The sequence below is a fragment of the Chrysemys picta genome, chromosome 2 (assembly GCF_011386835.1).
Source record: "Chrysemys picta bellii isolate R12L10 chromosome 2, ASM1138683v2, whole genome shotgun sequence".
Lineage (NCBI taxonomy): Eukaryota > Metazoa > Chordata > Testudines > Emydidae > Chrysemys > Chrysemys picta.
In genome coordinates this window covers 128,144,304-128,288,482 of record NC_088792.1, presented here as the reverse complement: position 1 = coordinate 128,288,482, position 144,179 = coordinate 128,144,304, and the positions used below count along the sequence as shown (strand labels likewise).

The following is a 144,179-nucleotide window of genomic DNA, read 5'->3' as shown; positions in this document are numbered from 1 at the left end:
GATGATGCATTTGACCATGCACTGCGTGGCAAGGAAAAGACGGCATGGAAAGCCTTCCAGTTAGTGGCAATAAATTTTCTCGGAAACAACAAGGCAGACAACTACAGGTTGTTGGTGGAAAACCTCCTCAAGGCATACAAAAGCCTTGGTTGCAACATGTCACTAAAGATACATTTTTTGCACTCTCATCTAGATTTTTTTCCACCGAACTGCGGAGCAGTGAGCGACGAGCACGGCGAGCGATTTCACCAGGACATTGCAACAATGGAGAAATGCTTGCAGAGTATTGCTGGAGAGTGACAAGAGATGCTCCATTTAATGAATACAAGAGACAAGCCAAGAAGCGCCGAGTAGACACTGAATAGGACTAAACTATGTACATAATAGTTTTTTGCCTTTTGATTCATAATAACTTTTATTTATATAACCCTTTTGCTGATTTTTAAAGTGTTACATAAACAGGACAGGTGAAATATTATCATGTAAAGCAACCATAAACACCTGAAAAGACCTAGGTTTACAATTTATGATTAAAACTCTACTATCTACACAATATACATAGACATAAAATGTAAAAACTGAAATATCTTAGAAACAGTAGCCAATCAGTTGTTTTAATTGTCATATTTGAATTCAGCACATCAAAATACATAATAAATAGCACATTTTATCTCTGAAGCAGACGACTTCTCAAAAATTGTAAACCAGTGTTATATCACCATGTTAGATCTCACAAAGGGGACCTGGCAGATCCCCTTGGACCCCTGATCCAAGTAGAAGACAGCATTTGCCATCCCTTCAGGGCTATACCATTTTACCCGGATGCCTTTCGGCCTCCATGGGGCCCCGGCAACCTTCCAGCACTTGATGGATCAGATTTTGCAACCACACACCAAGTACGCTGCGGCCTACCTGGATCATGTGGTCATCTATGGCAGCAACTGGGAGGAATATCTCAACCAAGTAGCAGCTGTCCTCCGGGACCTCCGCGCTGCTGGGCTCACGGCCAATGCAGAAAAATGCTGAATCGGGCGGGAGGAAACCACTTACCTGGGGTACACCTTTGGCCGGGGACAGGTATGCCCCCTCATCGGGAAGGTCCAAGCACTCCAGGAATGTCAGGCACCGACTACGAAGAGGCAGGTGCATCAAATCTTGGGCTTAGCTCGTTATTACCGGCAGTTCCGTACCCCACTTCGCAACCATTACTGCCCCTCTGATGGAGCTCCTGACCGAAGATAGCCCCCCGCCGAGTATGTTGGTCCGACGACTGCGAGAAGGCCTTTCAAACTGTCAAAGAGCGACTGTGTAGCAAGCCAGTACTCTTCAGCCCAGACTTTCGTCGTGACTTCATCGTTCAGACCAATGCCTTTGGCGTAGGGCTTGGGGCAGTCCTCTCACAGGAGGTGGACAGGGAGGAACACCCTATTGTTTACCTCAGTCAGAAGCTGTTCCCCAGGGAAAGGAGCTACTCCATCATTGAGAAAGAGGCCCTAGCTGTTAAGTGGGTGGTCGACGCCCTCCGCTACTACCTCTTCGGGGCCCCCTTTATACTAGTTACAGACCATGCACCCCTGAAGTGGCTCAATAAGATGAAGGACATGAATACCCGGCTTATGCGGTGGTATCTCGCTCTACAGCCCTATGCCTTCACGATTCGCCATCAGGCGGGACGGGACAACACCAATGCGGACTTTCTATCCCATCTTGGGGAGGGTGAGGATGCCAGCTCCGGGGGGTAGGGAGCTGGATTTGAGGGGTGGGGTATGTAGGGAGCCAAGGTGGCTTCCCTCCGAACCTGAGGGTAAAGAGCCACTCTCTCAGCCTGAATGGGCGGGGCCAGGCCAAGCTTACTCCACCCCCCAGAAGGGGAGGGGTGGAACAGGAAGTACAAAGGGCGGGGCCCTTAGCCCGCTCAGGGCAGCACCAGGGAGGGAGGCAGATGCAGACTGCTGGCTATTCCCTTCAGACCCTGCTGCCAGTCCAGAGGAGGCCCTGGACCAGGAGAAACCTGACCTGGAGAAAGGACTGGGGCTACCAGGACCGTCCGCCACTGAGTACCCAGAGGAACTGGAGGAGCCTGACGTTGAGGGGGAGCTGGAGCTGCCAGCAGCTGAGTACCCGGACGAGCTGGAAGGACCGGAGGGACTCGCTCGAGCGACTGGGTAGGAAGTAGCCCAGGGACAGAACTCCACAGTGCAGTGAGTGTATTTGATCAGCGTGTTGTGGAAGGAGCCCCGCTGACCCAGTGGCAGGACCCTCGCCCCACCACTGTCAGGGCCTGGGGCTGGAACACAGTGGAGTTGGGTGGGTCTGCGTTCCCCTACCCTGGCCAACCCACCACGGGTAGCAGAATCCCGACAATGCTATAGACCCTTGCCGGCGCACCCCCTGCCTGAGGGGTGTGCTAGAGACCCTTGCTGGCGTCCCTCCCTCCACTAATTCCCTAGTGACAGACGGCGTGACTCAGGCCAGCCAGTTAAGCAGTAGCTCCCCACCGTCCCCTAGCGGCTTGGTGGGCCAACCGACACAGGTCACACTTATTATTACATATTATTGTAAGCACTCTATAATACAATAGATGAGTAGGATAGATGTGCTAGAAAGTGCAAAAGGGATAAAATACACTGAACATGCATCTTTTTGGGTAGCATTTTATCTCTAATTATCTATATTCTTATAGTACACCAATCATTGAGCCAGATCATGGTTTGAATTTCACATCCCCCAAAGGGGATGTTTGAATCTGGGGTTTTGTTTCAGGAACATCTCTAATTTCTAAAGAAACAAGTCACAAAATCAGTGAATGGACCAGATCAATATATCAGGTGCCATAGCAGCACTATTTTAAAATGTATCTGATATTTTTAAAATCACTATAGACCAGTTTTCCCTTCTAGCCTTACTTTGCCTTTGCCAGGATATTCTGATTAGAAAAGTAACTTCAAAGCCTATTGTCAGGATTTCCCATCACTAATAACATGAGGAAATCCCAGTTGTTGCCATAAAGGGATTAATAGATGGAACTAAATGGTCTGGGGTTATTGTGTAATCCGATAATAACCTCTAAAAACTGGGCATCTGCCTAAGGAGAAGCTAAGGGCTGGCAACACACCAATGCTAGCTATTATCAGATAATGAAAGTGACTGTGTTGGAGAATAGTATTAGGATTATAAATAGAAACACCAGACAGTGCCTGAAGTAGAGGTTATAGTTGGCACTGTTGGTGTTGAGTAGAAAATCATAAGCATGGAGGGTTTTTTAAAAAATAAAAGCTAGCATTTTTAATAGATCCTGTTAGCTCATAAGCAGAATCAAAATGATAGTGGACTTCCATCCCAGCAGGAAATGCTGGTCTTCTTCAAATTTGAAACAAAGACAGAAATAAATGTGAACAAGTCTATTATGTGCTTCATGAAATGCTCTGAATCTAAGGACAAATTCAAAATTCTGGTCTCTACTCCTTTCTCTAAATCATAGGTACTGAAACTAGAAAAGGAGAGGGAAAACGCCAGGTCTAATCAATCACAGTACAAAAACTGCCCAAGATCATTTTTCTGAAACAATATTCTCTTTTAAATTCCTGCATTGGATGCTGACTCATTTTTAAAATGAGCCTATTACACATTCACAAAGTGTTAGATTATACAGCACCAGTCAATCTTGAACATGGCCACAGTTTGGCAGTTTTGTGCATCCATAAACTCAGACTTGCTATGTCAAAATAGCAAACTTGTTTGCACAACTCTGAGGTTTCAGGTACTCGACACAGCATGGCCCCAAAACCTATTTTGGCATATTTGGAAAACCCATTCAGATTTTACTATGGAATCCACATCAGTGCTCAATGTACTTGTGACGTTGTGCAGTCTATATGGTTTTATAAAAATATAATAAGTGAATATAATTAGGGTTACCATACGTCCTCTTTTTCCCGGACATGTCCGGCTTTTCGGCAGTCAAACCCCCGTCCGGGGGGAATTGCCAAAAAGCCGAACATGTCCGGGAAAATGGCGGCTCTGCTCCTCCCCGACTCTTCGGCTCTGTTTAAGAGCCGGGCTGCCCGAGCGCTACTGGCTTCGGGCAGCCCCCGTGCCTCCAGACCCTGCGCCCCCAGCCGGGCACTTCCCCTCCCGGGCTCCAGCGGCGCAGGGTCCGGAGGCACGGGGGCTGCCCAAAGCCGGTAGCGCTCGGGCGGCCCGGCTCTTAAACAGAGCCGAAGAGTCGAGGAGGAGCAGAGCCACCGCGGCTGGAGGCTCTGCTCCTCTTCGGCTCTGTGTAAGAGCCGGGCTGCCTGAGCTGGGGGCGCAGGGTCCGGAGGCATAGGGGCTGCCCAAAGCCTGAGCGCTACCGGCTTCACGGTTTGCTGGGCAGCCTCCAGACCCTGTGCCCCTGGCTGGGCGCTTCCCCTCCCGGGCTCCAGCTGCGCTGGGGAAGCGCCGGCTGGGGGCGCAGGGTCCTGGGGCTGCCCGGCAAACCCTGAAGCCAGTAGCACTGGGGCAGCCCTTTCCCCCTGGCTGGGAGTGGGAGGGAGGAGGGGCGGAGTCAGGGCGGAGTCAGGGCGGGGAAGGGGTGGAGTTGGGGCGGGGCTGGGGTGGGGAAATGGGCGGGGCCAGTGCTCGTGGAGGGTCCTCTTTTTTTATTTATGTATTATGGTAACCCTAATATAATGTAACTGGAATATGCTTCATGCAAAAGGTCTCTTGTTAGGTATCATTACAAAGTTTATAATCTACTGAGTGTGATCATGCTATTTGTATAAATGTACCACTCTTGTATCTAAAACTAGAAATATGAAATATAACTCTGAGGGCCTATTGTCATTATGTAAAGGGTGGGCCATTAATGATGGTTTGGAATTTTGATGACTCCCATTAACCAGGACCATTGTCTGCAGATAGCTGTATTTACCTGTGAGTCTTCCTGTATATGTGTGTGCTGGCAAGTGAGTAATGAAGTCTTGCAGTGACATGTGATCATGTCACCTGAACTGGAATCCATCTTTAACCTGGTGCTTTTCCAGTGGCGGGGGGGGGGGGGCGGAGGTGGAAACCCAGAGGGACAAAGGATTTCCGCCTTATGCAAAAGATATATAAAGGGGTGGAAGAGAACACAAAGGGAGAGGAGCCATCATGAAGAATCCCCTAGCTATCACCTGAGCTGCAACAAGAGCTGTACCAGGGGAAAGAATTGTGCCCAGGCCTGGAAGGTATCCAGTCTGAGAAAAAGCTTACTGAAGTATCTCTGAGGGTGAGATTATCTGTATTCAGTTTGATTAGGCATAGATTTGTGCATTTTATTTTATTTTGCTTGGTGACTTACTTTGTTCTGTCTGTTACTACTTTTAAGCACTTAAATCCTACTGTCTGTATTTAATAAAATCACTTTTTATTTAGTAATTTACTCAGAGTATGTATTAATACCTGAGGGAGCAAACAACTGTGCATATCGCTCTATCAGTGTTATAGAGGGCGAACAATTTATGAGTTTGCCCTGCATAAGCTTTATGCAGGGTAAAACGGATTTATCTGGGTTTAGACCCATTGGGAGTTGGGTACCTGAGTGCTAAAGACAAGCACACTACTGTGAGCTGTTTTCAGGTAAACTTGCAGCTTTGGGACAAGTGATTCAGACCCTGGATCTGTGTCTGGAACCAGACGGGAGTGTCTGGCTCAGCAAGACAGGGTGCTGGAGTCCTGAGCTGGCAGGGAAAACAGAAGCAGGGGTAGTCTTTGCACATCGGGTGGCAGCTCCCAGGGGGGTTTCTGTGATCCAACCCATCACAGTACTCATTTCTCAAAGCATGTTATATATGTTACCCATATATCTGTATAGCCCAAGCAGAATCTGAGTTAACAGCTACCTCAGAGATTTAGGACCAAATTTTCAAAGGTGTCCCAACTTCCTCACAATTTTTGCACTTATTTTTGTACACAAAAACTAAGATTTTAATATATAATTACAGCAGTTAAAGACAACTTTCAGAGGGTCTGAGCACCGAAAACTTCAATGAAGTACATAAGGGTGTGGGTATGCCACACCTCAGAAAAATAAGCAATAAATGCTTAACATATGCATGTGCAAATGAAGCTTGTGCATGCCAATCTGAATTTTTTTATGCACAAAAACTTGGACCAAAAAAATTGTGGTTTCAGTATTAGAAGCCTCTTTTCAATAGTTTGTTTTTTGTAAGCTTTAATATATGGATATGCAAAAACATTTGAAATCTGCCACGGATCTGCCTACTTCTTGGTCTTGAGTTCACAATCCAAGGATTAGCATTAAAGAAAAACGTCCCTGTTTGCCATTTATAATAATTAATGCTGTGTGTGGTACGTGGATGACTAAGCAAATATTTTGGGGGGAAGATGTATATCCTGAGACCCTCATTGAATTTCTACTCCTTACCTCTGATGTAAATTGATCCCATACAGCCTTGGCTGAAATGTGAAAATTTCACAATTTCTTAACTTTATTAGACTGTGGGCCAGGCATAGATGGTATAAAAATGCTCCTAAGAAATCCCTAGCCTTTGCCATATCTCCAAATTGTGCTTTTTTAATATACTTAATTATCTTGCTTGTCATGTTCACTAAATTTATTAAGCTTATCCATTCTGACCTTGCTTATCTTGAAATTGTTGTTGTTTTAAATATTGATCTGAATTTGTTTCTTACACCTAAGTTGAGCAAAGCAAAGTCCTATTTCATTAATGCTGTAGGAAAATAGGAATTGCTCTACCAGATCAGAGACCTAGACCAGATTTCTGTATCAGACAGTGGATCTGTGCCAGCTGAGTCAGAAGATGGTACAGGAAATCCTGTAGTTGACAATTATGGAATAACTTGCCCATAGAAGAAGTTTCTTCCTAAACCCACCAGTCAGTGGTTGGCTATGATTTGCAGCACAAGGGTTTATATCTCTTACGTTTTTATCCCACCTAATATTGCTGTGGATGTCTTCATTATCCATGTAAATGTCTAATCCTCTTTTGAATCCTACTAAAGTCGTGGACTTTTGTGTCAGTGTGGTATCTTAACACTCACAGGTGTTAATTTTGAGTTTATGGTTTTGCTAGGAATGATATAACCCTTTGATTTGTTTTAGTTTAGTGTGTTCCATGTAAGTAGTGGCTTCAAGAATAATGTGTTAGGTATAGATCAAAATCAATATTCAGATTAGGATATTTTATACCATAGCTGCAAATTAGGCCAGTAAAAGCTTTCACATCTTTTCAAGTTGTTCTGTATTTGGGCGAACTTCAATAAGCTTAGACATTTCTTTGTAATTCCTCAAGTCAGTACAGGATGGAGTTCATACACCAGATAACAGTCAAGTTAATTAACCTTTTGGAAAAATGCTTGGAGCCCTGTCACATTCACTTTCTTCTAATTCATTAACTTTGGCCAGATAAGCAGCAAGAAGCTGCAAAAAGTGCATTAATTAAGGAAATGATTAAATGTGGTTGTCTTATTACCTTGCTACGTACTCCTCATATATGTAACTGCACAAGAACTCTACTGAAAAAGTTATCCTGTCTCTGGGATGTCTCTGTACACAGAGAAGAATTGGGAAGTGAGTTCCTCCAACATCAGCTTCCCCTCACTAGTCTCCACAATGAGTAAATAAATAAATAAAATCCACTCCTGTACAAATATGAACAATCTAATCTAAACTAGGGTGAATGACGACCTCCAAAATACCAAAGCAAAAAGTCAAACTTCATGGCTCAGCCTGTCTCTATTAAGAATTGCCATATAGGAGTCAACCAGTGGTCCACATGTATCATGGTTAGGTACTTGTCTCCAATAGTATAGATAAATTATAAGTCAAAGCTCTGTCATGGCCTCAAATTGTGCAATACTATGCCATAGAGGGAAACTTCTTCCTTATCCTTAGGCTACTTACATTATGTAGTAAAGTACATGCATTAACAACTATGGCCATTTTTGTTCAAGCCAGTGTAACTGCTGATGCAATTCTCAGGCCTGGTCTACACTAGGCGTTTATGTCGAAGTTAGCGCCGTTACATCGAATTAACCCTGCACCCGTCCACACTGCGATGCTATTTAGTTCGACATAGAGGTCTCTTTAATTCGACTTCTGTACTCCTCCCCGACGAGGGGAGTAGCGCCAAATTCGACATGGCCATGTCGAATTAGGCTAGGTGTGGATGGAAATTGACGCTAATAGCTCCGGGAGCTATCCCACAGTGCACCACTCTGTTGACGCTCTGGACAGCAGTGCGAGCTCGGATGCTCTGACCAGCCACACAGGAAAAGCCCCGGGAAAATTTGAATTGGAATTCCTTTTCCTGTCTGGCCAGTTTGAATCTCATTTCCTGTCTGGACATTGTGGCGAGCACAGCAGCACTGGCAACGATGCAGAGCTCTCCAGCAGTGATGGCCGTGCAGTCTGTGAATAGAAAGAGGGCCCCAGCATGGACTGATCGGGAAGTCTTGGATCTCATCGCTGTGTGGGGCAATGAGTCCGTGCTTTCCGAGCTGCGATCCAAAAGAAGGAATGCAAAGATCTACGAGAAGATCTCTAAAGACATGGCAGAGAGAGGATACAGCCGGGATGCAACGCAGTGCCGCGTGAAAATCAAGGAGCTGAGACAAGGCTACCAGAAGACCAAAGAGGCAAACGGACGCTCCGGATCCCATCCCCAGACATCCCGTTTCTACGAGGCACTGCATTCCATCCTCGGTGCTGCCGCCACCACTACCCCACCAGTGACCGTGGACTCTGAGGTTGGGATAGTCTCCACGGCCGGTTCCTCGGACATGTTAGGGGACGGGGAAGATAAGGAAGGAGATGAGGAGGGCGAGGCAGTCGGCAGCGCTCACAACGCTGATTTCCCCGACAGCCAGGATCTCTTCATCACCCTTACAGAGATCCCCTACGAAGCGTCCCCAGCCGTTACCCCGGACACAGAATCTGGGGAAGGATCAGCCAGTAAGTGTTGTAAACATCTAAACATTTATTTTTAACAAAACAGGAATATTAACAATTAAAAGAATGGGTTGTTCATGATTAGTGTGCCCTAGGCGCTTAACGGTTTAGTCATGGGCAGTGCAAGTTTTGAAAAAAAATCTAGCAATGTCCGGTTTTCAGTGATTGTCCTGCACAAGCCGCTCTACTGTTTATTCCCTGCTACTGCAGCTACAGTAAAATGCGGTCTATATGTCCGGGGATAGAGCAGTAATCCTCCTGGGACATCTCGATGAAGCTCTCCTGGAGGTAATGTGAAAGCCGTTGCATGAGGTTCCTGGGGAGAGCGGCCTTATTGGGTCCTCCGAAGTATGACACGTTGCCGCGCCACGAGACTATCAAGTACTCGGGAATCATTGCTCTGCACAGCAGGGCGGCATACGGCCCTGCTCTTTGGAGGCTTTCCCGGAGCATTCTCTCTCTGTCGCTCTCAGAGATCCTCATCAGGGTGATGTCGCCCATGGTGACCTGCTTTAAATTAGGTAGGGGAATGTTAGTGTTGGGACTGCTTTCCCGTTCCTTTACAGAACTGTAACCGCTGGTTTGTAGCCACGCGGTGGAGGCGGGAGAGGAGCAGCCGAAAGGGATCGTTCCCAGGGACAGCCGCGAGGGGGTGGGACAGGGGCAGAGTTCCCGCTTGCCGGATTGCTGGCTGCAGGAACTGACATAGCTTTAAATGTGAAATGAGGCCAGTGGTAATATAAAAGTTTTAAACTGCCACAAGTGTACGGCTTACCATGTCTGCCTGCAACAGAAATTCCATTGTGCTGCCCCGCTTCTCAAATGTGCTGTGCAAGACCCCAGGCACTGAATGCGAAGGCCGAGAATTCGACCTTGTGCTGAGTGCGCATGTGATAGGTGCTGTGCATGGTCTTGTTCACAGAGAAAGACTATGTTCTTTGTTCACAACTACATTTATCTTTCTGAGGAATTCACTCCCTTTTTCCCATTTCCACAGCCCCATCTGCGACTGTCTCACAACCTAGCCTGGAATCACACTCCCAGAGGCTAGCGCGGATTAGGCGTAGGAAGAAGAGGACATGGGAGGACATGTTCTCTGAGCTTATGGCCTGTTCCCAAGCCCAGGCAGCACAGCAGACCCAGTGGCGGGAGAACTTGACCCGAATGCACCAAGCCAACATGGATCGGGAGGAGAGGTGGCGGCAGGAAGACCAGCAGGCGACTCAAACGCTGCTTGGACTACTGAGGGAGCAAACGGACACGCTCCGGCGCCTTGTGGATGTTCTGCAGGAACGGAGGCAGGAGGACAGAGCCCCGCTGCAGTCCATCTCTAACCGCCCTCCCCTGCCACCAAGTCCCATACCCACCTCACCGAAAGTGCAAAGAAGGAGAGGCGGCAGAGTCCCTGCTAAGTCTCACTCCACCCCTGCAGAGAGCTCTAGTAGCAGAAGGCTCTCATTTCCCAAAATTTGAAAAGTTCTTTCCTTCCCGCCTGACACAAGCCCCCGTCCAAGTTTCACCTCCCAATGCCATGTGTAGTTGATAATAAAAAATACGTTTCTGTTAACTACTGTTTCAATCATGTTCTTTTGGAGGAGGAGGGGAAAGGGGGTTGGTAATTGGACAGGACAGTCACCTTTGGCAGGGTACATAGTCCGGGGCAGGCACAGCAGCAGGGCACATACACAGTGCAGTGATGCAGTGACTAGTTACCCTGGTTAGTCTGGGAGGTTGTTTTCATGTTATGTTGGGGGGGGTGGGTTGCTCTGTGACTTTGTGGCGGGGGAGGGCAGTTACAGATCTTAAGCGGCGGTCCTTAGGCAGGATCACAGAGCCACACAGCAGGGGATCTGTAACCGTCCTCCCCCCTGCCACAAAGTCACATAGACCCCCCATACACACAGTCCCGATCAGGAGGGGTGACAGGCTCCGTTGAAACAACCATCCCACTGCAGCGGAGCCTGTCAATCCTTGAGTTTAGAAGCTGCATTCGCGTCACTACACTACACCCGCTCCGCACCACAGTCTGCGTCCCAGTTTTAAAAAATTCCCGCGAAAACAGTATTAAAGAAAACGGTGTGCTTTAACAAAGTAGAACTATTTTTATTTCGAAATGTGTGTTGGAAGGGGGGTGAAGGGGATATGTAACTGGATAGGATAGTCAACATTAACTGGGTAAAGAAACGGGGGCAGGTTTAGCTTCTCAGTACACAAACTTTAAAGTCACAGGTTACCCTGCTCACTCAGGAACTTTGCTTTCAAAGCCTCCCGGATGCACAGCGCTTCCCGCTGGTCTCTTCTAATCGCCCGGCTGTCTGGCTGTGAGTAATCAGCAGCCAGGCTATTTTCCTCAACCTCCCACCCCGCCATAAAGGTCTCCCCCTTGCTCTCACAGAGATTGTGGAGCACACAGCAAGCTGCTATAACAATGGGGATATTGGTTTCACTGAGATCACAGCGAGTCAGTAAGCTTCTCCATCTCCCCTTGAGACGGCCAAAAGCACACTCCACCACCATTCTGCACTTGCTCAGCCGGTAGTTGAAGAGTTCTTTTTCAGTGTCCAGGGCGCCAGTATAGGGCTTCATGAGCCAGGGCATTAGCGGGTAGGCTGGGTCCCCGAGGATGAATATAGGCATCTCCACATCCCCAACAGTTATTTTGTGGTCCGGGAAGTAAATACCTTGTTGCAGCCGTCTAAACAGACCAGAGTTCCTGAAAACACGAGCGTCATGAACCTTGCCCGGCCATCCCACGTAGATGTTGGTAAAACGTCCCCTGTGGTCCACCAGTGCTTGCAGCACCATGGAAAAGTATCCCTTTCGGTTAATGTACTGGGTGGCCTGGTGGTCCGGTGCCAGGATAGGGATGTGAGTTCCATCTATGGCCCCACCGCAGTTTGGGAATCCCATCGCTGCGAAGCCATCTATGATCGCCTCCACGTTTCCCAGGGTCACTACCTTTGGCAGCAGTACATCAACGATTGCCTTCGCTACTTGCATCACAACAACCCCCACGGTAGATTTGCCCACCCCAAACTGGTTCGCGACTGACCGGTAGCTGTCTGGCGTTGCAAGCTTCCAGAGGGCTATGGCCACTCGCTTCTGTACACTCAGTGCAGCTCGCAAGCGGGTGTCACTGCGCTTCAGGGCAGGGGACAGCAACTCACAAAGTTCCAGGAAAGTTCCCTTCCGCATGCGAAAGTTTCGCAGCCACTGGGATTCATCCCAGACCTGCAGCTCTATGCGGTCCCACCACTCAGTGCTTGTTTCCTGTGCCCAGAATCGCCGTTCCACGGCATCAACATGACCCATTGCCACCGTGATGTCCTCGGCGCTGGGTCCCCTGCTTTCTGAGAGGTCTGTGCTACTCTCAGACTTCAGGACATCACCGCGGTGCCGTAGCCTCCTCGCCTGACTTTTCTGCATCTGCCTCAGGGAAACCTTTATGATAAGCTGCGAGGCGTTGAGAGCGGCCACAACTGCAGCGATGGTCGCAGCGTGCTCCATGCTCGCAGTGCTGTGGCGTCCGCGCTGTCAATGACTGGAAAAGTGCGCGAACTGATTTCCCGCCGGCGCTTTCAGGGAGGGAGGGCGGGAGTGATGGACGGATGACGACAGTTACCCAAAAGCACCCTCGACTCATTTTGTTACCCAGAAGGCATTGCCGGCTACACCCAGAATTCCAATGGGCAGAGGGGACTGCGGGAACTGTGGGATAGCTGACCACAGCGCACCGCTTCGAATGTCGACGCTTTCACCGTTAGTGTGGACGCACAAAGTCGAATTACTGTCCTTAGTGTGGACACACACGTTCGACTTTGCAATATCGATTCCAAAAATTCGATGCAAGTAAAATCGAACTACTCTCGTAGTGTAGACAAGGCCTCAGTCATATAAATGAGGATTACCTGACTAGTATTCTGTATAAATACAAGTTAACTTTTTTTCATGTTTCTGAATGACCTGTTCTCCATTAAAGTGCTCAGAAGTACTTTTAATTACTGCACACTGGATTGTCTCACAAAATGTAAATATTATGTTATGTATTTTAAACATTTTAAGTATTATTAAATATGCAAACTATTTCTAGGAAACATAGTACTCATTTTGCTATCTCTTGCATAAACCTTCTAATTATAGGAGCTTCCCAGTTAAAAAGAACACAAGTGAGCTGTAAATTTAATTTGATCTCACATCTGCTGCCATTTACAGCATGCCCTCCTGGGCCCAAGGTCTGACAAGGAATCGTATATTCTAACACTTTCTTTTTGAAGATTTTAATTTTAAAAAATAAATAAATCATCCTACAAAATTTCACATGGAAAGGCAATTTTTGTAGCCAACTAAACCCCATGATGGGAATTTGTGCAAATGATCAAAATATTTGGAGATAATTCAGTTGAAATATTATTGTTTCTCGTTTCTCCTTCCCGCTCTTCTCTTTGTCTCAAGTCATATCATGTCAGCTGATGTGGGCACCAGGCTCTGAGTGCTTTTCCAGCATCATAAGCAGTCAGATGTGCATCTTCCCCCTTACTAATTCACTAGTCCACTGAGGCATCCTATGACCAAGAAGCTCAGAGCATAAGGGATTCTGACTTAATCCTCTCAAGATATTAGTTGATCACCTTTCAATTGTTACTGTAATATTATTTATTTTAAATTACACTGAGTGCTTAGAAGTCTCACCTGAGATCGTGAGACTAGGGTGCCACTCTGATGGGTGCTGTATATACATATAATCCCTGTCCCAAAAGATTTACAGTCTAAAAAAGTAAGACAAATGGTGGCAGAAAGTACCTTCATTTTACAAAAAGAACAGGAGTACTTGTGGCACCTTAGAGTTATTAAGTGACTTGCCCAAAACCACACAGGAAATCTGTGGTAGAGTGAGGCCCAGAATCTCTAGCTAGTGCCTTAAACACAAGTCTATCTTTCAATGCTAAATTTTATCCTAATGAAATGCATGATCTAGTGCATTCAAAATGTGCTGTTACTAAAGTAGAGTTCTGCAATCATTTTCTATTTGCAGTTGTTGCTGTCATGGGAGTGAGAAAGAACCTTGAAAATGTAAAGGATTATAGTGAATGGATGAAAGGTGTTGGACAGACACAAATGTCTAAGCACATATGACCTTTTCCTGAATCAGCATGATTCTAATCAGTAATGAATGATTCACTCCATATAAGGAGCGCGGAAATCACAAACCTTACAGAGCCTTTTGTACTTGGATTGTCTTTCAGCATTTGATGGCACAGTTAACTGCGTTTAGATGCATGTGTGTCTCTCAATGATGTTCTCTAAGTCCCTTATACCTTCACTCCTTATGCTTCTTCCAGTTTGCTCTCCCATTAGTTTCACTCTTTTTCATACTTTCCTTTCCGAGTTTAAACATTCAAAAAATTACCTATATATTTATATACCTAGACCATTTTTTTTTCAAACTTAGATGCATTGACTTGAATGTGCTCAGCAACAGAAAATTAATAGATTTTTAAGGTCAGAAGGATCACCTAGTCTGACCACCTATATATAACATGCCATAGAACTACATCCAGTTACCCTGTACTGAGCCAGATAACTTATCTTTGACTAAAGCATATCTTCTAGGGAGGCATCCAGTCTGGATCTGAAGCCATCAAGCGCTGGAGAATCCATCACTTTCCATGGTAGTTTGTTCCAATTTTTAATCACCATCATTGATAAAACATTATGCTTTTATTTCTAATTTGAATTTGTTTAGCTTTAATTTATGGTCATTGATTCATGTTATGCCTTTCTCTGCTAAGTTAAAGGGCCTGCTAGTACCTGGTATTTTCTCCTCGTGAAGGTAGACAGACACTATAATCAAGCCACCTCACTCCTCTTTTTGATAAGCTAAACAGAATGAGCTCTTTACGTTTTTTTACTGTAAAACACTTTTTCATAACCTTAAATCATTTTTGTTGTTGTTCTGTACATTTTAGCCATTTTTTTCGGTAAAAATCAGACCATTTATTTCAGTGTCTATTGAGTTATGTAGATAACTTTAGGCATCCAAGTTTTAAAATACTGGTCTAAATGCTTATGCATAAAATGAGGTCATATAAACTGCTCCACTATTTTTGGGAGGTTCCGATCCTTAGAATTCCAAAGCTATCTGTACTTGTGATCATTTATATTCAGCTTCTAAGATCTAACAATAGTCTCTCCACACATTGTGACTCACAGCTGGCATTAGGAGTGGCATTAATGTAGTCAAGTAAACTGTGCACAGAATTTGGCACCAGGAACCTCTGAGTTCTGACCCCGGCACTGCTATTAATTCACTGTAGGCCCATTCCTGCACTATTGAAGACAATGGGAGTTTTGCCATTGACTGTGAAAGGAGCAGGATTGGCTCTGTGTATCTTGGGATAAATCTTGTAACATTCTATCCTGATCAATAGGATCAATAAAATACCTACTTTACAGGAATATCATGATGACTAATAAGCTGCTATGTGTAAGGCACTATCATTAAGTTAGAAAAGGAAAACATGACTGTTTCAATAGCTTTGGTTTGTAAGTCATGTGAGTCCTTGAACTGATACTAACTCACAGGATCCATCCTCATATATCAGTTAGAACGGCCCAGTTTCATGATCCTCTCTAATAGGGTTTTAGAAAAGGGTAATACTAATTGCTATTAATATAAACATTCAACTGCATGTTCTATTATCTACAGCTATTCTGGAAATGGTATTAAATTCTACCATTTCTAATGAACTTCTAAGAAATGTTTCATTCACCTTGTGTTTGGCAGGAACCAGAAGAGACTTAGAAATAGGACTGTCAATATACTGATATAAATTCAACTCCGTGAGCTTAATTCACATCTGGCAAAAAAAAAAAGGTATCATCTGAGAACATGCTACTCTCATGAAAGGGCCAGTACTTTGTGATTCTCTTCAGGTCAGGAACAGTACAAAATAGCCAGTTTCATGATATCCCAATACAACAAATTGTGACTGAAATTAAGAAACCGAAAGAGTTAGTTGAAGATTTGAGATGCTCAGGAATATTGAGCCCCAGATAGGTCAGGAATAATAATATTATAATGGCCTCAAAATAAACAATATTATTCCTCCAGAAAAGGCCTGTTAGGGTACGTCTATACCCAGCCGCTAGTTCGGCGGCTGGCAATCGAACTTCTGGGTTCGACTTATCGCGTCTTGTCTGGACGCGATAAGTCGAACCTGGAAGTGCTCGCCGTCGACTGCGGTACTCCAGCTCGGCGAGAGGAGTACCGCGAAGTCGACGGGGGAGCCTGCCTGCCGCGTGTGGACCGAGGTAAGTTCGAACTAAGGTACTTCGAACTTCAGCTACGTTATTCACGTAGCTGAAGTTGCGTACCTTAGCTCGATTTGGGGGTTTAGTGTAGACCAAGCCTTAGACAGTAAGAGGCCAGGGCACAGGCTTCTACCAAATTTGGTTTCCTTTTTTCAACTACTTGAAAGAAAACCATCTGTGGTAAGAACCAAACCACTTGAATTTACCAAGCAGTTAAACAATGAATTTCAATAATATATTCTCTTGTAATGCAAACTATATAGCTTGTTGCATATTCTATAACAAACTCACATTTACTTATTGCATACTTCAGTTTTATTCTTTTATTGCTATGGAAGTTAGATTTGTTTTAGCTATAAAAACTTTAATAAATTAAAAACAATCAGAAGTTCCTCAGATAAGTCTGGTTCAATTCAAGGTGTGGGCTGGTTGTAATTTTGTCTAAATAGAATTACTCTTCCCTTACAATAAGTGTTGGTTGCATGCTTCATCAGATTAATAAAATTCAGAGACTTTCACACCTATATATCCTGTTCCATAAATGAACTGATGATTTCGTTACAATCCCTAATGGCCACCATGGATGTAGAAGCACTTTACACCAATATTCCACATGAGGATGGACTACAAGCTGTCAGGAACAGTATCCCTGATGAGGCCACAGCACACCAGGTGGCTGAATCCTCACCCACAACCACTTCAGATTTGGGGACAACTTATACCTTCAAGTCAGTGGCACTGCTATGGGTACCCGCATGGCCCCACAGTATGCCAACATTTTTATGGCTGACTTAGAACAACGCTTCCTCAGCTCTCGTCCCCTAGTGCCCCTCCTCTACTTGCTCTACATTGATGACATCTTCATCAAATGGACCCACGGAAAGGAGGCCCTTGAAGAATTCCATCTGGACTTCAACAATTTCCACCCCACCATCAACCTCAGCCTGGACCAGTCCACACAAGAGATCCACTTCCTGGACACTACAGTGCAAATAAGTGATGGTCACATAAACACTACCCTATACCAGAAACCTACGGACCGCTATACGTACCTACATGCCTCCAGCTTCCATCCAAGACACATCACACGATCCATTGTCTACAGCCAAGCCCTAAGATACAATCGAATTTGCTCCAACCCCTCAGACAGAGACAAACACCTACAAGATCTTTATCAAGCATTCTTAAAACTACAATACCCACCTGGAGAAGTGAGGAAACAGACTGACAGAGCAAGACGGGTACCCAGAAATCACCTACTACAGGACAGGCCCAACAAAGACAATAACAGAACACCACTGGCCATCACATACAGCCCCCAGCTAAAACCTCTCCAGCGCATTATCCACGATCTACAACCTATCCTGGAAAATGATCCCTCACTCTCACAGACCTTGGGAGGCAAGCCAGTGCTCGCTTACAGACAACCCCCCAACCTGAAGCAAATACTCACCAGCAACTACACACCACACCACAGAAACACCAACCCAGGAACCAATCCCTGTAGCAAACCTCGTTGCCTACTCTGCCCCATACCTACTCTGGCAACACCATCAGAAGACCCAACCACATCAGCCACACCATCAAGGGCTCATTCAACTGCACATCCACTAATGTTATATATGCCATCATGTGCCAGCAACGCCCCTCTGTCATGTACATTGGCCAAACCGGACAGTCCCTCCGCAAAAAAATAAATGGACACAAATCGGACATCAGGAATGGTAACATACAAAAGCCAGTAAGTGAACACTTCAATCTCCCTGGTCATTCTATTACAGATTTAAAAGTCACTATCATTGAACAAAAAAACTTCAGAAACAGACTTCAAAGAGAAACAGCAGAACTAAAATTCATTTGCAAATTTAACACCATTAATCTGGGCTTGAATAGGGACTGGGAGTGGCTGGTTCATTACAGAAGCAGCTTTTCCTCTCCTGGAATTGACACCTCCTCATCTATTATTGGGAGTGGACTACATCCACCCTGATTGAATTGGCCCTGGTTCTCCACTTGCGAAGTAACACCCTTCTCTCCATGTGTCAGTATATAATGCCTGCATCTGTAACTTTCACCCTATGCATCTGAAGAAGTGAGGTTTTTACCCACGAAAGCTTATGCCCAAATAAATCATAGAATCATAGAATATCAGAGTTGGAAGGGACCTCAAGAGGTCATCTAGTCCAACCCCCTGCTCAAAGCAGGACCAATTCCCAGCTAAATCATCCCAGCCAGGGCTTTGTCAAGCCGGGCCTTAAAAACCTCCAAGGAAGGAGACTCCACCACCTCCCTAGGTAACGCATTCCAGTGTTTCACCACCCTCCTAGTGAAATAGTTTTTCCTAATATCCAACCTGGACCTCCCCCACTGCAACTTGAGACCATTGCTCCTTGTTCTGTCGTCTGCCACCACTGAGAACAGCCGAGCTCCATCCTCTTTGGAACCCCCCTTCAGGTAGTTGAAGGCTGCTATCAAATCCCCCCTCATTCTTCTCTTCTGGAGACTAAACAATCCCAGTTCCCTCGTCCTCTCCTCATAAGTCATGTGCTCCAGACCCCTAATCATTTTTGTTGCCCTCCACTGGACTCTTTCCAATTTTTCCACATCCTTCTTGTAGTGTGGGGCCCAAAACTGGACACAGTATTCCAGATGAGGCCTCACCAATGTCGAATAAAGGGGAACGATCACGTCCCTCGATCTGCTGGCAATGCCCCTACTTATACAGCCCAAAATGCTGTTAGCCTTCTTGGCAACAAGAGCACACTGTTGACTCATATCCAGCTTCTCGTCCACTGTGACCCCTAGGTCCTTTTCTGCAGAACTGCTACCTAGCCATTCGGTCCCTAGTCTGTAGCAGTGCATGGGATTCTTCCGTCCTAAGTGCAGGACTCTGCACTTGTCCTTGTTGAACCTCATCAGGTTTTTTTCGGCCCAATCTTCTAATTTGTCTAGGTCCCTCTGTATCCGATCCCTACCCTCTAGTGTATCTACCACGCCTCCTAGTTTAGTGTCATCTGCAAACTTGCTGAGAGTGCAGTCCACACCATCCTCCAGATCATTAATAAAGATATCAAACAAAACCGGCCCCAGGACCGATCCTTGGGGCACTCCGCTTGAAACCGGCTGCCAACTAGACATGGAGCCATTGATCACTACCCGTTGAGCCCGACGATCTAGCCAGCTTTCTATCCACCTTACAGTCCATTCATCCAGCCCATACTTCTTTAACTTGGCGGCAAGAATACTGTGGGAGACCGTATCAAAAGCTTTGCTAAAGTCAAGGAATAACACATCCACTGCTTTCCCCTCATCCACAGAGCCAGTTATCTCATCATAGAAGGCAATTAGGTTAGTCAGGCACGACTTCCCCTTCATGAATCCATGCTGACTGTTCCTGATCACTTTCCTCTCCTCTAAATGTTTCATAATTGATTCCTTGAGGACCTGCTCCATGATTTTTCCAGGGACTGAGGTGAGGCTGACTGGCCTGTAGTTCCCCGGATCCTCCTTCTTCCCTTTTTTAAAGATGGGCACTACATTAGCCTTTTTCCAGTCATCTGGGACCTCCCCCGATCACCATGAGTTTTCAAAAATAATGGCTAATGGCTCTGCAATCTCACCCGCCAACTCCTTTAGCACCCTCGGATGCAGCGCATCCGGCCCCATGGACTTGTGCACGTCCAGTTTTTCTAAATAGTCCCGAACCACTTCTTTCTCCACAGAGGGTTGGTCACCTTCTCCCCATGCTGTACTGCCCAGTGCAGCAGTCTGGGAGCTGACCTTGTTCGTGAAGACAGAGGCAAAAAAATCATTGAGTACATTAGCTTTTTCCACATCCTCGGTCACTAGGTTGCCTCCCTCATTCAGTAAGGGGCCCACACTTTCCTTGATTTTCTTCTTGTTGCTAACATACCTGAAGAAACCCTTCTTGTTACTCTTAACATCTCTTGCTAACTGCAACTCCAAGTGTGATTTGGCCTTCCTGATTTCACTCCTGCATGCCTGAGCAATATTTTTATACTCCTCCCTGGTCATTTGTCCTATCTTCCACTTCTTGTAAGCTTCTTTTTTGCGTTTAAGATCAGCAAGGATTTCACTGTTTAGCCAAGCTGGTCGCCTGCCATATTTACTATTCTTTCTACACATCGGGATGGTTTGTTCCTGCAACCGCAATAAGGATTCTTTAAAATACAGCCAGCTCTCCTGGACCCCTTTGCCCTTCATGTTATTCTCCCAGGGGATCCTGCCCATCTGTTCCCTGAGGGAGTCAAAGTCTGCTTTTCTGAAGTCCAGGGTCCGTATTCTGCTGCTCTCCTTTCTTCCTTGTGTCAGGATCCTGAACTCGACCATCTCATGGTCACTGCCTCCCAGGTTCCCATCCACTTTTGCTTCCCCTACTAGTTCTTCTCTGTTTGTGAATAGCAGGTCAAGAAAAGCTTTGCCCCTAGTTGGTTCCTCCAGCACTTGCACCAGGAAATTGTCCCCTACACTATCCAAAAATTTCCTGGATTGCCTGTGCACCGCTGTATTGCTCTCCCAGCAGATATCAGGGTGATTAAAGTCTCCCATGAGAACCACGGCCTGAGATCTAGCAACTTCTGCTAGTTGCCAGAAGAAAGCCTCGTCCACCTCATCCCCCTGGTCTGGTGGTCTATAGCAGACTCCAACCACGACATCACCCTTGTTGCTCACACTTCTCAACTTTATCCAGAGACTCTCAGGTTTTTCTGCAGTTTCATACCAGAGCTCTGAGCAGTCATACTCCTCTCTTACATACAACGCAACTCCCCCACCTTTTCTGCCCTGCCTGTCCTTCCTGAACAGTTTATATCCATCCATGACAGTACTCCAGTCATGTGAGTTATCCCACCAAGTCTCTGTTATTCCAATCACATCATAGTTCCCTGACTGTGCCAGGACTTCCAGTTCTCCCTGCTTGTTTCCCAGGCTTCTTGCATTTGTGTATAGGCACTTAAGATAACTCATCGATCGTCCCTCTTTCTCAGCATGAGACAGGAGTCCTCCCCTCTTGTGCTCTCCTGCTTGTGCTTCCTCCCAGGATCCCATTTCCCCACTTACCTCAGGGCTTTGGTCTCCTTCCCCCGGTGAACCTAGTTTAAAGCCCTCCTCACTAGGTTAGCCAGCCTGCTGGCGAAGATGCTCTTCCCTCTCTTCGTTAGGTGGAGCCCGTCTCTGCCTAGCACTCCTTCTTCTTGGAACACCATCCCATGGTCGAAGAATCCAAAGCCTTCTCTCCGACACCACCTGCGTAGCCATTCGTTGACTTCCACGATTCGACGGTCTCTACCCCGGCCTTTTCCTTGCACAGGGAGGATGGACGAGAACACCACTTGCGCCTCAAACTCCTTTATCTTTCTTCCCAGAGCCACGTAGTCTGCAGTGATCCGTTCAAGGTCATTCTTGGCAGTATCATTGGTGCCCACGTGGAGAAGCAGGAAGGGGTAGCGATCTGAGGGCTTAATGAGTCTCGGCAGTCTCTCCGTCACATCGTGTATCCTAGCTCCTGGCAAGCAGCAGACCTCTCGGTTTTCCCGGTCGGGGCGGCAGATAGATGACTCAGTCCCCCTGAGGAGGGAGTCCCCGACCACCACCACCCTCCTCCTCCTCTTGGGAGTGGTGGTCGTGGAACCCCCATCCCTAGGACAGTGCATCTTTTGCCTTCCAATCGGTGGAGTCTCCTTCTGCTCCCTTCCCTCAGATGGGTCATCTAGTCCACTCTCCGCATTAGTACCTGTAGAGAGAACATGGAAACGATTGCTCACCTGTATTTCCATTGCTGGTGCATGGACGCTCCTCTTTCTCCTTCTGGAGGTCACATGCTGCCAAACCTCCTCACAATCCTTCTGTCCCTGCTGCGCCTGCTCTGAATCTTCAGAACATTGCGGCCGTAGAAGCATCTCCTGACGTCTGTCCAGGAAATCTTCATTTTCCCTTATGCAAGCCAATCCCTAACTAAATCTGTTAGTCTTTAAGGTGCCACCAGACTCCTTGTTGTTTTTTAATGGAGAGGTGTCCTCATTACAAAACAATCCAAGGCTCAGCGAGGAAGAGAAGGCTGAATGGTTGTGGAATCTGAATTATTGTCTTGCAGAGTTTCCCTCTCACAAGAAGTCCCTCTGGATCAGGATTCAGGCAGTTTGATGATGTAGTGTAGGGAAATTCTGTGCTAACATCCTACACCTGGTCTCTTGATAGACAATGGACTTTAAACTCCAATGTGCTGGCAGTCACAAACACCAAATACACTGAAAAAAGTACAAAAAATTAACTATTAAAACAAACATATGCACTTTCTCTCAAGATAAAAATTAAGTTATTATATAGCTCCAGTGCAGGTAGGAAAAAAAACCAAGACTAAATCAACAGTAGTACAATTGAGTTGACCGTTTATCTATGGGAGAACATAGTGGTGCCTAGGTCTACCATTCATAAAGAATAGTCTCAAATATTTAAAATATGAAGATATTCATGTGCTTAGGAAATAAATGGCTAGAAATGAAATATGCATCCTCACTTTGGAACAAGTGGCTCTTCTTGGGGAGAACATGTACTCTCTCAGAAACTGAATAAATGACATTCAACTACCCCCAACCTAATGTTTGCCGTGATAGCAAAAATTTATTATTGGCCAAATTCACTAAACATAGAACACTAACTTCTAATTTGTATCTGGAGACTATGAACTGTTTTTGTACAGTCAAAAAAAAAATCTGCAAATCCACCAGAGTTTTCACAACTGCAAGTCAGTGGGGCTGAGTGAATTCACTGAGCTGTGAGTGAGTTTACTGAGATGAAAATTCCTAAATTCCTTTCATTGTAAATTGAAACTGAGGAATTTAAATGGCACCGTCACAAAAGAGAGACTGAAAAGTGACCGAGTTTAAACATTCACAATGCAGAAGTCACTGAACACTAGGAATAAAAAATGGAGGCCATATTTAAACAATGGGGACTCTAGCTTAGGAAGTGACTCCAAAAAAGATTTGGGGGTCCTGGTGAATAATCAACTGAACATAAGCTCCCAGTGGGACCAAAAGGACTATTGTGATCCTGGGATGCATCAACAGGGGAATCTCTAGAAAGGTTATTTTACCTCAATATTTGTCTGGCTATGCCAAAAGAATGACAGGAGACACTAGATATGGGTTTAATCAGGCCACAACTTTATTATTAGATGTCTGGGACTAACCCGGTGGATAAAATGTGCAGTGCAGGTGAAAACCCCCACAATTCACCGGGGGGGGGGTGAGTGCTTTTTTCCAGCCCTCCCCCCACACCTTTCAGTTCATGTCCCTCCAGCAGATCCACTGCCAGGAACCTCCAATTCCAGACAATTCTGGCGGGGGAGGGGGGGGCTTCCATCAGCTCCCCCCCTTTTTCATCCAGGTCCCTCCAGCAATTCCCTTGCCAGGACCTTGCCAACCACCCCGCTCGTAGGAGGGGTTATGGTGGACTATAATGATGGGGGATTGGCTCCCTGCTGTACCAATCAGAGGAGTCCCCAACTGCCCCCAGCTTGCTCAGTTACCAAGCACCTCTCCTTAATTCCTTTTCCAAGCCATTTATCCATTCTTTTGTGCCTTAATTTATGGAGTACCTACACTGAACCTCTGCCACAAGGAGGCGCCAGTTATTAGCTTGGCTGCCTCCTCCCCAGACCCAGCTGGGTTCCCAGACATCTTGCAAGGCCTTTTTTTATATCAGTCAATGACTGAATGGGGCAGACCCCAGGCTCGCCACCCTCCCATGAGGTAACGAATGAACCCTGGCCAACTTGATCAGTCTTTGACCTTCGCAAGTGTAATATCACTGCATGCTTATGCCAGTTTATGTCACGAAATTCCAAAGCCCTTCCTGTAGAATCCCTGATGGACCCAGGCACTAGCTCACTGATCCTGAAAGCACCAAAAAATGCTGTTAAGAATGCTGCCCTGGATAGGGACACCTCCGGTGTGCTATGACATATGACACCGAGGATATGAAGGAGGTGCCTGAGTGTGGAAACCCTGATGGGATTACGGGAATGCTCCCTGGGTCCACCACTACGTGACCATCCTGCCAAAAACCTTCGAACTAAGAAACCCCCACAAGGATCTGGGTAGCCATTCAGCCTACTGACAAATGTAAGAGCTGAAAGGCGATTCAAGATTGTGGAGGACACCAGTTGACGGGTTGCCAATGACAGCACATACCACAGCACCTGTTCCTCTGTAATGGGCCACATTGTCAAGTGGCCTTCCCGCTCCTGAAATTGTATGAATTCATTAAAACTTTTCTCATAGCTTTGCCACTGATCTCTGGACCACACTGACATGCTGGTCACGGTAGGGAACCTTGGCATAGGACAGTTTTGTCTGGGTTCGTGGACAGCGAACCCTGCCCTGTGCGTCTACCGTTGCTCCTGAAATCACCTGAGTGGGATGTCCTGGATCTGTGTGACCTGTTCCGCTTTGTACAGCCTGTAGTGCTGTGGAAACAACCTCATATGCAATACATTTAATTAATCATATCAGCTCCATGCCGCTAGCTCAGTTGGGCAAGCGAGAGCTGCACCTGGAGCCCCCATTTCCCCAAGCCCAATAGGCCGTCTGTGACAATCCAATGCACTCGGGGGCTCCAGGTGCAGCATTTGCGCACCCATTTCCCCAACCCTGATAGGCTGACTTTGATACTCCGGTGCACTACCCCAGGCTCCCCCAGCCACTTGCCCCTGCTGTATGGACTCTGCCCCTGGCTTGCCCTGGGGCCAACCAACTGCACTGGGTCTGCCCTGTGTGTGATGTGATAGTTTCGTTACCCCAGGAACCCAGAAAGCAAACTGGGGGGGGGGGGTTGATGCAAATTCCCCCCATTCCATTGTGTTCTGGCTACAGCAGGGAAAAAGTGCAACATGATTCCCTAAACATCCATGAACACTGCAACTGCTATGGGAGAGGCCCACTCCCCCCCTCCTTCGCATACCTATACCCCCTGTAATCAACTCTATCTCCCTGGTGAATCTGTTCTCCTGTTGCTACCCCGTTCCACTGGTGCCAGAGGAAAAAGAGAATTAAGCCTTCCCTTTTGCTCCTTCTCTCTCCGTGACTGAAACAGGGAATGGCTTGTAGTCCCCTATGCACTTCCTATCCCCCAGTCCAGCTCAACCACTGCTTTCCCAGACTGGAAAGTGTGTGGGGTTTTTTGTTGTTGTTGTTGTTGCTGGGTTTTTTTTTTTTTTTTTTTTTTTGCCTCTCTGTTTCCCCCTCTTTCTTTCTCTTGTGGCCCTGTGTGGGGATCCCCCTTTAACTGTCTGGACTGCCTTTTGGGGCTGAAATGAGCTGCCCAGAGCCCTCTCGTACCTGCCGGAGGAGAGTGGGAGGTTTCTCCCCTCCTCCCCATATGGGCTATATGCGAAATTGTATTGGTTCCAGTGCCTCTTTGTCCTTCCTGTCGTGATCTTGGGGGGGGGGGGGGGTTCCCTGCCTTCCCCTACCTGATGCTGTCTAGCTCTATGTGGGAGTGGATTGAGCACTATTTTTTTTAAACAGGTCTCTGAGCTGAACACATGGGGTTTCTGCTCCCCCTTGCCACCATGTCCGAACTCCACCCTGTTTACATGGTCTGAAATGGGGAAGGGGCTGCTCCCACCTTGCTGTTCCCACTCACTGTCCGGACTGATTCCATGTGGGGGGTTCTATGGAGCAGGGAACCTGTGCCCATTCCCCCCCCCTGCTACTGTGTCCAATTCCTGCCTGTTTTTATGTCCTGAAATAGGGAAGGAATGCTATCCCCGCTCACTGTTTGACTGCAGTTGCACGTGGTCCTGCAGCAAACCATGCAAGTGATAAGGGGAGGGTCCGGGCCCAGGCTGACCTCTTTAAACCCCTCATTGCTAGGTGGTGAGTCATCTACCACACTGACTGCTTTTCCAGCAGTTTTACATCTCCCCTCCTCCCCCAAGCCAGAAAGCATTGCCCTCTTCTCCCGGCCAGCCAGACACCCCACTCCCCCCCGCCCCCAGCACTTAACACGGTGATTGGCACTGATGTGACCACTGCTGGAATACTGTGCTGAGCTCTGGTGCCCACAATTCAAGAAGGATGTTGATAAATTGGAGAGGATTCAGAGAAGAGCTACAAAATGATTAAAGGATTAGAAAACATGCCTTATAGTGACAGACTCAAGGAGCTCAATCTACTTAGCTTAACAAAGAGAGAAGGTGAAGGATGACTTGTTTACAGTGTATATGTATCTACTTGGGAAATAAGAATTTAACAATAGGCTCTTCAATCTAGCCGAGAAAGGCATAATATGATCAAATGGCTGAAAGGTTAACCTAGACAAATTCAAAGTGGAAATAAGGCATAAATTTTAACAGTGAGGGTAATTAATCATTGGAATAATTTACTAACAGCCAGGGAAGATTCTCCATTGCTGGCAATTTTTAAATCAAAACTGGATGTTTTTCTAAGAGATCTGCTCTAGAAATTTGGGGGTGGGAAGGGAGAGTTCTATGACCTGTGTTACACAGGAGGTCAGACTAGATCAGGGGTAGGCAACCTATGGCACGTGTGCCAAAGGCAGCATGTGAGCTGATTTTCAGTGGCATTCACACTGCCCGGGTCCTGGCCACCGGTCCGGGGGCTCTGCATTTTAATTTAATGTTAAATGAAGCTTCTTAAACATATTAAAACCCTTATTTACTTTCCATACAACAATAGTTTAGTTATATATTATAGACTTATAGAAAGAGACCTTCTAAAAATGTTAAAATGTTTTACTGGCACGCAAAACCTTAAATCAGAGTGAATGAATGAAGACTCGGCACACTACTTCTGAAAGGTTGCTGACCCCTGGACTAGATGATCACAATAGTCCCTTCTGGCCTTGAAATATATGAAAACCATGAGGTCCAGATCTCCATGAAATGTTTCCACAGTAAAAAGCCAAATAGATTCATCTTTGTGAGGATTTATCATTTATTAATGATGGTGCCCAAAGAACAAATATTCAGTTACACATTGGGGGGGAAATACAGAAGAAAAACAGGGTCTTTCTCTGTATTAGTGTGGTTCCCAACCACTTCTTATTGGAACACTCCTTGAATATCCTATATCTCCTCACACCATATCCTGACACAGGAGCTGTTCTCACTCCTTTTTTCTGTTCATTTTCTCTATCACTTCTCCTTTTCTATATCTTTTCCCTTCTAGTCATCATTTTTTTATTCTGATATTTTTTCCTCTCACTTTTTTGCTTTTACATGTTCTTTGCTGACTCTTCTCCTCCTGTTGCTCTTTTTCTTTTCTGGTAGCTATTCCTTCACTCATCCCAGGTCTAGATCAGTGATCTCCCTACACCCCCCTCCCCCGAATTTTCCCAACCCCCCACCCCAGTTTTGTGAACTAGTTACATGCTAATTTAGTGACTGTTTGGAAATTTGAATTGAAATTGAAACATTAATACACACTTTAAAAGCATATACAGTGTATGATAAATTACATGTATCTGAAAAAGTATCATAGATTTGAAAAGTATGAGCATAGACTAACTTCCTTATACAGCTCTTGTTTTTATGACAATGTCAGTGCATTCATTTTGGTGATGTTGGCCAACCTAATAATTTCACATGGTGATTTGCAAGCGAAGTCTAAATGAGCTCTCCCTGACAGCTAGTGATGAGCTGGGAGTGAAAGGCTTCAGGACCAGATTGTATTCACACCTAATCTACCTAGGTATCCAGCAAACAGAGCTGTGTTGCCCAAGTGATAGATTTTGGTTGGGGTTGGGTTACAAATCACTTGAATGAGGGGGCGGGGAGGGATGAAATGTTGTTCTTCTTATTGTATGAATAAAGGGCAGTAGAACTGTACTTAGCCTGTGATGATTGAGAGCATCAGGAGAGAGGGTGGGGACCTGTCCCTCTCCACTGTTTAAAGACAGAGCTGATTAAGCTCCATAGATAGTCTTTTGTTCTGTTAAGTGACCACTGCAGCTGAAATCACTGATAATCAGGTCTAAGTGCTTAGTCCTGCTGTGGGGACAATGTTTCTGAGGAAGAGACAGCCCAGACTGCACTAGCAGCAAGGTTCCCCCCCTGAGAGCTCAGCTGAAATCACTGAGAGCTGGTGGAACCTCAAGAGACCAACTCGCAGAGATCACAGTGGCAGGTGGCAGCAGAAGGTGACTGAGCAGGGCCATTGGCAACAGAGTGGTGGAGTGAACGGTGGCACAACAAACAGCAGTGGCCAGAGCGAACAGTGAGCAGCTGGAGGAATGAGCAAGGTGCCTTCTTGTCGCCCACCTGGGAGGTGTACTCACGTGAAAGCACCTCTGAACTCTGAGTCTCCACTGACCAAGGACAACACTGGTGAGTGGGGTGCGGTGGAGGGAAAAGTGAAGGGCGCGTTAAATAAACATTTGTTTGTTGGACTATATTTTAGTGACTTTGCTCCAGAATGCTAGATTTGTGACTGGGAATGGAAACTTGTATAAATATATTTCCTAGTAGGCCAAGATTTTTAAAATGCATTATTTGCCAAGGTTGTTATCTCACATTGTTGCTATCTTGAGAGGTCATTATGTTGGGGAGTTTCTGTACTAAACATTTTTATTATTATAATTAATTTTTACATAAGAATGGTCATATTGGGTCAGACCAATGGTCCATATAGCCCAGTATGTCTTTCAACAGTGGTCAAGGCCAGGTGCTTCAGAGGGAATGAACAGAACAGGGAATCAAGTGATCCATCCCCGATTGCCCATTCCCAGCTTCTGGCAAACAGGCTAGGGACATTCAGAGCATGGTGTTGCATCCCTCCCCATCCTGGCTAATAGTCACTGATGGACCTGTTCTTCAGGAATTTATCTAGTTCTTTTTTTAATCCTGTTATAGTTTCGGTCTTTACAGCATCCCCTGGCAAAGAGTTCCACGGGTTGACTTATGTTGTGTGAAGAAGTACTTCCTTTTGTTTTTTTTAAACCTGCTGCCTATTAATGTCCTTGGGTGACTGCTAGTTCTTGTTTTATGTGAAGGATTAAATAACATTTCTTTATTCACTTTCTTCACACCAGTCAAGATTTTATAGACTTCTATCATATTCCCCCTTAGTCGTCTCTTTTCTAAGCTGAAAATTCCCAGTCATTTTAATCTCTCCTCCTGTTTCATACCCCTAATCATTTTAGTTGCCCATCTCTGTACCTTTTCCAATTCCAATATATCTTTTTTGGGATGGGGTGACCAGATCTGCACACAGTATTCAAGGTGTGCCCGTACCATGGATTTACATAGAGGCAATATGATATTTTCTGTCTTATTATCTATCCCTTTCTTAATGATTCCCAACATTCTGTTTGCTCTTTTTGACTGCCGCTGCACATTGAGTGGATGTTTTCAGAGAACTATCCACAATGACTCCAAGATCTCTTTCTTGAGTGTTAACAGCTAATTCAGACTCCATCATTTTGTATGTATTGTTTTCCAATGTGCATTACTTTGCATTTATCAACATTGAATTTTATCTGACATTTTGTTGCCCAGTCATCCAGTTTTGTGAGATCCCTTTGTAACTCTTCGCAGTCTGCCTGGGACTTAACTATCTTGAATAGTTTTGTATCATCTGCAAATTTTGCCACCTCACTGTTTACCCATTTTTCCAGATCATTTATGAATATGTTGAACAGTAATGGTCCCAGTACTGACCCCTCAGGGATACCACTATTTATCTCTCTCCATTCTGAAAACTGATAATTTATTCCTACCCTTTGTTTCCCATCTTTTAACCAGTTTACTGATCCATGAGAGGACTTTTCTCTTATCCCATGAGGGTTTACTTTTCAAAAGTCAATTTAAATTAAATACATTTTTAAAAAAAAATATATTTTTTTAGAAATCTAGACCTGTTATGTGTTTTGGTGTAACTTGCATTATCCTTATGTTAAATTTGCATTATCCTAACAAAACATTTATTTTATTCATATCTCTTTTATATGTTGCAGGACAAAGTGAAAATGAAAAGACAAAAAACAATACAATAATTTTTCCACTCAAAGGCCTCAAAAACTAACCAAGGTGAAGAACACATCAAGAACCAAGAATATATCAACATGTCATCTGAAGGTTCAAGTGGTATATCTACATCCGACCAGCCCGAAGCACAAATACAGCTACCTTCTAAAGAAACAATGTCTCCAAAACCTAAAGGCAGTTCCCGATGTTTGTCGGTCAAAGTGTTCCCATTTATTGAAGTTACAAAAGATGGCTACTGGTGCACCTCTTGCAAAAAAGCTTACGAAGAAGGAAAGCTTCCCAATGCTATAACTGGTAAAAGTGGAGGAGCTTGGTTTGTCAAACCGATCAGCAAAGCCAATGCTGACAAACTACATGACAAGGCTGCAAAACACCAGGCCTCTGGAGTGTATCAACATGCAGAAAGCCTTATAAGCCCACTTTCAAAGCCAATTTTAGAAGTACTTAATGAGGCTGTTAAGAATGCTGGAGACACAACATAGTTCATGCGAACAAACATGGCTGTGGCATCCTACTTTCTATTTAAGCAAGAGATACCACACACTACAAACTGGAGGCCAATGCTAAGTGCATTGTCACTTGTTCATCCTGAAGTTGAACACTGGTTCTGAACAAGACCAGCAAATGCTCACTATCTTTCTGCAAGAAACTCAACTGAGTGACTAGATGCATGCGGTGCAACAGTGAAAGACTCAACAATTGAAAAAGTGAAGAACTCTCTCACCACATTCAAAAAATTTGCATACATGGCTGATGAACGCACCGATGCAAATGGGCATCAAGTATTAAGTAATTGTGTACGTTATCTTGATGTCAGGGGTAGGCCAGTAGATGCATTTCTAGATGTTCAAGTTATAGAAGACACATCGGCTGCATCTGTGACAACCCACATCTTAGAGGAGTTAAATGCTTGTCAGTTCGACCCCAAACAGATGACTGCTTGTGCATTTGATGGAGCTGCAAACTTCTCTGGAAGACATGGTGGAGTACAAGCTTTTCTCAGAGAAAAGTGTAACCCTAATCTCTCCTATACACACTGCAGAGGCCATCTACTCCAACTAGCACAAGTACGAGCTGCAGAATCTTTAAAAGACATTAAAAAAGCTATAAATTTAATGTCTTCATTATATTATTTTTTCAGCAAGAGTCCAAAAAGACTGAATATCTTGGAAAAATATAGAAGATACACTGGGACTGAAGTTCAAATTAGTCCAACCGCTGGCTTTCTCATGAGCAATCCTTGGCTGTTATCTTAAAATTATTCCAGCCATTATTACTGGCTTTGGAAAGTATCTACCAAGATGGGATGGATCTAAGTAGTGAGGCTGGTGGATTACTTTTGCTACTACGTTCAGAGAAGACTATTGCCATTCTCTCTCTCGTAAGTCTACTGTTGAAACCACTTGGGTCATTAAACAATGCAATCCAGGCATTTGCTACAACAGTAGTAGATCTTTGTCCAGCAATAGAAGATAGATTTGGATCAATCAGAGATCTATCCATTGAAAAAGTACTGGAAGAAGCAAAGACTTCAGTCCAGAAGTTGACTAATGAAGGCATTTATATTGAATCCTTAAGTGAAGAAGACAAGAAGTGTTTGTTAAGACAACTGAAAAAGTACACAGACTTGATTCTTTAAAATCGACAACAGCGACTTCTAGATTCTACTCAACCTCTACGTAAGTTTTACAGATGCCTGTCATGTAAAACACCAACAGTTGAGTGGAGTGAGGCACTACCAGCAATGGGGCTGCCATGTGATTAGGACAGAATAGAGAATTTGAACACAGAGTGGAATATCACACGACGAATGAATGAAAATTTGACTTCAACTTCTTTTTTATCATCACTAGCGGCTTGACCCGATCTTTGTGTTCTGTTTCCTGGGATGAAAGAAGTAGGAATTCATCTCTTGCTACTCCCAGTCACAACAGCTACAGTTGAGCGTTCTTCTTCATCATTGAATAGAATTTTGTGTTCTGAAAGATGTCTCCTTCTGCCTGATCATGTGAATGAACTAATCAGCATATCAACTGAAAGAATGGAAGTACCGGACACACGAGAAGCCACCAAAGATGAACTCATTGCATTCAAGAAGTTCATTAACAGATTTGTGCAAAAGTATAACAAGAAACCAAGAAGGATGTAGACGTAGTGCTTCATAGAAGGCTTGAGTAGCCAACTTTAATTTGTGTGATGATTTTAAAACGTGAATTAAATCTAATAAAATGGTCATGAAACATTTTTCAGTTTTTACTATGGTGCCATACAGCCCACCTTCACCCTCACGGTCTCACCCCTCATCGGCTCTGACACACACACCCCATAAATTCGAACACCCCCACAATTTCAATTCCTGGGGAAGCCACTGGTCTAGGTGCTTCTGGGGTGAGACCAGAGAAGAAAACTTTGGACTGGCACTGAGCTCTGAACGTGAGCTGCTCCTACAAACAATTACATTACTGGGCACTGTGGAAGCAGGGAGGAAAGTGGGTGGCTTTAAAAGAGCTGCCTGCAACTTCACTTGCAGATGCAGCAGCAGGTTTGAAGTACATATGGGAAGTGAAATTCTGGGGCAGAGGACAGGAGCAACATGTATGGGGAAAGCTGTGGGACCTTACATTGTTTGGTGCTCCTCAGACTGGAATCCACTGAAGTACTTATTTTTCAGGTGCCAAACAGTTGTGTATCTACAGCCTATTGGTTGTAGATCAAGCAGAGAATGCAAGAGATTTTCAGGATGTTTCAATGAATGAACTACTTCCTCACATTACTGAGCCAAAGGTTCTCATAAAAAGCAACAAAGAGTCCTGGGGCATCTTATAGACTAACAGACGTATTGGAGCATAAGCTTTCATGGGTGAATACCCATTTCGTCAGACACATAGATTTTCTTTGGAAGGGGAAATCATATTAATACATTTAAAATTTTCAGATTCTGAATACCCAAAGATATCTGAATGCCTTAAACAAGATTTTTTTTTTAATTTGACAACATACCCTAAATAAACCTGAACTACCACAGACAGGAGTGACAGGGGAAAAACAAATCCCTTCTCCACATACACTAGAGGGTCACATACTTTGCAGAGATTTACAAAGAGTAGTTTGGTGCCCAGCAACTATTGAAAGTCATTAGTAAGGCTACGATTTAGTCACTGGTATTTTTAGTAAAAGTCATGGACAGTTCACCGGCAATAAACAAAAATTCCACTATTTAGACTATAAATACCCTGACTAAATCTTGGGGGAGGGGAACGCTGCTGCGGGGAACACCCAGGGAGGCTCTGCTAGGGAAGGGTCCTGTGGGGCCGCTGCTGGGTGGGGGATGGGGCCAGCCATGGCACCAGCTGCTGGAGCCGCCAAGCAGCAGCTGCTCCAGGCGCCCCATGGACCACTGCTCCGGCAGTCCCCGGGGCCAACCACACCAGCCACTGCTCCAGTGGCCATGGGGGTCAGCAGCCAGTGTGGCTGTCCCCAGGGCTGTCTGAGCAGCTGGCTGTGGAGCCAGCTGCTTGGACAACCCCGGAGTCAGCCACCCACGCCACTGCAGAAGTCATGGAGGTCGTGGAAAGTCATGGAATCTGTGACTTCTGCGACCTCTGTGACAGACACGAGCCCTAGTCATTAGATTTACAATGGGGTGTTACAATTGCCATTTGTACCTTTGGAAACCTCCACCTCTATTTTTTCACTAAAAAGGACAGTTACCTGTTCCATAACTGGCGTTCTTCGAGATGTGTTGCTCCTGTCTATTCCACAGTAGGTGTGCGTGCTCGCCATGTGCACCGGTGCCAGAAGTTTTTCCCTTAGCAGTACCCGTAGGAGGGGAGCATCGCTGCAATCCCTGGAGTGGCGCCTCTATATTGTGCTATAATAGGAGCTGTGCACTCCCCCCACCCTCGGTTCCTTCTTGCCAGACAACTCTGACAGAGGGGAAGGAGGGCGGGGTGTGGCATAGACAGGAGCAACACATCTCAAAGAACACCAGTTACGGAACAGGTAACTGTCCTTTCTTCTTCTAGTGATTGCTCCTATGTATTCCACAGTCGGTGACTCCAAGCTATATCTGATGGAGGCAGGTAGGAGTTTAAAGGTTAGCGGGACGGAGTCCCGCCCCACCTAACCCGGCATCATCCCGTGCTTGGGAGACGATTGCATAGTGCGAGGAAAAAGTGTGGACAGAGGCCCACGTGGCAGCCCTACATATGTCCTGGATAGGGACATGGGCTACATAGGCGGCTGATGAGGCTTGAGCTCTCGTAGAATGTGCCTTCACAATAGGCGGCGGGGGAACCCCTGCCAAGTCTTAACACGTGCGTATGCAGGAGGTGATCCAGCGGGAAAGGCGCTGGGTGGAAACTGGGTGCCCCTTCAGACACTCGGCCGATGCAACGAACAGCTGCGAGGATTTCCTAAATGGTTCAGTCCAGATAGAAGGCCAGTGCTCTACGTACGTCTAGCGTGTGTAGGCAGCATTTCTCGTCGGAGGAATGGGGCTTAGGACAGAGTACCGGTAGGAAAATGTCCTGTTCCATATGGAAGGCGGAGACCACCTTCAGGAGAAAAGCGGGGTGTGGGCGAAGCTGGACCTCATCCTTGTGAAAAACCGTATACGGGGGTTCCGAGGTCAAGGCCCTAAGCTCCAAGACCTGACGGGCTGAGGTGATAGCCACCAAAAATTCCACTTTCCAGGACGGGTGGGACCAGGAACACGTGGCCATGGGTTCAAAGGGAGGACCCATGAGGCAGGATAAAACTAGGTTTGCACGATCTAGGCCCTTTAAAAAGCGGGAGGTCATTTGATGGGAAAACACTGAGTGACCTTGCACTGGAGGGTGGAAGGCCGAAATGGCCGCTAAACTGGGGGCAGCGTCTGTTCTGGGCGGTAGCGAAGAGGTTGATCTGGGGAGCTCCCCACTCTTGGAAGAGCTGTTGGGCGACTTCCCAGTGAAGTGACCACTCGTATTGGTGGGAAAACACCCTGCTGGGTGATCGGCTCACACATTGCGTGCGCCGGGTAGGTGGAAGGCCTGTAGGGAGATATTGTGGGCTATACAAAACTCCCATAGGTCCAGGGCTTCCTGGCACAGGGCCGATGAGCGTGTGCCCGCCGCCTGTTGATGTAATACATCACGGCCATGTTGGCCGTGAGGACTCTGACTGCCTTCCCGCGAAGGTGGAAACTGAATGCTATGCACACCAGGCATTCTGCCCTGAGCTCCTTGCCATTTATGTGCAGAGACAAATCAAAGTAGACCACCTGCCTTGGGTTTGAATGTCCCCTATATGGGCTCCCCAGCCCAGGTCTGAGGCATCCGACACCAGGTCTACTGAGGGAGGGGTTTCTCGGAAGGGGATCCCGTTTACCATATTGCTCGGGAGGGACCACCATTGGAGCACGGCCACCACGTTGGGTGGTATCGTGACCACCTTGTCCCGGCTGTTCCTGGACTGGGAATACTGGGAGGCCAACCAGAGTTGGAGGGGCCTCATTCTGAGCCTGGCAAGTCACACCACGGACGTGCATGCTGCCATGTGACCCAGGATTTGAAGGCACATCCTTGCCATTGCCATGGGGAAGGTTGTGACCGAGGCTACGAGACTTTTGAGTGTCTCAAATCTGTCCCGGGGAAGAGGCTGTGGCCTCTACTGAGTCTAGCAGAGCCCCTATGAAGTGTATGCGCTGGACCGATACCAACGTGTATTTGGCCTCATTCACCACTAGGCCCAGACCCACACATGTGGACAGCAGGAATTGCATCTGGGCCTGCACCTGGGACCGAGAGCTGCCCTTGAGGAGCCAATCATCCAGATAAGGAAAAAATTGCAGCCTGTTCCTCCGGGGGTGGGCTGCCACCACTGCCATGCATTTGGTAAAAACCCTGGGTGCCGTGGAAAGGCCAAAAGGGAGGACTGCAAACTGGTAATGGTCCTGCCCTAACAGGAAGCGGAGGAAGCACCTGTGACCTTCAAAAATATGGATGTGGATATACGCATCCTGGAGGTCCAGGGACGCGAACCAATCCCCCAGGCCTAGGGAGGGGATGATGGAGGTCAGGGATACCATGCGGAACTTGTAGCGGACCATAAAGCTGTTGAGATTCCAAAGGTCCAGGATGGGCCGGAGCCCACCTTTTGCCTTCGGGATCAAGAAATACCGGGAGTAAAACCCCTTGCCCTGGAATTCTACCGGTACCCTTTCCACCGTGCCCAGGTTGAGGAGGCAAGCCACCTCTTGGCTTAGAAGGAGTGCCTGTTCTCGGTCCCCAAGGTCCTCCCGGGGTGGATGGTGGTGGAGGGGGATGAGCCAAACTGCAACATGTAGCCCCTGGAAATCGTGCTGAGGACCCGCTGGTCCGACGTTATATGGACCACTCCACTAGGAATGCAGATAAACAGTTGCAGAACACAAACTTTATTAACTGGGAGGCATCCGTGGCAACAGGCCCAGTGGTCCCACCCACAAAGAGTCAAAATCGCCTCTTCCCCTGCCTCTTGCTCTTCGAGGGGCCTGGTCATGGGGCCGAGCGGGACTGACACAGGGACCTGCGTCTCTGCTCCCTTGGTCTCTTAGGCAGGGGTTCATATCTGCCCCTTGCGGGAGGAGTGGAGGTCTGTGGCCTAGGTTTGGCCTTTGCTGGTGGGACATATGGGCCCAGAGTTTGCAGGGTGGTACGGGAGTCTTTCATCCCATGCAGGCGGACATCAGTTTGGTCCACAAACAACGCTTTCCCGTCAAAGGGAAGGTCCTGCATCAGAGACTGGGACTCTGCAGACAGACCAGACAGGAGAAGCCACGACACCCTGCACATGGATATGTCCGAGGCCATCAAACGGGCTGCCGTGTTGACCGCATCTGAGGCAGCCGCATCCGAGGCAGCCTGGAGGGCTGCCTTCACCGCTTCTGCTCCTTCCTCAACCAGAGCCATGAACTCCTTCTTGTCCCACTCTGGGAGAAGAAGCTCGAACTTTGGCAGAGACCCCCCACAAGTTAAAGTCATAGCGGCTCAACAGGGCTGGGTGGTTGGCCACCCTGAGTTGAAAGCTCGGGGAAGAATAAACCTTCCTGCCAAAAGAGTCCAGTCTCCTGGCATCTTTGTCCTTGGGGGTGGGTGCAGTCTGACCGTGGCATTCCCGGTGGTTCACTGACTCCACCACCAAAGAGTTGGGTGCTGGGTGGGAGTACAAGTACTCGTGTCCCTTAGCCGGCACAAAGTACTTTCTCTCTGCTTTCTTGGAGATGGGCACCAAGGAATCTGGGGTTTGCCATAGGGCGGTTGATATGTTGGCCACCCCTTGGTGGAGAGGTAGGGCCACACGGCCCAGTGCTGAGGAAGACAGCACATTGAAAAAGATGTCTGACGGCTCCTCCATCACCTCAGCCTGGAGCTGGAGATTTGAGGCCACCTGCTTGAGGAGCTCTTGAGGAGCTTTAAAGTCCTCCTGTAGACTGGATGGAGGGGCCACTATGATCTCCTTCGGTGCTGGCGAGGGGGACGGTCTGGCTCCCAGGGCGTCCGGGAGGTGCTGGAGGTTCAACCCCCGAGACTGAATCCAGGCCCGGTGCCGCCAGTTTGGTGCCCATCGACTTTTGACTCTGTCGAGGGGGGAGACTGAATGGGCCAGGGACGCTCCGGCTACCGAGCGGGTTCTTGCCTGGGCAGGCAATTGCAGCCACGGTGCCCATTGACACCATTGCCCCCGCCAAGGTGCCCCTTGCCACTGACTGGCTTGGGTGCCGAGCGATGCAGGCTGCTCTTGAAGAGCAGTGCAGCTCAGGGAAGGGCGGCTGGGTGCCGAGGCCGAGGTTGCCGTTGATCGCACGATGCCATAAGAGCGGCGGGAGCATCTTACGGTCATGTTGGTGCCAACCTCGAGATCCAGACCTCAATGACGATGAGGAGCAGTACTCAACCGAGGTGCTGCTCTCGTAGTCATCCCGGCAGTTGTAGCTATGACGCTTCCGTGCCGGTAACGCTTGAGGGGAGGACCTAAGGGGAGGATCCACGGGACCTGGAAGCCAAGTGATTCCTGGGGACAACTAATGAAATAACAGGAACAGGAGTGCGGTCAAAGGGTCAAACGAGGCCCACCTCAAACCCCGGCTCAATAGGGTCAAAGAACCGGTCAAAGGGTCAAATGAAGGGAACCTGACTGGGACACCAAGCAGAGAACCCCGAGCAGAGAACCCTGGACAGCGCCCACTGCTCCTCGAAGGTGTCAAGGGAACCAGTGGATGCCACCCAGAGGAACTCTGCCTGGATGCGTGAATGGACAGAGGATCAGAAATAGGCCCCACAGTCACAGCTACAGGAGAGTGTTCCTATTGGGATCCAGGAAGTGGGCGGGCAGAGCCCACCCACTGCTAAAGGACCTCCCCACAGCCTAAGGGGAAGATCCACAGGACCTGGAAGTCAAGTGATTCCAGGGGACAACTAATGAAATAACAGGGACAGGAGTGAGGTCGAAGGGTCAAACGAAGGGAACCTGACTGGGACACCAAGCAGAGAACCCTGGACAGCACCCACTGCTCCTCGAAGGTGTCAGTGGAGCCAGTGGACGCCGCCCAGAGGAACTCTGCCGAGATGCGTGAATGGACAGAGGATTGGAAATAGGCCGCACAGTCACAGGAGACCCTGTTGGCCAACCTCCTTTTCCTGGTCTTCTAGATGGCCATTTTAGCCAGCGCAGGGAGGAGGTTGACCAGGAGGTCCCGCAACTTCGTGGGGCTATGGATAGGGAGTGCATAAATAAGGAGGTAAGGGGAAAAGTGAAATCAAAAACGTAATAAAATATTAGTAAGGAGTCAGAACAGGGGCTGCAACCTGGCACACTCCAGGTAAACATGCACCAGGGTCTCCCTCCCGCAGAAGGGGCTGGTGTCCGGGACAGGGGTAAACCATGCCAAATACATGCCCGTGCTCACAGCCCTGTGAAGAAGCCACCAACTGACATCCCCTGCGGGCCTCGGGACCAGGGTAGAGTATAAGCTGGCCCACTGGGGTGCCTCACCCTCTAAAGGTGGCAGGAGGTCCCGCCACTTTGTGTCGGGGCGGGACACGAGGGTGAGGAAATGAAGGGTGTGGAGCACAAGCATCTATAGCTGTTTCCTTGGTACAGTCTGGAACTGAACCGGCTGCAAGTCGTGCATCCGGCACATGCTAAAGGGGCAGGGGGGGCGGTGGGGTCCACGGGTCAGGGGCCCAATGAAAAAGTCCGGAGGGCCTGGGATGGAGGGTGGGTGGGGCGTGCCCTCTCGCAGGACCCGGTCGAGGTAGGCCCAAGCAGCGGGCGACAAAGCAGCCTTCACCTCCTGAAGTACGCACTGAGGAGTACGAGGCCTGGAGAGCCCCATGCGTTGAGTGAGCATCAGGGGATCCAGCCAGTCTCCCCGGTCGTAGTCCAGGAGGTCTCCGACTCTGGTGACTTCTGCCAGGACCAACCTCTGGTGCACCGAGGGGGACTCCGCCACCTGCGCACGGAGCTGGGGGTTGTGTAGCAGGGGCTCTGTGAGGAGAGCTGCCCCCTCAGTGGCCACCATGGACCTGGTCGCTGAGAACAGTTTCCAGGTCTGGAGGAAGTCATAGTAGAAGACCGACTGTCCGGAGAGGTCTCACGGAATACCCCTCAGAGAGAGATAAAGGAGCTGCCAGTCATATTGGAGCCCTCAGAAGCGGCACAGGAAGGCATGCGCCCGTACTCTCCACGCCGGACTACCTGCACCATAAAGAAGCCTCTGCAGGGCCTGGAGGTGGAAGACATGGACCTGAGTGTGTAAGCACTTCAGACCCTGCCTTCCCTCCTCCAGGGGAAGGTGGAGGACCCCTGCAGAGACCTAGTGCAGTCCTGGCCAAAAGAACTCCAGAATCACTGTCCGGAGGTGGGCCAGGAAGCCCAGGGCTGGGACCAGGGTGTTGAGGCGGTACCAGAGCATGGATAGGACCAGTGGATTGAGCACCAGTGGCCTCCCTCAGAGGAAGAGACACCGGAGTAGTCCTATCCATTTCTGGAGTCGCTCCGTCACCCTGCCCACTAAACTGTACCAGTTCTCTATCGAAGACGGATGTGTGGCAGAAAGGTAAACATCTAGATAGAGCAGTGGACCTGCGCTCCACCGGATGGCCTGAAGCACGGGTGGGAGGGAGCTCGCCTGCCACCCGTCCCCAACCACCAGGCCAGAGCTCTCGACCCAGTTGACCCAGGTGGAGAAGGCTGCTGAGTAGATGGCCTGGCAAGCCTCCACCCACACCAAGTTGCCCCGGTCCTGGACCACGAGGAGCACGTCGTCGGCGTACGCCGACATGACCAGCCACAGCTCCGGCTCTCACAGTAGCAACCCCGTCAACATGCTGTGGAGGAGACAGAGAAAGGGCTCAATGGCCAGAGCATACAGTTGGCCCAAGAGGGGGCACCCCTGAGGTACTCCTCGCCCGAAGCTGACCCATTCGGTCAGGGTCCAGTTGAGCCTGACCAGACACTCTGCAGAAGTGTACAGCACCTGGAGAAAACCCATAAACTGGGGTCCGAAGCCAAATGCTCGCAGAGTGCTCAGGAGATACCCATAGTCCACCCTCTCAAACGCCTTCTCCTGATCCAGGGACAGGAGGGCGAACGACAGACCATCCCTACACCCAAGCTCCAAGAGGTCCTGGACCAGATACAGGTTATCAAATACGGTGCAGCCCAGGATGGTGTAGGTCTGGTCTGGATGGACCATGGCTGTCAGCATGGACCCTAGCCGCAGGAAGGTGGCCTTGGCTACGATTTTGTAGTCCGTGCTGAGGAGCGAGACGGGACGCCAATTCCGTAAGTCGCGGAGGTCCCCCTTCTTCGACAATAAGGCGAGCATGGCTCACCTGCATGAAAGAGGGAGGACCCCGCTCTGCAAGGACTCGGCCCAGACGGTGATTAGGTCTGGGCCGAGGATGTCCCAGAACATGCGGTAGAACTCCACGGTCAGCCTGTCCTTGCCCGGAGATTTATTGGTGGGCATGCGGTGAAGGGCTTCTGAGAACTCGGCCAGAGTGAGAGGCAGCTCTAGCCAGTCTCGGTTGCCCGCGCTGACCATTGGGAGTCCATCCCAGAGCACTCTGTAAGCGTTAGGATCGGTCGGATCCGGGGAGAAAAGATTTGCTTAGAAGGCCCAGGCCCTCCCGCACTTCTCCGCCGGATCTGTGAGGGGGGTGCCGTCCTCCGCCAGGAGGCAGGTGACGTGCTTCTTGGCCCCCCTCTTTTTCTCCAGGGCGTAGAAGAAGCGGGAGCCGTGATCCATCTCCCGAAGAAGGCAGATGCGGGATTGAACAAAGGCACCCCGGGCCCAATGGTCCTCAAGGGCCCGGAGCTCCTCCCACTTCTCCAGCTCTAAGACCTTCCATTCCAACTGCTCTATCACTGCATCCCTCCATCGGCTGGCGTCCCGGGTGTAGTCACGGCAGAAGAGCCGGGCGCACACCTTTCCCAGGTCCCACCATTGCCGCGCTGAGGGAAAGGCATGCCTCTGCCTTCACCAGGCCAGCCAGAACTCCCGGAAGGACGCCACGAAGCCCACATCCTCCAACAAGCTGTTGTTGAAATCCAGTAGGCTGGCCCCGGCCTCTCCACACAGAGAGAAGCTGTCACGGTGGCTAGATGGTGATCCAAAAATGGGGCCGGCTAGATGCTGAAGGAGTGGGCCCATGAAATGTAGAAGCATGACAGATATATGCGGTCCAACCAGGAGTGGCGCGACCAATGGGCCTCCACCCGGACAAAGGTGAACGTTGAGATGTCGTCCGGGTGATGGTCATGCCAGACGTCCACCAGGGAGTGACAGTCGATGATCTCCCAGAGGACGTCCATGGCGGCTGGGCACTGCTCGGTCCCTGAGCGGTCCCGCTCCTCGAGGATGGTGTTAAAGTCCCCGCCCAGGACCAGGCACTCGTGAGGATCCAAGGAGCCAAGGAAGGCAGACGCCTGCTGATAGAAAGGCAGCCGCTCTGGGCCCGATGTCGGGGCGTAAATGTTGACGACTAGCCCCTCCAGACGGACCCAGAAGTGCAGCAGGCAGCCCAGCACAGCCTCGGCAAGCTCCAGCACCTCGGGCCGTAGGTCGGGGGAGAACAGGGTGGCAACCCCAGCCGAATTGGTGGTGAGGTGGCTAAAATAGAACCTGTCCCCACACTCCAGCCACCAGCTAGCTTTGGCGACCGGATCCGTATGGGTCTCCTGCAGGAAAACCACTGAGTACCCCCCGCAAAGGAAAGAGAGCACCTGGCTCCTGTGGTGACCCATCCTACAGCCCCAGGTGTTCAATGTTGCGAAGGTGCCATGAGGAGGGCTGGGGGGATCCTCGCCGGCAGGGTTGCTCACGGCCCCCGTTGGGCCATGCAGCAAACCGTGACCTACCCCGTAGGTGAGTAAGGAGTCACGGAAGAGGTGGACCCACTGGTATGCTGCGGCCTGCTTCCCAGTCCTTTTACCCTCCCCCCATGAGGGCCCTCGCGGCCCAGAGGATTTGATGGAAATCCCCCAATTGCTGGAGAGCAAGCTGCACCTTGTTACGGGAGCTACAGACGTCTTCAAGGAACTCCTGCAGCTCTTCTCGCAGCATATGGGGGGCCGGGGTCACTGGCCCCTGGCTATCCTCCGGAGGGGCCTCTGACACAGCCCTGTGGCCCACCGAGACAGGCAGGCAAGGGATGGACCCCCGATGTGGCACCTGATGGGCCGGCACCACGCAGCCCGCCTCAAGCCCCGGCTCAATAGGGGGAGGCAGAGGGAAGATAGCAGCTCCTGGTGGGTCGGGACAGGGAAATACAAAGGGGAGAGGGACTGAGGCAGGATCCCGATCCCCAGTAGCTGGGCCGCTGGGAGGTGGAACCGCTCAGTTTGGCTCAGGGATCTGTGGGGTGGGAAGGGGACCCTCAATGATGCTGGGCTCAGACTCTATGGCTGGTGTGGCGGCCATGGCATTGGGAGATGGACAGTCTTCAGTGGGGTCCCCACCCGGGAAGGAGGTCGGTTGCCCCACACCCAAGAGGGATACCCATGGGAATCGGGTCCCAGCCACGTTGCACCGGCTGTCGCCTCAGTAGGCCCGGAGCATGGGGAAAGGGTGGCCGGGGTGAGGTCGCTTAGATCGAGGCCCGTTGGCAGAGGGTCATCATCCCCCTGGGTGACCGGGTCAGACCCAGGGCCACGATTGCGTCATAAATGGAGGGGAGATCACCTTCCACTATCACGGGGTTCTCCCTGCTGGCACCCGAAGTGACGCCTGCCTTGGGGCTCACAAGGGCTTCAGATGGTAAGGGGGCAGGAGGTGCTCCATTGGGAGCCTCCGTAGGAAGGGACTCCAGAGGAGGGGCAGTGGTACCCTCTGATGCTGCCACGTCTTCCCCAGCCAGTACCATTGAATGGGAGTTGCCAGGGAGCAAAGCGGAAGGCTTGGAATCGGTGCCCCCCTTCCTGGTCTTCCAGGGGGCATCCACATTGGACGGAAGGAGCGGAGCTCGAGCCTTCCACTTGGCTTGCTTCCCCTGCACTAGGGCCCAGCCCTCCATGGCATCATCAGGGAGCTGGTTAACAGGGGTCGAGTCGGGGGGCAGGGGCGATGGCTCGGGGAGGTAGCAGTAGGGTGGCACGAGGGATGGAAGATTACCCCTAGGGTGAGCCCTCTCTGCATCCCCGCTGCACCCTCCTCCACAGGCCCTGCCAGACTGCAAGCAGCAGAGGCGGGGCTCTCCCGCTCGTCCGGGCAGACTGGGAGAGGTACCCCTTGGGCCCGAGTGGGAGTAGTGGTGGGCTGAGAAGGAGGAGAGACAGCTCCGGGTGCTGGGCAGTCAGGGGTGCCGGTGACGACGGGGCCGGTGCCCTGCCGGGGCTCAGGGGTCCCTGATGCTTCTCCATACCAGGCGAAGGGGCAGTCCCTCCGGACATGTCCCATCGCCCGGCAGAGATAGCACCAGGCCTCCCCCATAGAATAATGCTCCCGGTAACGGGCCCCCTGGTAGGGGACCAGGAAGGATCCCTCGAATGCCTCTCCGCCGTGCACTTCTGGCGGCAGTTGAAGCTGCACCTGCTGACAAAACGAGAGGACATGAGAAAGGGCGGGATCTTTGCAGCCCAACGGAAGAGGGCTGATGACAGAGATTGGTTTCCCCAGGGTAGAAAGGGCGGGCAGCAGGGCGGCATTGGGTAAGAAGGGAGGGACAGAGGTCAGGACTATCCAGACTCCCAGGTCCTCTAGTGGCTCCAGGGGAATGAATACGCCCCCCACCGCCAGACCCTTCTCCACCGCCTCCTGGGTGGCAGCCTCCAACGCTAGGAAGAAGACAACCTTTCCATACATTTTGGAGGCTGCCATGATGGCCGTGGACCCCACCACCCTCACCAACACCTGCACGTAGGTCTCCACGTGGGGCGAGGCAGGCAGCAGGAGGCAACGGACGCCGTGCTTCCTGGTCAAGATGGGGAAGGGGCCCCGGCCGCTATGGTTGGTAGTAGAGTCGGTGGTCGGGAGAGATGACGTAGCGGCAGGCAGGGGGGGTCGCCGCCACCTGGGTGTACACCCTGGGGGCCAGGGGAGGGGCACTCTCAGAGCTGGTGGAGGGAACAGCGGGGAGGGATGCAATGGCCGATGGTGGGGCCACGGCAGTGGGGGCAGCCCCTGCCATGGAGGGCCCAGTCGTTTTAGCAGAGCCTTTACCCTTGTTCTTTCCCTTTCCTACTGGCTGGGGGGGGCTCCCCCAGAATCAGAAGGGGCAAGGGACATAGCAGCAGCAGAGGTCTCCCCAGTACTCGCCGCTGCCCCAGCAGGGGCGGTAGCAGTTGGTTCGGCAGGGGTGTTAAGGTAGAGGCTAGGGACGTGGGGGCAGCTGGAGGCGGGGCGGCGGGGGCAGCTTGAGGGGTCTCACCCGCTGTGTCCCCCGTCATAATGAGAACAAGGAGGGGGACAAACAGCGAAGGCGGGTAGGGAAGGGAGGCAACCACTCCTCCCCGCTAGGCTGCAGGCACGGGAGGAGGGCACCCAAAGGGGAGGGCTAAATGGGGGGGGCTATCGAGGATTTGGGGGGGTGTCAGTCACCAACTTGAGATGGGAATCCAGCTCCTCTAGCTGTACTAGGGAACTGGGGGATATAACAACATGGGGGGTGCAGTGATAAAGGGGGTCAAACTCAAACAGGGGAGAGGCACAAGCACATGGGAAGGGGCATGGGTGCATGAGGGGAGGGGCTAATCAGGGCTGGGGGAACCATGGGGGAAGGGGAACAAACAGGTTGGAGACAGGACAGGGAGACCCAGGGGCTGGTTTCGGGGCAAGGGCAGGACAAACAAAGCTGTAGAGGGAAATGGGCAGGGCAGACAAACAAACTGAAGCTGGGGAGGGGCAAAGGCTGCAGGGGCAAATGGGGTAAGCAGCAAGGAGTAAAGCTGGGGGGCCTGTTGCAAAGGGGATGGGGTCAGTCCAAGGGGTGGGTATGTATGCCCACGAGCGCTTGCACTTAAAGTCAATGTTTAGGCTGGCTGCTGCTGCAGGCCCAAATGGTGGAAAAGGGCATGACAAGCCAGGTGAGCAGCTCAGTCCCAGAGGCAGGAGCTCGAGGCAGATGGTAAGCAGCCAGCAGTGCGGGGGGAGGGGGTAAAGGGGGACACAGATGGACCAGGGGGCAGGCTCCATGCCATACCCCCGGTGTCCCCACAAACACAGTCCAGACCCCCACCACAAGAGCACAGTTTGAAAATTCCTCAGTCCTTAAATGCCCCCTCCACCAGAGGGCAGCAGGAGAGTGTTGGAGGGGAGAGATCTATTAGTCCCAAGTGAAGGAGATCCCTTTTCCCTGGGTGAGGGAACAGGGGCAGTTCCAGAAAAAGCAGGAACCAATTAAGGCAGGCTAATTAGGACACCTGGAGCCAATTAAGAAGAAACTGTTAGAATCAATTAGGACAGGCTGGCTAATCAGGGCACCTGAGTTTAAAAGGACCTCACTTCAGTTTGTGGTGTGCATGTGAGGAGCTGGGAGTAAGAGGCACTAGGAGCTGAAAGTGAGAAGGCATATTGCTGGAGGACTGACAAGCATTATCTAACACCAGGAGAAAGGTCCTGTGGTGAGGATAAAGAAGGTGTTGGGAGGAGACCATCAGGAAGTAGCCCAGGGAGTTGTAGCTGTTGTGCAGCTGTTCCAGGAGGCACTTTAGACAGCTACAGTCCACAAGACTGGAACCCGGAGTAGAGGGCAGGCCCGGGTTCTCCCCTAAACCTTCCAACTCCTGATCAGATACAGGAGAAGTTGACCTGGACTGTGGGTTCCACCAGAGGTGAAGGTCTCTGGGCTATTCCCCGACCCACATGGTGGATCAGCAGAGACTGCGGGGATTGTTTGCCTTCCTTTTAACCTCATCACCGGCTAGTGTGGGGATCTGAGTAAAACAGCAGATTTGAGCTACAAAGTGGCTAAACTGAGGGCTGCTGTGAATCTCTGAGGCAAGCAAATCCACCAATAAGCACAGGATCCACCAAGGTAGAGGAGGAACTTTGTCACACCATTAACTAGAGGCAGAGGCAGACCACTAGACTAGACCGACAAGTAGTACGATTCAGTATGGCAATTTCTAAATAGATTGCTGAAAGACAAACAAATGGTAAATTAGGCTTTCTATTTAGGGAAGTACTGCTAAGTGAACCTAAAATTCAACCAATGCAGACCAGTTCCTACAGTCCACATACAGGCAAAAGTTTGCAGTCAGTGGAAGTTTTGCTATATTATGACTGTGATGTTGCAGTCTATATGGTTTTATAAAAATATCCTGAGTGAATATAATGTAACTGGAATATGCTTCATGCAAAAGGTCTCTTGTACAGTATCATTACAAAGCTTATAATCTACTGAGTGTGATCATCCTATTTGTATAAATGTACCTCTCTTGTATCTGAAACTAGAAATATGAAATATAACTCTGAGGGCCTATTGTAATTATGCAAAGTGTGGGCCATTAATGGTGGTTTGGAATCTTGATGACTCTCATTAATCAGGACAATTGACTGTAGATGGCTGTTTTACCTGTAAGTCTTCCTGTATACGTGTGTGCTGGCAAGTGGGCAATGAAGTCTTGCAGTGACATGTGATCATGTCACCTGAACTGGAATCCATCTTTAACCTGGTGTCTTTCCATTGAGAAGGAGGGGGTGGGAACCCAAAGAGGGACAAAGGATTCCTGCCTTATGCGAGATTATATATATATATATATATAAGGGGTGGAACAGAACAAAGAAGGGAGGATCCATCATGAAGAATCCCCTAGCTACCACCTGAGCTGGAACAAGAGCTGTACTAGGGGAAAGAATTGTGCCTAGGCCTGGAAGGTGTCCAGTCTGAGGAAAACACTTACTGAAGCATCTCCGAGGGTGAGATTATCTGTAGTTAGTTTGATTAGACATAGATTTGTGCATTTTATTTTATTTTGCTTGGTGACTTACTTTGTTCTGTCTGTTACTACTTGGAACCACTTAAATCCTACTTTCTGTATTTAATAAAATCACTTTTTACTTATTAATTAACTCAGAGTATGTATTAATACCTGGGAGAGCAAACAGCTGTGCATATCTCTCTATCAGTGTTATAGAGGGCGAACAATTTATGAGTTTACCCTGCATAAGCTTTATACAGGGTAAAATGAATTTATTTGGGTTTAGACCCCATTGGGAGTTGGGCATCTGAGTGTTAAAGACAGGAACACTTCTGTTAGCTGCTTTCAGGTAAACCTGCAGCTTTGGGGCAAGTAATTCAGACCCTGGGTATTTGTTGGAGCAAAAGGGCGTGTCTGGCTCAGCAAGACAGGCTGCTGGGGCCCCAAGCTGGCAGGGAAAGCAGGGGTAGAAGTAGTCTTGACACATCGGGTGGCAGCTCCCAAGGAGGGCTCTGTGATCCAACCCATCACGATGACTGCTGGATCAGGCCCATAATTTGAACAGATATTCATCACTAATGTGTGTTTTGTGTAGATGGAGAAAGTGCTAGAAATACATGCAGTGAAGGTGATTCTATTGCTTAGCAACATGACCACTAGGCCCAAACCTAAGGTGTGATGTGATTACATTCCTAGGAGCTAAACAGTTGACAGCTGGTGGGCAGAAAGTTCAGTTAATGGGGATTTAGTGAGAGACAAAGAAGCTGAAGGTCAATAATAGAATAGACAACAGAGAAGGTGAGGTGAAAGACCGTAAAATTAAAAAAATGACCTCAAGAGAGGCTGCTCTCCAGAAGCAATCTTAGTGACAGAAGACATGTCAAGCAAAGAATGAGTTATAGAAGTGTCAAACAGGAAACAGAAGAGAATAAGAAACTCAAAGGAAATTTCTCAGGCACATGTACTATTGGTAATTTCAGCAAAGGAATAATAGGAAAGTCATTTTTGATTGTCTAATTTTCATAGACAAATGATATTTCTGTATCTACTTTTGTATATTAAAGGTCTTGTTGATATCTGAAACCTTCTTAAAATCAAAGTTTCAATCACTCATTTCAGTTCCTATAGGAATTTGGATACAGAATTAGATAAGAATTTGGATAATACAGAGACTTAGATATTCAGGGACTGGAAAATCAGGGTTTAGCTGATGACACAACCCCTCTTGATGCTCCTCAGCTCCATTTTTTCCTCCACCCTGACCCCCAATACAGAGCTGTGCAATATGCACACTCTTGCCCTAAGAGCACAGATAATCCTAGTAATGTAGTCTGATGGTCAACAAACTTGGCTCTCAATGCATCAAAGTGAATTCCCCGGAAATGCTTTGCCACCAGCTTCCTTCCTTTCAATCAAGGGGCTCATAATGTAAGTGTGGCAGTATCACTTGGGAAGAGAGTTGGTCTTTTAGATATACATGTTCCAGACTGTTGTAAAGCTTTATATGTCAATAACTAAAACTTTTAATTCGACTTGGAAACCAATAGTTAGCCAATGGAGATGTGTGTCACAGCAGTCTAACCTCAAGGTTACAGAGGCATGGATAGTGGAAATGAGATCCATATCCAAAAGAAAGGGGCACAATCTCCTAGACACTAGAAAAGCACTCTTGGCCATTTCTTGTACTCGATCAGCTAAATACAGCTATGGCTCTAATAAATCACCCAAATTTCAAAATCAAGTAACAAATGGTGGATGTACCCCTCAGTCATAAGGATCAGTATAGTCTCTGTCATATCTTCTAATTGCTCTCCATAACCTACCATCACAGTCTTATCTGAACTGTGTAGTGTGGCTGAATTACAGTTGCCGTAGGAGCCCAAACTTTGCATTTTCTGACACTTGTGCATACATGAAACTGTAAACAGTACAACATTACCTTTACCTATATGTACTTCACAATGGGAAGGGACTTTCTGCTTTTAACTGAAATCTTGTTCCATTCTATCATATATTTAGGCAATGTTCAATAATGAATTCTATGCTTCCATAATTTCATATTAATGAAGGCTATTCATTCGCATACAACCATCTCCAAGGTCCAGAAATTCAAAAATGTAAGTAAAGTGAGGAACAGTATTGTATTTTCTTACAGGTCAGAATCTACATTATCATATGAAAAGGAAAAAAATGAAGAAACAGCTTTTAAAGGCATTAGCTTTCATGATACATTACTGTATGCAGTGGCACTGCCATATGATTGCACAAATGAATCCTTTATAGCTGGCCTGAGTATGGAGTTGAGGGAAGTATGAAAATATACTTCTCTTGCCTATACTTGACAAAATTGTAACTTGACTTACTTCACAATGATACTTCTGATCATACAGTGGCATAACTAAGATCAGATTTGGGTCTTTTATATGCTATTCTCTATCCCAGATCTATTTCATCACATAAGTGTCCTCACTTTTTTCTTCCTACTTTAGCATTGCTGGTGCTGATCTCATCCCTAGTGGAAATTGCAGTAGGCTTTGCCAGAATCTCTAACTGGTCTCTACTGGTTTTCTCAGATCTCTATTGCTTTCTTCTGGAGAATCTGTACCCACTAGACCAGTTGCTCTATTTGAAAACTTAGCTATTCAGCTGGAAGCAGATGAAACAGGAATTTCTACTAAAGATATTAGACTGTAAAAGTAAAGTAAAAACTGTATTGTGCAGTCCTACAGTATAGCAGATATCTATGTAAACATTAACACAAGCATTGGTGTGATTGTGTATTTCACTAATGCTTCTCATATGAGCAAAGGTTGAGTACTATTAACAAATCAGAACATGTGTTCTGATAAAACAATGTATGCTTTCTTACAGGATAGCTTCCCTAGTAGGTATTCATTTTGTATTAAAAGAGAAAATGTCACTTAGGGACTCAAGTACAGTACAATAGCCTGCTGCTCACAACTCTTCTTATTCTGTATCAAGACTGCTTAATTATAACTTATCATAGTACCAGAATAGGTCAAGATAAGAGGTTTACAACAAAAACAATGTCTCTTTAGTTCGATATTAGTTCAGCTATAGGTTAGCATTAGCTAAAGCTTATTTCAAAACCAATATATGAGATCAACTGAATGCAATGTGAACTGTTCATTTTGCTATTACTTACCCTTCATTCTCTCTCTTACAGCCAGCCTATGGTATTAAATACAAACTACTATGACGTTTGCAAAGGCTTTCAATGTTGTGGGTAGTTAATATGAAGCAGTCTTGAACAGAGATTGTTTTATAGTGAGTACATTTTTAAGTGAATGTTTTTAAAAAATTCATTATGTTATAGTTAACTGTAGAAATTAGGTGAACTGAATAAACGGGGTCATAAAGACTTCTGCTGACAGTAGATGTAGGGACATTGAACAAATAGGAACATGTGGTCTCCTGACAGTTACTGCCATAGAATGTTGTTGTCGGTTTTTTTGTTTGTTTGTTTCATGGCTGCAAGACAGGGATAGATGAATTTAGTAGTTGGCAAGTAAAGGTGGCAGCATTTACCCACCACAAAATTACATTCCTCAGTGGAACTCAGAATTGACTGTAGACAGTTTTGCCTATTGTATCTTTCAAAGTCATTTCAATTTATTGGAACATTTTGTGTGTATTTACATAGGGGAGAAAGCCAGAAGGACACAGTGACTCCTCTGAAAATGATAATTTTTCAAAAATTTTGATCCATGGCTATTTCTGCCTCTTATAAATAAATAAAGGAGTAGTTTTAACATGGAATTATTAATGTGCACAGTGTGACCCCCTGGCACCCCAGTGTTCACCACTGCCATGTCATTCGGATAGGTTTTGTATCAAGTATGCCTTGTCTTAATCTGCTAGACAGTCATATCTCATTGGATTGTATGTGCATTATTGTACGTGAAGTTATGAAGTTTGGCTATGTATGTGTTACTGAAACATGTCATGAGGTTGAAAACACCCACAAGCAGCCTTTCAGGTACAACAGTAAAAAGGCCAAACAATTTTAATGGCTTATTGAGGAAATGCACACAAGCACAAAGATTACCCCAGGAATAGCATTACACAATGGGAACTGTTTGACCCAGGTCACAGCAGAAGAGCTTTCCAGAAAGTGGGAAGAAGATATAATAGGAGGACAATGACATCATGTGGGTACCTTACTCTCCCTATAACAACACACCTGGAAACACCTGAGGAATAAAAGCTGAACTGGGGGAAGTGATGGTCCCAGGCTAAAAGGGATTGCTGGCCTGTGTATGAAAACCTGGGAAAGATAAGCTGCAAAGCCAAGGCAGCTTGTGCCGTAAGAATCTGCCAGCCTGTTTATCACTGAGGATGAGAATTTGCTAATTCATATCCTATCTATCTAGTATGTTAAGCTAAGTTTGCAGTTTTGTTTATTTACTAGGTAATCTCCTTACCATATGTTCACTTCTATGCATCTGAAGAAGTGGGCTGTAGCCCACGAAAGCTTATGCTCAAATAAATTTGTTAGTCTTTAAGGTGCCACAAGTACTCCTGTTGTTTTTGCTTTGATTTGTTTGCTATCACTTATAATCAAACGGAGTTGCATGCTACACAGAGTTTCTAGTTACCCCAGATAGAGGCCCTGATATGTAGAAGGGGGTGATTTCTATGAGCACCAGTGATGGATTGGATGTCAGAGGGAAACCCTTCAAGGAGCACAGGGACTGGAGCGCACTTATTGTTAACCTGGAAAGCATAGTGAGGACTGGCATTGCCCAAAGGAGATTGCTTGGGTGGCTAGCAGACTGGAGGTATAAAGGAGCTGGCACCAAGTTAAGCACAAACAATCCTTCCTTTTAGCTGAGGGCATAGGGAGTAACAATGTGACTCAGAACAATCCTGGGAACTCTGAGAGAGCATCACACTAACCATCAGTTTGCGTTTCGTATCTGCTACCTTGGCATTCAGGCAAGATAACCTAGTCTACTTTAATATTTACCTCAAATAGGAAAAAAAAAAACTTCCCATATTTTTGTCTAAACATACTGCAGCTATATAGAACTAAAATGAGTCATAGATAATATTAACATGAAATAATATAGAAAATTTAGAGTGATATGGTATGCATATTTTTAAATTATTTAGATAATGTGAGAACAGAGGATGGTATAAGTTTTAGTTGCATGAGGTAGGGATGGCTGCATTACTCAAATACATAAGTGAGTCACAATTATTGCTACATGCCTACAACACATGTACAGCATTGTCTAGGAACCACAAGGCTTGTGATTGTACACAATGCTCCTCTGATTCTTGAAATTCTATCAAATTCCTCCTCTCTCCATGCAATATCACTCATGAAATACAATCCCAACTGTGTATGCAATAGGCAATTTTAGGCCAGAACGATTAACATGAGAGCTGAATCTTGCAAGTTTGATGAAATATTTCATAAACATTTATTTTGATTGGCAAAAATTGAACAATTTTTTACAACTTTTTTAACCTATTTTGATCTGCTCTTATTTAAACATTTAGCCACTATTTTTGTATTCCTCTGCTTATAAAGTCAAACTGACAGGCTTGTTATAGATGTCAGTTGAGCTATTCATCCTGATAAGCTGATCTCAGTATCATGAGTCCAAGTCTTCATAGATTCTAAGGCCTGAAGGGACCATCTAGTCCTAAGTAAGAGAGAGAATATTATAACTAGTGCATTTTAGAATCTTCTGAAAATAATCTAGGATAGTGTTTCTATAAAAAACGGATAAGCTATTAAACTTTAAATTTGTCACTGATCTGGGATTGTCAGACACAACGGTAGTGATCAATGGCTCAATGTCTAGTTGGCAGCCGGTATCAAGCGGAATGACCCAGGGGTCGGTCCTGGGGGCAGTTTTGTTCAACATCTTTATTAATGATCTGGATGATGGGATGAATTGCACCCTCAGCAAGCTTGTAGATGACACTAAGCTGAGGAGAGAGGTAGATACGCTGGAGGGTAGGGATAGGGTCCAGAGTGACCTAGACAAATTTGAGGATTGGGCCAAAAGAAATCTGATGAGGTTCAACAAGGACAAGTGCAGAGTCCTGCACTTAGGAAGGAAGAATCCCATGCACCGCTACAGGCTGGGGTCTGACTGGCTAAGCAGCAGTTCTGCAGAAAAGGACCTGGGGATTACAGTGGATGAGAAGCTGGATATGAGTCAGCAGTGTGCCCTTGTTGCCAAGAAGGCCAACGGCATATTGAGCTGTATTAGTAGGAGCATTGCTAGCAGATCGAGGGAAGTGATTATTCCCCTCTATTCAGCATTGTTGAGGCCAACCTGGAGAATTGTGTCCAGTTTTGGTTCCCCCACTACAGAAGGGATGTGGACAAATTGGAGAGAGTCCAGCGGAGGGCAATAAAAATGATTGGGGGGGGGACACATGACTTATGAGGAGACGCTGAGGGAAATGGGCTTATTTAGTCTTCAGAAAAGAGTGAGGGGGGATTTGATAACAGCCTTCAAATACCTGAAGGGGGGTTCCAAAGAGGATGGAGCTAGGCTGTTCTCAGTGGTGGCAGATGACAGAGCAAGAAGCAATGGTTGGATACTGGGAAACACTATTTCACTAGGAGGGTGGTGAAGCACTGGAATGGGTTACCTAGGGAGGTGGTGGAAATGCCATCCTTACAGATTTTTAAGACCTGGCTTGACACAGCCCTGACTGGGATGATTTAGTTGGTGTTGGTCCTCCTTTGAGCAGGGGATTGGACTAGATGACCTCCTGAGGTCTCTTCCAACCCTAATATTCTATGACTGCATACTGCCTATCCTGCAAGCTTAAGAACATAGGTAGACCCTGCATGTACCCTGAGAGCCAACAAACTCAGCAAGCTCTATCAGTAGTTGAGGCAGTTTAAATATTGTTCACTGAGAACCCCGTTCCAGACCAGCTCTCTTTAAAGACCCAATCCTGCTCTCAGTGAAAGCAGTGTCTAAAGTGTCCAGTGAATTGAATAGGAGCAGGATCTTGGTAAATCTGGGAACGCTTTTAGCTCAAATATAAAGAGAGAAGATGAGAGACTCTCCAAAGAGCTAAGGACACAAATGATAAGGATTCCATAGATCAAAATACTCATCTTGAATTGCACAAGAGTAATATTGGGGGCCAAATCCAAAGTCCATTACAGTTAATGGGAGTATTTCCATTGACTTTGGATCAGATCCTAGAAAAGCAGTAATTACAATGCACTAAGAAAACAAATGAAGTGTTATACAAAAAATGAAAAGGTAAATGTTAAGCAGACCCATAGTGCACTGTAAAGCACAACTGAGAAGCAAGGAACTGCACTAATGGGAGCCACAGACTTGAACAGATTTATTTCTGTCATCTGTGTTATTATGTTACAGTAGTTTAAAAGTAAGCACTGATCAAAACTTGTGATAAAGTAATGGCTATAAATGGTTAAAGTATTCCATGAAAATTATTTTCCCTTTTTTTAATTTAAAAATAAAATATGTTTTCATTAAAATTTGCAGCCTAAACATTTTTCTGCACACCTGGAAAGAGTGAACAAAGGAACAAAAAGGTCAGGATACTGCAAAAGAAGCAAAATGCCACCATATTTTGGAAACTGCATTAGCAAAGCTAAACTTAGCATTAGGTACACTTTTTTATGTGCTGGCTGAATAATATTTTCATCAATCATTTCAGGTTGTTTTTTCACTTAGTGACTTCCTCCTAGTTGGAGCACCTGCTTCCTTGAAATCTTGAATTTACTAACTGCCTAGTAAAGCTGTGGAGATTACATTTTCACTCACCCTGTGTGAGATCGAGATGAGGAACTTTCATCTATCCTTGAAATGAGCATTCGCTGTTGTATTTTGTTAGTCACTGGAGCAGGGACTGGGGCCTGTGTCTACCAAGAGAGTGGGATTAGGCTATAGTCTGGGCAAGTGCTCTAACCACTGGGCTATAAAGTGGCAGTGGCATTTCTGCTTTTGGGGCGGGGGGGGTGAGAGAGGGCTGACCTGATTTGGACACTTGAGGATTCATAAATAGGTGCCTAATTCCAGGCTGGAGGGAGGTGCCTAAGGCCCTTTGAAAGGTGGGGCTTAGATCCCATTCCTCTCCTTGGCATTCCCTACTGGTTAGTTTACTCTCCACTTGTGTGATGGCTTCTGTGAATCCCTCTTCAGTGCCTAAGACAAATTCACAAAGCTACTTAGGCACCCAACTACATTTGTAAATCTGGGCCCAAGTTTCCCCATGCATTATATAGGGGGCTTAGGCACTTAACTCAGGGGACTTTGAATTCCACTTAGCAGTAGGTTGCCTAAAAGTTAGGTGCTGCTATGCTCTGCCTAAGTCCCTCTTCTGAATCCCACCTATAGATTCTTCAGAATTACATGTGTGGACATCTTAGTCCTTCAGCCTCTAAGGGTAAGGTTCATCTGTGTCAGAAACAGAAATTTATCAGTGGCTGGTCCAGGACTGTGGAATGAACTTCCACAGAAACTAAGGACCATTGCAAACCTCTCCACCTTTCACTCCAAGTCTAAGGCACATTTCTTTGACCTTGCTTTATTTAAAAAAAATACATAGCAACATGTGTATTAAAAACAAAAATTCCCTATCAAAACAAGACACTCCATTGTACACACACAGCTCTCTGGGGAGAAGAAAAGAGAAGAAATACTTGCCATTGTTTAATCATAGAACTATAGGGCTGAAAGGGCTCTTGTTTGGTCAGCTAAATCAATTCTCTTCTCCCCCACACACACACGCACGCACACAATGAGGTAGGACCAAGTATACAACAAGAAGAACACAAGACAAAATAGGGAAAGAACAGGTTAAAGAATTTTTAGATAAGTTAGATATATTCAAGTCAGCAGGGCATGATGACCTTCATCATAGGGTATATAAAGAACTAGCTGAAGCAATCTTGGCACCATTAGCAATTACCTTTGAGAACTCATGGAGGATGGATGAGATCTCAGAGGACTGGAGAAGGACAAATGTACCTATCTTTAAAAAAGGGAAACTAAGAGAACCCTGGGAAGTCAGCCTAATTTCAATACCTGGAAAGATACTGGAACAAATTAGTACACAATCAATTTGTTACCACCTAGATGATGATAGGGTTATAAGGAATAGCCCACATGGATTTGTCAAGAACAAATCATGTCAAACCAATCTAATTTCCTTCTCAGACATGGTTACTGACCATATGGATAGGGGAGAAGCAGTAGATACATCTTCATTTTAGTAAGGCTTTTGACACAGTCCCACATGACATTCTCATAAGCAAATTAGGGTCTATGTGAAATGTGGTCTAGGTGAAATTATATAAGGTGGGTGCACAACTGGTTGAAAGACCACACTCCAAGAGTAGTTATCAATGGTTTGCTGTCAAAATGGGAAGGCATATCTAGTGGAGTCCCTGTCCCTCAGTGGTCAGTCAGGATCCAGTACTATTCAGTATTTTCAATAATGAATTGAAGAACAAAGTGGTGAGTATGCTTATAAAATTTGATCATGACACCAAGCTCAAAAGGTTGCAAGCATTTTGGAGGACAGGATTAGAATTCAAAATGATCTTGATAAATTGGAGAATTGGTTGTAAATCAACAATATGAAATTCAATAAAGACAAGGAAGAAAAAAATCAAATGCATAACCACACAATGGGTTGGTACATGGTAGTACTGCTGGGGGTTATAGTGGATCAAAAATTGAATATGAGCCAACAATATTAGGTAGTTGCAAAAAAAGCTAATCTTCTGGGGAGTATTAACAGGCGTGTCATATGTAAGACATGGGAGGTAATTGTCCCATTCTACTCTGCACTGGTGAGGCCTCAGCTGGAGTACTACATCCAATTCTGGGCATTATCCTTTAGGAAAAGTGTGGAGAAATTGGAGAGAACCCAGAGGAGAACAACAAAAATGATAACTGGTTTAGAAAACCGGAGCTATAAGGAAAATTTAAAAACAGGGCTTGTTTAGTCTTTAGAAAAGAAAACTGAGGGGTGGACCTGAAAAGTGTTTTCAAATATGCTAAGGGCTACTATAAAGAAGACAGTGATCAATTGTTCTCCATGTCCACTAAAGGTAGAACAAGAGCAAATTCTGGTATGGTGGCTTTGAGAAGTGCACCCTCCAAGCCTGCTGAACATTTGACCCTGATCAGGAGGAGAAGGAAGAGGACTAAGGAGGATATGATCGGATAGATCTCCAAACCACTATTGCCTTGGACCATACTTGGAGGGCTCATCAGACCACAATGGAGAATGGAGAGAGTGGTTGCTTCACAAGAGGCAAAAGGACTGAGAGGAGCATCAGGAAATGCACCAAAATATAATGGGGTTACTCAGATAACAAATGCAAATGCTGTGGCACATGCTTGACCTTCAGTCCCAAAGATCCCAGCAGTGTTTGCAGTCCTTGAAGAATGCCATGGTTGCTGCTTCCTACACCCTCCAACATACTATGTGGCATCCCCCTGTACATCCTTACCCTTACAACTACATACCAGGAAAGAAGGAGAGCCATAGCTACACATATACCATCCTGTGACAGCCACAGGTTGGTGTGTATATATATATATCCACAGCAGACCACACTGAACTGCTGTTTACATACATGGACATAAATGTTTACTGTTTACTTCCATTTTCACCTGCACATTCAACAGTCATCCAGCAAATGTTAAGCTGGTAGTTGCATCTTTCCTTGATCGTGTTCAAGCAGCCAGTACCCAACTTCATGAGGCCAGGGAGCAAGAGTTAGGCTGGGTCCCTCAGAATCACTACTGGTATTTCAGCATTGTCAATGGTATTCCACTGGTCAGGAAAGAATGTCACTGCTTGCAGCTTTTTTGAAAAGTCCTGTGTTCTTAAACATGTGAGTGTCATGCACGTTCCCTAACCTTCCCACATTGATATCAGTGAAGTGTTCCCAGTAATCCACTAGCTTGCATAACTGAAAAAAGTATCACTTTTGGTAAATGTACTCAGTGGCTAAGTGGTCTGGTGCCAAAATAGCTATATGCATGCTGTATATCGCCCCACTGCAGTTTGGGAAACCTGTTGCTGCAAATCCATCACTATTTCCTGCACATTACTGAGAGTCACAGTTCTGTGTAGCAGGAGATGTTTAATGTCTTTGCACACTTGGATTACAATGGCCCCCAGTCTGGATTTGCCAACTCCAGAATGATTGTGCAAGGAGGGCTGGGGTGAGCTCAGCACACAGATCCATGAATGTGCCCTTTTGACATCTGGAAGTCCTGCAGTCACTTTTCATCATCCCAGATGTGCATCATGATACAGTTGCAACAGTCATTGCTCATTTCTCAGGCCCAGGAGAAGTCCAGCAATATCCAATTATTGTGCTCAATCATCTGAATCTTCCTCATCACAATCCTGACTCTAGCAGTACTCCTCAAGCTCTGCAAATACTGCAGAATTGTGCATCTGTATCAACAATGCACCTGAGAACTGCTGAGTCTACAAGGTCCATTCTTCTGTCCGAGATGGTGGAGACTGAAAAATACTGCTTGGGACCAAGGTAGTTTTAAAAAAAACAGCACAAAAAGTATGGGATATGGAAAGTATTACAGGGCAGAGAAAGTGGTATGGTGGGAACTTGACCCCCCAGCTCCCAGAAATCCCTGGACAAAACACTACTATCCCACAAAGCACTGCAAAAATGTCCCAAAAGGTATTGTGCTGAATGGTGGTATGGGGCACATTGGGATACTTACCCATGGTGATTGGGTAGTTGGGGATTGGTCCTGCTTTGAGCAGGAGGGCTGGACTAGACGACCTCCTGAAGTCCCTTCCAACCTTGATATTCTATGATTCTATGGTGCACCTCACTTTAAATCAATGTAAACTTTCCTGGTGAGTACAGAGGAACCTCAGAATTATGAACACCTTGGGAATGGAAGTTGTTCCTAACTCTGAAATGTTTATAACTCTGAACAAAACGTTATGGTTCTTTCGAAAGTTTAAGACTGAGCGTTGACTTAATACAACTTTGAAACTTAACTAAGCAGAAGAAAAATGTAAACTACTTTTTAAAAAAGGGACAACAGCATTTAACACAGTATTATACTGTATTTGCTTGCTTGTTTGTTTTTTTTCTGCTGCTGCCTGATTGTGTTCTTATGGTTCCAAATGAGGTGTGTGGTTGACTGGTCAGTTCATAACTCTGAGGTTCTACTGTATGTGCAACACCAACACAATCAGGTGTGTGTGCACCTGAGTGATATGCAAAAATTGGCAGCTATATGCTGACATAACTTGCATTGACTGGACTTCATAGTGTATACATGGCCTCAGGTTCTATTCCATATAGTTTTATTCCATGCTTGTCAAACTGGGAGGACATAAATGTAATTTTTCAGAGGCCTGTCCTGGGTTTTGGGCTGTTCAGTATTGTCATTAAGGCCTTAGGTGATCGAGTGGTGAGTATGTTTATGAAATTTGCAGATGATACCAACCTGGAAGGGGTTGCAAACACATTGAAGGACAGGATTAGATTTCAAAATGATCTTGATAAATTGGTCTGAAATCAATAAGATGAAGTTTAATAAAGTCCAAATGCAAAGTACTACACTTAAGAAGGCCTATATAGAAAATGGAGAATAACTGGCTAGGCAGCTGTCATAGGTTTCACTCCCACTTTGGACTTTAGAGTACAGATATGGGGACCTGCATGTGAGCCCCTAAACTGAATTATTAGCTTAGATCTGGTTTTGCTGCCACCACTCCCAAGTACTAACTCCCTTCCCTGGGTAGCCTTGAGAGACTTCGTCACCAATTTCCTGGTGAACACCGATCCAAACCCTTGGATCTTAACACAAGGAGAATTTAACCATCCCCCCCTCCTTTCCCCCACCAATTCCTGGTGAGTCCAGATCCAATTCCCTTGGATTTTAATACAAGGAAAAATTAATCAGGTTCTTAAAAAAGGCTTTTAATTAAAGAAAAGAAAGGTAAAAGAAAACCCTCTGGGAGATAGCATACAAGCTGATCTTACAGACAACAGATTTAAAACACAGAGGATGTTCCCCTGGGCAAAAACTTAGTTACACAAAAATTACCCAATTTGATTATTCCCTAATGCCCAAGACAAGTTACAAAGAAAATAAACATAAACCTATTTATTCCCTTCACTAGTACTCACTACTTGATAAGAGGCTGAATTCTGGAGTTTTTCCACTCTGGTCAAAACTGAAAGTAACCCAGACAAAGGGAACTTCCCTCCTTCCTTTTGAAACATTTTGTCCCCCCTCCACCCCTGCATTGGTTCCTCTGGTCAGGTGTCAGCTAGGCTAGGTGAACTTCTTAACGCTTTACAGGTAAAAGAGGCATTAACCCTTAACTATCTGTTTATGACAGCAGCCATACTGCAGAAAAGAATCTGTAGATCACAAATTGAATGTGGAATCAATAGTGTGGTGGTGGTGTGAGGAAAGGCTATGTCATTCTTGAATGTATTAATTAACAGATGTGTCCTATGGGAGGCCACTGTGCTGCTCTGCTTCGAACTGGTGAGGTCTCATCTGGAGTACTGTGTCCAGGTGTGGGTACTGCACTTTAAGGAAGGATGTGGATATATGGAATCAAGAGGAGAGCACCAAAACTGATTAGGGGGTTAGAAAACATGGGAAAGAGTGAAATAACTGGACATTTTATTTTAGAAGAGAGAAGGCTGAGAGGGAACATAACAGACTGATATGTAAAAGATTGTTACAGATGCTCCCTGACTTATGCAATCGTTCTGTTCTGGAAAACCTTGCATAACCTGAAATTTACAGTCGGAAATGTATATTGTGCAAGCAGATTCAGACTAACACGGCTACCCCTCTGATACATAAAAAACAAACAATTACAACATTTTCTGCTCTAAATCAATCTTCTTTCGCTTACGAACTGGTCCTGCACTCTTGCTATCACTTGGTCGCTTTCCAGGCATGATTTGAACGAAATAATAGGGTGAAATAACAGAAATACAGTATCACTGAAATAACACGAGACTGAGAGGCTGTGAGAGCGCGAAGCCTTCCCTTGTAGGAGATGCTACTGCTGTATTCCTCTGCACACCGCACTACAGTACAGTACTTTTCATTTCTGTACGCTACGCAATATTTTCCACCACTCAAATTTTATTTATACCTTATGGAACTTTGTGCATAAGGTCAAATTTGCGTAAGTCAGGTCTTGCGTAATCCAGGGAGCATCTGTATACAGAAGACAATGATCTATGGCTCCCATATTCACTCAGGGGAGAACAAGAAGTAATTAGCTTAGTTTGAAACAAGGGTGATTTAGGTTGAATACTGGGAAAAAATTTCCAACTTTAAGACTAGTTAAGTGGACTGTCTGAGTGGACTGTCATGTAAACGTGCTGTCTGGAACGTAGTGCTGAAATTGGGCATGAATATGTGACTTGCCCATGTGACTCCAAACGCCATCTTGTTGCTGTAATTTTCCACATTAAGAACAATGGGATGCCCTCCACATGGCAAAAGCTATAAAAGGCCCTGCTTCTTACCTCTGGAGGAACTTTGCTACAAACTGAAGCTCTGAACAATGGACTGAATGACCCATCTAAGCTGTAGATGTACTCCAGAGACTTGACTTAAGCTAGCAGTTTATTCCATCACTGCTACAAGCCTGAACCAAGAACTTTGCCATTACTGTATGTAATTGATTCCTTAAAGCAATTTTAACTCTCACCTTTCTTTTTATAAATAAACCTTTAGATTTTAGACACTAAAGGATTATCATCAGCATGATTTCTGGGTAAGAGCTAAGTTATATATTGACCTGGGTCTGTGGCTGGTCCTTTGGGATCATAAGAACCTATTATTTGATGAGACTGGTTTTAAAGGACCACTAATCTCTGAATCCAGTGTTTTTGGTGGTGATATAAGAACTGGAATGCCTGAGGAAACTGCCTTTGTTTTCTTGTTAGCCAGTGTGGTGAAACAGGAGTTTATTTTTTGTGTCTGGTTTGGTATATCTTATAAAAGAATAATGAGCAGTTTTGGGTTGTGTTTGCCCTATTTCTCATCAGTTTGTCCTGAATTTGGCATCCTCAGGTGTGACCCACTAAGGCACGGTTATAGATGGTCTATGTATAGAATCACAAAATCAGACAGTAGGGGACTTAATCTGCAGCAATGGAGATTTAGGTTAGATATTAGGAAAATGTTTTATAAAAATAAGGGTAAATTAAGCTCTGGAACAGGTGTCCAAGGGAGGTTGTGGAATCCCCATCGTTTGCTGTTTTTAAGAACAGGGTGGACAAACATCTGTGAGGGGTGGCCTAGGTTTACTTGGTCCTGCCGCAGTGCAGGAGGCTGGGATGGCTTCCCAGAGTCCTTTCAAGCCCTACTTTGTTTACTACAACGGTGCCAGCCATTGCTGTGGTGTCAGAAAGTCTCCTGTTGCGGACGTAGAAACAAGGCTGCCATCCCTAAAAGTCTTCAGGGGAGGATTGCAGAGTACCTCCATGAAAGTTTCATTGAGCTCTCTCAAGAGGATAAACAGAGTACTCCACATGGCCCCCCTGGCTTAGCCCAAGCAAACGAAAAGTAGATGCTGACTCGACCTTTGTTTTACCTCTACCCAAGAACAGACACTGATCTTATGTGGACTGTGTAACAGGACTGCCATATAACCCTTTTAGAATGCATTCCCTAACCTGTTATTTTGTAACATTATGCTGGTAAAAGTTGATACGTTTGTCTTAACTTGCAAATGGGTTGGGTACCAATTTTAAGTGGAAAACAAAGGTGGGGGGAAGGGAGGAGAAGAGGGAGATGAAGCTTGAGGGAATGGAAAGGCAAAAAAAAAAAAAAAATTAAGGAATAATGCTTGTACACATTTACCCCAGTTCCCTTCCCCTTCATTGTCGGCTCATCTGTGCTCACCTGGTGGCACTGGCTAGACTCCTGTGCTCATACCTCTCAACCCCCAGACCCTGAAATGAGGGACAGTAATCCTCAAGATGAGGAACAATGAGACAACACCACACCTTGAAATGAGGAAGACAATAAAGGGCTTTTTTTAACTGAACACACTATTTTATTTAAAAAAAAATAGATACATGCATGCAAATAGCCTGGAACTTATTACAGTTAAACTAAACAATGATTCTGTGTACTAAAAGTATATTTTATGTAGAAAGCTGTAGCTGTTTACCTTCACATGGTGGCTGGCCTTGTTCCACATGTTTGTAGCGAGGCAGTGATTGGTTGTAAGCATGAGACATGGTATCATGCATCCAGCAGCTTCAATAGCTCAGTGGTTTGAGTATTGGCCTGCTAAACCTAGGGTTATGAATTCAATCCTTGAGGAGGCCAGTTAGGGCAAAAATCTGTCTGGGGCTTGGTCCTGCTTTGAGCAGGGGGTTGGACTAGATGACCTCCTGAGGTCCCTTCCAACCCTCATATTCTATGAAGACATGTGGCTAGCAATCAGGAAAATGCCAATTAAGCTTTGCTGTGTGGGAAGAGAGGAAATGAGACAACAGTCAACTTAAAAATTGCAATTCTGTCTGGAAAAAAATTACCAACTATTGTACCAGCAAACCCCTCAGATTTCTATAACTTAATGTTTAGAGAAAATGTCTTGTTTCAATTTACTCTATGCATTTGACAGCACTGCCATTTTTATCATATCCCCATATAATTGGATTGTGCTGTTCATGTGGGAATTGCACTCGAAGAAGGGAAGAAATAAAATATTCAGTATGAAAAAGTCATCGTACTTCATTAGCACATCATTAGCTGGGGCCCAAGAGCAGCTATACAACCTGAAATTACCAACTCGTTTTTTAAACTGACTAGATTTAAACTAAAAGAACAGGAGTACTTGTGGCACCTTAGAGTAACAAATTTATTCGAGCATAAACTTTCATGGGCTACAGCCCACTTCATTGGATGCTTCTTTTGTAGAGAAGCAAAGCTGATGCTCAAATAAATTTGTTAGTCTCTAAGGTGCCACAAGTACTCCTGTTCTTTTTGCGGATACAGACTAACATGGCTGCTACTCTGAAACCTAGATTTAAACTGACAGACTTTTGCTGTCCCCATGAAAATCCACCTGAATTCTGCCAAGTTATGAGCCTATGAAAATTGCAGTTTTCACTTGCTCAGTAGCAATTTGGCAGATAAACTCTCTAGAGATTCCCTATGTATTGGAAATGCTCCAACCCAGGGATATAGGACTGAGCAATTGCTCCTGCTGGGCAATGGGAGTGCTGTGGCACTGGGCACAGGTAGACAGCAAAGAGGGGTCAGCCTAAATGCAATGCAGACGGGTGAGGAGATACACCTGGAATGTGGACACAGACTGCCTGAGAATGCTAGAAGTGGTCATGTGTGGAGCGAGAGGGAAGACGGGGCAGAAGAGTCTTTGACCTTCATTTTGTTTTAAACCTGCTGCCTATTCATTTCATTTGGTAACCCCTAGTTCTTGTATTATAAGGAGTAAATAGCACTTCCTTATTTACTTTCTCTACACCAGTCATGATTTTATAGACCTCTATCATATCCTCCCTTAGTTGTCTCTTTTCCAAGCTGAAAAGTCCCAGTATTATTAATCTCTCCTCATACGGAAGCCGTTCCATACCCCATATAATTTTTGTTGCCCTTGTCTGAACCCTTTCCAATTCATCTTTTTTGAGATGGGTCAACCACATCTGCACACAGTATTCAAGATGTGGGCGTACCATGGATTTATACAGAGGCCATATATTTTCTGTCTTCTTATCTGTCCCTTTCTTAATGATTCCCAGCATTCTGTTTGCTTTTTTGACTGCTACTGCACATTGAGTGGATGTTTTCAGAGAACTATCCACAATGTTTCCAAGATCTCTTTCTTGAGTGGTAACAGCTAATTTATAACCCATCATTTTATATGTATAGTTGGGATTATGTTTTCCAGGGTGCATTACTTTGCATTTATCAACATTAAATTTCATTGCCATTTTGTTGCCTAGTCACCCAGTTTTGAGAGATCCTTTTGTAGCTCTTTGCAGTCTGCCTGGGACTTAACTATCTTGAGTAGTTTTGTATCATCTGCAAATTTTGCCACCTCACTATTTACCCCTTTTTCCAGATCATTTATGAATGTGTTGAATAGGACTGGTCCCAGTACAGCCCCCTGGGGGAAACCACTATTTACCTCTCTCCATTCTGAAAACTGACCATTTATACCTACCGTTTGTTTCTTATCTTTTAACCAGTTACCAATGCATGTGGCCATGACAGCTTACTTTGCTTAAGAGCCTTTAGTGAAGGACCTTGTCAAAGGCTTTCTGAAAATCTAAGTACACTATATTCACTGGATCCCCCTTGCCCACATGCTTGTTGACGCCCCTCAAAGAATTCTAGTAGATTGGTGAGGCATGATTTCCCTTTACAAAAACCACGTTGACTCTTCCCCCAACAAATTATGTTAATCTATGTCTGAGAATACTGTTCTTTACTATAATTTCAACCAGTTTGCCCAGTACTGAAGTCAGGCTTACCGGCCTCTAATTGCCAGGATCACCTCTGGAGCCCTGGCATCACATTAGCTATCTTCTAGTTATTTGGTACAGAAGCTGATTTAAATGATAAGTTACAGACTACAGTTAGTAGTTCTGCAATTTCACATTTGAGTTCCTTCAGGACTCTTGGGTGAATACGATCTGGTCCTGGTGACTTATTACTGTTTAATTTATCAATTTGTTCCAAAACCTTCTTAAATGACACCTCAATCTGGGACAGCTCCTCAGATTTGTCACCTAAAAAGAATGGCTCAGGTTTGGGAATCTCCCTCACATCCTCCACCAGGAAAACTGATGCAAAGAATTCATTTAGTTTCTCCGCAATGGCCTTATGATCCTTGAGTGCTCATTTAGCATATCGATCATCCAGTGGCCCCACTGGTTGTTTAGCAGGCTTCCTGCGTCTGTACTTTCATTTTTTTTGCTATTATTTTTTTAGTCTAACTGGCCCTGCGCATGAAACTGGAATCAGCTCAGAGAATGCTACCATGGAGGTCCTAGACTTCAATCTCTTACTTAACAGCCTAAATTTGGCTAACAGGACCTCTCCCCTATGTCATTGGTACCTACATGTACCACGACCACTCGCTCCTCCCCAGCACTACACCGAAGTCTATCTAGATGTCTTGAGAGAGCTGCAAATTTTTCACCAGACAGGTAAGTCACCATACAGTTCTCCCGGTCATCACAAACCCAGCTATGTTTCTAATGATTGATTCCCCCATAACTATTACCTGTCTCTTCCTAATAACTGGAGTTCCCTTCCCCGGCGAGGTATCCTCAATGTGGGAGGATACCACATCATCATCTGGAAGGAAGGTCACATCTATGGGATCGTTTCTCTTTGCTCCCGTTGGATGTTCTCCTTCCCTGAGACTGCCTTCCACAGAGGCTGTCAGACCGGGGGGTGGGAGGGAACTGTTCTACAGTGTCCCAGAAAGCCTCATCTATGTACCTCTCTGTCTCCCTTAGCTTCTCCAGTTCAGCCACTCTGGTCTCCAAAGCCCATACACTGTCTCTGAGGGCCAGGAGCTCCTTGCACCGAATGAACACATATAGCACCTGCCAACAGGGCAGATAATCATACATGCTGCATTGGGTGCAATAAACTGGATAGCCCCCACTCTGTTGCTGGCCTTCTGTCTGCATTATCTTTTCACTCCTGAAGCTTGTTCCTTTGTTGTTTTTTTGTTTTTAATCAGTGGGGTTTTTTTTGGCTTTAAATTTAAAGAATGTTAAGTGTATTCTAACTATAAAAACATCCACACTAGTCCCTGCACTTACTCAGGTTTTTCTTTTTTAAACTGGTGACTTTTTAATGTAAATTTGACCATGATTAAATCTGTAGAAGATAAAAATGTTAGTAATATACACAGGTGAACAGAACCACACTGCAAATTTACTTAAAAAGTTAAGAGCAACGTGAGGGCTGCGGGGGACAAAGGGAGATTTGTTACTTATAAATGTAAAGTAGGGCTAATCAAGTGTACAGAATTTCATTTTGAATGGCATTTTATTTTTAGGCAAATGAAAGAATCAGTCAAATATATCCAAACCCTGCTGTGTCTTCAATTAACACCAGTTGTTCAGGCTAGTTGCTATTTATTCCCTCCCCTCTCCACCCCCATTTGCCAATGTTTATCTACGTCCAAAATTCAGTTCCAAAGTCCCTACAGTCCAAGAGAGAAAATAAATGCATAAATGAAAATGAAGGACCATGAATAGATGTGAAAGTAAACCTTTTCATTCTGTCATATTAACACTATTTTTTCACTATAGTTACTACATGAAAGGTGTAGATTAGGGATTGGGACGAGAACTGGGCCAGGAGAGGGTCATTTCTATATTGTGGAACATTTAAAGTTTGAGAACCAGCATCTTAATACAATTTAAAATATGCAATAGTAGCGAATGGTTTATGTACATGTAGCAAGTTCTCTTGTGTCTATTATATTTATCTGAAATTCTCATCTGAAAGTCTAAAACGAGTTCTGCTACTAACTCTCATGGAGCCATGCAAATTTCATATAAAGGAACTCCTTTTGTAATCTTATCCTTTTGTTGATACTCCTTTTCTAAAGATATTTAAATGTAAATTAAGATGGATTCATTTAGTTTTGTATCAAAGTATATTTCTAAAACAAGTAATTCTTGTGATTAGAAATGGGAGAAATTCTGGTCATTCTTGGACCAGAATGTCCAAAGGGAAGACTGCCACTAGAGGGCACTCCAGTGCAGAATTAACAATAAAATTAGTTAAAACAGGGTTTTGTTCAAGAAATGTAAAACTGATACTGAATTCTGGCTTGCTGTTGTGGCTACTGGACTTCAGGATTTGTCCTTTTGTATCTATAACCATATGATAAAAACATATGATTTGGTCAATTGTAATACTTTGAGCCAACACTTTGGTAAGTTATTGACCAAAATGGGGAGGCGGGGGGGGATACATTTCTATAACCCACCCACTGGGACCTAAACAGTTGAGGCATATTAGGGGAATAGGGTGGTACTAGGACTGCTAATGTCTGTGCTTGTTAAATAGTGGGCGAGAGGGAAACACGAACAGTCGTTTTTAGTTGCATCAATCAGAGCACTTTAATGTACACATTTTCTTCCATATCCAAGCTGTATATTCCATGTTTGTTCCAGATGTTCAGACAAATTCTTCTTTGGAAAGAAAAGGTTGCTACTATTAAGCACAATTAAACTTTGACTTGCTCCCATGAGCTTCCTCAGTAGAACATTGAGATGAGACCTTGTGCTACAGGCAGAGGATATTTCATTTCTCATCTTGTCAGTAAGATGAATTTTTTAGTATATATTTAAATGATTTTCAGGTTGAAAAGTGCTTTTAATCTCAAATTACTTAACTATTTTGGAAATGACAAGTTTCAGAGTAGCAGCCGTGTTAGTCTGTATCCGCAAAAAGAACAAGAGTACTTATGGCACTTTAGAGACTAACAAATTTATTAGTGCATAAGCTTTCGTGGGCTACAGCCCACTTCTTCGGATGCATCCGAAGAAGTGGGCTGTAGCCCACGAAAGCTTATGCTCTAATAGATTTATTTTGGAAATTTCTCTCAGCTACTTTTTTTAAAAAATTAGTTACCAACTGAGGTTAAAGCATTTAAATGACCACTACAGACATATGAATGGTTTGCTTTTGTTTTTTATTATTAAAAACATTTAGAGACAATTTTAAAAAATGCTGTGTACAAGTGAAACCATATTAGAAGTTTAAACAATGTAAGTTTTTTAACCAGTTTTCTATATACACACACACTAAAATTCCCAAAGTGGAACAACATCAAATGTGAAACACATTATAGGCGTATACCATATATATATATATATACAAACTTACAGAGATTTGTTATCTCTGAATCTTTTTTACTGTACATATAATGGTCTGATCGAAGTAGTTTCATTAAGTTAATGAGACTAAGTAAAGTAAAGTTGGATTGGGCCCAACAAATATCTTTTCAGTTTTTACTGCTAAGAGGCCATCTTCCACATAAAATATGATGTAGATGAATAGTTTAATTCATAAACAGCTTCCCACTGTCTTCTGTTATAGCAAGTAGTCCACCAAAAAGACAAGAGCTTTGGTAGCCTGAGGTTCAACCAATGGAAGGCTTACCAAGACAGAACCTTTCCACTTTCATAAGGAAGAAATTTTTCTGATTTAAACAGTCAATAGCACTCATGTAACCTATGAGTTACACCAGAACACACCCACACACACACACCCACACACACAAAATCTATGATTTCATGTCTTTCTGCAGCAGAGGCCAAACAAAATACTTCAGAGCCTATTTTGTTTATAAAGCTGTCTGATCAGACAACACCAACATAAACTATGGATGCATAAGCTTCCCACCTTCCCCAAAAGGAAAGCACATGGCTCTTTTCCAGGTTTTCCCTCTTTGTACTGTTTGTAACTTTCATCCTAAAAGGCATCACCTACTTTTCATCTAATAAAAGGCACTTTTTCTGTAGATGAGGCTACCTTCCCTTCCCTCCCCTCATCTTAGTGTAATTCTACTGTGCACAGAGAGCTGACTTCAGATATGCCACTTGTGACTGCAGATGGGATGCTCTTACTAGTCGCTGTTCTCCAAGATTGGATGGCCTCAACAACTTCTAATGGATTGCTTGGACCCAAGTCACAGAGTGCATACACTGCTGCCAACTGCACTCCCCAAGGCACATCTGCAAAGATTTGGTAAGTTAGTAATCATGAAGGAAATCTACAGGAAAAAAAATCAGTATTTAAGAAGATATCTTACATGTAATATAATTTTCATCAATTAACCTGATCTCAGAAGACTATTACTTGTCAAGAATTAAAATTAAAAGCATCTATGAGGAAAAAAATTAAAAGGCGGCCTATGAAAGGAAGTAGAAGTGTTACTTCAAAAATAGGATTAATATATTTGCTGTATTCCAAAGATACCTTCACACTGTGTGCAGTTTAAAATCCATGACATCTGATTTCCCGTTTGAAAAATATTTTTTTCTATGTTTTAAATAAACTTCTAAATTCAATGTGGCTAGGACTTTCAAAGGAGCACCTAAGGGAGTTAAATACTTATTCTCTTAGTCTCCTTTGAAAATCCAGACCTACAAGTATAACTACTCTATTTCCACTTTGACTATAAGGGAGACATCATTTATTTCCTATACCAAGGGATCTCATACCTTTAGGATGGTCATGTCTACCTCCAAAGTGAATGTCACCTCATAAATGAGTCAGATACGTAATGAAAGAGTGATAGAAGGACTTCCAGACAGTTATTGCAGGAGCTAGGAATCCAGGGACTGAGGCCTATATAGCACTGTTCTAAATAAAATCAGTCAAATACTTGTTCAGTTATAGCTCCTCAGGACAAACAACTGAATAAAATCAATTCCTTGTCTGCCAGGCATATTTAGAAGCCATTTTGTATTGCTAACTGATCTACATAAGGCTAAACCAGGTACTGAGTGGGGAAGCTATTACATGGCATGATCCTGCAAACCTTTACAAAAGTGAGTAACTTTCCTCATTTGATTAGTCTCCTACCTCAATGGGACTATCCATGTATATACAGAAGTGTTTGAAGGACTGAATCCATAGCTCCCATCCCTCATGAACAAACTCTCAAAAAACCTTGATTTAAGAATCTGCAGTAAAACAATTTTCTACAGAAACATTACCTTCTTCCTTTGCATGCTGTATAAAGCGTCCAATAATAGAAGTGATATTTTTCACAGCAGGAAAAAATCCTTCCTTCAAACCTATTTGGCCTAAGCGACCTAAAAGAGGAGAAAAGGATTACAATGTATATGTATAATTGATCACTAAAGCAGCTTTATTTTTAGACATAACCTTCCTTACATACAACAGAAAGTACAGCAGACCCTCAGAGTTATGAACACCAGAGTTATGAATTGACCAGTCAATCAGAGACCCCATTTGGAACTAGAAGTATGCAACCAGGCAGACACACACACACACACACACACACACGCAAATACAGTACAGTACTTTGTTAAATGTAAACTACTAAGAAAAGGGAAAGTTTAAAAAAAAGATTTGATGAAAGAAACTGTTTCTGTGCTTCTTACATTAAAATTAAGCTGGTTAAAAGCAACATTTTCTTTTGCATTGTAAAGTTTCAACGCGTATTAAGTAAATGTTCAGTTGTAAACTTTTGAAAGAACAACCATAATGTTTGTTCAGAGTTGCAAGCAACCTTCATTCCTGAGGTGTTCGTAACTCTGAGGTTCTACTGTTGAAACCAATGTCTTGACTAATATGTGTAAAATGAACACATATTTCAAATATGAAGGCACAGAACATTGGACTGGTTTCTGTATTTATTTTAGGAAACGAGTGGCTATATCAATATACAACTTATGCCTAGGAATCTCAAAGCACTTTTCAAATTTGCCAAAATTTGCAGGAAATCACACACCTATCAAGGTAAAGTTCCTGTTAGGAATGTGGCAATTGTTTAACAATGCACAGCAACACTACACAATAGTTTAAGATGAAGGAAAAGAGGAAGTTACTTACCTGTAATTAAAGATTCTTTGAGATGTGTGGTCCCTATCTGTTTTCCACGTGAGTGTGTGCATGCATACCATGTACTTGAGTCCGGAAGCATTTCTTAGCAGCGTCCGTTAACCCGCATGTGTATAGTGCATCTCCTCATGCTCCCAGCCGAGAGTATAAGAGGTAGTGTGGGTCAATGCCACCTCAGTCTGTCTTACCATAATGGAATCCAGTCCGAAGCAGAGGAGATGGAGGGTAGGTACTAGAATACAGATTGGAGCTTCTTCGAGATGTATGGTACCTAGCTGCTAAGAAATGCTTCTGGACAACAGATAGGGACCACACATCTCAAAGAGCCTCCAGTTACAGTTAAGTAACTTCCTCTTCTTCTTTGAGTGATGGTCCCTAGGTGTATTCCACACATGTATAATCTGCGAACAGTGATCAGCGCAGTGGTGGGTGCAAGGATTCCAAGGGAAGTGAAATCTACAGTTCGGCCTGGCCCACAGTGGCATCTGTCGCTGCTGCTTGTGCAATGGCATAGGGTGTTGTGAACATGTAAATGGAGCACCACATTGCTGCATGGCAGAAGTCTTGCCAGGACATGTCCGCCAACGAGGCTGATGTGGCAACCTGTGCTTGGGTATGTTAGATTGGTTGTAGCATTCATGGATGCACCCCAAGACCCCTTTGGAGATGTGTTGGGACAAGAGGGCTTGACTTATGGACCATTCAGTCATGGCCACACTTTTGGCAATGTGCAAAAGGGGGTACCTATGGAGATAGAATGCCAGTGCATGACGGACGTCAAGGGGGTGCAGGGCTCTGTCAGTGGGGAAGGCATGTGGTTTGGGGTGGAAAACTGGCAGGTGGATGGACTGATAGAGGTGGAACTCAGGCACCACTTTTGGGAGGAATTTAGAGTGCAGGGAGGAATTTAGGATGCAGCCATAAGGACAGCTTGTCCTTGTGGAATATCACGTGGGGGGGGGGGGGGGGGGGCTCTGCCATCATGGCCACAAGTTCACTGGCTTGTCTGGCTCAGGCAGTGGCTACCAAGAAAGTCACTTTCAAGGAGAGGTGGGGGAGGGAACATATTGCTAGTGGCTCAAAGGCATGGGCTTCAGTAAAGGTTTCATGAAGCGGAGAGTGGCGGGTGTGTAAACACCGAGCTGCCGGCCATGGGAAGGAGATAGGCATTGGGTGCTGCATGTGCACTTGAATAGAATTGAGGGCCAAGACCAACATCTTAATGGCAAGGAGGTAGTCAAGGATCGCTGGAAGAGACACCATGCTCAGTGAGTAATGGTGGCGGTGGGCCCATGCCATAAAGTGTCTCCATTTAGCTTGGTAGCAGGATCTGGTGGATTATCTCCTGTTGTGGGTAAGGATGTGTCAAACAAGGGTAGAGTATGCATGGCCTACCTTTGACTCCCATCCAAATACCAGGCTGTGAGGTGAAGAGGGCCTGGATTGGGATAATGTAGCCTCCCCCCATCCTGTGTTAGCAGATTCAGGAGCGTGTGCAGGCGGAGTCGTGGGTGGGTGGAGAATCTGAGGAGGTCCGTGAACCAGAACTGATGGGGCCAGAAGAGGGCTATGAGTATGATGGTGGCTCTGTTCCAATGAATCTTGCATAGCACCTGCAGCAGGGAAGGGAATGGGGGGAAAGGCGTAGTGAAGGTCACCTGGCCAGGGGAGGAGGAAAGCATCACCCTGAAAGCCCTCCCAGTGCTCCTCTTGAGCAATAGAGGGACAAGCTTTCTGTTCTTGTGAGTAGCAATGGTCCCATCAGTAGGGGGGAAGGTGTGTGCCCCACTTCACAAAAAGAGGTAGAGGAGCGTGTTGTCGTATAGCTCCCACTTGTGATTGAGGCAGGGAGTCCTGCTGAGTGTGTCGGCCAGCGCATTCTGGATGCCAGTAGATAGGCAGTTTAAAGCACCACGTGGTTCTTGATGCACCAGTTCCAGAGCCAGACTGACTCGGAGGAGAGGGAAGGAGATCTGGTACCACCCTGCTTGCTGATGTATACTACTGCAGCAATGTTGTGGGAGAGCAGTTGAATGTGGAGGGACTGAATGAGCAGGAGGAAAACCTGGCATGCTAAATGGACTGCCTGCAGTTTTAGCACGTTTATATGCATCCTGGCTTCCTGTGGTGTCCACACTCCCTGAGCTCTGTGGTGGCCTAAGTGGGCCCCCCAGCCCATGAGAGAGGCATCTGTTGTGATGGTGGCCTGTGGGGTGGGAGGGGCGAAGGCAGTGCCATTCATGATCTTGGAGGGATCAGACCACCATGTGAGGAAGGACAGCACATTCCTGGGTACAATGACCTTGGAGTCTCTATGGTCTCTGTTGGGTCTGTAGATGGAGAGGAGCCAAACTTGAAGAAAACACAAATGAAGATGTGTGTGCAGTGTCATGTAGGTGCAGGCTACCATATGTCCAAAGACTGAGAGAGAACCACAGACCGTGGTGAGTAGTCTGTGACGCACGTCCATGGCGATAACTGTCACTGCTGCAAAGCGATCTGTTGGGAGAAAAGCCCTTGCTATGATGGAGTCGAGCTGCATCCTAATGAAGTGTATCGTCTTTGTAGGCGTCAACACTGACTTTTCCTCGTTGACGCAGATACTTAGAGGTGCCTGGAGACCGAGAAGACAAAGGATCACAGAGATTGCTTCCTGTCATCATAGCGCCACTAGAAGCCACTAATCGAGGTAAAGGAATACCAAGTGGCTGAGGTGGCACATCCGGGCCAAAGACTTTTGTGAACACTCATGGTGCTGTCGCTATGACAAATCGGAGGACACGAAATTGGTAATGTTGGAGCCCTACTTGAAAATGAAGGAACTTGCGGTGGGCCGGGTGAATGTCGGTGTGGAAGTAAGTGTCTTTCATGTCCAGAGCTGTGAACCAGGCTTTCCGGGGTAGTGAGGGGATAATAGATGCCAGCGTGACCAGACGGAATTTGGACTTTTGTATAAACATGTTCAACACCTGAAGATGGAAAATAGGGCAGTGCCCTCTGCCCCTCTTCAGGATGAGGAAGTAAGGTGAGTGGAAGCCTCGCTCCTGGCAATGAGACAGAACAGGCTCTATTGCCCCCCCCTTAAGGAGCAGATCATCCGCTTCTTGTTAGAGGATCAGTTGATATGATGAGTCTGCAGGGGAGTCTGGTGGGGGGAGGGGCAGTGCACAGGGAGTGAGAGGAACTCGATGGAGTATCCATGGTGGATGATCTCCAGTATCCAACTGGATCCGTGGTGATCTTGTCCAATTGTGGGCAAAAAGGGCAAGATAGCCCCCAAAGATGATATGGGGTGCCGCAGGTGGCATTGATGGAGACTGGCAGGTCTCGACCTGCAGGTGAAAATTGATTTGGTCTGCTGCTGGGAGAGGGCTGAGAAGGTGGCTGTGGCAAAGGTGGGGAAGCAAGCCTGCTGTGAGTGGTGTCATTGATGTGGGGGCTTCTGCTGGCACTGGTAGAAGGCCAGGTAGGGCATATGTTGACATGGGCAGTATGGTTGTTTCTGCTGCCTGCATCTTGGGGCCGGGGAATATATACTAAGTGACCATAGTGTGACTCTGGAATCCTTCAGCAAGTGGAGGTATTCATCCATATTATCAAGGGACATATTGTTCTCTGCAAATAGGAGGTCTTCCCTGGGGAAGCCTGATGATTGTAGCCACAAGTCTCTGCATAATGACCCTGGTTGCAAGAGAGCAGAAGGATGTGTCAGCTGCATCCACTGCTACCTGAAGGCCCACCTTGGCAACCAGTCCCCATTCGTCTAGGAACACCTGGAATTGCTGCTGATACTCTGGTGGCAGCTTGTCCCTCAACTCTGCTAGCCTACTGCAGTTGTTCAAGTCATATTTGGCTAGCACAACCTGTTAGTTGGTGATGAGGAATTGCAGCACCGCAGAAGAACAGATCTTCCTGCCCAGCAGGTCCAGTCTCTTAGCTGCCTTGTCTGGAGGAGCAGACTTTTGTGGTTGCTGCTTTGCCTGTTCTGCATCCTCTTGGACAACCAGGGATCTAGGGGTGGATGGGAGAAAAGAAAATTCACCCCTTTAGAAGGCACAAAATATCTCCTCTCCACATGCTTAGGTGTGGGGACACATGAGGTAGGGATATGCCACGCTGCTTGTGCCATTTGGAAGATGTGCTTGTTGATGGGTAAGGCTACCCTAGATGGCTCCTGGGGTTGGAAGCTGTCCAGGAGTTGATGTCATGGTTCCTAAACCTCCTCCAAGGGGATGCCCAGGTCTGCTGCTACCCTCTGTAGCAAGTCCTGGTACTGGCAGTGGCCATCTGATGGAGTGTGGGAAGGGGATGATCGCCACATCTGGTGAGGAGGATGCTTTGTCGGAACCAGTTTGATGTCTCCCTCTTTTTCGTATACCGACAGCACAGGTGAGAGTGTACAGGGGATGGCCGGTAGGATGCATGAGATAGTGACTGGCGTCTGTGGTAGGGATCCCAGGGTCCCCAGTATGGCCAAAAGGAAGGGTCCCTCAGATGTGGTGGGCCCCACAGGAAGCGGTACCAGGCCTCTGTTGTCAGGTCATATGCCAGAGGGTAGGGCAGCCTGGGATGTATGTCCAGACTCCAGCGTGACAACAGTGAGAAACAGGGTTCCGTCTCTAAGAACTCCTAGGACTCCGAATATGGTTCTGGCAAGGGGGGAGGAAGCGTCGGTACCAGAGGGCTATGGTATGGCAGGGGAAACGGGCATCTCTGGCAGAAGCAGAAGAACTTTGTCCTCCAGGGTCGGGATGGTGCAGATGAGCAGGGGGCCAGACAGAATACAAGACAGAGGGTAGGAGAGGATCAACTTCCACTGACAGAAATGCTTCTGAGCATCCAGGGGTCTGCGGCGTACCTGTGAAGCTGCTGGATGGGCCTGGCGATATCTGCAGAGCTGGCTTGTCTGGGAAATGCGTGGGTACTGGTGGAACAGAGAGTGCGCATGCCAATGAGCACGCCACTTGGGTGCCAAGGTCACCGTCGAATCCCATTTGCACCTGGCCTTACCCTCCCTACGCAAGTAATCTTGGGTGCCAGTCCAGCCAGATCCACACGTGACTTCTCACCCTACCTGGCATGGCTCCAGGAGGAAACGCTGCGCTTGGAAGCGGTCCGCAGTGGGAATCTGCTCTTGTGCCCAGGAGAGTTTTTTTGCTCTCATGCCAGGACTTATTTTTGGCCTTCAACACTGGTGGTTCCAGGGCATGCACAGTGCTCACCACTTGTGATGGCCGCTGTATGGGGGGTGGGTGGGAGGGTGGTCTCCTGGTCCCGGATTCGAGTGCATCCTGGGTCTCATCACTTCCTCCCTCAGGTATTTATGAAGGCAAAGGCTGTGGGCTTCCCGGGTCTGGGGCAAGACGGATTTGCAAATGGCACAGTGAGCCGTGATGCGTGCCTTGCTGAAACAGTAAAGGCACCAGTGGTGCTTGTTGCCCACAGAAAAGGAGCATGAGTAGGAAACAGTTTCTGAAACCTGGAGTCTGGGGCATAGTCCCCCGGGGGGAAAGGGGAGAAATACAGTCACCAAATGGGGAAAGAAGAACTACACTAATTATACTTACTTAGCTAATTAACACTAAAAAAAAAACCTATAATGAAGCAGAGTTGAGTCACTCTCTTAAAAAACTAAGATTGCAAAGGAACAGGGGGTTCCAACTCAGGCATGTGGCAGTAAGAGGGAACTAGAGAGGTGCTGACTAACATTAGCTCTTATACTTTTGGCTGGGAGCATGAGGAGATGCACTACACACATGCAGGTCAATCGACACTGCTAAAAACTGCTTCCGGACTCAGATACATGGCGTGCATGCACACCCCCGTGTGTGGAATACACATAGGGACCATCACTCAAAGAAGAACCAATAATACTGTATGTACAATTGAAACTGGAGAGTGAATGTTTAGATAGGAAGATTACTTAATTTACAATTCACACAGGATACATGGACATCATTTCTCTTTCAAAAGCAGCATGCTATCTTTACTGACCACAATTGGGTTAGACATCTGACGTGAAAGAGAGCACCTCCAAAAATTCAGTGCCTCTCATTAATGTATTGTCTCAGTACTTAGCCAGGAAAGAGAGCCACCTACTGAATTAACAGTTTTCCACAGCACCTATGTGTTCTTTGGAGATCTCTCATCCACGTACTGCACAGGAGCAATCCTGCTTAGCTTCTAAGATCAAACTAAAACACAGTCTGAGATGGTATAGCATGCTAATGAAGAATATACTTTTATCTGATCCTCTTTATGGCAGTTACTACTGTATCTATACACTATGCTACAACTTTTTAATGAAAGAGATTAAACGAGCATCTCACACAGTCCATCCTATGAACAATGACATTTAGTGTTTATTTTATCAGAATAATCAAATGTAGCAGCAGCTATTTTTCTTCCCTTTGTTGTTTGTTTTAACTTTAAGGAACTCTTGTAGTTAGTCAAATAATATATATTGAAGAAATAATTAAAATGCGAGAGAAGAACTCGATGATCCAAAGGATTTATGGAAATAACCAAATGTAATGTTTATCTAAAAAGCTTGCTTCTTCCTTCATGTGAGATGCATGAAAAGACCAGAAATCAGCTAGAATCACCATATCCTCTGAGTAATGTTATTCCAAACAATTAAATCAAAATTTGCTCCCCTGCTGCAAAGCGAATGTAGAAGATAAAATTCTGCTGCTTAAAAACTAAATGACTTTAAGACAGTTGGGAAGACAAGGTGGGTGAGGTAATATTTTCTCGGACCAACTTCTGTTGGTGAGAGAGAGCAGCTTTGAATCTTACGTAAAAGCTCACTTAGGGAGACAAGGCAGGTGAGGGTAATATCTCTTCTTGGACCAACTGAAGTTGGGCCCAATAAAAGATATTACCCTTACTTACCTTGTCTCCCCAAATGTCTTGATGTCATTTAGTTTTTAATTAGCAGAATTTTAATTTTCTACATTCACTTTTAATATGCTCTATAACTAACTGCTAAACTACCCTAGAAGAAGTTCCAATAGAATTAAGATATCGTATAAAGGGAGAGTCACTGAAATTAGACTTTTTAAATAAATTATATTCAGTTGGCGTTTTCATTTTTCAGAGACCACAGGTCTTGTTTTCTGATGGTCTGCCCTGAGATAAGCACTCACAGTTGTGAGCCACTCCAGACAGTGCGAGAGACACACAAAAACCTACTTTAAGTTTCATGTGAAATATAGTTCCTTCTGCAACACCATGCCCTTTACCAATATGCTAGAGCAATGGTTCTTAACCTGTAGTCCACGGATACCTGGGGGTCCACAGACTATGTCTAAGGGGCTCACAAAAGGTTGTTGTTACCATACAACATTGGTTTTCAACATGGGCGTCCATGGACCCTGGAGGTCTGCAGACTATGTCTAAGATTTCCAAAGGGGTCCATTTGAAATTTTTTAGGGATCTGCAATGAAAAAAGGTTTAAAGCCACTGTGCTAGAGAATTTGTTCTTTAGTAACTCAGAGGGGAGAGTGTCACCTACTGGAATCAATGGTATTAATACAAAATATAAGTATATAATGAAATCTTTGTGGGATGAGCAAACCTATAGAAAATATTTTAATTTGTACAGAGATTCCCAAGCCATGGTTCACAAAGACCTGGCTAGTCATATAGTACTGGGTTCTTCTAATTTCCAGCTTCAAAAATGTTTTACAAGACAATTAAGATACATTAAAATACTCTCCCAATACTACTTTCCCATGTAAGCAATTCCTTTTGTGGTCACAGTGATGTGCAATCATGATAGGAGGAAGAGATGGCTTATGCAAGGTTAGGAATCTACTAGAAAATCTGAGGAAAGTTTGAAGAACCCTAAAATATAGGGACACCAGAATTTTCCCCTGGTGGAAAAGGTATACATTAAGAACTAATTACTTTCTACTAACAGACATAGGTAGTAATCGAGTCATTACAAATCTCCTATACAGCCTTGCATAAAACCAGAGTAATCTCTCCTCACAAAATTGCAATACATATCGCCGTCAAGCGATTAAAAAAATTAACTGTGATTAATCATGTTATTAAAAAATTAATCACGATTAATTGTGCAATTAATCGTGCTGTTAAACAGTAGAATACCATTCATTTTAAATATTTCTGGATGTTACTACATTTTCAAATATATTAATTTCAATTACAACACAGAATACAAAGTGTACAGTGCTCACTTTATATTTATTTTTGATTACAAATATTTGCACCCTAAAAGAAATTGTATTTTTCAATTCACCTCATACAAGTACTGAAGTGCAATCTCTTTATCGTGAAAGTGTAACTTACAAATGCAGATTTCTTTTGGTTATATAACTGCACTCAAAAACAAAAAACAGTGTCAAACTTTAGAGCCTACAAGTCCACTCAATCCTACTTCTTCGTCAGCCAATCACTCAGACAAACAAGATTGGTTACAATTTGCAGGAGAAGAGCCATGCTGCCTGCTTCTTGTTAACAATGTCACCTAAAAGTGAGGTGAATTGAAAAATACTAGTTCTTTTATCATTTTTACAATGCATATATTTGTAATAAAAAATAATAATACACCTCTACCCCGATATAACACTGTCCTCAGGAGCCAAAAAAAATCTTACTGCATTATAGGTGAAACCACGTTATATCGAACTTGTTTTGATCCACTGGATTGCTGCTTTACCACATTATATCCGAATTCATGTTATATCAGGTCGCATTATATCGGGGTAAAGGTTTATAAAGTGAGCACTGTGCACTTTGTAGTCTGTATTGTAATTGAAATCAATACTGAAAATGTAGAAAAAAACACCCAAAAATATGTAATACATTTTGATTGGCATTCTATTGTTATAAGTGCGATTAATTTTTTTGAGTTAATCGTGTGAGTTAACTGTGATTAACTGACAGCCCTAATATCAATATAACTCATCCTCAGAGGCAGAGAAAGCAAAGAAATCTTCACAGCAGCAAAGAAATCTTTGCTAAAAATTGTTGACTTAATGGTGAAATATCACATTTAAAGTAACAATGAAATTCAAAAGCAAAAAATGGGTGAGTACTTCAATTTCAGCTTCCAGAAGTCATCCAGGCATTTTCAGAGGGTTTATTTATACAAAGCAGAAGTTCAACCCAAAGTTATGTTACTCACCAATTAGCCTAAGTGTTGATGCTACAATAATATCTGGAATAGGTGGAACAGTCTCAGGTCCTTTCCTATGCTTTACCCACTGATCCATGACAGGCCAAAGCTCTTTACTGTGAAAGAAAACTGGAGTTGAAAACATAAGACTGGAAAGAGTGTGTACAGGTATGGTGTTGATAATCATAGGATAAAATTAAATTGAAAAGCTGTGTGATAAATTATCATGCACCTTTTATAATCTCACCTGCTCAATAATTCATCTACTTGGAACTTGTACATTCCCAATCCCTGAGCAGCTGTTTGTTTGTTTAAATTAACCCGTTAGAGAAATGACTTGCTGCCTGAAGCAGAAACCCAGAATATATTAGACTTGTCACAGTGTGGCTGGGTTACAGCTGTTCAATCCTGGAGCAGTTTTGGATACAATGAATTTCAATTTTTAGTTGCATTTTCCAGTCACACTTATATCTGTTGGAAACTAACCATTGTCTTCAGAAGATGATCAAGCATTTTGCTTCCACTTATACATTGGGCTGAACCCAGAGTCCCAGAGGTGCTCCTAAATTTACAAAGCAAACCGTTCTGGTAACATACTGTTTTGACACTGACGTTTTCTTGCTACAGTACCAGAAACAGTTTTGTAAATCATTTTTGACCAGTTACTGTTGCTGTTCTAGTATGGATTGATACTACCAAAAACAGTAGCCATTTTATAGCCTGGATTGTCATCAGTTAGAGAAACATAGAATGATCAATACAGTATTTTGTTTTTAAAGATCATAGGTTAAAAGCAAAATAATTGGCTTTTGAATATAATGAACAGGAAAAATTTGTTAACATTTTGAAGTAAGGAGTAAGTAGCACAATACCTTATGATATTGTCATGGGTCCAACTCCATTTCAGGTGACAGCAGAGGAGATCAATAGCAAGTATACATTCCCAAGTGCTGTCACTCAGATCTTCTCCATATCGCTCACTCAACTGGAATTCCATTTTTGGACACAACTGTATTGCCAAAAGCAGACTTGAGACCACAATGCCTGTATCCAAAGGTGGACTCTGGGAAATTATAATCAATTTATCTTAAAACAGGAAAAGGCAACTATCTAGAACTGAGCATACTTTTCTGAGTATTTGATCCTAAAAATGGCCAGCAGGCAAAATCATCATCCACTATTCCCACAGGAGTTCATTTGGTATGAATACTATAATTTGATTACTTTTGGAGTTATAACTCCCATTTGTATATACTCAACATTTTCCTTTTCTATACCTGTTGTCATTCCAAACATGATTTTTTTGGCAGTTAGAACATTTTCATTTGAATTATGCTAGGGTGAGAAAACATTGTCCACTGCAAAAAGGCATTTTTGCTCACAACTCACATTAGTGAATTTTTGAAGTTACAAAATTTTGTGATTGTCTAATCCTTACTAGAGGCTAGTTTCCAAGCAAGTGTGTCAAAAATATTTTAAACTAGCTAAGTAATAAGTGATTAAAAACTATTTTGCACATCCAAACTGAAGCTAGAATAATCAGGGGATTTAAATGCAGATATATTTTTTGAACATCCAAAATATTTAAATGCTGCTCTCACAGCATAAACTGAGCAGGTGCAGAACTAATTTTCTCAGGACAGACGTTGGTACAACAGAATAGCAGTAAATTCAGGAATGCTTATGCATTACACTAAACTGATACTGTGACCTTGAATGAAATTGAGAGATTTAATACGTTCATAGTCAGGGTGACTTCTGATTGGATAATATGGATCTTTATACAAGGAGCTGTTACTTACCAGGACCTGTTCTTCCAAAGTTGCCTCTGTGTATTTCCACTTATGGAATATGATGTCCTCCACACTGAGAGATGGAACTGCTTTGAAAAGCCACATCCATTGGGGAAGAAAGGGTGATCATGAGAGATCTCACGAGGGTAACGTCTTCACCCTACTCCACATAAGGGAGTGCCACCATTGCCTCAGTTCCTTCCTTCTACCTGCAGCACCCTGATATTTTATAGAACTCCAAGGCAGAGGGGAAGATAGGCAAGTTGCACGAATGCACAGAGGTGACTTCCAAAGAAAAAACGGTTACCTACCTTTTTGTAACTGTTGTTCTTCGAGATGTGTTGTTCATGTCCATTCCATTCTAGGTGTGTGCGCGCCCACGTTTACAGTTGTTGGCGATTTTTGCCTTAGCGGTATCTGTAGGGTTGGCTGTGGCGCCCCTTTGAGTGCCGCGCTCATGCGTGGGTATTTTAGGCGCCGCCGACCCTATATCCTCTCAGTTCCTTCTTGCCGGCAACTCCCACAGAGGAGTAAGGAGGGTGGGTAATGGAATGGACATGAGCAACATATCTCAAAGAACAGCGGTTACGAAAAGGTAGATAACCGTTTTTCTTCTTCAAGTGCTTGCTCATGTAGATTCCATTCTAGGTGACTTGGAGGTAGGCTTGGAGTTCAGTCTAGCGACTTGCAGCACTACTCTACCAAAGCTAGCATCATCCTGGGCCTGCTGGTAAGTGCTCAATGGGACGTACGACCAGGTGGTCGCCCTACAGATGTCCTGGATAGGAACTTGAGCTAGGAAAGCTGCCAAAGAGGCTTGCGCCCCGGTTGAGTGGGTGGTTACAATCACTGGAGGCAGAGGCGTATTATCAACTAGGCCAACAAGGCCTAGGCCTAAGGCGGCAAATTCGCTCTTGCCCCCTCCCCAACTCCGCCCCTTCCCCAAATCCCCGGCCGCCTCCTCCCCCAGGCGCGCCGCGCTTCCCTCCTTCCACCTCCCTCCCAGGCTTGCCGCACTGGGAGGGAGGGAGAAGCGAGTTGCAGTGCGCTCGGAGGAGGCAGAGCAGAGGTGAGCTAGGGCCCACGGGCGCGGGAGTAACGGGGGGCCGGGAACCGCTCCCCAGCCCGCCCCAGCTCACCTCCGCTCCACCGCCGCCGCCATCCCCCGAGCGCACCACAACTCCCCTTCTCCCCCCTCCCTCCCCAGCTTGCCGCCGGGGAGCGGAGGTGAGCTGGGGGGGGGAGGGGCAGCAATTTTTTGACAGCCTAGGGGCGGCAAATTTGTTAATCCGCCCCTGGCTGGAAGGGGCACCTTTGCCTGATCGTAGCAGCAGTGAATGCAGGCAGCGATCCAAGAAGAAATTCTTTGAGTGGACACTGGACAATTTTTTCATCCTGTTGGCCACCGCAGCGAACATTGTGTCAACTTGCAGAATGGCTTGGTCCTTTCAATGTAGAAGGCTAGCGCCCTCCTGATGTCTAAGGAAGATAACCTACACTCCTCTTCTGACTTATGCAGCTTTGGAAAGAAGACAAGTAAGTAAATGTTCTGTCTTGTATGAAACTGAGAGACGACCTTAGGCAGGAAAGCCAGGTGTGATTGCAGCTGGACCGTGACTTTGTAGAAGACTGTATAGGGCAGTTCCGAGATAAGCACCCTAATCTCAGGGACTGGGCCGGCAGATATTATTGCAACCAGGAACACAACCTTCCAGGAAAGGAGAGAGCAGGAAGCCAGAGGTTCGAAGGGGATCCAGTGAGCCGAGACAGCACAAGATTCAGTTCCCTTGGACGAACGGGGTCTCTGACATGTGGGTAGAGGTTCATGAGGCCCTTGAGGAACTTGGCAATCATGTACTGGGCAAAAACTGACATACCCTAGAGCAGTGGATGGAAGGCTGAGATAGCAGCCAAGTGGACCTTTTTAGAAGAAAGGGTCAGGCCTTGAAGCTTGAGATGCAGAAGATAGTCCAGGATTACCTGGAGGAGGCCCACTCTGGCAGAATGCATTTATCCAAGATCCAACAACCACTTCCATTTGGCCAGCAAGGCCACTCTGGTTGAGGGCTTTCTGCTGCCCAACAGGACCTGCTGGACAGCGGCTGAGCACTCCTGCTCCCCCACATTTAACAATGCAGCTGCCAAACCGTCAGGTGCAATGCTGTCAGGTTCGGATGCAGAAGACTGCTGGGGTTTTGAGACAGCTTGTGCTGTAGCAGTAATGGTGCAGCCACTGAGAGGTCCAGCAGCATGCCAAATCGGTGCTGGCACAGCCAAGCCAGTGCTATGAGGATCACCTTCTCCCTGTCCTGCTTGATCTTCATGAGGACTCTCTGAATTAGCAGCATTGGAGGGGAAGGCACACAACCGAGCCCCTGACCACGGGAGCAGAGAAGCATCCGACAGGGAGCATTTGTCAATCCCCCGTATTGAGCCGAAATGTGGTATTTCCTGTTCTGCCTGGACGTGAACATGTCCACCTGGAGAATCCCCTACCTCTGAAAGATGATGCTGATCATTTCCGGATGGAGGGACCACTCGTGATGAGACAAAAAGGTCCTGCTGAGGCGATCTGCCAAAGCATTCCTAGCCCCAGAGAAGTGTGTGGCTACGAGATAGATGTTGTGTTGTACACAAAAGTTCCAGAGCCTGAGGGCTTCCTGGCTAAGGGCAGACAAGCTGGCTCTGCCTTGTTTCTTGATACAGAACATAGCCGTTGTATTGTCCATCAGAACTTGGACCACCCTGCTGTTTATGTGAGGTAGGAAGGCTTGGCAGGTAAGGCAAACTGCTCTGAGCTCTCGGACGCTGATATGTAGGGAGCGATCTTGACTTGACCAAGACATTGTGTGCTGAGATTGCCCAGGTGGGCTCCTCACCCCAGGTCCAGAGCATCAGAGATTAGGGTCATCAACAGGGATGGAGCTGTGAAGGGAACTCCCTCCAACCTGGTGGATTCTGCCACCATGTGAGTGACAACAATACGTGGTCCGGGACCCTGATCACAGGGTCCATGCTATGTCTGTTGGGGACATAGACCGACGCCAGCCATGCCTGCAGGGGCCTGAGGCGGAGCCACATGTGCTGGACCACATAAGTGCAGGCCGCCATGTGGCCTAACAATTTCAGGCATGTGTGAGGAGTGGTGGGAGGGTAGTCTTGCATGTATAAGATCAGGTCCACCATGGCTTGGAACCAAGCCTGGGGGAGGAAGGCTCTAGCCTAAGTAGAGTCGAGGACTGCTCCGATGAACTCTGTGTTGCACTGAAATTAAGACTTTTCCTCGTTTATTAACAGCCCCAGGTCGTGACATGTGGAGCAAACCAGGTCAAGATGATATCGCACCCGATTCTGGGATCGATTCTTTATTAACCAGTTGTCAAGGTATGGATACATTTGAGCCCCTCGGTGCCTCAGGTAAGTGGCCACTGGCGCTATGCACTTTGTAAAAACTCTCGGGGCTAATGAGTGACTGAAGGGCAGCACTGTAAATTGAAAATGGCAGTGGACCAACACAAAATGGAGGAAACACCTGTGCCCTGGAAAAATGGGAAAATGAATCCTTTAAGTCGAGGGCAGCATACCCAGTCTCCCGGATCCAGGGAGGGAATAATGGAGGCCAAAGAGACCAGGCAAAACTTGAAGTTCTTGAGAGACTTGTTGAGGCGGCACATGTCCGGAATGGGTCTGAGACCCCTTTTTGCTTTGAGGATTAGGAAATAGCAGGAGTAGAACCCTTTCCCTTTGAAGTCTGAGGGGCATCCTCTACTGTCCCCAGGCATAGGAGTTCTCAACCTCTTGAATGAGTAGTTGCTCGTGAGAAGGGTCCCTGAGGAGGAAAGGGGGTGGAAGGAAGGCAGGGTCGGCCACGAACTGTAGGGTATAGCCCGAAGATATTTAGCACCCAACGGTCCAAGGTCAACCACAACCCAAAGAGGCACAGGCGGTTGAGGAAAGAGCAGGGGGGTTTATCCTGGGATGTGACTGGGGCGCCGTCCTCAGGTGTATCCTCAAAATGCCAGCTTCTGGCTTCCTTGGCCTCTGGAAGAATCAGGCTGGGTAGAGGAACGGGAAGACACAGGGTGACGCCATTTAAATCCTTCATCTCTGTCCTTCTTCCTGTAGGAGCTGGACTGAGGGAAACCCCAAGACCTCAACGGAGGGGGGCAGATCAGCTTTCCAGACTGCTGAGGGGTGGGTAGGCCTGAGGACCGGAGGATGGCATGGGAGTCTCTAAGGCTGTGGAGCTGTGCATTGGTCAGCTTCAAAGAGAGTCCTGATTCCTCAAACGGGAGATCCTGGAGGGTAGTCTGCATCTCCAGGGACAGCCCGGAGAACTGTAACGAGGAGCTGCACCTCATAACCACCACAGAGGCGACTACCCTGGCCGCTGAGTCCATAGCGTCCCTGGCCATCTGGACAGCACTTCTCGCCACAACTCTGCTCTCTTCCACCAATGTGGCAAACTCCTGGGCTCGGTCCTGTAGGAAGCACTCCTTCAACTTGCTGATGGAGTCCCACAGATTGAAGTTGTACCTGCCTAGCAGGGCCTGATGGTTAGACACCCAAAATTGCAGGCTGGCTGTCAAATAAATTTTCCTGAAACCAGTCCAGTCTCTTGGTGTCTATTTTTTGGTGTGCTGTTCACCTGGCCCTGCCTATCCTTTTCGTTGACGGTGGACATAACCAGGGACCCTACTGGAGGATGAGTGTACAGGTACTCAAATCCCTTTGCTGGGACATAGTACTTCTTTCCTGCCTTCTTGTAGGTAGGCAGAATGGAAGAGGAGGGTGTGCCACACAGACTTAGCAATTTTTAGGACCCCTGGGTAGCCAGGTAACGTGACTTGGGCCAGGGTGGAGGAGGGTATGACATTAAAGAGGTCAGACTCTGCTAGCTCCTCAATCTTCAAGTTCACGTTAGCAGCCACCCTTTTGAGCATGGCTTGGTGCTCCTTGAAGTCGTCAGAGGGGATGCTCGTTTGCAAGGGGCCCACCACCACTTCATCCGGAGATGACGAAGACGACCGCACCGCAGGGGAAGTGGCGGCTTCCCTTTGTTCATCTGGAATCGGCTCCTTGGGCATCGGTGCCCACTGTGTCACCCCTGTGCTCCGACTCCAGTAATGGCTGTGCCGTGGGCAGTGTGTCTGGTGCGACCTAGGAGGAACAGTGGGCGTGTGGGACCAGCATAACAGGTACACCCCAGGGGTTTCAATAATGCCACTGAGTGGGCCCCTGTCCCTGCCTCCACACCACCACCACAGGAGCTGTGCTGGTCTCACGGCCTGGAGGCAAGTCGCCTTTTATAGGTGAGGGGGCTGAACTGTCCTTTGGACCATTGCCCTTCTGGTGACCAGGTCGGAGTGGAGATGCCTGAGTCTGCTGACTGACTCGTCAGCAACCGGTAAGGAGAGGGCGAGGATCGGTGCCTGCCTGAAGAGCGGTACTGGGGAGCATGAGACCGGTGCCGTGACCGGGAACAATCCTGCACCGGGGGAGGGGGGGGGATAGTCGCCTGGGAGACTGTCTAAGCGATGGTGATCTGCACCATGACAATCTCTGGAGGCCCGATGGTACTGTGGGTACGGGGATTGGCATCATGGCTCAGATGTCCTGTGTCTCATAGGTGGAGACCTTGGCATCAGGGACCTGGAGCTTCTGACCGGGGACCAAGGCTGCTTTAGAAGGGGGTCCCATAACCAGCTTGCCTGAAGATGCCGGGGTCTTAGCAGGGCCGGTCGCCTGGCTTGGTGTTTGTGGTGCCTGCTGGTCTACTTGCTCTTTGGCTGCCGGGCCCACTTTGGGCACAGATGGCTCTACAAGGGGCTGAGACCCCCTGCCGCTCCCTGAGTCGGAGGTGGGTCCCTGCTGAGCTAGGGGGTCCGACTGCAGCATTACCCCAAGTAGCTGCGTGGCAGGCACATAGCCTAACAGGTCCTTTGCCCGAAGCCCCCTTTTTCTGTGGTGCCAGCGGCTCCATCGACTTTGACTGCTTATGTGCCAGCGAGGGAGAACGGTGCCAGGCAGATTCTGGTGCCAGTGGTGCCCTGCACGCTGATGCCGAAGTGCCGGGCGTGGACTCCGATCAAGAGGGCTCAGAGATAGGATGAAGCGCAGCCTCCTCAAGGAGGGCCCTCAAGCGAATATCCCGCTCCTTTTGAGTTTGAGGGTGAAAGTTTTTGCAGATCCTGCACTTGTCCTTTCTGTGGGACTCCCCCAAAACACTTTAAACAATTACCGTGGGGGTCGCTAATGAGACTCAAATGGCTGCACAATGAGCATGGCTTAAAGCCCTGCTCCGAGGCGAATCCCCAGCCAAGACTCCAACTACTAAACTACTCCAACACTTAACTTAGTTAGACCATTAAGTACCTAACAACTAAAAACAAAGGAGACAGAACAATGGACTGTAAGAACCCGTAATGCTCTTGTGATGCAAGACAAGACAGACGAGATGCTCCGACCAATTATCATGGGTGGCAAGAAGAAACTGAGAGGGTGCAGTGTTTGCAGCGCCTAATATACCAGCGTATGAGCGCAGAACTCAAGGGGGCACCACAGCCAACCCTATATCCACAGCCTATATCCACTGCTAAGGCAAAAATCTCCGACAACTGTTCACATGGGCGCACACATACCCAGAATGGAATCGACATGAGCAAGCACTCGAAGAACAGATACTGATAAGTAACCTCTCTTCCATGATTGAGAGGCTCTGTATTCAGGGAAATTAGCAAGTGGTGTCCTACCAGGACGGCGGTGGGCAAGGAATTCTTAGCTAAATATGGACGGTTTTCCCCAACCAGGGATCAGAGCACAAAGCTAAATCCAAAGAGTACTGATTGGTGAATGTGTACACTAAACTTCAAGTTGCTGCATTATATATATCTCCATTAGGGGAACGTGCCAGAGGCATGCCACTAATGGAGTGGTGGCTCTAGTGGAGTTATTCTTTAAACTAGGGGACACTGGTTTCCTAGCAAAGATGTAACAGTGTTCCTGTGTGGTAATGAAGTACTATTATCCCAATTTTACAGATGGGGCATGGAACCACAGAGAGGTTAAGTGACTTACCCAAGTTCACACAGTAAGTCTTTGGTACTTGAACCCAGATCTCACAGGTCCCAAGCTAGTGCCATAACCGCTGAACCATCCTTCATCTCCCCATATGCTACACATAACGTAAAGGATTTTCTAAAGTGCTTGGTATTTTCCAGGTAAAAACAAAGCATCTTTTTTACATCTAGAATATGGAGAAGAGATACCCCGGGCTGGGAATGGGGTCTGCGGAAGAACATGAAGGAGAGAGGTGGGAATCTGAGACCACTTTAGACACAAAGCTAGGATGGGGCATCATGGTGACTTTATACTACAATATGAAGTAGAGTGGCCAAAGCTCATGCACCCTCCTAGCAGATGGCCATTTTGATTGAAAAGCGCTCAAAAGGCTTGTGCCAGATACTTATAAGTAGGGCCCATCAACTTAATCAGGGCCCATCAACTTAATCAGTGCAAGCTTTAGGTCCTTGAAGGCGAGAGCTCACTAACTGGGGAGAGGAGAGGGAGTACACCTTTACCATGTGTGAAAGTGGAATTTTCTGCAATTTTTAATGAATTCTATGTGCACCTCAGTTTCCCTCTATAATTAGTACTTAACCCTCCTCCATCCCCCAGGACTAAGTCTGCTCTTAGGGGCAGCACAGAATATGAGTTACCTTGCTGTCTGGGTTGCAGTGATTAGGGTCATTAAGGAATTGGCTGAAACCTGTTGAAAGTAACAGATCAATGCAGAATCCAAAGGAGACAACGAAAAGTCCCAGTGGCCAGAACATCGACACCTAGGAAATTACAGCACAGAGGAAGGAGGTTTTCCTCCCACCACACATCACTGCTGAGCAGAGACCCCAGCTTAAGAACAGAGGACTGAGATGTGACCAGCAGGGGATAAAGTGTGGGCTTCTGGAGGAAGCGGACTGCTCTCTCCTAGGACAAACAAGTGAGTCAAAGAGAGAGCCTGAGATAGAATCCACTATACTTGGCTGGTGATCTGCTCTGGCTTGACCAGAATGGACTATGCTTTAAACTTTATATCCCTGTTAACATAAGAATTTTGAATGCTGTGTTCTAGCTGACTAATAAACCCTACTCTATTTTGAAAAGATTGTTTGGTGTCACTGCAAATACTTGAGGGGGTCGGGGGGGGGGGTGCATTAGTCCCCGAAGGGTGTATAAGTGTCTAAAATCTATGTCTGACCTACCAGTCCTTGTCCCCATCCTCAAAGGAAACTTGCACAACACTTTCAAAAGACAAGCCTGGGAAATAAAATTCATACCTCTGCTAGACACTAAAAATCATGACTGAACAGACACTGGATTTGTTGTAATAAGCCATAATCTGTAACCCGCTATCCCCCTCTTTTTGTCCTAAGACTGCAGGTGTTAATGGGCTGCTCTACCTTGAATGGTCCCTTAGAATATGTGCTACCCTACCTATGCTAAATGATCTGTTCCATCTTGCATTTAGACACTCAGCATATCTTTTCTACACCTAAAGAGTTTGTGTGGCTCAAAAGCTTGTATCTCACACCAACAGACGTTGGTCCAATAAAATATATTACCTCACCCACCCTGTCTCTCTAATACCCTGGGACCGACATGGCTACAACTACGCTACGTGTAATTACGATAAGCAGATACTGCTCCCATGTGGACTTTTAAGAAAGCTATACCTAAGCCCTGAGACTTAAGGTGTAGAAGGTACTCTAGGACTGCAGCTAATGATAAATGTGACGACCCAGGTAATTTATAGGCCTATCAGTCTGACATCAACCCTGGGCAAGATATTAGAGTGGCTGATACAGGACTTGCATAATAAAGAATTAAAGAAAGGTAATATAATTAATGCTAATCAACATGGATTTATAGAAAACAGATGCCGTTAAAAAAAAAAAAAGACATCAGGTTAATTTTTTAATGAGATTACAAATCTGGTTGATAAAAGCTAATAGTGTTGATGTAATATACTTGACTTCTATAAGGCATCTGACTTGATACTGCACAACATTTTGATTAAAACACTAAAAAGATTTGAAATTAACATGGCATACATTAAATGGATTAAAAACTGGCTAACTGATAGATCTCAAAACATAACGAATAATGATTTCTCATTTACAAACAGATGTGTTTGCAGTTGGGACCCACAGGAATAAATTCTTGGTCCTATGCTATTTAACATTTTTATTAATGACCTGGGAGAAACCACAAAATCATCACCCATAAAATTTGCAGATGACACAAACTGGAGTGGTAAATAATGAAGTGGACAGGTCATTAATACAGAGTGTTCTGGATTGCTAGTGAAGCTGTGCTCAAGCAAACAATACACGTTTTAATATGTTTAAGTGTAAACATATAAATCTAGAGACAAAGAACGTAGGCCATACTTATTGAATGGGGGTTCTATCCTGGGAAAAAGGGATTCAAGGATGATGACGGATAATCAACTGAACATGAGCTCCCAGAGTGACACTGTGGTCAAAAGAACTAATGCAATCCTGGGATGCATAAACAGGGGAATCTCGAACAGGAGTCGAGAGTCTATTTTACCTCTGTATTTGGCACTGGTACGACTACTACTGGAATACTGTAAAAAGCAACAGAGGGTTCTGTGGCACCTTTGAGACTAACAGAAGTAATGCTCCCAATACTTCTGTTAGTCTCAAAGGTGCCACAGGACCCTCTGTTGCTTTTTACAGATTCAGACTAACACGGCTACCCCTCTGATACTGGAATACTGTGTCCAGTTCTGGTATCCACAATTCAAGAAGGATGTTGATAAACTGGAAGAGGTTTGGAGAAGGTCACTGACTATAAGTACCTACACAGAGAACAAATATTTAATAATGGGCTCTTCAATCTAACAGAGAAAGGTATAACATGATGCAATGGCTGAAAGTTGAGGCTAGACAAATTCAGACTGGAAAGAAGGTGTACATTTTTAACCGTCACAGAATTAAATCACTGGAACAACTTACAAAGGGTCATAGTGAATTTTAAATCAAGATTGGATATCTTTCTAAAAGATATACAGTACGAATTATTTTGGAGAAGTTCTATGGTCTGTGTTATACAGGAGGTCAGACTAGATGATCAGTGAGGTCCCTTCTGGCCTTGGATTCTAGGAACAATGTGCACCCCAGTCCAGAATAGACACATCAGTGATCATTATGATTAAAAGGGACGGGGCAGAGTAAAGGATACCTCCTGGAGAATGTTGTCCCTGTTCTACCATCAACAAAACTGTTGGAGCACTTGAAGAAGGATGGTCTGTCTCCTCTGAAATCAGTGCATATTTAGTGTGCAGTGTTCTGCCACCTACAGCTGCAAAGATCTCATGTTCAGATGAGCAAACAATGTGACATAGGTCAATGAGGACATCAGACCTAATGGCCTTAGCAAACATTGTGTGGTCTGCACTGATTGTTCAGAGAAGCTCTGATGCCCTTTACACTTTCCTGTGCCAATGGTGCAATCTGAGGGATTCACTCCCTGTAAAAGGCCAAGGAGATTGCGGTCTCAAGACCTTAGCAGAAGATGCTGTTGAATCCATAGCAGAGGGATCTCTCTTGAATCCTACAAGAGGATTTTGGCACACAAGCCGGGCTAATTCAGTACTACCAACAGGCCATTAGAGTATCAGGCTCTAGGCAATGACAGGCAAGAGATAAGGCTGGACCCACAACATCTCTCTCCCTTCTGGTCCCGAGAATGAAGGCAGAGCACAATGTGCATTGGGTAGCAGAGTGGGCCTCATCCATACAGAAGGGACTGGATGTGGGTCTCAGATTCTGGTATGATTGTTGGGCAAGAGGTGTACCCCTTGTAGACTTTCAGGGGTTCAAGATCCAACACGATCTCAGTAAGGGGCCCAGACCCAACAGCAGGTTATGACTATTTATACTACAACTAATTAAACTACATTACACTATTTACAATATAATGTACAAAGCTAGGATCTTGACCGGAGGACACAACAGAATGAGTTCTGTTCCATTTGTGGCAGTGACAAAGGAAAAAGCTGGTGGGGTGGAGGGTGCACTCCCTTATATAGGGCACGTCACTGATGTCACCTTCATGCAAGATCTCTCCTCACCCAACAGATACTGCTTTTCAAGGCAGTTCAGAAGCTCAATGACAGAGGTGTTAAATCCCATGAGTAGCAATTCAGAGGCCCTCAAGTAGAAGCACCAATTTTAAGATTGCCTTACAACCTTAATTCTGCCCCCTTCTGCGTCCACCCAGTGCACTGAGTGAGAAAGGGATTCTATTGGAAAAAACAAATATGTGATCATGTAATTAAAGACTGCATCATAATGCAAACACACAAGGGGACAAAATTAAGGTTGCACAGGCAACTGTAAATCTGGCATTTTTAAACTCTTGAGTACTTGACCTGCAATCTATATTTTAAAAAGATTTTTTTTGTATGTAATTTTCTAAGATTTGTTGGGATTTTTTAAAAGGAAAAAGATAAACATTTCTATTATACAATTGTAACTACTGCCCCATCATGCATCAGCAGCAGGCTTGAACCCTAATCCTCCAGCACGGCATAAACTTGAGATATGGAATGAATGAGACTAGCAGGCAGCATGAGTACACTTATCTCAGAATGGGAATAAGTCACCAGTATCACACACTGGCTCTCCAGATCAGTTCTCCCTCCTGCCCTATGTTGTTGCCCCATGGGCAGATGGGAGAGGTTGCTAACATATTCATGTGCTGGGTCTGAGGGGCTATGGGAGGAATCCAGCCTGGTTTTCTTCCTGCCCTACACTACTACAGATACTCTGGTAGCACCCCAATGTTTCCAATGCAGCATGTACTGATGCTGCAGTGGTATGGGTCCAGCTCTTTAGAACATTCACGTTAAGTTATTTTGTCATTTACCAAAATTTTCAGAGTAAAGCAAACTGAAGCAATAGCAATTTTTAACTCTTAAATACCCAAAACATTTCAGTTTGTTTTTAAATTCTTCCCCTTCCCTCCACAAGTTAAGAAAACTCTGCTAGCATGCAATGATTACACATCTTATCCTATTCAGAGTTAATCTGTATCAACATTTATAAAACTGAGTGACCCACAACTCAGGAAGCAGCTAGGATGTGCACGATTTATAAATAAAATTTGTTGCTCAGTTTAGTCTTAGCTTCTGGGCATGTTACTCAAACAAATGTTTTAATTATGTGTAAATTTACACTATTCATCTGACTTGTAAATTATGCTGTAAATTTAAGAAATCTGAAGGACCCTGCACAACAAACAAAACAACCACTTCAGAAATGTGCTCTGAAGCAACCTAGAGGTGCTCCAACTCCTCAAGAATCACTCATCTCTTACTTTAGAAGTAGCACTTCTTTTTATTCAAACCATTTAATATTTTGCACTATTGGAAGAATCCGTCCCAGAGAAATATGCACTACCAGCCAAAACTTCCAGCTCATAAGGATTTACAGAAAATAAATGAGAAATGGTGTGAAAGCTGCTGAACTAGTCACTGCAATGACACCAAAGAAAACTAGAAATACCCCCAAAGAATCAGTAATTACACATTTTGCTACAGAAGTATATTATCATACTACTGTTTTCTTATACAACTGTGTGTGGCTCAGGCCTATGTCTTTTTTTTTTTTTTAAACTGAAATGGTTATACTGGTAGAATCTCTAATGTTGGACACAGTTATACTGTACCAAAGTGTCTTATACCAATGTAGCTTATTCCCTTTCACATACAGGAATTGTTGTACTGGTATAATACACTTTTATACCAATATATAACTATCCACAACAGGAAGTTTACACCATTAAATATAATAGTATAAAGTGGTACAACTTGTCTAGAGACAAGTCCTTTATGAAGATGTAGACAGATTTAGAAGTTTATAATGGAGGCAACTCATTTTACCACGTCAAATGGAATGTAGTTATTGAAGTGTAATACTGTTATGCACTAAAGAGGCATTCTATAGCCTGTTACATTAGATATGAAACATACTGTATGCATATAAGTGTTGGTGTGTTACAAAGGTTTTATCAGCTTGAGTGAGATGGTTATATTATTTGTTAGTAACATAATTCACCTGTGGTTTTGCAAGTCATCCCAGAAAAATAATCTCATGTAGGGGGAACAACAATGGCCTTTATTTCTATAGAGATAAGGTGGGGAAGGTATGGAAGGGGTGATGAGTTTTAGGATGGAGCAGAGAGGAAAGCTATGGGTGAGAGCTAAAATTGGAAGGGGGGGGCAAGGCTTTATAAAATCAGAGTTAAAACAGGAAAGTCCGGGACAAGCTAATAAACTTGCAGGCACAGTTTAAAAAAAGAAAAGGTTTAGTAAGAAAAAGGATACACGTGTAAAGATAAACCATCAAGGTTTTAACAAAATGAGACTTGACAGTAGTAAAAAGCTATAAAAAGCTGCAGCATTAGTTGTGAAATTTAACAGTTTATGTGGGGGACTTGTACAGTGTGCCTTCTTTGCCTTTAGTCTGCAAGACTTTGATCTTTCATAGGAATCAGTGCAGGCATAAGGGACCTACCCAAACAGTAAAAGTGCAAGTTACCTTTTCCCAACTGAGATAATGACACAGACAGCTCAGCACCTCTCCTCGTGCACGTTTCCTGACAACTAACTGCATAGCTTTGTTAATCACGCCTTGGAAGGAGAATATATCATCCCACACATTTGTGATAAACAAAGTTAATTTGGCAGATTCTGGGAAGTCTAGGAGAGAAAAGAGAAAGGATAAATCAAAAAAGAAACTCTGAATACCCTTTTTAAAATCTACTGCTCAGATTGCAAAGGCTAACTCCTTACAGGTATTTTTCCTAATTTTTCCAGTGTGTAAAATAGGTGCACAAGATACATTAGCACATTTAAAACAAATTTTAAGTTACTTTACTAAAATAATTTTCAGAAGATTGGTATACAGTCTTGGCATATACACAGTATCTTCAAAATCATTCACCTTTTAAATAGGAATTGTAGGAACTGGTAGTAAAATTCAAATTAATGATTTTTGGCATATTAAAGTCAAACCCAAGATTATGAGATTTGACAAAGATATTTCAGTTTATTTTGTGCAGTTGACACAGTCTAGTTAGTTGCACTGTTTCCCCTTTGGTGTGGGGTTTCATTTTTGAACCTCGTAATACCTCTGGGCTTTCACAAAAATCCCCTGCCAAGGAGTTCCACAGGTTGACTCTGCACTGTGTGAAGAAATACTCCTTAGGTTTGTTTTAAACTGGCTGCCTATTAATTCCATTGCATGACCCAATTCTTGTGTTACTGAAGTGGTCAACAACACAGCCATCCATTTTGACCCCCGCACACACAGGCCACAGAATTTCTTCCACAAACTGGATTAACTTTGATCCTTTAGAATGATATCCAACATAATTTTAAAGACTAAGTGAAGGTGAGTCCCACCACTAGCATCTGGTAATTGTTAATTACTCTTACGGCTGCAAAACTGTATCTTATTTCAAGGTTCAACTTCCAACCACTGAATCTTGTTATACCTTTGTCAGCAAGGTTGAACCCCCTTCCCGCACTATCAGATATTTTTCCATTTATAAGTACCTATACCCAGTAACTATGTCACTTCTCAACTTTCTCTGCCTTTAGTTGAGTTCCTTAAGCCTCACATCCTAAGTGTTGTCTTGTTCCTTTGTGAGTCTGTCTACAAATTGAAATAATAATAGTCATATTTGGAGAGCAGGACTGGTAATTAATCACCCTCATCTGGAGGCTAGCTGGCAAGTACACCTTAAAACTCAAGAGGTCCAATTTCTTTTGGGTCCTTCTTTCTGAGTAGATTTAAGTTTGGATCTCTCCTGATTAGCTGCTACTATAAGTGAACCTGGTCCCAGATGGGCGTAAATATATTCAAATCCCTTACAGGGACCTGATGCCTCCTGTCAACTCATTTTGAAGCAGCCATTGTAGACGCAATAAGTAGTTCCTCATTTATGGGCATGGTGACCCCTCTGGGGTAGAAGCATGAACAATGTCCAAGAGTTTGTTATTTCTCTTGAGCTACCTCTCCAACGGTATATCCAAGGTCTCCACCATGTGTTTCATGAGCTCCTTCAACACCTTGCATTCATCCACCAAGACAGCTATAGAAAGATTCACTGCCTCATCTGGGAAGAATGAGAAGATAGCAGCAGGGATCATAGCTGATGCTCTTCTTCACTATCCTTTTCTTGCCTCTCCAGTATCCAAGGCTAGTTTATCGGAGGTGATTTAATTTGTCTCTTCAGGGGAGGATGAACTAGCCGAAGAGACAGAGGATGATGCAGGCTTTCTGGAGTATGGCTATACACCCCGGATGTCCAATAGGGCCATGGCTGCTAAACGTAGAAAAACTGAGGTTGGAGACACATGGTGGGGGGAGGGTGTCAGGAGGGGTACTCCTTATGAGGGCCAAGTCTTTTTTTGCTACCTCTCATGGGATCCTCTCTAGACTCCTTTCCTGACTCCCACTGTGTTACCCATGGAGGGAAAGGTGGACAGGTGGTAGATGAGTCCCTACTACACCCAGCAAAAGGAATAAATTTTCATTTTACAGCCAGTGGAGGCGAGGTTGATACTGGGGATACCTCCCTAATCTGGCATACCAGTGACTAACTCTGATGGCTAAAAGTGTCCAATCTTGCATGCAAGATGTGCATACTCATTGAGCAGACTCTATGTGGACAATCACCCAAAGAAGAACTTGGTATCAATACAGTATGGTGAATGTGACCTTGTCTGTTAGTGTGTATTGTATCCTGTTAGTGAAGGATTTCTTCATATGTTAAAGACGTTATATATGATAAACGTAAATGCTGCTAAACCGTATATGAAGAATTTTAACTACGAGCTCCATAGCCAATGGACAGAGGGAAAGAAATACATGCACACATGGATGGAAGGGAGCAGATACTGGTGAACATGAAGAAATTATCTTCATGATAATTCTGATTCACCAGTGAACTCTACTGAAATAGCTCATCACCACCTGCAACCTGCAATAAGTGCTATGTTTGTTCTCAAGACAAGAGTGAAAGTTAGCAAAGTTTCTTGAGAATCAGACAAAATTGCAGGAGGAAGGCCAATGCAAAAGCAGACTACAGGGTAAGAAAATCCTGGTACTCCCAAGAGAACAAGATTAGAACCCCCCAAGGGGACTCTCTGAGACTCCCATGAGATAAATGTACCAAGCAGGGCAGGGATTCTAACAGCGTTTAAAACAAAATGTTAAGCAGTCATATGTTGCAAACAAACCTTTTGCTATGATTTTTTTTAGATTTAAATAACATAATTTAATGTGCTGCTATTTGCACTCTGTTTATTCTTTGCATTTCTCTAAACTTGTACACTGAAAATCCATACAGACAGTTGAAAATCAATTAAGACAATTTTAATATTTGATATTCACCTTCAAGTTCTTAGAACTATAATGTGTTTTGGGATTGTTTGCTTAAACAGCTTTCATTGAAGTTTAAGATAAATATCTATGAAGCATGTGATGAAAACACAATCTAGAAAGAAAAAACATACAAACACAAAATGGCTATGCCACACCATACCTTCCTTAAGTAAGCTGTAGCAGAAGAGGCGGGCTCTTTCCAAATCTCCCAACTGCCGACAGATTCCTATGTATACTCTACATAGAGCCTGAGTGAAATTGTGATTCAAAGACATCTTCTGAGTCTTCAGTTTATTGAGAATAGCATGCAGCAGTGGCTCTGCTAAATGCTGTAACAACACACAAAAGCATTTTTATTAACATTCATTATCCACAGTACAGTTGACAGACTTTCACAAGATTAAAGTATTATTCTGAGTGTTTGCTGAGTAAATAGTTGTGACATGGTCCTTGAAAGAAATACCATGCTCTTGGTAATTGTACTAAAAACGCGCATGGTGAAACTTGCAACAAATTTAAAAAGATAAAAATAAAAGTAACCAAGGTGAGGCCAGAAAAGTATAATAAACTAGAGGCAAACCAGAAGGAACAGTGTGACTTTTCATTGTCCTTCTTTAAATAAAATGAAAATAAAAATGTTCAAGTTATGAGATAGGATGTTACTATAAATCTGTGCTATTAAATAGGACTGGCACATAAGTGGAGAAACACCTAGATGAACAATGAAAAATCGGGTAGGCAAATTTTGGGATACTTTAGACTAACCAAAACCAGGCAATACGTTCAAAAGTTTGCAGCCTTTTGCTATGACCATTTTAACAGTATAAATATCTGTATTACAATTGGCCTGTCTGCTAATTTAGTTTAATTTATTACACATTTGTATTCTAGTTGGACAATGGGGATTATTAAAATATGAAATTCAGAATTATGCTATGTACCTTGTTTGCGATACCAAATTCATAGACAACTTCTTTCTCTTCATCTCTCATTACCGGGACCTTCAAAATACTTCCCACGTACACATGACTCCGAATAACAGGTAACAGGTCAAAACAGGATTCAGCAATTTTCTTCAGTGCCAAAGTCACAGGATCAATAATATTCTCTACTGGTGAAGGCAATTCTGAATTGCAGTTTGTTGCTAATTGCCTAATTTCACAATTGTTGAGTGAGACAGTTTTACCTGCAGCACTCAGTACTTCAATATTTAAGTCTCCTATAGCTTTGATTGCAACATCTTCCTTAGTCTCCAATTGTGGCAATTCACTGTCTAGCCTCAGCCTCTTTGCACTTCTCGGCATAGAGGCTGACAATATCCTTTTTCCAACATGACTCTGACTCCCTGAATCTTTTTGATCTTTATTACTGTGAGATTCTGAATTACTCCCTGTTTTAACAAAAGCAGTGGATGTAGAAGAAATTGCTTTGAACCCACTGAACTGACTCACTGGCCCTGGTACATTCTTGTATTCTGAAGGGGCACGCCTGTTGGGCTGAATGTTACCTTTGAGAATGTTGAGTGTTCTTGCTCTTGGTGATAGCTCTGGATACATAGTGTCCAAGATTTTCACAGAGTTTTCCTGAGGAACATCTAAAGCAGAACTACCAGCTGCAGATGGAGGAAGTCTTCCTGGCACAGGAAGTGCATGCTTTGGTGTGGCAGCACAAAATTGCAAAGGTGAGGACAAGATTCTGCGACCAACTGTTGTCTCTGAGGGAGATGGAGTGGAAAATATAGGGGGAGATTTGTACTTTGGAGCATCTGACAAAGGAGACATTAGTGGAGGAACTGGAGTTACTCTTAGAGGGGAAATAAGACCATCAAGAGGAGATGGCAGAGAGGACCGGCTAGATGAAGACATTATCGGAGAAACAGGACGAACAGTTCTTGGAGGGGTAGCTATCAGAGGTGGGAGCAGGGGAGGTAAAGGTGGACCTATCTCTTGTCTAATTTTATTGATGGTCTCAGGTGAACGTTTGGTTGGTGTAGAAGTATCAGCATTGGCTAGAACCGGCTGGGTTAGTTGGACCTGCAGAGTTTTTGTTTTTCCTTTACCTTGAGGTAATCTCTGTGTTAGTCTGCCCTGGTCTGCTTGGATTGATGTCTTGGCTGAAACATTTAAGACATCTGATGGTTCCTGGACTTTCCACTTGGATCTACTGTTGGTTTTGGATATAAGATCTAGAGATGACTCTGAGTCCACAATGTGTGTGTTTTCAAATATTGCTTTTTGTGATTTAGAGGTTTCATTGACTGGTCTAGGGTCAGATATTTCATCAGACACGGTTGGATGCTGATAGAATTCTGTCAAAAACTTTCTACCTTTTCTTTGAAAATGTGTCTCATTAGGAAAAACATCACTGTAACTGTCATCGAAACAAGACTGACAGCCTTCTTGAACAATATTTGTGTTGCTATCTGCTGAGGCAAAAGCAACACAAGTTTCTTTTTGTTTATCATTTAATTCTTCACAAAACACTGTATGTGCTTTAGACCCTTCTATGCCAGCATCACATGACAAACTTTGTTCCATATTTGATGCAAGTTTTTCATTACCATTTATTTGTAAGAAATTGCCAGACAGACTTGTGTCTAATTTACTATTTTTTATAACATGTTTGTAGGTTTCTGAGCACTTGGCTAACATATGGTACGATAAATTAATTTCTGAAGTAGTTTGTTTTGTGGGGATCTTTTCTGATACCTCAGCAGATGTAGACGATTCTTCTAATCTTATCAAGCTAGTCTCATTGTCAGATGCTGACCCACTTGTTTTGGAATTTTCTCTACGTTCAGAAGCTCTCTCATTATTTTCATTATTATGGAATACAATTCCATGTGCTGAGAAAAGTTTGCCTTTAGGATAAACCTTTTCTGTTAAACATGACTGCTCCTTTACAATACTTGGATAGTGGTGAGTTATACAAGGCATAGCCATATCTGTTAGTGCATCTGAGTACACTGAAGGAGGGCGTTCACACATTTTGTCATTTTCATCAACAGCTGTGTTAATTTCTGGCACATCCACTGTATAAGTCCAGAAAGTTCTCAGTTTCTCATTGGACACTAAAAAACGTTCATGCTCTTTTGTATACTTGACCTTTCTAAAAGGAAAGTCTTCCTCTTCAGAGTCATCTGTCTCCTTTGGAACATCAGAAGTACTTTTAGAAGATGTATTCCCATTTGTCTCTCCAGATATCTTAATAATGTTCAATTCTTGGTCATTGTTCTTCATTGTTTCATCAAGCCTATATTCTATAGGTCTGACCTGACCTTCAGAAGAGCAAAGAGGCTCTACTCTCTGAGGTGAAGTTTCTTTTATTACAGAAAGAGCTGTGCTAATTTCCTTCGAGCTACATATTTCACATTCTGCTTCTTCAAAAACTAGACTAGCTTCCTTTTCCACATGTTTACCACTGTCAACAGATCTTGTACCAAAGATCTGTATATTTATCAATGTTTTTTGTGGTTCTATGGCATTTGGCTGCTCCTTTTCATTTTCAATTTCTGCTCTATTTTTATTGTCATATTTATTACTGGGACAATCAAGTGGCTTGATCTTTTCTTTATCATTCTGTATGGTCTTGCCCTTCACCAAATTTCCTACAGAATAATTAGGCATACTTTGGATAACATGATCATTATATTTTTCATTTCTTCTAGTTAGGGATGAAGCAGTACTAAGTGCTGTAATAGACTCTTCTTCACTGTTAGTGTCAAACGCTTGGCAATTCTGTTTGAAAGGTTCACCACACACCTGAAAGTTGAAAGCAGTGAAATCAACTAACACTGCTGTGCTCTCCAAACCAACTGTCGCTGTGACAGGTGAGTTTATTTTTTTAGTATCTATACTTCCAGTCTGCAAGACATCTTCTATGGGTAAAGCTGGTTTTCCAATAGAATCTTTTTCAGAGACAACCTGATCGGAGACATCTGAAATCTGGTTTCTCGTCTCTACTTCCTCCACACCATTCTCTTCCAAACCAGGTGAACTGTTACAGTTCTGAATCAACACGCTCTCACACGGTTTGTCATTTAATTTCTCTTTTATTTCCTCACACTGAGAATTTTCAGTTACTGAACATGAATCCAGAGGTTTCACAAACTGTGCCCAAGAAAGGTGTTCACTTTCTTTTATGACAGACTTAACAGTATCTATTTTCTCAGTTTCTAATGGCCCACTGCTTCTCTCCCTAAGTTCCGAGTGTTCCATTTCCATTTCAATCTCCTGAGGTTGAAATACTTTTATAAAATTTTGAAATTTGGAAGACCTCTGTTCCGATGCAATGTATGTATTTTTGGCCTGCCTCACTTCACTAGCTCTTTCTGTGACACACTCTGGTGCAACTAATACATGATTAGTTCGAACTATTTGCTCAGGTTCTAGTGGATCATTTTCTCCATTTATACCAGCTGCTGGGTTTTGGGACATAACCGTATTTTCAAAATCTGGTTTCTTTTGCAATAGGTTATTAGCATCTTTTTGTTCATGGTCTAGTTTAGCTTGTAGACACCTTTCCTCCTTTGCAACTTGTAGTTCTCCAACTTCCATAACATGGAGCGATTTAGAAAATTTATATGTTTCTAGAAAATCTTCCTTGTTTACTGAACTACCAATGAAAATATTTTGTTCAGGATGAGTTATATTGACCTCAACACACTGCTCTCCAGTTCTGAGCTGTTCCCCATCTCCAGCAGACATTGAGCGAGCAGTTCTGCATACCTCTGCAATGTGGTTTTCCCCATCCATATATAATGAATCTCTGCTTCTTTCAGTGGCAAGTATAAATGAGTCATGTCTAAAAGCATTATTGTTTTCCAATCCAGCCTCTTCATTTACTCCATGCTGTTTTATATGCTCAAACTGTTTATCCAGTATCTCTTCATTGCTGATTTTTTCTTCAGCACATTGTGATTTAGTGGAGATATCTTTAGCTTCAGTGTCTATTTCAGTTTGCAGAAGTGTTCTCTCACCATTACACTGACACATCAATTCATTATCATGCTCTGCTCCAGAAAAGGATTTAGAATTTCTGAAACTAAATCTCACATCTGCCTCTTCATTATGATTTGGTTCATTACTTGTCTCTACACAGAATCCTTTTGTGGTTATTGTAGCCATTATTCTCTCCTCTGTGGTTACAATGTGCTCTTCTATGCTGGGTGATGTATTTATTACATTAGATTTTGTTTGTATGTTGCTGGATTCGTTTTCCATTTCTTCATTCCCCATCGCTTCACTAGGCTCATCCTCAAAATTCTCAGGGGTTACCAACACACTTTCAGTTCCAAAGATGGGTTCCCCAGTTTGCAAGTGAACATCCCCTCTGAGAGTGGATGCTGGTTTTGGTGTTTCTACTTTTCCTGGTAATTCAGCTTCCTTTGCTATCATTAATTCACTATACCTTTCTTTCATATGTTCGGAATTGGCTGTAGTATTTACATTTATAACTATAGTCTTCTCTGTTTGTATTAGTTCATTAGATTTTTCTTGCAAGTATTGGAAGTTAGATGACACAGCTGAAGAGGGTTTATCTTTAATTTGTATCTCGTCAGTGTGAACTTCCTTCTCATGGATAGCTTCCAGTTTAGGTGTTGCTACCTTCAGTGTTAGGTCTGTCTCTGTAGGTCCTATATTATCAGAATCCTCTTCCAAATGTTCTTCATTGGCAAGTGTGTTCATACTTGTAACAGTCATCTCAGTTCGTTTTGCTTCAGCATCTTGCTCCTTAATGTATTTTAATTTTGCTGTGAAAGTGTCTATATAAATTGGCATCTCTTCATTCTCTCTCAATTTAGTTGAGATTTCTCTATCATGAGGTTCATGTGATTTCTCATCTTCATTGCTTTCTTTCATACTGATAAAGCTAGTGTTACTCTGTGACTCTGCTTTGCCTTCTTCTAAAATACTTTCCACAATGTGAGCATTATGATCAATTTCTTCATCACTGGAATCAGTGGATTCTCCAAACAAAGTATCCTTTAATTAAAAGATACAAAAGGACAGTTTTTCAAACTGCAGTTTTTCAAATTCAGTATAATTCTATGGCTATTATATTTTTTTAAGTGAATGTATTGGCAAGCATTGGGAACTTATGAAATGTAACCACTTAAACAGGTACAGCTTGGACAGCAGAATTACAAGTCTCTCTATCAATGTTCTCTAATAATGGCCTAGAGGGAACACCTTTATGGCAAAAGAACAATTCAGTTTCTGGTGTCTACCTTTGCTCTAAGATACCAACTGGTGAAAACTATGGAATAATGAATTCCACAAAAAGGAAGGGGGAAAGGACTACATCAGGCAGTAGTAAAACAAGGAGGCTTAAGTTACTGTGAGCCAACTTTTCAATGCTTGGTGCCTCAAGTTAAGTTCTTAAAATCAACACAAGTACATCTTTAGGCTCTCAAGTTTCAGAGTTTCTCTCTCAAATTCAGATTTCTGTAAACAGGCAACAGAGCCTAATGAAGCAGTTATAACAAACTAAAAACTTTCCAAGTGCCTGAGACGTACTGGATGCAGGGGACTTTAATGAGTGTGGAGGTGACTTTTGAGTCAGTACTTATATTCTGATTGTAATGTATATTGTACAATATATTTATTGCTGGTCATGCCATCATTTTAGTCATGCACGCTTAGTGCATTACAGGAGATTATGTGTGTGTGTGTCTCTCTCTCTCTCTCTCCACAAAATACAGTGTATTTTAAAAAACTCAGCAAAAATTAACTTAAAATTTGGATCTAAACATTGTGACAAAGTCCCTGTAAAGTGTTTGAAAACATACAAACACCACCAATACTTTAGACAAGCCTATCAAATCCCTTTAATTATTTTTGCAGTACTAGAGAAGCTGAGTTATTGCCAATTCAGTCTTACTGTAACTCACCTGTGTAGCCAGTGGTGAAAAACATACAGGAGATAGAAGAGGGGGGAGAGGCCTTGCCCAGTTCAATATATCAAGCAAGTTTCCACCAAGCTGTTCTTGTTCCTGATCAGAGGTCTCTGAGCTACTGTCTGTTAAGTCTGTCTGTACAACCACCTCTATAGTTTTGTCCTCATAAAAAGCACTGTCACCATTGCAGTCCTGCTGACCTTCTTCAGTGGTCTTACTCTCAAATTGATCACCTCCAGGAGGCTCCTTGTCTACTTTTATCTGCAAAGCTGTTAAGGAACTTTGATTTTCAATGGTTTCTGGTGAACAATGAGGGTGAAGCGTTTTGACATCAGATTTCCTGAATTTTCGGTGGGTTTGTGCAACTTCTACAAAAGACAAAAATATAACAGTTTCTTGTATTTTTCGTTCTGTTTTATCAAGTTAATAGTATTTTGTGATTCAACATACTTTGGTCATGATTTTCTAAATATTTTCAAAGACAGCTGTAAGAAGCATCAAGGAGTTTCATTTTCAAAAAGATTGTTCATGGACTATGATTAAAATGCAGACCTTCATATATTCTCAAATATAATTATACATTACCATGTCAAAAAGATATTGGGAATATTAAAGATGTACAGTTAAGGACTCGAGTCAGGAAAGGCCAAAAATCAAGATTGTTTGAACAACCTTAACTCTGTCCATTTGCATATATGCACTAGAACTACATGATGTAGTATTTCACATATATTTCTATAACCATAGATACACACGTAGCATGTCGTAATGGTCATTCTTTTATATTGGAACCATGTGTAGTATAGTGTCTTTACTGACATAGGCCCGAGACTCTGCAAACAGATGTGTCAGCACAGACTCCAGCCTTCCAGCAAATCCTCTCACACCTAAGTGTGTGTAGTTTCAGAGAAAAGTGTGCAGAAGGGATGGGAGTTTGAACTGGTGGTGGTGGTGGTGACAGTGTAATTTAGGGAAGAGGGTGATAGAAGGCTGGCATCCCTACTGGGGCAAAATTACGGTGCATTCTCTCTGGTGTATGGCAGTTGGTGAAATATCTCTCTGGGTAGAGAACTGCTGGTTGCCTTAACTTTTCATTCTTGCTTTTTAGACTCCATGCTGTGTTAAGCATAGGCCCAATCTTAACTGACACACAAAGCAATGTTGTGATGTTATAGTTTATTATTTCATAATATAAGTGCTTAAGGACTCCAAGGATCAAGACACCATTGTGCCAGACACTGTACAGAAAAAGCAAAGACAGAACTTGTCCTCAAGAGCTCAAAATGCAAGATTTAGACAAAATAAGAAATGGTCTTTAACATTACAGTCTGACCGCCGTCTCCAAGGACGCCAAAAACTAATGTACCAGATAGAACAGAAAAGAAAAAAAAGTTACATAAAACTCACAGTATCTGTGGTTCTTAGCGATGTTTTGTACACATAGATCCCACTTGCAGTGCAACATCTTGCGCATGAGATCAGAATATTTTGAACAGCAGTGCAAACCTGAATGCTCTCATGTTTTCCCATCCCAGGGCATGCGAGGTGGAGCAAGCATGACCACCTCTCAGTTCTCTTTTACTACCCATGGCATTGAGAAAGAGCTCAGCAATGTCTGCCTGCTACCCTGTAGTATCCGATCATTGAATCAATTGGTTTTTCTAGATATTTTAACCACACCGATATTTGTGTTAATATTCAGCAGGTAAGGTGTTTAAGACAACATAAGATTTTTAGAATAGCTAATTTGTAATGTTCGGAGATAACAGAATAGTGTTTAGCCTGAATTAGTGCATTTATTTTTATAGCAAATACATTAAAAACCTATTGCAACATACCTTCTGTAAACAACTTGCTTGTTTTTACTGGCATCCTTGAGTGACCCTGAACAGAAGCTGCTGAGAAAAAAAAATAGCCATTAGTACAATTTGTTCTCAATGAGAAAGAAAAAAGAAAAAAAAATACTTTCAACAGCATTCCAAGACACTTTGTGCTCCATCTCACCCAAGATATAATCATGTTCCTGGTTCTGTGTTTTTCCGGTTGTGCTGTCAATGCACATCCAGAGCTCCTCCAATAGCAGCTTTATTTTTCCTGTTAAAAATAAATACTTTACAATTAAATAGCTTAAGTTTGTGAATTTGTCATATCACTTTTGTTCTAAGTAAGCATACACATATGAATACAGTAAAATAGAGAATACTAAAATCTAGCATTATATATTAATTACAAGTATTAAAAAAAAAAAAAAAAAAGATAAAGCAACCATTTTATCTGGGGAAATATATCCCAGATACCCAATCCAGGAGTTAACTGTCTTTCAGGCAGGTGCTTCTCATGGGTAGGAACTTGGAGAAAATGCAATAATTTTAAGTTTTCGTGTACATTTGCTTAGCTACAATCAAGGCCCAATATCCTAAGCAGTAGATCAGACCTGAATCATGCAGCAGGTAGTCCTCACTCTGTCAGTGGCTCAACATTTAGTACAAGGATGGTATAGAGGAACCAAAGCTATACATTGCTGCATGTAGGATTTGCAGGGGGTAGAGAGGCTGTGGTTCATGAGAAGCACAAGCCCCAGTCCATTGTTTGCTCCTCCCCATAGAGCGTCTTTGAGACTCTAAGAAAAATGCTCTCCATACTGAGCTTTTAAGGCATGTAGGTGCAGGGCTCTCTTGTCTCTAAGCCCCTGGCATGCAGCTCCCCATGCACTGTGCCAGCCATGACTTTCTCTCCTCCTACAGATCTCAATAAATTCAGAAGAGATAGAAATGAAACAAGAAATTTGGGAGCAGATTCAATCAAGTTAAAATTAATGGAGGTTTTTAGTAAATTCAAAATTACCTACCTGCCATTTCCTGTTGTAATATTAAGACAAAGAACTTATTTAAAAGGCACTACCAAAGCACGTGAAATTAAGTAAATGCAGGTAGATTGATATTCTGAGTGTTAACTTTCAAAGGGGTGTGAATTGAAATGGTTAAATAATGAAAATATAATTATAGCAGCACTAAAAAGAAAAGCAAAAAATGGAGAATGCTAACAAGCTTATGAACATATGTAAAGGTGCACAGGATCAGACCAATGGTATATCTAATTCTGTCGGTCAGTAGCAGTTGCTTTAGGGAAAGTGCAAGAATCTCTGAAGTGTGAAATTATAAAAACCTGCTAATAGAGCAAGTTTCTTCATAACTCCTTCACAGGTTGGTTTACGGCCTAAAGTACAAGGGTTTGTCTCTTACGACTTTTTTCTTTTTTTTCTCATTACTAATGAAATTTTGGATACTTGTTATACATACTATATTTATATTTATAAAAATATCCAGCCATTTTTGGTATCTTTATAAACTCTTGGTCTCAATGGCTATAGCAACACTGAGGCTGGGAGGTGATCCGCCAGCACAGGCAGAGACACTCATGCTAGCACACTAAAGACAGTAGTGTTGACATTTCAACAAGGGCAGCAGTTCAGGCTAGCCACCCAAGTCCAATCCTGACTAACTCCCAAGTCTACTGCAATGTTCATATTGCTATTTTTAGCATGCAAGCTAGTGTAGCTAATGCAAATCTGTCCACCCACACTGGGATTCACATTTCCCACTGGGCAGACATACCAAATGATTTCTTGTGATGAGCTTCTTTGGCAACTGTAGGTCATGAAAAAAAATTCCATTTTATCAGTTTTTAATTTGCTCCCTTTCAATTTCGCTGATTATCCCCTTGCCCTTGAATAATGTGAAACAGTAAATAGGAGCATCTGCTCCACTTCTCTGTGCCATTCAAGACTAAGGCTGCAAGTTTGTCATGTAGGTCATGGATTCCGTGACTTTCCGGGATCTCCATGACTTCTGCAGCGGCTGGTGCAGCTGGCCCAGGGGCCACCCGAACAGCTCAGACAGCTCCTGGGCCAGCTGCAACAGCCACTGCTGGGGCAGTCTCGGGCCACCGCACCCCTCTCCCACAGCAGCAGCAGGAGTTTGGGTGTGGGAGGGGGCTCAGGGTCATGCTTACCTCAGGGGGCTCCCCATAAGCGACGATATCCTCCTCCCTCAACTCCTAGGTGGAGGTGTGGCCAGGCAGCTCTGTGTACCACCTCTGCCTGCTAGCGCTCAAGGTCTCCCCTCCCAAGATTTAGTCAAGGGTATGTATTACAAGTCATGGACAGGTCACAGGCCATGAATTTTTGTTTACTGCCTGTGACCCTGTCCATGACTTTTTCTAAAAATACCCATGACTAAAATGTAGCCTTATTCATGAGCTCATGATAACAAGAGTATATTTATATGACATCCGTTCAGTTTGATCTCTATTATAAAATAAGTTGTCCCTATCTTCCCTCTCTTTATATGGATGTTTTCCATGTCTAAGCATTTCTATCACTGTTGCTGAATCCTTCTATTTCTGCTATATCCTTTTTAGATACAGTGACCCGAACTGAACTAAGTATCCCAGATGAGGGTGTACCACTGTTTTATGTAATAACAGTATAATATTTTCCATCCCTTTTTCCATGCACCCTAAGTGTGTCCTGTATCAGTGTCACTGGTAGAGAAGAACACAACTCAAGACATCATAATACATTTTAGACTAGCTGGAACATGTTTGCTTTTGATAGTTTGTGTCAGATTACCACCATGTAGCTTTGTTGCAGTTATGAAAATTGCTGTGATGTCACACTTCACCATGACCTCTATCACATAAATAGGCATATTATGTACAATAGGTATTTTCCACCACCACCTGTCGTTTATGGGTTCTCTGATTCGGAGATAACTACTTAGCAGCTATTTTCCAAACAAACTTCTCATTAATAGCAAAGCCCTCCCACTTCCTGAAACTGAATTTAACACACCAAATTAGAAACAGAAGGATGACGTGAAATGCAAATTGACTAGGGTTTTCAAAACCAAACAAGCAATAAGTAACAAATGTCAGACTTATTTTGAAAAAAAAAAAAAATTTTTAAAACTTTTTTTGCACTTAAAGTCATATACAAATGCTCTAAAACAGGGGTCTCAAACTCAAATGACCACGAGGGCCGCATGAGGACTAGTGCATTGGCCCGAGGGCCGCATCACTGACATCCACCCCTTGCTGCCCCCAGCCCCACCCCCACTCCACCCCTTCCATGAAGCCCTGCCCCTGCCCCACCTCTTCCCTGCCCCCCATTCCAACCCCTTCCCCCTCTCTGCCCCCAGGCAGTGCAGGAGGGGTGCAGGGTGTGATGGGGGCTCAGGGTAGGGAGTTGAGGTGCAGGAGGTGTGTAGGGTACGGCGGGGGCTCAGGGCAGGGAATTTGGGTGTGGGGTGCAGGAGGGGTGAGGGGTGCAGCAGGGAGTTGGGGTGCAGGAGGGTGTGGGATGTGGCAGGGGCTCCAGAGAGGGGGTTAGGGTGCAGGAGGGGTGCAGGGTGTGATGGGGGCTCAGGGCAGGGAGTTGAGGTGCAGGAGGTGTGCAGCAGGGGGCTCAGGGCATGGAATTGGGGTGTGGGGTGCAGGAGGGGTGCGGCAGGGGGTCGGGGTGCAGGGTGCGGCAGGGGGTCGGGTGCAGGGAGTTGGGGTACAGGAGAGGTGAGAGGTGCACCAAGGGGGTGAGGTGCAGGGTGTGGCAGGGGGCTCCGGCCTGGCGCCACTTACCTAGAGCGACTCCAGGGTGGCAGCACCTCACTGGAGAGAGAGGCTCAGGACTAGGGCAGAAGGGCAGGGGAAGGGCAGCCTGCCCTGGCCCTAGTGAAGAGGGACACTAGGACCTGCCGGAAGCCAGCAGCCTGCAGACCAGAGCGGATTCAAGGCTCCTGAGTCACCATGTGCTGCAGGCTCCAGGGCAGTGAGGAGGCAGCAAGTGGGTGCCAGGAGACACTCCGGGGGGGGGAAGGGAGGGGGGCGGCGCGGGGGGGTGGCAGGTGCCCCAAACATTGGGGAGCAGCGCACGGGGAGCTTAACAGGCACAGAAAATAACTCGGGGGGGGCGGGGGTGAGGGGAGTTTGGCAGCGACAGGAAGTAACGGGGGGGGGGGCGGCGTGGGGAGCTCCACGGGCCGCATGTGTTTGAGACCCCTGCTCTAAAACAAGGAATAGAACTGGTCAGAAAAAAAAGGAAAGTGTTTCCTTTTCCCCCGTTTTTGTGTTCATCAAAATTTTGTAAGTAGTTTTTAAAAATGAAACAATTGGTGTTCAAAAAGAGCACATGGGTGAGAGTGCATATGAGAGCTGCAAAAGTACGAGTTAGGTAACCCTCACTTAAAGTGAGGAATCCCTCCTCAGCAATTAAAATTAAAATGCATTCTGGAAGAAGGTTACGGTCAGTACACTGTTTGCTTTGCTTGCTCAGCAATTTCCATTTGGACTTAGAGAGGTAAAGAGCAGAACGGTCTACTGAATATTCAGCAGATGTGTTAGCTTTATGCAAGGTACAAGGCAGAAGTGATTCATTATGAAGAAATTTTTCATATCCCTTCTTTTAGGCCATTCTCCCTGGATTTTTGCCTCCTTGGGGAAGGTATAGCCTGTCAGTTTGACAAAGAACACCAAAGATTTAATTCATATTTTGTATCATTTGCTTTACTTGCCTCTTCATTATCTGAATTGAGGACACTGGAAAATGGAATGAGATGATGGGATATCTTAGTCTGTCGATTTGTTTTCAGGCTGGATTTTGGGTAATTGTTAACTGGTGTTTGCATATGAAAAGTGAAAAATTGTTTTAAAAGTGACAATTTAAAATAAATAAGTCTTTAGAGCCTCCTCAGCATGAAACAATGGAAATGAATTGCATATCAACTTTAGTAGTGTATATTCCCTCATAAAAGTATATTGATTTTCATTCCGAATACCAACTAATTCTGCTCTTATAATATATATTCATTATAAATCCATTTCCAACCATCTGCACTGCTAAAAATACTGCTGCCAAGACAGCAAAATATATTTCTGCAGGATTACAGTATGTTTCAAACCATCTGTACTGCACAGAAGAAAGTCTAACAGAAGTGTACCTTTGTCTATGTTTGCTACTGGATCTTCTCTTGCACTCTGTGTCTCTGCATGTTTTAACACTGAAAAGAATGAAGACAGTTTAATGATATACAGAAAGTAACAATTTAAATACAACTATAAATCTGAAAGCAAACAAAAACTGGATACTCACCCTTTTTGCATTTCTCTTTGGGAAAGTCATCATGTTTTTCCTGTTTAACATTAATTATGTTAAATTGCTATGCAATACATATATATTTTACAGTATTTACAATGAAAAGACCAATGAGCTTTGGTCAATATTTATTTAGAGTGCACTAACTTTATAAATGCTGTGTAGGTTCTGAAACAGCAACTAAAATACTAAGTGTTGTAACTCAATATCACCAAGCTAATTCAAGACCTTACTATAGTATTAAATAGTTGAATACCTCAAGCTGAAATATTCATGAAATTCAGTTATTGTATCTACTTTCTTTTAGAAATACAACAAAGATTTTTCCCCCCCAAAGTTGCCAATTACTACCTGTGATTTCTTTAGCTCCTTTTCAAGAACTTTCTTTTCAGTCTTCAACTGTCTGAAGTCTTGCATATGCTTTGCTGCAGCCTCTTTATTTAAGGAAAAAGAACCACAGGCATGAGACTACTAATGCACAAGTCAAAGTACCTGAAACCAGCAAATATAAGTGACGAATCCACACTTACATTTCTGCATTTCTGATTTGTTAACCTTTGAAAGTTTATCTGGGATCCATCAATGTATGTGTGATTTCTTCTGAAGTATTTTACCAGGATTAGATGTATATTTAAAGTTACAATAAGACAACACCAAAGCATCACAATATGAACCACCACTCATGAACTTAAATACAGGCCCGTACTTCCCAAATAGGAAAGGCAGGTCCAAGCTGGGTGATATTTTTCACATGCCCTATTTATCCTATTTAATGAAGGGGCTAGGGAATTAGAAGTTAAATTAAAAATAAAAATGTGTTAATGTTGCATAGGAATCTGGTCAAATTCAGTCCTAGTACATAAAATGCAAGTCCCTTTGACTTCAGTGGGAGCCATGCTCACTTGCACTAAGGCTGAATATGATCCAGTTTCAGCACTGGTACCAAAGGTCTTTGTACTCAAACACTGACCTAGAGAGACTTTATTAAGGTGACTAATCAAAATTATAGAGCTGAAACCAAAGATACTGATTGTAATGACTTATTATTTATGACATCCTGACATACCTCAGGAGATTCTGGAGTTATAGTCTAATTTCTGCATATTGTAAAGCACCATCTAAAAGCCTCTTCTCCACTATAGATGTGTATGCTATGGTTCATTCTCAACTTTATCATCCTTCAGATATTTCAGCTTTAGAGCCAATAAAAGTAGCCAAAACAAAGCCTATCATCTTTCTTCCCAAACCCTTTCTCCTACCTTCATTCTCCATTATGACTGACATTAATATATCCTCCATGTCACCCAGGTCTGCAAAATGGAGGTCGTCTTCAACTCCTTATCCTCCTTACATCCAACCCATGACCAAATCCATTTGACTTTTTCTGCATAATTTTTCAAAAATCTGCTCCTTCCTTGCAAATGTTGACCAAATTGCTCAATCACACCATTATCTCTTATCTCAAAAGGAGGATAGGCATTTAGAAACTGTGACAGACCCAGACCAGTGGGGTACAGGAGTCTGGTAGAAAGGGGGTTCCAAAGAGGATGGAGCTCGGCTGTTCTCAGTGGTGGCAGATGACAGAACAAGGAGCAATGGTCTCAAGTTGCAGTGGGGGAGGTCCAGGTTGGATATCAGGAAAAACTATTTCACTAGGAAGGTGGTGAAACACTGGAATGCGTTACCTAGGGAGGTGGTGGAGTCTCCTTTCTTGGAGGTTTTTAAAGCCCGGCTTGACAAAGCCCTGGCTGGGATGATTTAGCTGGGAATTAGTCCTGCTTTGAGCAGGGGGTTGGACTAAATGACCTCTTGAGGTCCCTTCCAACTCTGATATTCTAGGATTCTATGATCCGTATGGGTCTCCTGCAGGAAAATCACAGAGTACCCCCCCCTCCTGAAGGAAGGAGAGCACCTGGCTCCTGCGGAGACCCATCCTACAGCCCCGGGTGTTTAATGTTGCGAAGATGATCGATGCCATGAGGAGGGCTGGGGGGGATCCTCGCTAGCAGAGACACCCACGGCCTCCGTCGGGCCGCGCAACAATCCGTGACCTACCCCATAAGCGATTAAGGAGTCACGGAAGAGGCGGACCCGTTGGTAGGCCGCGGCGGCCTGCCTCCCGGTCCTCTTACCCTCCCCCATGAGGGCCCTCGCGGCCCGGAGGATCTGATGGAAATCCCCCCATCGCTGGAGTGCAAGCTGTACCTTGTTGCGGGAGCCACGGACGTCCTCAAGGAAGTCCCGTAGCTCCTCTCTCAGCGTATGAGGGGGTGGGGTTATTGATCTATGGCTATCCCCCAGCGGGGCCCCTGTCACAGCCCCGTGGCCCACCGAGACGGGCAAGCAGGGGGCAGACCCTCGACGTGGTGTCCGATGGGCTGGCGCCACGTGGCCCGCCTCAGACCCTGGCTCAATGGGGGGCGGCGGAGGGAAAATAGCAGCCCCTGGTGGGTCGGGACAGGGAAAAACAAAGGCCGCTCCTTGGGGGTCATCCGCTGGGATATGGAAGGAGACAGCCCCAGGGGCGGCAATAGCATCATGGGAAGTGGAGGGGACAGGGACGGGGTCGGGGACAGGGGCAGGGTCGGAGTCAGGAATAGGGACAGGGGAAGGGGCGATAGTGGGATCGGGGGCCTCAGCAGCCAGGCCACTGGGTGGGGGGGGTGGCACCCCACAAAGGGGCTCAGGGATTTGCAGGGAGGGAGGTGGGCCCTCGGCGATGCCAGACTCGTGCTCCAAGGCAGATGGTAAGGCCACGGCATCCGTAGGTGGAGAATCAACGATGGGGCCCCCACCCGGAAAGGGGGTCGGCTGTCCCTCAGCCATGAGGGAGTCCCCTGGCGACTCGGGTCCCGGTTGCGTGGCACTGGCCGTCGCCTCAAGAGGTTCGGCGGCCGCTAGCGGGGTGCCATCTGCAGCTGGGATGGTGGAAGAGTCCAGGGGCTCCTCGGAGGCGGGAGTGGAAGCAGTGGGTAAGGGGACGGAATACGGGGAAAGGGGGGCTGAGGCGAGGTCACTCAGATCGAGGCCCGCTGGTAGAGGGGCGTCCTCCCCCTGGGTAACCGGGGTCAGACCCAGGGCCTCGATCTCCTCATAAATAGAAGGGAGATCACCTTCCACCACCCCAGGGCGACGCTCCTTGGTGCGTGCAGGGGCTTCAGATTGTAAGGGGGCGAGAGGGGCTCCATCAGGGGTTTCCATAGGAAGGGACACCGGAGGAGGGGTAGTGATTTCCTCCGATGCTGCCACGTCTTCCCTAGCCGGCAATGGTGGACAAAACCCACCCGGGGGCAAAGCGGAAGGCTCAGCATCGGTTCCCCCCTTCCTGGTCTTCCGGGGGGCTACCGCATCAGATGGAAGGAGCGGAGCTCGAGCCTTCCGCTTGTCCCGCTTCCCCTGCACTAAGGACCAGCCCTCCATGGCATCATCCGGGGGCTGGCTAACAGGAGTTGGGTCAGGGAGCAAGAGCGAAGGCTTAGGGACTCGGGGAGGTAATGGTGGGGCAGCATGTAGGAGGGAGGATTCTCTCTAGGGCATGCCCTCTTCTATGCCCGGCGATATCCCTACCTCACCCTCCTCCACAGGCCCCGCCAGATCGCAGGTGGCAGAGGCGGGGCCCTCTCGCTCGTCTAGGCGCACTGGGGGAGATACCCCTTGGGCCCAAGCGGGAGCATTGGTGGGCCGGAAAGGAGGAGGGGCGGCTTCAGGCGCCGGGCAGCTAGGGGCATCGGCAATGACGGGGCCGGCGCCCTGTCGGGGCTCCCGGATGTCCCTCCGTGCCGGGCCAAAGGGAAGTCCCTCCGGACGTGTCCCATCGCCCAGCAGAGGTAGCACCGGGCCTCCCCCGTTGAATAATGTACCCGGTAGCGGGCCCCCTGGTAGGGGACCAAGAAGGACCCCTCGAGCGCCTCACCGGCACGTGCCGCCGGCGGCAGTTGTAACTGTACCTGCCGGCGGAACGAGAGGACGTGACGGAGGGCGGGGTCTTTGCAGCCCAATGGGAAAGGGCTGACCACAGAGATCGGCCTCCCCAGGGTAGAGAGGGCGGGTAACAGGGCGGCATATGGAAGGAAGGGAGGGACAGAAGTCAGGACCAGTCGGGCGCCCAGGTCTTCTAGTGGCTCCAGGGGGACATACACGCCCCCCACCACCAGGCCCTTCTCCACTGCCTCCTGGGCGGCGGCCTCCGATGCTAGGAAGACGACGAGCTTTCCGTACATCTTGGAGGCCGCCACAATGGCCGTGGACCCCACCACCCTCGCCAGCGCCCGCACGTAGGTCTCCACGTGGGGCGAGGCGGGTACCAGGACGCCGTGCTTCCTGGTCAAGGTGGGGAAGAGGCCCCGGCCGCTATAGATGGTAGCAGAGTTGGTGGATGGGGGAGATGACGTAGCGGCAGGCGGGGGGGCCGCCGCCGCCACCTGGGCGTATGCTTTGGGAGCTGGGGGTGGGACACCCATAGAGCTGGTGGAGGGAACAGCAGGGAGGGATGCTGCGGCCTGTTGCGGGGCCGCGGCAGTGGGGGCACCCCCTGCCATGGAGGGCCTGGCTTTTTTAGCGGGGCCTTTACTCTTGTTCGTGCCCTGGCCCTTCCTGCCGGCTGGGGGGGACTCCCCCAGAGTCAGAGGGGGCGAGGGACGTGGCAGCAGCGGAGGTCACCTCGTTACCCACCGCTGCCGGCACTCCAGCAGTGGTGGTAGTAGGTGGCTCGGCAGCGGCGGTTGAGGTAGAGGCTGGGGGGGTGATGGTGGGGAGGGTGGAGGAGGGGCAGCAGGGTCTGCCCGAGGGGTCTCATTCTCCTCATCCCCTGCCATAATGAGGACGGGGGGAGAGCAAACACTGGAGGGGGGGTAGGGAAAGGGGAAGCAGGTCGACCACTCCTCCCTGCTAGGCTGTAGGCAGGGGAGGAGGGCACCAAAAAAGGGGGAGGGGTGGATGGGGGGCTATCAAGGGCTAGCGGCCAGTCACCGACTCAGGGAAGGTTTCCGGCTCCTCTTGTTGCACCAAGGAAGGGAGGAGATAACAGCATTAGGGGGTGCAGTGAGACAGAATCAAAACTAAAACAGGGAGGGGCACAAGCGCATAGGAGGGGACATGGGCGCACGAGGGGAGGGGCTAATCAGGGCAAGGGGACCACAGGGTGAAAGGAGCAACCAGGTGGGAAATGGGGCAGAGGAACCATGGGGCTCGCTTCAGAGGCTGGGGCGGGTCAAACAAAGGCAGCAGAGGGAAAGGGCGGGGCAGGCAAACAAATTGGAGCTAGCGAGGGGCTGGGGCAAGGGGGAGGGGCAAAAGGCAGTAAGGGGCAAATGGGTAGGTAACAGGGGCAAAGCTGGGGGCTTGCTGTAGGGGGGAGAGGGTCAGTCCAAAAAAGGGGGGGCACGTGCACCCACGTGCGCTTGCAACAAAAAAGAAAGTCCTTGGAAGCTGGCTGCTGTATCAGGCCCAATGGTGGCAACAGGGCGTGGCAAGCCTTGGGGAGCAGCTGAGTCCTAGAGGCGGGAGCCCAAGGCAGATGGTGAGTAGCCAGTGGGGGTGGTGGAGGGGGCAACGATGATGGTGGTGGTGGGGGTCGGGGGGGGGACACAGATGGACCAGGGGGCAGGCTCCACGCCACACCCCCTGTGTCTCCACAAACACAATCTAGATCCCCACCACAAGAGCACAGTTCAAAAGTTACTCAGTCCGGGAGGGCCCCCTCCACGGTGGTCTGTAGAATTCCTACGCGCTCCCCCACTGGCAGATGGTCCTCTTCTTCTCCTCAGGGCTCCAGCAGCTCCCCAGCAGCAAAAACAGCAGCTCCAGGCGATAGTCTGGTGGCCAGCAGGAAGGACCCTTCTCAGGTGGAGGTGGTGGTGGCGGCATCCCCAGCAGCAGGAGCAATGGTTGGGGTCTCTCCCTCCCCTCCTCTGGGGAGTGGGCCAGCAGGCCCCCCCCAAGGGGCTGTAGCTGGAGCAGCAGCACCCAAGGGTGTGGGTGGATCTAGCAGCCAGCCAGCAAGCAAGTAGCAGAGAAAGAGGAGGAGCAGCCCCCTCTCTCCAGGCCAGAGGGCTACAGGAGAGTGATCTATGATTCCCAGGTCAGACAGGGTTTCTGTTCCCTGAGTGACCAGAGCAGGGGCTGCACTAGAGTAATCAGGAACCTGCTAGAACCAGTTAAGGCAGGCAGGCTAATTAGGACACCTGGAGTCAATTAAGAAGAAGCTGCTAGAATCAATTAAGGCAAGCTAATCAGGGCACCTGGGTTTTAAAAGGAGCTCACTTCAGTTTGTGGTGCGAGTGTGAGGAACTGGGAGCAGGAGGCGCAAGGAGCTGAGAGTGAGAGGGTGTGCTGCTGGAGGACTGAGGAGCACAAGCGTTATCAAACACCAGGAGGAAGGTCCTGTGGTAAGAATAAGGAAGGTGTTTGGAGGAGGCCATGGGGAAGTAGCCCAGGGAGTTGTAGCTGTCATGCAGCTGTTACAGAAGGCACTATAGACAGCTGCAGTCCACAGGGCCCTGGGCTAGAACCCGGAGTAGAGGGCGGGCCCGCGTTCCCCCCAAACCTCCCAATTGACCTGGACTGTGGGTTCTTCCAGAGGGGAAGGTCTCTGGGCTGTTGCCCAACTCACATGGTGAATCTCTGAGGCAAGAAAATCCGCCAATAAGTGCAGGACCCACCAAGATAGAGGAGGGACTTTGTCACAAAACCTTTGTAGTGTAGTCAAAGGGGGCAGGCTCCCCAGCCATCAAGCCAGAATTTTAGCCAAGTTCTTTAAATATTAACCTGATCCTGAATAAGTCATGTAGTATGTTAATGTTCTATTTTAACTTTGCCTTAATAAAAGGTTTAAAAAAGATTAAATGAGTCACTAATATTGTAAATTGAATATGAAAGTGACAATTACCTTCCAGTTTCTTCACTTTGGCTTCCAGTTTCTTCTTCCTGATCATCAAAATAAAAAAAATATTCTATATTTAGATCTCACCATGCTGCATAAGAGACCATCTGCTTTACAAATCAATCCAACAGTTTTTGTGTAGAAAGTACACTCAGCATTTCATAGATTAAATTATTTAAACCAAAAGCTTTTAACCTGGGTACCTAAATTTACGGACTTAACTGTTTTTCAGAAATGCTCAAATTCGCAGGGGGGAGGGGAGGAGGAGAAATCAGGCCACTAAGCGAGGTATCTAAATATGTATTTAGAATGTAGATACTTTACCTGAAGCAACAGTTTGAATATTTGGCCTTAACTTGTCTGTGCTTTAGCTACCCTATCTATAACAATAATCCCCAAACTTCATAGAATCATAGAATATCAGAGTTGGAAGGGACCTCAAGAGGTCATCTAGTCCAACCCCCTGCTCAAAGCAGGACCAATTCCCAGCTAAATCATCCCAACCAGGGCTTTGTCAAGCCGGGCCTTAAAAACCTCCAAGGAAGGAGACTCCACCACCTCCCTAGGTAACGCATTTCAGTGTTTCACCACCCTCCTAGTGAAATAGTTTTTCCTGATATCCAACCTGGACCTCCCCCACCGCAACTTGAGACCATTGCTCCTTGTTCTGTCATCTGCCACCACTGAGAACAGCCGAGCTCCATCCTCTTTGGAACCCCCCTTCAGGTAGTTGAAGGCTGCTATCAAATCCCCCCTCATTCTTCTCTTCTGGAGACTAAACAATCCCAGTTCTCTCAGCCTCTCCTCATAAGTCATGTGCTCCAGACCCCTAACTTTTTACCCTGTGTCCCCCCTTACCACTGTCCATGCACTACCAAAGCTGGGGCTGCAGTCACAGTCAGGCTGGGAGCCAGGGGCAGAGGCCAGAGCCACAGCTGGGGGTGGGTCCGGGGCAGAGAGCAGAGCATATCCCAATTTGAGGGCTTAACATCCAACCCTGCTGTAATTTTTTCCTCACAGCAAAGGCCCACATTATATTAAGATTCCCATGATTACTGTTTTTGACCCAGATTTTATAGAAGAGATAAAAGACTACACACATTTTAGTCAAAGACAGCTGAACCTTTAAGCTTCTTTTTTTCGGTCTTCACTGAGAAGTCTGAAGGAATGCCTAACATAGTGAATGCTAATGGGAAGGGGGTAGGTTTGTAAGATAAAATAAAAAAACAACAAGTTAAAAATTCCTTAGAAAAGTTAGATGCCTGCAAGTCACCAGGGTCTGATGAAATGCATCCTAGAATACTCAAGGAGCTAATAGAGGAGGTATCTGAGCCTCTAGCTATTATCTTTGGAAAATCATGGGAGACGGGAGAGATTCCAGAAGACTGAAAAAGGGCAAAAATAGTGCCCATCTATAAAAAGGGAAATAAAAACAACCCAGGAAACTACAGACCAGTTAGTTTATCTTCCCTGGCACAGAAGTTAATGGAGCAAGTAATTAAGGAAATCATCTGCAAACACTTGGAAGGTTGTAAGGTGATAGGGAATAGCTAGCATGGATTTGTAAAGAACAAATCATGTCAAACCAATCTGATAGCTTTCTTTGATAGGATAACGAGCCTTGTGGATAAGGGAGAAGCGGTGGATGTGGTATACCTAGACTTTAGTAAGGCATTTGACACAGTCTCGCATGATATTCTTATCGATAAACTAGGCAAATACAACTTAGATGGGGCTACTATAAGGTGGGTACATAACTGGCTGGATAACCATACTCAGAGTAGTTATTAATGGTTCCCAATCCTGCTGGAAAGGTGTTACAAGTGGGGTTCTGCAGGAGTCTGTTTTGGGACCGGCTCTGTTCAATATCTTCATCAACGACTGAGATATTGGCATAGAAAGTACGCTTATTAAGTTTGCGGATGATACCAAACTGGGAGGGATTGCAACTGCTTTGGAGGATAGGGTCATAATTCAAAATGATCTGGACAAATTGGAGAAATGGTCTGAGGTACACAGGATGAAGTTTAACAAAGACAAATGCAAAGTGCTCCACTTAGGAAGGAACAATCAGTTTCACACATACAGAATGGGAAGAGACTGTCTAGGAAGGAGTACAGCAGAAAGAGATCTAGCAGTTATAGTGGACCACAAGCTAAATATGAGTCAACAGGGTGATGCTGTTGCAAAAAAAGCAAACATGATTCTGGGATACATTAACAGGTGTGTTGTGAGCAAGACACGAGAAGTCATTCTTTCGCTCTGCTCTGCGCTGGTTAGGCCTCAACTGGAGTATTGTGTCCAGTTCTGGGCACCGCATTTCAAGAAATGTGGAGAAATTGAAGAGGGTCAAGAGAAGAGCAACAAGAATTATTAAAGGTCTTGAACATGACCTTTGAAGGAAGGCTGAAAGAATTGGGTTTGTTTAGTTTGGAAAAGAGAAGACTGAGAGGGGACATAATAGCAGTTTTCAGGTATCTAAAAGGGTGTCATAAGGAGGAGGGAGAAAACATGTTCACCTTAGCCTCTAAGGACAGAACAAGAAGCAAAGGGCTTAAACTGCAGCAAGGGAGGTTTAGGTTGGACATTAGGAAAAAGTTCCTAACTGTCAGGGTGGTTAAACACTGGAATAAGTTGCCTAGGGAAGTTGTGGAATCTCCATCTCTGGAGATATTTAAGAGTAGGTTAGATAAATGTGTGTCAGGGATGGTCTAGACAGTATTTGGTCCTGCCATGAGGGCAGGGGACTGGACTCTATGACCTCTCGAGGTCCCTTCCAGTCCTAGAATCTATGAATCGATGCTTAGTCCTTCAGGGGAGCCAGTTTCCAGGTCAAACAACAAAATGAACTAATGCATTTATAAGAAAATAAGTAGTTAGATATTACACAGGCAGACAGTGAAATTAGCATTACAACAATATTTACAGAACAAAACAATGTTAATTTTATAGATCTTCTGTGCTGTCATTTATTCCTATAGAATTCCATAGCCACTAAGGAAGTGCAAAGTGAAGTCATTACACAAAATCCAAATCTTACTTTAGTTACATCAACTTAAGGTTTTATTAAGGGTATATCTGCACTGGAGCTGGAAGATGTAAATTCCAGCTGGAGGAGACATATCCACATTAGCTCTGACTGAGATAGATCACTAAAAATAGAAGTGCAGCTGTGGTGGTGCAACAGGCTAGCTACGCCAAGTACGATCCCTTCTGAGACCACAGGTACATACTCGGGGCAGCTAGCCCCTCACACCACTACAGCTACACTTCTATTTTCAGTATGCCAGCTACATGCTCTGACTCTCAAATGGCTGCACCATCTTTGTTGAAACTTTCAAAATAAAACTACAGTTTTCCATGTTTCAGGATAAAGGAAAATTTCAGCACAAAATTGTTAAAACCTAGCAAGTCAGAAACAACTGAAAATAGGGTCTTACCATGGGAAGCATTAGGGAACCTTAACAATAGGTGTTGATGCCACCTCCCCCATTATATTTGCATATAAAGAGAGTAAATACAAATAAACACAATCTCTATTGACAATTTACAGGTAGCTTGTGCATTTCCATAGAAATGATAGACAAGAGTAAGTTCTTAGAAAAGAATGACTCACTTACACAGAATCACTTCTAGCAATTTCTTCTTTCACCCGAGCATATTCCAGATGAGTCTGCTGATAAATCTTGAGAGAACTCTAAAGAAAATGACAATAAAGCATATCCTTATAGTGGACAGAAAACAGTGGGTTGGCAGAGTTTTGCCTTTTCTACAGTACATAAATGGACAGTGATCACAAGGAACACACTCTACCCAGGAATAAAAATAAATTAGAAAAGGAAGTGTTTCACCTATGATTCGTGTTCTCTGAAGGTATAAGCTGTGGCAGCTGTATTTGTCTGCGTTCCCAGCACTTAACTAGATGGAAACTCAACGTTAAAATTGCAGAGTGTGAACACTGTGGATGGTACATTCTGCCCTTGCTGAACAGGTGCCAGCACCACTTAGAAGTAAATCCACAAACTACTGTCTACAGTGAATACATAAGTGTGGATTTAATCCAATGTATAAAATCAGAAACCATGATTTAAAGGTAATTGTTTTCTCCAAAGGCATTAGTTAATAAACCTAGAAAATTCCCACACTTGGAGATTAAAACACATTTATGGATACTCCTACAAAAGACAGCCTCAGCCAAACAATGAAATAAGAAAAACTATTAAAGGCAAAGTCAAGCAACCAATAGCGAGCAAGAACCAGTGTTCAAACTGCCATGAGAAGTAAAGCATAACTTCTACAACTCTGGGCATACCCCATCTCTCCTAAGGAGTATAGGTGCTGGAGAGTTCAGCACTCCAGCAAGATATGTACTGAAGCCTCAAGAAGCCAGAGCTTCTGTTAAGTAAAAACATGTAATATTTTTACCAGTCACACAGTACAAATCAAGTAATGTAAAGTGGTATGATCCTTCCACTCCATTTGGACTTCTCTAATACCTTCCCTATACTAAAAAGCAAGGTCTCTCCATAACAGCTAGAACAGTTGAGAATCCTATGCAATAGTCTATCTGCTACTTGCCTGTCAGAGTCTCATCAATGCCCCAGCCTGTAACAGTCTCCTGGAAGCAAGCCCTTTCATTTGCCAGGCCCCAACGACTCATATAGGATTCATAAAAATCTGACAAAAAATTCAGACTTTGTCACAATCATCCAAATATCCAGGCACCCAAGCACAGCAAAAGATGCTGAAAATTTCTCCTCGAAGTATTCAAATATATTATAGGTTGAGGAAGGCAAAAGGATCAAATTAGGTCAAGTAACCCATATTCAAATGCTAGAAAACTCTCCAAATGCTTAACTTCATCAGGCTGAGCCAAATTAAAATGACTATGGAAAGAGCAATAATGAAGATGAGCACTACTATCAGAACCAGAGAAAAGGAAAAGGAACTCTCAGTAGTAGGGTCTGTACCATTCCAACACAAAATGGAATATACTATCAGGTGTTGTAAGGTAGCAGCCCTCAAAACTCTCTTGCTACGAAAATCAGGCTCTAGTCACACAATAGAGTTATGAGCCTTTAAGAGCGGGGATCCAGTATAATCAGTATGCTGGAAGTATTTTCAAAAGAACAATGGCAGAGGGGTGGGCTAGAACATCTAAAAAGTCTTCTTGCTCTAATGTATACAGTTTGCACACAAAACATTACTAGAAGCTTAACACAAAACAACATTAACCTTCAAAGACAACCCACAATTCTTTTATAAAGTATCTTAGTAGCTCAAAGAGGCACTAAATGCCCTCAATAGATTGGCTAAAAATAACAATACATTATTACTTTATATTTATATAGAAGCTTTCATTCCAAAGGATGTCAACCCATTTTATAGATTACCCACACTGGAGGAATCATTTCATATACCAATTAAAGGGAACACTTCACTCACTGCCTAACATGGGCAGAAAGTGGAGCTATTCATTGTGGACAATACATGACACCCCAACCCTCTAGAGTTTCAGTCTAAGTCTTGAGGACTTTGCCCAGTGCCAAAGTTGTCTGTACCAAGGGTCTCTGGCATGAATGCTTTGCATTCCAAACACTGTGCTAGACGGTGTTCTCCCCCAGGCTGAAAACACACTGGACACAGACGTCCAATTCAGGGAAAATAAATTGGCACAAGGCACAGTATATGAACCCTCTACATGGTTCTTTTACTAACGCAAGACCCTGAACACTCAACAACATGCAATTTGTAATATCTAGAACTACTTAATTATATGTAATAAAAGCATAGAAAGAAAGGGTCTGTGGTGCAGATCCAGACACTGCAAACAGGTTTCAGAGTGATAGCCGTGTTAGTCTGTATCAGCAAAAACAACAAGGAGTCCTTGTGACACCTTAGAGACTAACAAATTTATTTGGGCATAAGTTTTCATGAGCTGTGGGTTTTAGCCCATGAAAGCTTATGCCCAAATAAGTTTGTTAGTCTCTAAGGTGCCACAAGGACGCCTCATTGTTTTTGCAGATACTGCAAAGGGTTCTTTGAGTACTCTCCATAGCGCAGGTGAAGGCACAGAGCCAGGTGGATGCTGCTATTTCTTATGTAGTCTCAAGCACACATTTAATGCCACTAGAGGGCACACACAGGCAGTCCAACTAGACAGCATTGAAAGAGGATTCTGTGCTTGAAACGCCACAGGGTGTCATTTCCATGAGTTTGAAAGCATCAACAATCTTCAAATAATTACCACTGCACTTTCAATATCTCCGCTCTAAGAATGCCTCATATTCAATGGACAAAACTTAGTACCGCGGCACCCTGGGGACTGAATTGTCTTCCATCCAAGTAATGAGTCAGCTTAGCTTGAAAAATGATAGGCCCACATGTATGCAAGCCATGTACGTTATAAATTCTGAAGTTACGTATTAATATCTCTACCCTTAACTAGATATTGGGGACATTCTGTACAGTTTGTTACACTTAATGTTAAGCCTCACATTAAAGAGGGTAACCTAAATGTTTATGAAGTATAGTAGAGCTGTAAATTGCCCTCCCCCCACAAGTCTAGAAAGGCTGTCCTAGCAGTGTTGGTCCGATTCTGCTATGTTACTTTCACAGTAAAGGTACTACTCAATGGCAATAACACCATTACAATAGATCTACGTTCAGAGTAAACGTGACAGAATTTGAAAATTTATGACTCAGAGCTGCCAAGCAGTTTGAGGGAGAGGTGAGATCACTCCAAGATGTTTTGTTGTCACTGCTAAAGTTAAGATACCGGCAGTAAAACTAGTGGCAAAAAATCCTCTAGTCTGTTGCAACAAAGCATTTATTAAGAAAAGATTTCAAAAACTTTTAAACAATCCTCATACTTTTCAGCATACCTTTTTCTCTTCCAATTCTGCTTTCAGAGACCCCAATTCTTGCTGACACTTTTCTAGAGGAGAGATTTTTTGTAGCATCTGTTCCACTTGGTGACGAAGAGTGTTATTCTCTCTGAAATGGACAAAGACTACAGAACATGCGGCCAAAAAACATGGATTTTGTTCAAGTCTGAACTCAGTGCTGTATTTCCTGAAACAGCAGCTACTTTGCTTTCCCCTACAGGACAGTTGAAAATGCTCTCCAGCTACTTGTTTGCTTTACTGTTGTAGTTGTGTGGTTCTCAGGATATTAGAGACTAGGTGAGTGTAGTAATTTGTTTTGCTCGCCCTGAAGAGCTCTGCGTAAGCTCAAACGCTTGTCTCTTTCACCAGCAGAAGTTGGTCCAATAAAAGATATCTTATCCACCTAGTCTCCCCAACTACTTGAACATTCTTGGTGTGTGAGCCAACTTAGCATTTATCCATGTAATATGCTTTCTTCATAGAAAATTTGGGTCAGATTTAAAGAGAACTGAGTGGAGTGTGTAAGCCTAAGTTTCCATACTGGCTCACAGATCATAAATAAGAATGTAATTCAGCCCTCTTCACTGAATGCATGAGAGTTCCTAGACCCCTCACTTTGAACCCATAACAGAGGCAAGATCCTCACCTCCACTTCGGCCCCTTTGTGTCATGTAAAAAGGCCTCAAAATCCTGAATCTAGCTGTGGGGAGGATACCCCAGCACAGACATTGTGGAAGATAGCCGTAAGTCTGCCCTCAGAGGATCCTTTCAAAGCCTTTGCATGGTGGACATGCCTAGGATGGAGTTGTAGCACTGGAGAGATTTCAAACAGCAGTGTGGGCCAAAGGGCAGCCCCAGGCAGCTGCCACTACTATGACAGGCCATTTAGGTTTAAGTTACACAGGGAGAATATTGAAAACTGGAGTCAATGGCCATGTAAGTGTCCATTACTTTGCATTGATAAATACCTCTCTTTCCTACTCCAGAACAATTACCAAACAAAGCAGAGATTTAAACAAACCTAAAACTGAATTTTGTTCTTACCTTTCAGCCAACTGAAGCTGTGATAACTCGTTAAGGAAAAAAAATTAATAGGTTTATCACCATTTTCTCAAAAGTGTTAAGAATGGAAATAGTATGCTGGAATCCCAACAACTGTGAAGAAATATCAAGTCATCACACCCTTCCCAATGGAAGATGACTCAGAGGAACGAAAGTAATGTTTAATGGTACAACAGAATTGTTACACTATGACAAAGTATTGTATGAAGTGAATACATTGGAAAAAAATCCAATATCTATGTAGAATCACTGACTTCGTTAAGCACATGAAGCAATAATTCTCGACCCCTAGTTTCACTTATTATAAACACAATTTAAAAAAAATACAGGAAATTGCCAACACTCAGGCATGTTAAGTTTCCACTTCTGAAGTCCAATTTTTTCCCATAGACTCTAGCTTCAGTTGTTCAATACTTTAGAATAAGTAGTAATTGCTACAAATAAGCTTCTAACCTTAATTTTTAACTTCACAAATTCCCCAAAGTCCTATCTGTCAAATGAAATGTTCACGTGTTCAATGTTCAAAACACTAAGAGAAATACAGAAACAAAGGATATCGTTACACTTCTGTTGATATTCTGTCAGCAAACAGCTGTAAAAAGAAAAGAATAAGATGTTTACATGGGTGATCTTTCAATTCGTTTTTGAATCTAACTTGGACAATCAAGTTTTAAGATTCCATTTCTTATTCATTATACCGAAATGCAGAAAGCTTTACAGTAGTTGTATTGGTTACAAACCCAGCTTAGTTACAAACTAAAAATAAGTAATCCCCTTTGTTTAATTTAACAATGCAAGCATGAAGTTTTAATTTTGTCAGGCTTTTTGAAAATGTCAAACCTGAAAACAATTCTAAGCTTGTGGATTTGACGTCATTAACTTTATTTTTTCTTACATTATCAATTTAAGTTTCTTCAGTAACACTTTTCAATTTAGGCTATTAAGAGTACCTACAGCCTCTCTTAATTAAATTATGTCTTGGTTCTTCGGATGAATTCACCTCAGTCCAGTATATTATATTTAACATAATAGACAACTGGTAACAGGGATAAGCATCTTAATGGGGGAGGGATAGCTCAGTGGTTTGAGCATTGGCCTGCTAAACCCAGGGTTGTGAGTTCAATCCTTGGGGGGGCCCATTTAGGGATCTGGGGCAAAATCAGTACTTGGTCCTGCTAGTGAAGGCAGAGGACTGGGCTCAATGACCTTTCAAGGTCCCTTCCAGCTCTATGAGATATAATATATATGGAGATATACCTATTATAAATGACAGAACTAAATTTTCTTGAGAAAAAGTGGATGTTAGAACAAAATCTTAATTCTTGGACTCTGCTTCCAAAGAAGCTTTCCACTAAATTTTCTTACTGCATGTTGGGTAAAAAGGAACATGCTTTTACTTTCAAACATTTATTTGATATAAGTAGTTACTCCTGGGGGAATTCTGTGCCAAAAAAATTAAAAATTCTGCAAAATACTGCATATTTTGTCAAAACAACACTAATCATGCCACTTTCAATTATTTTGGTAATTTATTTCAAAATACCTGTCAGCAACTATGGCTGTAACAATACAGACACAAAATAATTCTCCCAGGAGTAGAGAAGTAAAGAAATGACTGTTTCTCAGCTCACTCCACCAAAGAGCCCAGCAGGGGGGCCAGACACCCGCACCCCGTATCCTCCAGAGCCCAACTTGGGGGGGCGCCCCCACCTGCCCAGACACTCGCACACACTCTCTAGCCACCAAAGCCCAGCTGTGGGTGCTCCCACCCCCCAAACCCAGACACACACAACCCCTCCCCACCAGAGCCCAGCTATGGGGCCCTGCAGAGCCCGGACACCTGCACCCTCTCCTCTGCCAGAGCACAAGCACAGGGCCACCCCCAGCCCAGACACTCGCACCCCCTGCTTCCCCAGAGCACAGCCATGCCCCCTGCCCCGAAAACTTGCACCCCCTAACCCCCAGAGCTCTGGGATCCAGAAGGAGAAATAGCCTGATTCTGGGTCCCAGGCTTGTACAGCTGCCTCCTTCCTTCAGTTGTGCCAGGACCCCTCCAGCTTCTCGCCCCTCCCTCCTACAGTGTCTTCTATTTGTGAGCTGGGCTGGCTCTTCCGGATCCAGCGCACCCTAGTGGTGGCCAGCAGCTCTGCAGCCCATTGGAGGAGTGGGGGGAGGAAATTCTGCACACACAGCATTAATTTCTGCACAGGGGTATATAGTAGTGCAGACATGTAAGCAAGAATGACAGCAAGTCTAAAAATAAAATGAAGACACATTGCTAAGCCTCTCTACACACTTCACATGTTATAAGTAAGAACTGAAATGCAATACTCTATAGTTTAGGCCTGAGGTCTTTCCTGAGGAAACCATGCCCATTTTACTTTTTTGTGATGACCAACATCCACAATGGACAATAGATTAAAATAGTCATATAATGCTATAAAATGTATTTTTTAAACTACTAGCTTAAAACAGTAAAAACACATTTGTGTAAAATATATCAGTTGTACTTACTCTGTGTCAATTATTTTTTGCTTCAGTGCAATTAATGCAGCTACATATTCATTTAAATTCTGTAAGGAAAAAAATCTCACGTTGGCAAAGAAATTTTACACCAATAGTACACAGACACTATAGACGCCCCAAACTGAGGAAACTTGTTAACATTCTATATATTTTCAAGTTGACTGGTTAACCTAATGCGTTTTTTCTTTTATGCCCCACATTAAATCCTGACAAACTAAACTAAACCATAATGCAGTTCTCTTAATTTATCTATGCCCACTGATTTTCTAATTTACAATTCAAGTATTTCTGATAATGCTAATGCTCATTCCCAATTCAAACTTTCTTTAAAAAACATCCTATCGGAGAAGCCTATCTTTCATCTAAAACGTGAAATGGATTTATAAATACTGCTGAAAATATGGGCCTCTGAGTTTTAAGAAATTATAATGAAAAATTGAAGATCCAAATTTCCATATGGACTCTTAAATGAACACTGCCGAAATCCAAAAGTATGTGAATTGAAAGATGAGGTAAAGAAGACAGTTTACTGGAAAACTGCTCTGCCATTCTGGACTCTGGATAGTTAGACCAGTTTAAACAAACCAAACTTTGACAAATACACAATATTTCAGCCTCTTAGAAATCCAGCACTACTCTTTACTTTGCAAACACTATTCCCAAGATTTATTGCGGAGGCTTCTGCCACTTAGAGAGAAAGAATTAGTAACTGTTAAAAAATTATATAGTACACAGGTTAAGAAAAGAGTGTCTGTACATCTGGGTATAGTGCTTAGATTATCCCCAAATACAAAGTTTGTTTTTAAAGTCATTTAAAGTGCATAATCAGCAATAACCCATTTTTAGGTGAATAAATTTAAGAATACAGTTTAGATTAGGGCTGTCAATTAACTGCCGTTAAAGCGTGCGATTAACGCACACCACAATTAACGCATTAATTTTTTTAACGTGCGTTAATCACAGTACGGCAGCATCAGCTGCTTCGGAGTACCTACCTCAGGTCAGACGCAGTAACGTAAGCCTCCACCGGAGGCCAGACGGAAACAGAAGAGGCTACAGAACGACGCACATGGTTCTCATGCCAGCTCCAGTGGAGAAGTATTTTTTAAAAGTAAAAACAGGACAGCCAAGGGTTTGCCTGAGCCGCCCCGCCCCTTGCAGGGTGCTCCAAGGGTCTGGGGCTGAGCCCCTGTCATAACTATAAAGGGAAGGGTAACAGCCCTCCTGTGTACAGTACTATAAAATCCCTCCTGGCCAGAGACTCCAAAATCCTTTTCCCTGTAAAGGGTTAAGAAGCTCAGGTAACCTGGCTGGCATCTGACCAAAGGACCAATTAGGGGACAAGATACTTTCAATCCAGGTTCTCCATATCTTTCTAAACAAGTCTCTCCTATTTCAAACTTGTAAGTAAATAGCCAGGCAAGGCGTGTTAGTTTTCCTTTGTTTTCTCAACTTGTAAATGTACCTTTTACTAGAGTGTTTATCTTTGTTTGCTGTACTTTGAACCTAAGACTAGAGGGGAGTCCTCTGAGCTCTTTAAGTTTGATTACCCTGTAAGGTTAATTTCCATCCTGATTTTACAGAGATGATTTTTACCTTTTTCTTTAATTAAAAACCTTCTTTTTAAGAACCTGATTGATTTTTTCCTTGTTTTAGATCCAAGGGGGTTGGATCTGTATTCACCAGGGAATTGGTGAAGGTTTCTCAAGGCTTCCCAGGCATGGGAATTCTGGGGATGGTGGCAGCGGACCAGAGCTATGCTGGTAGTTAAGCTTAGAAGTTTTCATGCAGGCCCCTACATTTGTACCCTAAAGTTCAAAGTGGGGATACAGCCTTGACACCCCACCCCCCACCCAGCTCCGCACTGCCCATGCTGGGATCTCTTCCTCCAGCCCTGTGCCACTCACAACTGGGGCTGACCCCACCTCCCAAGCCCCGTGCTGCCTGGGGCTGACACACATGCACACACCCCGAGCTTGGGGGCTGACCCCAACCCCGAGCCCCATGCTGTCTGGAGCTGCAGCTGCCCCCCCCCCCCCAAACTCAGGAGCTGACACTACCACCCCGCAAGTCCCCCACAGCTGAAGCTGAGCCCCGTGCCACCCGCAGCCCCCTCCACCCCCTCCCCCGTGCTCCGCACTGCCCATGGTGGGGTCTCCCCCACCAGCTCTGTGCCATCCATGTGGAGACAGCTGAGGTAGCTGTCCCAGTACACAGGACTGCTGATACACCACTAGTGGAGGAGGAGATGTCTCAGGGTGGACACTGGCAGCTGGTTACTTCTGGCAGCAGGCAGTGCTCCACCCCTGCTCCGAACCCTCCTGCCGTGGTAATAGGTAACCGTTATGCTCTTCTTGATACAGGAAAGAAGGAATCACCCCCTACAGTAAAGGAGGAGAAGCCTCGTATCCCTAAGGCTGGGAGGTCTGCTGCCACCACTGCGAATAGGAAACGTAGGGTAGTGGTGGTCGGAGACTCTCTGCTGAGGGGGACGGAGGCGCCCATCTGTCGCCCTGACATTTCATCTCGGGAGCCCTGCTGCCTGCCGGGAGCCCGTATCCGAGACGTTACTTCGGAGGCATTGTCGAGGATTATCCAGCCCTCTGACTACTACCCCATGCTACTCATCCATGTGGGCACAAATGATACTGCGCGGTGTGACACTGAGCGGATCAAGAGTGACTACAGGGCTCTGGGAGTACGGGTGAAGGAGTTTGGAGCGCAGGTGGTATTCTCTTCAATTCTTCCTGTCAAAGGTAGGGGCCCGGGCAGAGACAGATGCATCATGGAGGTGAATGCCTGGCTGCGAAGATAGTGTCGCCAGGAGGGCTTTGGCTTCCTAGACCACGGGATGCTATTTGAGGAAGGACTGCTAGGCAGAGATGGCGTTCACCTTTCGAGGAGGGGAAAGACCCTATTTGGACACAGACTGGCTAACGTAGTGAGGAGGGCTTTAAACTAGGTTCGACGGGGACAGGTGAGCAAAGCCCACAGGTAAGTGGGGAACATGGAGACCGGGGAGATGGGTCGGAAATGAGAGGGAGTGTGGGCTATATTGGCAGAGAGAAAGGAAGGTCAGGACAAAACTGGGAGGAAAGATCAAACCAGTATCTTAGATGCCTATATACAAATGCGAGAAGTATGGGGAATAAGCAGGAAGAACTGGAAGTGCTAATAAATAAATACAACTATGACATTGTTGGCATCACTGAAACTTGGTGGGATAATACACATGATTGGAATGTTGGTGTGGATGGGTACAGCTTGCTCAGGAAGGATAGACAGGGGAAAAAGGGAGGAGGTGTCGCCTTATATATTAAAAATGTACACACTTGGACTGAGGTAGAGATGGACATAGGAGACGGAAGTGTTGAGAGTCTCTGGGTTACGCTAAAAGGGGTAAAAAACAAGGGAGATGTCATGCTAGGAGTCTACTACAGGCCACCTAACCAGGTGGAAGAGGTGGATGAGGCTTTTTTTAAGCAACTAACAAAATCATCCAAAGCCCAAGATTTGGTGGTGATGGGGGACTTCAACTATCCGGATATATGTTGGGAAAATAACACAGCGGGGCACAGACTATCCAACAAATTCTTGGACTGCATTGCAGACAACTTTTTATTTCAGAAGGTTGAAAAAGCTACTAGGGGGGAAGCTGTTCTAGACTTGATTTTAACGAATAGGGAGGAACTCATTGAGAATTTGAAAGTAGAAGGCAGCCTGGGTGAAAGCGATCATGAAATCATAGAGTTTGAAATTCTAAGGAAGGGTAGAAGGGAGAACAGAAAAATAGAGACAATGGATTTCAGTAAGGCAGATTTTGGTAAGCTCAGAGAGCTGATAGGTAAGGTCCCATGGGAATCAAGACTGAGGGGAAAAACAACTGAGGAGAGTTGGCAGTTTTTCAAAGGGACACTATTAAGGGCCCAAAAGCAAGCTATTCCGCTGGTTAGGAAAGATAGAAAATGTGGCAAAAGACCACCTTGGCTTAACCACGAGATCTTGCACGATCTAAAAAATAAAAAGGAGTCATATAAAAAATGGAAACTAGGACAGATTACAAGGATGAATATAGGCAAACAACACAGGAATGCAGGGGCAAGATTAGAAAGGCAAAGGCACAAAATGAGCTCAAACTAGTTACAGGAATAAAGGGAAACAAGAAGACTTTTTATTAATACATTAGAAGCAAGAGGAAGACCGAAGACAGAGTAGGCCCACTGCTTAGTGAAGAGGGAGAAACAGTAACAGGAAACTTGGAAATGGCAGAGATGCTTAATGACTTCTTTGTTTCGGTCTTCACCGAGAAGTCTGAAGGAATGCTTAACATAGTGAATGCTAATGGGAAGGGGGTAGGTTTATAAGAAAATAAAAAAAGAACAAGTTAAAAATCACTTAGAAAAGTTAGATGCCTGCAAGTCACCAGGGCCTGATGAAATGCATCCTAGAATACTCAAGGAGCTAATAGAGGAGGTATCTGAGCCTCTCGCTATTATCTTTGGAAAATCATGGGAGACAGGAGAGATTCCAGAAGACTGGAAAAGAGCAAATATAGTGCCCATCTATAAAAAGGGAAATAAAAACAACCCAGGAAACTACAGACCAGTTAGTTTAACTTCTGTGCCAGGGAAGATAATGGAGCAAGTAATTAAGGAAATCATCTGCAAACACTTGGAAGGTTGTAAGGTGATAGGGAATAGCTAGTATGGATTTGTGAAGAACAAATCATGTCAAACCAATCTGATAGCTTTCTTTGATAGGATAACGAGCCTTGTGGATAAGGGTGAAGCTGTGGATGTGGTATACCTAGACTTTAGTAAGGCATTTGATACAGTCTCGCATGATATTCTTATCGATAAACTAGGCGAATACAATTTAGATGGGGCTACTATAAGGTGGGTGCATAACTGACTGGATAACCATACTCCGAGAGTTGTTATTAATGGTTCCCAATCCTGCTGGAAAGGCATAACAAGTGGGGTACCGCAGGGGTCTGTTTTGGGACCGGCTCTGTTCAATATCTTCATCAACGACTTAGATATTGGCATAGAAAGTACGTTTATTAAGTTTGCGGATGATACCAAACTGGGAGGGATTGCAAATGCTTTGGAGGACAGAGTCATAATTCAAAATGATCTGGACAAATTGGAGAAATGGTCTGAGTTAAACAGGATGAAGTTTAACAAAGACAAATGCAAAGTGCTCCACTTAGGAAGAAAAAAATCAGTTTCACACATACAGAATGGGAAGAGACTGTCTAGGAATGAGTACGGCAGAAAGGGATCTAGGGTTTATAGTGGACCATAAGCTAAATGTGAGTCAACAGTGTGATGCTGTTGCAAAAAAAGCAAACATGATTCTGGGATGTATTAACAGGTGTGTTGTGAGCAAGACACGAGAAGTCATTCTTCCGCTCTACTCTGCTCTGGTTAGGCCTCAGCTGGAGTATTGTGTCCAGTTCTGGGCACCGCATTTTAAAAAAGATGTGGAGAAATTGGAAAGGGTCCAGAGAAGAGCAACAAGAACGATTAAAGGTCTTGAGAACATGACCTATGAAGGAAGGCTGAAAGAATTGGGTTCGTTTAGTTTGGAAAAGAGAAGACTGAGAGGGGACATAATAGCAGTTTTCAGGTATTTAAAAGGGTGTCATAAGGAGGAGGGAGAAAACTTGTTCCCCTTAGCCTCTAAGGATAGAACAAGAAGCAATGGGTTTAAACTGCAGCAAGGGAGGTCTAGGTTGGACATTAGGAAAAAGTTCCTAACTGTCAGGGTGGTTAAACACTGGAATAAATTGCCTAGGGAGGTTGTGGAATCTCCATCTCTGGAGATATTTAAGAGTAGGTTAGATAAATGTCTATCAGGGATGGTCTAGACAGTATTTGGTCCTGCCATGCGGGCAGGGGACTGGACTCGATGACCTCTCGAGGTCCCTTCCAGTCCTAGAATCTATGAATCCACAGCTGGGGCTGACCCCCACCCCCAAGCTTCACACCACACACAGCTGGGGCTGACCCCTCCCCCCCCCAAGCCCCATGCCTCCTGGGGCTGCGGCTGGCTCCCCCTGAACTCGGGAGCTGACCCCCTCCTAAGCCCCATGTCGCCCGCAGCTGGGGCTGAGCACCGTGCCACCTTCCTCACCTCCCCCCAAGCGCTGCACTGCCCACGGTGGGTGTCCCCACCAGCCCAGTGCCATCCACAGCTGGGGCTGGGAATGACCCCCGCTCCCCCCGAGGCTCCATGCCACGTGCAGCTCGGGCTGAGCCCCGCCCGCCCCCCAGCCTCCCCTGGCTGAAATTTACCCCCCCCCCCCCCAGCTCTGCGCCACCCAAGGGTCAGCTCTGAAGCCAGCACTGCTCACCGGCAGCAAATTTTCCACTTTCCTGCTGGCAGGCAGTGCTACCTTCAGTTGACCCCCAGGCAGCAGCCACCTCTCTCTGCTCTGCCTTGCTGCCAGGACAAATGCCCAGTTTTGGTGAAAAAGTAGGGACGGCTGGCACATAACTGAAAAAGAGGCCTGTCCTGCCCAATACGGGACATATCGTCATCCTAGCCAGCCTGTGCCCTATTGTGCCCAGCTGGCCCCTCATATCTTTTACGTAAAAGGATAAATGGACACAAGTCAGATACTAGGAATGGCAATATACAAAAACCTGTAGGAGAACACTTCAACCTTCCTGGCCACGCAATAGCCGATGTAAAGGTAAAGGTAGCCATCCTACAGCAAAAAAACTTCAGGACCAGACTCCAAAGAGAAACTGCTGAGCTTCAGTTCATTTGCAAATTTGACACCATCAACTCAGGATTAAATAAAGACTGTGAATGGCTAGCCAACTATAAAAGCAGTTTCTCCTCCCTTGGTGTTCACACCTCAACTGCTAGAAGAGGGCCTCACCTTCCCTGATTGAACTAACCTCATTATCTCCAAACTGATTCTTGCCTGCATATTTATACCTGCCTCTGGAAATTTCCATTACATGCGTCTGACGAAGTGGGTATCCACCCACGAAAGCTTATGTATGCTCCAATACATCTGTTAGTCTGTAAGGTGCCACAGGACACTCTGTTGCTTCTTCCTGAGGTTAAAATCCATCCTCCCTTGCAAACAAGGGCTCACTCAGCTGAAGGGAGCCCAACTAACTCAGTAAAAGGAGGTGAGCCAAGTACCAAAAACCACGCAACCAGAAGCAGCAGCAAGACACTTCCCTCATCCTCCTCCTGCACATGTTATTGCTTGCTCCTCCCCGCTGTCACCCCCTGCCCTCCAGGCCCTCCTCCTGCACAAGTCATTGCTTACTTCTCCCCTTCCCAAACACTGTATGCAGATTTATAAGATGAAACTCTCTTTGAACAGAAGGTGAACTTGGTGAGCTCAGAAACTCACCCCAACAGGAGCATTCACCTCTCTCTTGAACAGCTCACACCCCTCTCATCTCCAGAGTACTGCGATTAAAAAAAATCCTACTCCTTCAATAAGCCAACACTCCTCTAAAGGAGGCATACAAAATAGTATACAAAAGGCGAACCCAGCAGCAGTAGGCAAAAAAAACCTCCTGCACAATTCACTCCCATGCTGAATGCTAATCCTGAGGTAAAAATCTTTCCATATCCATGGCAAGGACTCTTTTGAACAGGACATAAATATATTGATTATATAGAACAATATATTGAATTATTCCAGACATTGACACAGTTCTACTGTGCTTTCATGATCTGGAGTGATTAAATATCAAAAAAGGTAATGGAGCAAAGTAGCAACAGTTCAGGTCTTTTGAATAGGAAGTTTATATTTAAAAAGATTCCAGATGGTTCTTTGGCTAAAAAGACTTATCTGTAGCTACTGCAAGGCTGAGTTCCAAAAACATAGAAGCACTTCAAGTCTGCAGTACCTCCTACGTTCTAAGCATGCTTTTGCCTCTGGATCTTGTGCTACAGATAACCCACCACCACCAAATTAATCCAGCCAGCCGCGACAGATAACAATTACAGAATTTCAGGATCGCTACAAGCCCATGGATCAAACAAAGTACAACACCTTAACCAATGCTATTGCAAAGTGGATAGCTATGGACTGAAGACCACTCAACATTGTAAATGACAGAGGACTAAGTGATATTATTCAAATTGCATCTTCCACTCAGTCATGCACTTTGCTCTCCCAAGGAACCATTGTATCACAAATAAAAGATCAATATAACAACGAGAAGACTACAAAGTTGGAGCTTCTGAAAAATGCACTGGCTGATGCTTTGACTAGTGACCGCTGGACATCCTTGAGCAATCATAGCTATCTTGGTGTCACGGCACACCTTACTGATGCCGCATGGCCACTGCGGTCGTTTGCTCTAACAGTAACCCATACTGAAGAGAGACATTCTGTTGAAGCATGTGCAGAGCATTTCATGGATGTTGCAAAAGAACAGAATATTCAAGAAAAGGCAGCAACAATTAGTACACCTCTACCTTGATATAACGCTGTCCTTGGGAGCCAAAAAATCTGACCGCATTATAGGTGAAACCACGTTATATTGAACTTGCTTTGATCCACAGGAGTGCGCAGCCCTGCCCCCCCGGAGCACTGCTTTTCCGCATTATATCCGAATTCATGTTAGATCAGGTCGCGTTATATCGAGGTAGAGTGTACTGACAGTGCACGTAAAATTGTAGCAGCAGTCAGTCGCTTGCCTTTTAAATACATGACGTGCATTGCTCACAGTCTGCAGCAATCCATTACAGTAGCGCTCACTGGTGGTGGTTTTGAAAACGTGCTGGCAAAGCGTAGAAAACTTGTAGACCATTTCAAACACAGTCCAACTAGCAGTACAGAGCTAGGAATACAACAAGCTGCAAATGGACAGAAACAAGAACCTCTCATACATGACAGGTTTCAGAGTAGCAGCCGTGTTAGTCTGTATCCGCAAAAAGAAGAACAGGAGTACTTGTGGCACCTTAGAGACTAACAAATTTATTAGAGCATAAGCTTTCGTGGACTACAGCCCACTTCTTCGGATGCTTCGGCCAGATGGAACTCCACATTGGCTATGATTCAGCACCTGCTTTGCAATAAAGCCACTATCACATCCACATTAGTTCTTCCAAAGCACCATCTATCAGTGCCGACAGATAAGGATTTTGAAAAAATGCACAAGCTAGAAACACTACTTGAGCCCTGCAGGATTGTGACTGAACTCTTTGGGGGACGAGGGTGGGGGAATTGTATGTCTCCTGCTCCGTGGTTTTACCTGCATTCTACTATATATTCTACGTTACGGTAGTCTCTGACAAATTGAACAACATATGCTGGTTCATCAAGAATACTTTCACAACAGATTTTACAAAACGCACTAGACCCAAGATTTAAGAATCTGAAGTGCCTTCCAAAATCTGAGAGGGATGAGGTGTGGAGCATGCTGTCAGAAGTCTTAAAAGAGCAACAGTCTGATGTGGAAATTACAGAACCCAAACCACCAAAAAAATCAACTTTCTGCTGGTGGCATCTGACTCAGATGACGAAAATGAACATGCGTCAGTCCCCACTGCTTGGATTGTTATTGAGCAGAACCCATCCTCAGCATGGACGTATGTCCTATGGAATGGTGGTAGAAGCATGAAGAGGCATATGAATCTTTAGCATCTGGCACATAAATATCTTGCTAGGCTGGCTACAACAGTGCCATGTGAACACCTGTTTTCACTTTCAGGTGACATTGTAAACAAGAAACGGGCAGCATTATCTCCCACAAATGTAAACAAGCTTGTTTGTCTATGGCCTTGGCTACACTTGAGAGTTGCAGCGCAATAAAGCCGCCCACAGTGCTGTAACTCACTCCCCGTCCACACTGGCAAGGTACATATAGCGCTGTATCTCCGTGGCTACAGCGCTGCAGGTACTCCACCTCCCCGAGAGGATTAACAGCTGGTGCTCCAGTGTAAACGGGGAGTAACCTTATTATGCAGTGACTGACCTCTGGAAACTCCCCATAATCCTTTTAAGTGAAGCTTCCTCTCTTTGTTTTGTTGTGATGCCTCTCTGTTTTTTTTTGATAAGCAGCTCCCAGAGCGTCTGGAGTTCTCAACAAAATAAACAGCTACTGTTTGCTGTGAATGAGTAGAGGCAGGCAGGGGGGCTCCCTTTGGAACACCCACAGCTAATGTTTGCTTGAAGAGAGAGGCGGGGGCGGGGGGGTCCATTTCGGGGAGTGGCTGCTTATCTGGTCTGTGAGAAAAAAAACAAACAGCTGCTGTTTGCTTTCAGTGAGTGAGAGAGGGGTGAAGGAGGGAGGGGGGTCGGAACTTGCAAGGCGCTGACACAGTGTCGACACTCCAAAAATCCACTCTCTCTCCCCCCACGCTCCCTGTCACACTCCACCCCTTTTGAAAAGCACATTGTAGCCACTTGAACGCTGGGATAGCTGCCCAGAATGCACCACTCTCAATGCCGCTGCAAATGTGGCCACGACAGTGCGCTGGCAGCTGGCAGTGTGGACAGACTGCAGCGCTTTCCCTACTCAGCTGTACGAAAACAGGTTTAACTCACAACACTGAACAGCTGCAAGTGTAGCCATACTCTAAGTGATTGGCTGAAAAAGAAGTAGTACTGAGTGGATTTGTAGACTAACGTTTTATATTGTTTTATTGTTAAGTACAAAGAACAGGAGTACTTGTGGCACCTTAGAGACTAACAAATTTATTAGAGCATAAGCTTTTGTGGACTACAGTTAAGTACAGTTATTCTTTTTTACATAATTCTACATTTGTATGTTCACTTTCATGATAAAGAGATTGCACTACAGTACTTCAATGAGGTGAATTGCAGTTTCTTTTTTATAGTACAAATGTTTGTAATAAATAAATGTAAAGTGAGCACTGTTCACTTTGTGTTCTGTGTTGTAATTGAAATCAAAATATTTGAAAATGTAGAAAACATCCGCAAATATTTAAATAAATGGTATTCTATTACTGTTTAACAGCACGATTAATCGCGATTAATTTTTTTAATCACTTGACAGCCCTAGTTTAGATATTAGCATCCAAGTATTCAGGTACATCATTTATGAGAAGTTATACAGAGAGTTGGTTGAGGAAAGTAAATATAGCAATAAGTAAGACTGTCCCTCAGTAATTGAGAATATAGGGTAGGTTGTTCATTTAGAAAATACAATCCATTTGGAAAGTATTTCAGTTAGTTTCCCCACTGAACTTCTCATCAGCACTCCATCTCATCCCTCCTGGTATTGCCGATGTCCAGTGATGTGTCTACTCAAAATCATAACCAAATACAGAAAAACCCACGGTACCCCTCAAGATGCATGCATCACTAATTTAAGTGATAATCTTAACACCTTCAGCCTCCCTTACCATATCTCTTTCCTATTCTTAAATTAGGCCCCAATTCTGCAATGAGTTCTGCATAGGAAGACAGACCTCTGTGCCTCTGCAGAGTGCCACTAAAGTCAATAGGACTACATGTCTGAGTAGGAGCTCACACATGCACAGCGTATTCCAAGATTGAAGCCTTAAGAATATTAACTCTTCTAAGAAGAAACGCTGCCATTTTCTGTTTTGTGAAGTATCATACACACTTGTAGTGCTGTACAAATTAGTAAAATAGATAGATTAGGTAGAAAAGGAATCAAATCAGTTTACAAAAAGAAAATCTTTGTAAAATCCAGCTGAAAAAGTGCATGCTATCCAAGACTTAGGAAATCCAAAAGTGCAGAAGGGTGACGCTAGTGGAATTGTTAGAGAAAAGAGACAATAGAGACCAGGGCTCTCTTCTGATTCTTTATGAGACACGTGACGGGACTCCTTTCCGTTTGCTATTTACATTCGCAATTCATGTTCCTAACCACACTATTTCCCCTGAAAGGCTACTGACAGCTGGAGGGTTCGGCACCTGCCCGCCATATCAAGGTTCACGATACCAAGACTGAGAATTAAACTGACTATTTTTAAGACTTAAAATACAACACGCTCCGGTGGAGGCCAAGAACGCTGCCAATCAGCCGAGCTAGAGCCGCTGCGGAGCCTCCAGCAAGAAGAGGGGAGACATGACTGGCTCTTCCCACGTCCTGTGGTTAAATGCCACAGCAGCAGGAAGGTCGCTGGACTCTAACCCGAGGCAGCGGGGAGCCAGCGCCGCCCGCCCGAGCACCAGAAAACAGGAGCAGGCCCCGCTGTCTGCTGCAGGCAGGAGCGCAGGTGGTTGGGCGCTACCTGCATAATGGTAGGGGGGCGGGGTCCAGCCGATACCGGTCCCAGCCGGCATGGGGGTGGGGTAGGGGTAGGGGAACGGTCCCGTTCTCAGCCGGAGGTCAGGTGCGGGGTACCGGTACCTGCTGGAGCGCGCTGCAGTTCGCACAGGCCGTGGCGGCCTCGGCCGCGATCCCCGCCGCCGGCGCCTCTCCGGGCATCATGGTCCCCGCGGCGCAGAGTCCCCGGCAACGGCCCTGCAGTCCCGCAGCCGCTTCGCCCTCGGCAACCGCCGTGCCCAGCCGCCGCCGCACGCCTCCATCCGCCCGCAGCCCCGGCAGCGCAGCGCCGGGCCGGGGCAGACGCGGTAGAAACGCAGCGCGACGCAGTGCCAGGAAAGACCCTCGCCTGGTACCCGCCCAAACGCCTGCCCGGGAGCGGAAGATACCAGCCGGCTTGAGGCGCTGTTCGTCGGAGCAGGGACTCGCTCCGTAGAGCCGCTCGGACCCAGATTAACGAGGGGTTCTACGGGCAGCCGCCCAGAGCAGGGGCGTGTTTACAAACAGGCTACTTTCTAGAGCCCTGCTCGGGTCCTGCTGTGTTAGGGCGCGTCGCCGACAGCCACTGTGGAGAGGGACCGACGCTTCCCGCCTCCCACGTGACGGGTAAAGAGTGAGGTGGCTGCAGTTCCCATCATGCAATGCGGCACGTCTTCTCGAGCGTTGCGTGCTGGGAGCTGTAGTCTCCTGGGGCATCCGCACGGGGCTGGAAGAGCAGGGGCGCTCTCTGCTGGGCTCCCGCTGTCCCGTGGGCTTTCGCGGGAGCTGCCCCGAAGGGCTCTGGGCCGCGATGGTGCTTCCC

General features: G+C 45.3%; 2 protein-coding genes across 7 annotated transcripts; one reads left to right on the top strand and one right to left on the bottom strand.

Moving 5' to 3' along the window:
• The first annotated feature begins 8,382 nt into the window (after positions 1-8,382).
• Positions 8,383-10,429, top strand: LOC135981482 (uncharacterized). The gene is made up of 2 exons (XM_065584177.1): positions 8,383-8,959; positions 9,954-10,429. Exons 1-2 carry the CDS (start codon positions 8,383-8,385, stop codon positions 10,427-10,429), a joined length of 1,053 nt encoding a protein of 350 aa, XP_065440249.1.
• A 58,961-nt stretch (positions 10,430-69,390) lies between these two features.
• On the bottom strand, positions 69,391-143,827 carry ICE1 (interactor of little elongation complex ELL subunit 1). Of its 6 annotated transcripts, XR_010598515.1 has the most exons (21): positions 143,462-143,687; positions 131,118-131,176; positions 129,161-129,195; positions 128,586-128,604; positions 127,539-127,650; positions 124,275-124,351; positions 120,661-120,698; positions 114,126-114,208; positions 113,772-113,811; positions 113,620-113,679; positions 108,632-108,721; positions 108,466-108,525; positions 106,622-106,995; positions 100,671-105,713; positions 99,890-100,058; positions 96,877-97,037; positions 83,258-83,334; positions 82,328-82,518; positions 81,465-81,571; positions 71,440-71,538; positions 69,391-70,452 (listed from the first exon to the last, which is right to left on the bottom strand). XR_010598515.1 is itself a non-coding variant. In XM_005312921.5 (20 exons), the coding sequence occupies exons 1-20, from the start codon at positions 143,540-143,542 to the stop codon at positions 70,271-70,273; spliced, it is 7,080 nt and encodes a 2,359-aa protein (XP_005312978.1). In that variant the 5' UTR covers positions 143,543-143,827; the 3' UTR covers positions 69,391-70,270. The 6 variants fall into 6 exon arrangements, 4 of the variants coding, with proteins under 4 accessions (XP_005312978.1, XP_023968986.1, XP_042715787.1 ...); XM_005312921.5 differs by lacking the exon at positions 83,258-83,334 and having other exon boundaries at positions 143,462-143,827; XM_024113218.3 differs by lacking the exon at positions 96,877-97,037.
• Between the last annotated feature and the right edge of the window lie 352 nt (positions 143,828-144,179).

What these genes read in the sequence shown, in the direction of transcription:
- LOC135981482 (XM_065584177.1), top strand. Translation starts at nt 8,383, where the DNA reads ATGCAGAGCTCTCCAGCAGTGATGGCCGTGCAGTCTGTGAATAGAAAG. An exon ending in ATCTGGGGAAGGATCAGCCA is followed by an intron (nt 8,960 to 9,953) that starts GTAAGTGTTGTA and finishes CCATTTCCACAG; the next exon opens with CCCCATCTGCGACTGTCTCA.
- ICE1 (XM_005312921.5), bottom strand. Translation starts at nt 143,542, where the DNA reads ATGATGCCCGGAGAGGCGCCGGCGGCGGGGATCGCGGCCGAGGCCGCC. An exon ending in ATTGCTAGAAGTGATTCTGT is followed by an intron (nt 120,699 to 124,274) that starts GTAAGTGAGTCA and finishes TTTGATGATCAG; the next exon opens with GAAGAAGAAACTGGAAGCCA. An exon ending in ACAGCATGCAAAGGAAGAAG is followed by an intron (nt 70,453 to 71,439) that starts GTAATGTTTCTG and finishes AAATCTTTGCAG; the next exon opens with ATGTGCCTTGGGGAGTGCAG.